The sequence below is a fragment of the Mesoplodon mirus genome (genome assembly GCF_964341445.2).
Source record: "Mesoplodon mirus genome assembly, chromosome: 2".
Lineage (NCBI taxonomy): Eukaryota > Metazoa > Chordata > Mammalia > Artiodactyla > Ziphiidae > Mesoplodon > Mesoplodon mirus.
This window is the reverse complement of record NC_138977.1, coordinates 202,616,414-202,758,759: the sequence shown is the minus strand read 5'-3', so window position 1 is coordinate 202,758,759 and position 142,346 is coordinate 202,616,414. Positions and strand designations below refer to the sequence as shown.

Here is a 142,346-nt window from a genome sequence, read left to right as displayed (position 1 = left end):
TGAAGAGGGCTGCCCAATCTGCCACACTTATTCATTCAACAAACATCAGGGGCTCTTAAAAGAGACCTGTGGGTAATTGATTATTTCCGAAAGGTTGGGCTTTCCCTAAGTGGGGTACACTCCCATTAATCAGGGGCTGATAAATTGTCAATGATCTGCATGGGGAATTAGCCACCTAAATGGTAATCCAGGGTTGCCTCTACTGGAAACTAGGGTTGAGTCCAAATTAGTAACTTTGTAGAGTTGGCAATTTAAGGCCAAAATTGAACGAAGGGGATCCTCAGCACCCCCCACCCCGCTCACTTCTGCTGCCACCCGTTGGCCCCTGACTCTTCCTGGTGACACATGTGCTTGCCATGTGGGGACACTTAGGTGGGATGTGGGGACATCTGTGAGAAGACCCACGCCCAAGGAGGAGAGCACATAGACCAACATGAGAAACATGATCTCATCCTGGGTCTACTCACTCCCACGTGTGGCCCTTCCCCCGTGCACACACCTACCCACGTGAGTGGCCTGTCTGTGTGTGTGCCTGGAGTGCATGCACCAACAGAGAGAGGTCACAGCCCCTTCCCTCCTCCCCGGGGCAGGGATCTGGAGGCCGGAGGGGTTGGGGAGTAATTGGTTTTGGCGTTTCCTACCTCTGCTGCCCGGGAAGCTTTCTCTGTTTCATCTTCAGCCTGATCAATCCCTAGTCATGTGCCTTTCCACATGGGCGCCCCCGACCCCCCAACTCACTACGCTCTTGGAAACTTCGTTAGTGCCATTAATCTGCTGACCCAGGCAAATCACCACCTCTTCCTGCAACCCAGCCTCTAAACCCTTCTCCTCAAGACCACCCCCTAGGATCTGCTAAGCATCCCCCAGAGCTGGCTCCCTCTCCTTTTCTCTTCCTGTTCCAGGTCACCCCTTTCTGTCTGAAGGCCTCCCCAAACCTATCGCCTCCAACGTGGAATCCTCCTTCTTCCTCATTTCTGTCCTCATACTCACCCGTTTCCAAGTATTTCCCTGCGCGTGAACACCAGCACTTTGCATGTAAGGAAATTAGTCCGTGTGCCTGCAACCTAGTGGTGGAGGGTGTGGGGTCAGGCTCTGGCTGTGGGAACCCGACACGGAACCGTATTGAGGGCTGATTGTACTCCAGGCACGGTGCTGGACACTTAACACAGGTAAATAATTTAACCCTCACAACCCAAGGGGCAGGCATTATTTCCCCCATTTTAAAGATGAGGGAAGGTGAGGCTTGAGAGATTAAGCACTTGTTCATGAGTAGCAGAGCCAAGATTGGGACCCAGATCTGTCTGCCTCTAAGACCATGTTCTTTCAGCTATTGAGGAAGGAAGGGGGCCCCCATCCTTGAGCTAGGTTCCAGGTATCCCCCCTAGAAACTTCCTATGATAAGGACTCCCTGACGTGAGGTTTGTCCCTCTTTTTTCCTCTGCTTGAGCTAGGTCTTGAGATTGGGGTGAGTGTGAGTGTGCGTGTCTCCCCTTTTCCTCTCACCCCAAAAAGGGCCCATGGTGCCCAGACCCCTGTTAGAGGCCCCAGGCTGCACCCCACTCCAGGGTGCACCCCTCTCAGCAGGCTCCAGGCTTATGGAAGAAGGGCCGGCTCCTTCCGTGGCCTCCGTGGCTGATGTGCTGGGCCCATTGTGCAGGCGGGAACAAAGCCTGCGGATTTAAGCTGAGTGACCAGGCGGCTCTGCCATGCAGAAAAGACCGCCCCCCTCGAAGCCGGGCCCAGCCGGGGGCAGGAGGAGGACGGAGAGAAAGGGGACAGGGAACCTTTGAAAGTAACTAATTAAAGGGCCTTTGCTTGCCCCCTCCCCCTGGGCGCCTAATCTCTCTGGGGCAGCAGCCAGACAATGTGCCCCTCTGCCCCGCCCCCCTCACCCGAGTTTTAAAACAAGAGACAACTTGAAGTTAATGAGCGCCACCTGACGGAGTCCCCTAATGAGAGGGGGCCGCGGGGCGGCTCACACATTCTCTGGTTCCATGAATAGCTCCCCCCACCCCCCGAGTTTTATTCATCTCGGGCCAGGGGCCGGGGGCAGAAAGGAAGGGGGCTGCTGGGCCTGGAGCGCGTGGACTCTGGTGCAGTGTGGGCGGGGACCGCACCCCCTCGGCTGTGCCAGCTCTGAGGCTGAGCCCCACCAGGCTACGGCCTGAGACCTGGGAGGCCCAAAGCCTGGCCGGGTGGCTCAGGGCCTGCCTGCTCTGGGGGCCCTCCTTCACTGGTGTTGGCTGCTGGCTTCTCCCAACAGGGCACGGAGGCCGGGGAGGGCTGCTTGCGCTGGTGGGGACTGGGGTCAGAAGTCGTATGGAAGTGGGCCCAAAAGGCCCTCTTGCACACTGAGCAATCTCCACCATCTCTGCCTCGGCTGTATCACTCCCCAGTCCTGGCCTGATCTCTGATTCCTCCATCTCTGATTCCAGTCTGGCTGCCATCCCTGAAAGCTCATCTCTGATGCCCCGTCTCCTGCTTCTGCAGATCTCTGATCTTTCCTTGTCACCGACAGTGACTCCTCTCTCAGACTCAGCGTCCTCTGTTCCCAGACTGGGTGGACAGCTTGTCAGCCTCAGGAAACAGGCCCAGCACCCTTGAGAATGCACCTGGGCTGTGCCTCTGTGACTGTGTAACAGCACATGAGTGTGTAACAGCCTAGGAAACTGGAAAGTGTGGAAACCCTTTTGGGAGACTAGGGGAAATGGCGAATGACCCCAACTCTCTGCACAATGCCACAACCCTGCCCCCAGTAATTCGCTAAACCCACCGCCCATCCTGGAACACTACCCCAACCTGCACTGGAGCCCACAGTGGGACTTAGAGAGTGAAAGCCCCTGACTCAGATGAGGAGTCTGGGAAACAGTGACCCAGGCCAGCCTGGTCTTTGCTCTCAGACCCAGAGATTCCCAGCATGGGCTCCTCAGAGTGATGCCACAGAATGCCCCCACTACCCCCAAAAGGTGGGAGGTGAGGGGGTAGCATTTGAAGGGCCCAGGATGGTCTGAGGTAGAGGGGAGGGAGGGAGCAGACAGAATGGGGGTCTCCAGCCAGCAGAGAGCCATGGACAGAGGTGACTAATTTCCCAACTACTCATGGTGAAAATATCACATTTCATGCTTTGTTGCCGATTCATGGAAAAATCCTATTAAAACCGGGTGGATTATTTATACAGTTTAAACAAATGATGATCAAAGATTTTACACGTTTTGAAAAGAACCCAGAATTATGCAGCCCCCGGCTGGGGGCTTATCCAGAGTGTGGTGGACAAGTGTGAACACTGGGGATGTCTTGCTAGGGGCGGGGTGAGGGTAAGGTTTGGGGCAGGCTTGGATGGCTTGACGTGGGGTTATTTGCAGCAGTTCTTTCCAGCAGGGGGCGCCCTCCCTCCAGAGTTGATACCCCCTCCCTCCACCGAATCAAAGCCCTACAGATGTCCCTTTTGGTCTGTCTCAAACTCCTCTGAAAGTGTAGTTGTGAGACATGTGCGTTTGTGGGACTGTGATTGTGTGGGACTGGGCTTCGCTCCTAGACTTGCATGACACAAGCGCTGCGTGTGACCTTGAGTGCCAGGCCAGGATCTGCATATGGGTCAGTGTGGGCATGCGTGCATGTGGTAGATATGCCCTGTGTGTCTGTTGGTTTTCTCTATTATTTTTTGTTAGTTTTATTTTTTTTATTGAAGTGTAGTTGATTTAAAATGGTGTGCCAATCTCTGCTGCACAGCAAAGTGACTCAGTTATACACATACAGACATTCTTTTTTTTAAATATTCTTTTCCATTATGGTTTATCCCAGGATATTGAATATAGTTCCCTGTGCTGTGCAGTAGGACCTTGTTGTTTATCCCTCCTATATATAATAGTTTACATCTGCTAATCGCACACTCCCAGTCATTCCCTCTGGTTTCCTCTATTATTTACCTTCCTCTTAGTCCCACGCTGAAGGCCTCGCCATCCTACAAGCCTGGCTCGCTCCTCTTGCACACGCATTGGCATGTGTGTGCACATGTGCATACACACATGTTACACCTGTGCAGAGGGCCACTTTTTGAAAGGCACTTCCCAGTGGCTTAGCTTGGGGTGGTGGGCAGTGGTAGGTGACTGGAATAGGTACAGGCACCCCTTTCTGACAGACTTTGGGGGACCCCAGCCTGGAAGGCAACCTCAGATTATGATCCCCCACCTCAACTTTAAAGGACTCATAGGAACCCCCTGATCCCAGCTCCCTTGGGAGTGTCCCCCCCAAGACCCCCCCAACCCTGAAGAAAGGCATGCTAAGTGCTTGTGATCTCTGGTTGGAGGTTGGTCTAGAGTCCTTTGGTGAGAACTTGGAACCCAGCTCAGCCCCAGGAGTTGGGGGAGGGGGGTCAAGGGTGGATGGCGCCTGAGGCAGGGACAGAACGGCCCTGCATCCCGTGCTTGTGTCCCCTGTCCCTGCCCACCAGACCGTCCTGCTCAGCAGTTTTATTACCCATGGGGAGATAAAGCCCTGGGGGGAGGCAGCCTGTTCTGAAGGGGAATGTATACCCCCAGCCCCCTGCCATCCAGCCTCAGGGGCTGGGCCAGAGCCTCGCTGAATTTCTGGTCTGATGGATCCTGAGGGGGCTCAGCTAGGGTTCCCCTGGAGAGGCCGTAGGTAGCCCTGGAGGTCCCTGCAGGGAAAGGGGAGGGGAAGCAACAGAGGGAGAAGAGTCAGGGTCAGGGGGAAAGGGAACCTTCTCTTGACAGGAGGAAGGAGGAAGTTTTGGTCAGGCAGGGATGGAAACAGGTGGAAATGGGGGGGGCACCTGCCTCCCTGCAGATCCTCCAGCTGGAAGAGGAGAGAGCGGGAATGGCTGAGGACACCTAGCCTGGACTGAGTGCTCAGAGCTGCTGATGGGTCTGGGGGATGTCATTCCTTCGCTGCTTGGTTTGCTTACGTATTTATTTCTCCTTCCCTGAAGCTGGTTCCAGCAGCGCTGTGCGTACCCGGAGCCTGTGCAGCTACCTAAGGAGCAAACCCTGGCCTAGGGGTGTTTAATCATCTCATCGTGGAGACTCTGTCCTATTTGTTTTCCTCCTCAACTCTCTCTTTTCTTTCTTTTTTTTTTTAAGAAAGAAAACTGGCCACACTGGGGAGCCGGCAACAGCAGAGAGAATAATCACTTGTGACTCGAGCATCCATCAAGGGCCGAGGTCCTACAGCTGCCCAGCCCGGAGGAGCCACCACCATCACGGCTGCCTTCACCATGGCCTGCACTTTATTAGAATTTATACGTTGCCCCGATTGCGGGGGAAAATAATTAACACCCCTACAAATATATCGTAAACAAAATATTTATTAGAAATAAATAACTCATTTATTTTACATATTTCATTTCAACAATAACATTACCCAATTTATCATTTAACATTTTTGCAAGACAACTTAACGACTACTTATTAGCATTTCCATTTTTCACCCGCGCACCATAAAGCACGGGAGCTCCCCAAATGGCCTGGCACGGGACGAGCCAGGAGCTCTGAAGACCCCGGGGAGGGCTGTGAACCCCCTGGATCTCCCTCTCTCTTATACATGAGAACATACGCAGGACAAACATCCCATAACAAGTACTTGTAGTCACTTTCAAACATAGACACTCTCTTCTCACATAAACCCACTGAGCTGCACCATCTGCACCCCACCCCTCAGAGTAGACACCCCCAGGAAAGACACACACACGCACACACACAAGTTGATACCCTGGCTGATTCCAAATATTGGACCCAACATCCATGTACACCCATGTCCAAACAGACTCCTGTGGCCCAAGATACCCCTTTGCACCCAGACACAGTCACTGGTTGCGCACTTATGCCCATCTCAGCTCTCACGTTCATGGGTAATGGAGAGAAATCACCACCTCTTCCCTCTTCCTCCACGAGGGGTGGGGCGGGGCATGGGACAGAAGCCCATGTGTGAGATCTGCCCCTCTAGCCCCCGTCTTGGCCCTCTGGCCTCCTTCTCTACTCCTCTTCTGTTTCTCCCTGCTCAGCAAGGATTTCCTGAGATCAAGTGCCCATTTTCACTCCAGACTTCTGTCTTCAGGGGGATCATCCTGAAGGGCCTGGCCTGGGTCTCTCCATGCCCCAACCCCAAATGTGTTCTCCGGGAAGGAAGTGTGTGAGGACCAGTCCTCAGCTGCTTGGGTTCTAGGCTGTGAGTTCAGGGCTGGGGCTCTGGGCCAAAAAGGAAGAGTCTGGATCTGAGTGAAGTGAGGTTAAACTCTGTGCTGATGCTCAGTGCCTTTGACAGTCTCCTCCCTACCTAGGGTCAAGGCCCAGCCTACCTCTGTCTGCCCCCTTCCTTCCACTGGCAAACACTCTCCCCTGTATAGAAGAAGAGAAGTGAGTGGGGAGCCAATACCCCAGGTGACAGTCTGGGCTGGGAGACACTTCCCCATCCTCTCAACCCTGAGAGTGACATGGTACCTGGTGGGGGCAGCGGGTGTCCCTAACTGCTTATGAAATCAAACTGTAGCCCCCCCCACCTCAATCCCTAGACAGTACACATTCCTAGAGTGTCTGTGTGTGTGTGTGCAGAGACAAGCTGAGGGAACAGATGGGTGCACACCCCTCCAGGACACACATGGGTACACATATATGTGCACACATGTGTGCCACTCTGTGAATTCTGCCCAGGCTGACTCATGGCCCCACCCCCTGGCACCAGTCACAACATCTGGGAGATTAGGGTCTGTTTGGGTGCTGAGGGCCAAGGCTGAGACATTCCCCCTTGAATGCATAGCCTCTCTGCCCTCTCGCTGGGAGGTAGAGGTGAGAGGCTGGCGGCTGGGGGGCCTGGGGCCCAGGAGACGGGGCAAGGGGGCCCTTCAGAGTCAACCTAGCCAGGGGCTGGGGGCAGGGTCCTGGGGGAGCATACACAATGGCTCGAGGTTGGAGGGTCTGAAATTGGAGACTTTAATAAAAGCCACTGACAGCAAATAAAGCTGCCAGGGGAGTCCCATTACCCACAACAAGGACCCTTTGTGAGCTAAGCAGGGCTGAACTGACCCTTCTCCACCAGCCTGGCCCCATACCCACCCACCCCAGTCCTGTCGCCCTGCTTGCAGGCTCCACAGCCCTCCTCCCCGGCCCAACAGGATCCAGCTCAGGGTCTCTCCAGTGCTGAGGGAACCCAGCTTGATGTGCCCACACACTGAAAGTCCTTGTCTCTGTCTAACACTAATTTCTCTGCTTTCTCATGATACTAGCCTTTGATTGTTTTGTCTTCTTAACAAGCATCCAGTAAGTCCACTGCAGAAGCACCTCCTCTTAAATGAGTGGGGAAACTGAGCCGGGGCATGGGCTCCACCCATCCCGATCCAGCGGTGGGGCAGGGAATGGAAATTCATGGCTGTCCTAATCCTGATACACACCCTGCTATGGTCCTTAACCCCGAGACTGCCCTGACCCTCTCTGGACCCCGGTGTTGATCCCAGCACTGTGGTAGATCAGAAAGGCTGCTGCACTGGGGGTCAGGAAGACCTGTGTTGAGCCCTAGAGCTGATACCTACTAGCTGTGTGGCTTTGGGCAAGTCATTTCCCCTCCTGAGCCTCAGTTGCCTCATCTTAAAATTAGGCTGATTTAAAAGGGTTCCTATGGACTTCCCTGGTGGCACAGTGGTTAGGAGTCCTCCTGTTAGGACAGCAGACACGGGTTCAAGCCCTGGTCCAGGAGGATCCCACATGCCGCAGAGCAACTGAGCCCCTGCACCACAACTGCTGAAGCCCGCGCGCCTAGAGCCCGTGCTCCGCAACAAGAGAAGCCACCGCAATGAGAAGCCCACGCACTAGCAAAGAAGAGTAGCCCCCGCTCGCTGCAACTAGAGAAAGCCTGTGTGCAGCAACGAAGACCCAGTGCAGCCATAAATAAATAAATAAATTTATTTTTTAAAAATTAAAGAAAATAAAAGGGTTCCTATGAGGTTTAATGACCTGACCGGTATAACACATAAAAACTTTAAAGCACCCCACGAATGAGGGTCATCATAATCACTTGTCCCACCCTCAGTGTGGAACCAAACTGTGACTTGAATATCAATCTTCACACAGCTTCTGGGTCCTGCTCTGATTCCCATCCTGGCAGCAATATCGTTAAGGATACAGGAAGCTTGATGAATAGCTGTTACTGATACATGAAAACCTGAAGAAAAGGATGGAACATATTCTAATCCCTGATCTCAGCTAAGAAGCCGGACTCATTGGTCAAGGGTTTAGGGGAGCCATGTGGGGAATAGAGAAAGTTGGGGTCAGAGCACTGGCCTGGAGTCTGGGGATACTTTGGAGGAATAGGAAAAGTGGGTTCAGGGCGGCTGGTGGGCTCTGAAGCAGAGTTGGGGGTGTGCAGAGGGAAAGTTTGAGGTTGGGTGCGGAGGCAAGACGTGGAGAAGGGGGCAAGCCTGGGATTTGGGGCTGCCGTTTTAAGGGCGAGGTGGGGCCTGAGCTGGGAGTTGGAAGATGGGGGTCCGGCCAACACAAGTCCCTCCCTGTCCGGCAGGAGGGGATTTTGATGCAGGGCGGGGAGGCAGATTAGGAGGCGCTCTCAATTGCCTTAATGGGCTCTAAGAGGCGGGATCCTATTACAGCTCGGGGTGCCCCGGGGTGCCTTGCTGGGAAGACAAGCTAATCTGCCATGCAAATTAAATCCTGCCTCAAGACGCAAGGCCTGCTTAATGTGATCCATTACACAGTTTACTTGTTTATATCTAATATTGGAACAGGCAGCCCGGGCGGGCGGCAGCGGCAGGCGGAGCAGCCCAAAAGCAGGAGAGTAAATTACCAGCAAAATGAGCTTTTCCATCCTCAGCCGCCGCCGCCGCCGCCTGCGCCTTCGCGGCTCTCCGCGGCCCGGGCGCCCCCGCCCGCCTGCGGCGTCCCCTCGCTTTCTGGGCTGTCCCACTCTCTCCCGGTGGGTCTTCAAGACTCTTTCTTCTCTTTGTCTTTCTCTTTCTGTCCTTTGACCGGAGCCTATGACTCTCTCTGAGTCCTCTTCCTCTTCTCTCTCAGTCTCTGTCTCAGCCTCGGTCTTCTCTTCAATCTTTCTGGCTGTTTCTTTCTCTGGGGCTTGGGTTTCTGTTGCTCACCTCAGCTCTTCTCTGTGTGGCTCCATCTCCTCTTGCAATAGGGTCAGGGACCTGGAGCACTGCCAGGAGGCTGCAGGGATGCTGTGTGGAGCAGTGGATGGTGACCCCAGGCTGGGGGTACCCCTTGTACACACACCCCCTGGAAGAGGCCGGGCCTTGGAATGCCTGGCTTGGGGCTCAGTGGCCGAGGAATTACTGTTTTGCTAGCAACCCTGTCCCTGGTTGTGAGGGCCTGTGTGAGAGTGACATTGAGATGTTTATATAGGAAGTGTCATCGTGACCCTGTTTGCATTTGTGTGGTCACATGTGTCTGTGAGCAGGTGTGGATGTGACCTGCCTCCGTGTGTATGTGAGTGTGGGTTTAGGGTAGTGTTTCAATAATCCCTGGGAGAGGTTCCCCACCCTCTGTCCCATGAAGCCTTCAGTGGGGCCTCCTTTCACCCCTCCTTACAGGGGACATGAGGCTGCCCTTGCCTTCCTCACACTTCATGACCCTCAGGCTGCTCTCCTCCCAACTCCCTGAATTGCCACAAGGCTTTCAATGCCCCAGGATCACCCAACTGTCCACTATGGGAGTTCCTGGGGTCTAATGTTTTGTCCTGCTCTGTCTCTGTCCAGCTCCTCACCCCTCTGGCCTGCACCCCTCTGTGGAGCCACAACCCCTCTGGCTGGACATCACTGAGACTCAAACCTGCACCTCCAAGGGAGTCAGAGGCTAAAACAGAGCCAGAGGCAGACAGAAGAGACAAAGAGATGAGAGGGACAAAAACTAACACAGAAGTAAGAGAGACACACAGAGCACTGAGGCAGAGGTGGTGGATAAGGGAGGGCCACAGACTGACCCAGGTTGGGGGCCAGGCAGCAGGGATGCAGAACAGGGTAGGAGGGCTGAGTGTTTGTGACTGGGAGCTCATGCTTAAGCTCACAGAGGCCACAGGCCTGGTATTAAGGGGCCCTTCCAGACTCTGAAGCTCTTTGGGGCTGGAAGGGTATGAGGAGGGGGGCTCCCCAGCCTCTGGACTTGATGGGGCACCTGCCTGTAGCCTCATGCTGAGAAGGAGACATGACTAACTCCAGCCTAAGCCTCTGGACCCCTGGTCTGGGCCTCTGGTCCCAAGAGGAGCCAGCCCTCCCCGCAAGGCTCTGAGAGCCTCAGGCCCCAGGGCAGACAGGAGGCAGAGGGAGAGGAAGCTCCCACAGCCGCTGATGTGCACAGCTGCTGCTCTCGTGCCCGCCCCTGCACACACACTCACTCACACGTGCCACGTGCCAGGCTGGAGGCTTGCCAGTGAGGCTCTCCTGGCTCTGGTCCATGGCTCCTGTACTCGGGCCTCAGCCACACTCTTTACGCCCAGGACTCCTGACTCCCTCACCTCTTGCATCTCAAGGGCCTTGCCCCTTCCCAGGCCAGTGGGTGGTCTTAACCCTCCCTCTGCCATCCCCAAGAACCCTGGAGCCCCTAGCTCTCCACTTCCGGGCACATGCCTTCTTGTCCCTGACCCTTGGCTCAGGTTGGTGCGGCAGGGAGCAGAATCCTGACGGGTGGGGGGGTGGGTAGGAGGGAAGGTGTGAGTCTGTATGTCTGTGTGGAACGGGGGCTGTTTAGATAAACAGATGGCAACAAATGGCATAAAATTATATACCCATAATGTCAGTTCATAACATTTTGTTCGACATACTTGATTTAATCGCTTAGCTGACGATTTGGCTTTTGGGCCCATATGGTGGGGAATGAAGCTGCGTGGCACCCGCTCCAATCTGGCTCTTTTATCACCGAGGCTGGGGGGGCGGGGATAGGGGGGTGAGAAGGGGGGAGGAGAAGGGATGCAGATGGAAGGAGAATGAGCTGACAGGAGGGGTGACTGTAGGGACTGGAGAGGGCTGGACCCTGGCCGGGTGGAGGAGTCTGTTTGGAGACAGTGTGGGCCGGCCCTGAGTCAGCTGGGATGGAGGGGACTGGCCCGAAGTGACCTGGACCCCATGGCTGACCTCACTGGACTCTCTAAGGCTGTGGCCACACATCTGCCTCCACGAGCCCAGGAGCCTGTGACTGTCTTTTCTTCTCTTCAAAACCAAGACCCAGAAACCCAGCTCCCAATATCCCCAAAAGCGGTGGGGATATTCCCATCACTTTTGCCAAACTGAGTAATTTATGTGTGTGCATGTATGTGTGCCCACGTGTGCCTGCCTGCTTAGGGTACGTGTGAGGGGTCTGGGAGACAGTGAGACACCTTGTGTGATGAATTATGTCTGTGCGGATTGCCTGACTTTCGCTCTGAGCCAGTGGGAGAGGGATGAATGGGTGTTGGTGGCTGTCTGTGATAGGGTGAGAGTATGACAGTGAATGGGATGTATTACATTTTCAGTGGGCCTGGGACTTGTGACTTGTGGACATGTGAGTGACTGAGGGTGCGTGGGAGGGATGGCGGGTGACTGTAGGGGGATGAGTGTGTGTGGGGGATTGCTCCATGAGGCTGGGGGGCTGAGAGTTGTGGGGGGTGTGCCTGAGTGTGTGAATGGTTCAGACAGTCTGTGGCATGTAGTAGGCGCTCAAACAGTGTTGTTGAGTTTGTCCATCCAGCCACCTCACAGTGGTTGGCTCTGAGTGTGAATGCTGGGCTGGGGAATGGTATGAGCGTGTGTGTGTGTGTGTGTGTGTGTGTGCGTGCGCGCGCACGCGTGCGCATGTACACAGAGGGCTACCAACAGACACCTCTACTCCCTGCTCCATTGTGACAACCCCTTCAGGGACCCACCCTGTACTCTGCATGCAGAAGTCGGGCCCCTGCACAGAGACTCCTCTGTGCAGGAGTCCTTGGTCACCTGGACTCCAGCTGGGGCTCGGAGAAGAGAGCCAAGCACTTCTCCAGACTGATGGCCGGTCAGGCCCATGTTGGCCCAGTCCACCCCACTCCCAGTCTCGGAGCTGCGTCAGGCCCCCCAAGCACCACGCATCTGGGCCCAAATCAGTGCCCATCACTCACAACGTCTCAGCCTCATCTGCCTCTTGCTGGGTGCCGCCTGCCCGCTGGCTCAGGAATGGGGGCGGGGAGACTGCTTGAGATGGGAGTGGCACCTGCAGGGGGCATTGGGAGCCCGCTCTCTTCTCCCTCTTCCCTGGGAGCCTGTCCCCCAACTCCACTCTTGGCTTTGTGTGCCCAAGACTCCTGGACTGTGCTTGGGGTCTGGCTGCCCATCTGCCCTTCCTGTGTCTCTGCTGCTGTCTGTCTTTGTTCCTTTCCTCCTGTGTCTTCGTAAGGACCACCCTCCCTCTGCCACTTGGCCTGTCTATGCCTTTCTTCCACATTCCTGCCCCTCTCTGCTTACCAGCTTTCTCTTCTTGCGCCTCTGGCCACTGCCTCTGGGGGTCTCTGAATGTGGAGATCAGGCTGGGCTGGGGCTGGGGCCGAGGGCCCCAGGATGGTCCTCTCCATTTGGGAAGTTCTGTGACCACACGTCCCCTTCACGGCAAGGAGACAGGGGTCCTGGCTGGTAGCAGTGGTTGGTGCTTAGGTCTCTGACAGGTCCCTAAGGCCAGTGGGGGCAGGCTGGCTGCTCTTCATGTCTCTGAGATCAAGTGCCTCCAACACCCTTACTCCCCACAGAATGCTGTGGTTGGACCAAACCCTCAACTCCTTCTCAGGCCATTCGGTCATTCATTCATGCAACAATCAGAGGGCACATTTGATCTGCCAAGCATTGTGCCAGCCAACATGAGCAAGGTGCTCATAGACCCTTGAGGGAGGGGGGCCCTTGAGGGAGACAGGTGTGCAAACACCTGTAGGAGAGGGTAGGAGAGAGGGCCCAGTGAGACCCAAAGAAGGCTGAAAATTCTGTGGGTAGGGTGTGGAAGCCTGGGGAGAACCATTACAGAGAAGGGAGCTCTTAGTTGCGTTCAAAACATTTTCTCCTTACAAAAATAACACTTGCTTAATGCAGAATGCTGAGAAAGCACAGGAAAGCTCAAAGGGAAACAAAAACAAAATAGAGCCTCTAAAGAAAATTGTGGAGTGTCTTGAGCAATGAGTGGAGTTTTACCAAGTGAATGATGGGTGGTGATGGGGAAACTGGGGGTGGTATTGGAGAAGGGCATTCCAGGCGGGGGTGGGGGGGCATGAGTCGCGGCACCCCGGCATAAATCCGTGAAGTTTGGTAGTTGTGAGAGGTAGGGTTCTGTAGGCTGGCTGAGGGGGCTGGCCCTTGTTTGATACACAATGAGGAGCCACCCTGGAGAGTAGAGAGCAGGTGACTGGTGTGATCCTATTTTCCATGTTAGGACAATTATTCTGGAGGATGGATTGAAGGTGACTGAGGCTTGAAGCAGGGAGACCCATTAGGAAATCAGTGCAGTAGTCCAAGAGAGACAATGAGAAGTCATGACTGGGGTATTACAGTGGGGGAGGAAGGAGGGGAAACCATAGGGATGGCAGAATGAATAGGATTGGAGACTGGTTCAGTGTGGGGGTAGGCGTGGGAGACCAGGGAGGAGCCAAGAATGAAGCTCAGGCCTTTGGTTTGGTCACTAGTGTGGCTGCTGGTACCATTCATTAAGATGGGAAACTCAGAAGAGGAGCAGGATTAGGGTGGGGGAGGGGGAGGAGCTGAGTGCGTGAGATGGAAATATCTCCGTGGAAATGTTCAGTTGGCAGTGAAATACAAAGGTCTAGAGCCTGGGGGTGTAAATTTGGAAGTCACTGTTCATTTCTATGTATTAATCAACAAATATTTGAGTGTCTGTGATAGATTGGGCTGGGGATGTAGTGGTGAATGAGACAGGCTGTGCCCTTCCCTTGTGGGGCTCTTAGCCATCAATGGAGAGGTGGTATCTGAAGCCATGAGAGTGGATGAACTTCCCAGAGGAAGAAGAGAGGAAGGTGCCAGCATTGCAGGGCTAGAAGTGTGGCAGCCATGGAACCAGGGTCTCTTGTCTCCCTCAAATCCTGGAAGGCCATCCAGTACGCTTGCTCCATTTTCTGCTTAGATAAGCTTTGACTGGATGTCTCCTGTGGTCCCAATTCTCCAGGCCTGCTCCCTGACAGTGTGCCCATGGACACATGTGTGTGTGAGGCAGCCAGGCTTGCTGCACCTGTCCTGCTTCCACGTGTGGGGTAGTGGAAGACAAGTCCAACAGACTCCAGTTCTAGCTGGCATGTAAATCCTCCTTCAGCTCCTGACATTGTTTGAAAGACAATGAGACTCCAAAGCCCTTTGTGACCTGGCCTCTGCCCAGTTACCCAGCCTCATCTCCAGCCCAACTTCCCAGATGCCCCAGTGGCTATCTTCCCAAACTAACTCCCAACCCCTGGTCAGCCCATGCTGTCCCCCACCTACAAGCCTTGAACATGCTCTTTCTCCTGACACCGTCTCCCTCTTTCATCCAACCAGCCCCGCTAACTCAGTGACCCAGCTCAAGTGTCTCCCAACTGGGAGCTCTCTCTCTCTGCCAGAGCCCCCTTAGAGCCCCTGTCATGGGCTTCTATTTAGGAAGATCTCATTAGCTCATATGGTCACTGTCTATTTGCTTGTCTGTCTCTACCTCTAGATAAGGAGATACTTTAAGGTAGGGTTTGCTTTTTTTTGTTCATCTTTATAGCGCCAGTGCCTAGTATAGGTGCTCAGAATTATAGGCTGTGCATGTTGGAAGTGGGCTGGTGTTGAGCTAGGGCTGGAGTTGGAGGTGGGGCTGGGTGTGAGTAGGGCTGGTATTAGAGACAGGACTGCTGTAGGGAGGGCTGATGTGCAGGTAGAGCTAGGTGTTGAGGTAGGGCTGGGTGTTGGAGTAGGGCTGATGGGGAGGTGGGGTTGGGTGTAGGGGTCGGGCTGTCTTGGGGGTAGAACAGAGTATTGGAGGAGGGGCTGAGTGTTCGAGGTGGAATGGGTGGGTGCTAGAGATGGGGTGGTTGTTGACGTAGAGCTGGTGTTGAGATGGGGTGGGTGCTGGAGGGTGGGATGGTGTTGGTGTAGTGCTGAGTGTTTGGGTTCCGGATGGATGATAGTAATGCAATGCTGAGAGGTGAGCAGGCAACTGGGTGTCAGAGAAAGGGGGCTGAATGTTGAGGGAGACGGATTTGGGAACACAGGAAAGAGCCCCCTGAGACCTCTCCAGAGCCCTGACTTTTAATGCTGCTGATCCAGCTCTTCCTCAGTAACCAGCTTCTCCCCAGAAGGAGAGAAGAAGAGGAGAGGAGACCCGGGGAGAAGAGCCTAAAAGGGTGAAGAAGGATTTTCATTATGAAGTTAATTAGCTTCAGAGCCGATGCACCTTTCAGGACGAGGAATTAGAGGGATTTAATTGCTTTATCAGCCTTCCCTTTGATTTTCAGCAATCAGGCCGATTCCATTTAATTTAACTGCCACAGACAAGGAGAAAATTGATGCGCTCACCTGCCTCCGAGCAGAAAGAGAGAGAGTGGGGAAGAGGGAGAGGGGGAGCCAGAGAGACTGGCAAACACAGAGTCTGCAGATTAATGAAAATCAACAGCATTTGCTCACAATTGGAGATGAAGTGTGCCCTCGAGGTGTTTGGAATTGTGTGTGTGGCTGTGTATGTGTGGCTCTGTGTGATTTTGTGTGTACGACCATGTGGGATTGTTTGCGACTGTGAGTGACTTGGTCGACGTGGAGGTGGGAATGTGGGTGAATGTTGGTATTTGGCTGTAGGTAAGTGACAGCAGAGGTGGGTGACGGACTGTTGAAGACTCCCTGTGCGTGAAAACAACAGTGTGAACGGAGATGATTGCGTCTGCTGCGTAACGATGAGTAGTGACTACATGTGTGTCACTCTGCAGGTAAGAAGTGAGCTGTGTGTCAGCTGCACATCTATTAGTTCATTTCGTCAGCAAGCACTGAATGAACTCCTACTTAGAGCCAGACGCAGTGCTGTGGGGCAAAGATAACTAAGGTAGGGTCCCTGCCTTCAAGGATTCATAGTCCAATAGAGGAGACACGCGTAAATAAATGTCATAGGACACTGCTGCACGGATTGCTCTGGGAGCACTGTTCTGGAAGGCCTCCCAGAAGAGGTGGCTTAAAGATAAGAAAGTTTCCAAGTAGAGAAGGAATTGATGGGATTGTGATGTAGGAAGGGCATTCAACCAGAGGGAATAGTATGTGGTGTGTACGGGAAGGCGCACCTCCCAGGAGGGCAGACCCCAGAGCAAGAAGGATTTTGGGCCCTGCTAAGAAATGTGAACTTTACTCATACGGTACTGAGTGGGCAGTAACCCCGCCAGATTTGTGTGTTAGAAAGGCTCCTTTGACTGCTGTGTGGAGGATGGCTTGGAGAAGACAAGGGCCAGAGGCAAGGAAACCAGTTACAACCATTGCAAAATCCAGGGGAGAGATTGTGAGGGTCTGAGGGAAGAGGGAAGAGAGAACAGATTAGGTGGAATGGGCAGAATCTGGGGAGGGGGATAGGCAGAAAGTACTAAAAGTTTATGAGCATCTTGGTAGTAGGTGATTCCATAAAGGGAGATATTGGAGGAAGAGCAAGTTGGGAGAAAGGGTCTTGAACTTGTAGAGTTTAAGATGAAATTGGGTATCCAGGTTGAGGTATCCAGTAGGCAGCTGGATATGAGTCTGAAAGCTCAGCAGAGAGGTCTGGCCTGGAGACAAAAAAAAAAAAAAGAACCATCAGCATCTGTGGGTAGCAAACAACGCCATAGGAATACATGAGACTAGCCAGGGAAAGTGTGGAGATCAAGAAAAGAAGAGTGTCAAGGACAAAATCCTGGACATCACTCACATATATGAGACTGGAGGAAGAAAAAGAATCAGGGAAATATGATGAAGAATCAGACAAAACAGAGGAAAACTGAGACAAAGGAAAGAGAGGAGAATGTTGATGAGAAGTCGAGTTCAGTTTTGGAAACGTTGAGTTTGAGCTTTGCTATGAGACATCCACATGGAGGTATCTGGGGGCAGGATTTAGCACTCAGAGCTCTCAGCATGAGTGAAACCTTGGGGATGTGAAAGTTTGTGATGGAATCTGGTATGGCAGGCATATAGGATGAGTGGATGGATGTAGAAGACGATGAGACTGGAGAAGTGAGTGGGAGTATATAGGGTTGTTTTTTTTTTTTTTTTTTTTTTGCGGTACACGGGCCTCTCACTGCTGTGGCCTCTCCCGTTGCAGAGCACAGGCTCCGGACGCGCAGGCTCAGTGGCCACGGCTCACGGGCCCAGCCGCTCCGCGGCATGTGGGATCTTTCCAGACCTGGGCACGAACCTGTGTCCCCTGCATCAGCAGGCGGACTCTCAACCACTGTGCCACCAGGGAAGCCCTATATAGGGTTTTGAATACCAATTTATGGGTTAGTAGTTTAATCTGAGGGCAGGAGTTTTTGACTGTCTTTAATAAGGCAGATGACTTGATCAGATTTTTATTTTAGAGATATCACTCCATATCTAGAGATTCCCCCCCAAGTCAGAGCTTGAGACAAAGACTTGGGTGAAGGTAGTTTACTTGGGAGAAGAAAGCTAGTGGCCACTGTGGGCGACTGGTGCTCAATCCTGGACCCTCTCAGTAATCATGTAGAATGTACTTCAGAATTGTCCCTCTAAAGGATGGAAAGCTGGGCATTTATCTACTGACTGACTGGTTGAGGGTTGTCCCCAGGCCATTACATTCCCTGATTGGTTGACCCATTGGTTGAAGGTTGCCCCCTGGGCCATTGCATTCCCTTTCTTAGGCAAGCTGCACTGAAATCAGAAGTGGGCTGAGAGGAGGAGATGTTCAGAGCAATGCTTTATTCTGACAGTTACTTGGGAGATGGATTGAAGAGGGAGAGGTTAGAGGTAGAGATACCAGTGAGATGATTGCAATGTCCAGACAATCAGAGATAAAGAATGTAGGTAGGGGCTTCCTTGGTGGCGCAGTGGTTGAGAGTCCACCTGCCGATGCAGGGCACAAGGGTTCGTGCCCCGGTCCTGGAAGATCCCACATGCCGCGGAGCGGCTGGGCCAGTGAGCCGTGGCCACTGAGCCTGAGCGTCCGGAGCCTGTGCTCCGCAACGGGAGAGGCCACAACGGTGAGAGGCCCGCGTACCGCAAAAAAAAAAAAAAAAAAAAAAAAAAGAATGTAGGTAGGAACTGATGGAAGGATCATCTTAGAGGCATCAGATTAATAGCATTTGAAGATAGGGCATTTGGGGTTTGTGGTAGGCAGAATAATGGCCCCTCGATATCCATATCCTAATCCCAGGAACCGGTGAATATGTTGTGTTACATGGCAAGGGGGAATTAAGATTGCAGATGGAATTAAGGTTGATAATCAGGTCCAGGAGATTATCTGGGTGGCCTAGTGTACTCACAAGGGCCTTTATAAGTGAAAGGGGAGGCAGGAAGGTCAGAGTCAGAGAGTAGCTATGCTACTGGTTTTGAAGATGGAGAAAGGGGCTATGAGCCAAGGAATGTAGGCAGCCTCCAGAAGCTGGGAAAGGCAAGGAAACAGGTTCTCCCCTACAGCCTCCAAGAAAGAATGTAGCTTTGCCAACACCTTGGTTTGAATGTAGTGAGACTCCTTTTAGACTTCCGACCTCCATAACTGAAAGATAATAAATCTGTGTTGGGGCTTCCCTGGTGGCACAGTGATTGAGAGTCCGCCTGCTGATGCAGGGGACGTGGGTTTGTGCCCAGGTCTGGGAAGATCCCACATGCCGTGGAGCAGCTGGGCCCGTGAGCCATGGCCGCTGAGACTGCATGTCCGGAGCCTGCGCTCCGCAACGGGAGAGGCCACAACAGTGAGAGGCCCACGTACCGCAAAAAAAAAAAAAAAATCTGTGTTGTTTTAAGGTGAGTTTGTGGTAATTTGTTACAGCAGCAATACAAAACTAATAAAGGGTCCAAGCAAGAGGACTCTCAAATGATTTCCAAGATTTCTAGCTTGGGCCGGATAGGGAGGAATTCATTGAGAAAGAGAAGAGAAGTAAATTTGGAAGAGAAGCTTCTGAGCTATTTTAACCATGCTCTTTGTGTGGCTGGAGGGACTTCCATGTGGAGCAACCCATATGAAATATGAAGCCAAGGTAGGGAAGATTGGAGGTTGGAGGTCTTCATCAATGTAGTGATATTCGAAGCTGTGGAAGTGGATGAGGTTACCTAGCAGAGGATGAGGACAGAACATTGGGAACATGACAGTGAGTTGGAGTTGATGAAACTGTTGCTGGTGGTGGAGGTCTGTTGATCTGTTTCCTCTTAACGAGCTCTTTGAGTTCGAGTGTTGGCTCTGTGACCTCTACTCTTCCTCTTCCACTCTCCCCCACCTTTCCTAGTCCCTTGGATTCTCAGGAGGTAGCCTGTAAGGCCACTCTGTACTGTTGTGCAGGTTGTACATTGCGCAACTCTAAGGGCATCATTTGCCTAGACTTCAGCATGAATATGCTGCCCTCTTAGAGCTGTCAGTGTATAACCTTGCCAAAGGTCCATGAAGGAGTGGTTGGCTTGTTTAAAGAGACAAGGAAAGAGACTCTTCTTAGCCTCTAATTATATACCCAGAGCCTCAGCCCTGGCTTGAATCCAGGATGCAAAAGAGGTCTCAGGAGCAAGGCCCAGACATAGAATGGGAGCAGCATCTGGAAGGGATGGGGCCCTTGAGGCAGGCTGTCAGGTATCCAGGCCTGGGCCTCTCGTCAACCCCCATTCCTTGGGAGGACAGCTCTTCCCTCTTCCCCTGGCACCCGACCCCTGTTGACTGCCTTTTGATTAGAATGTGGGCTCTAACTTGGAATTAACCTGATTAATGTAATGAAGGCAGGGCCGGCTCAGCACCGCCTGGTGATGAGGGGAGATGGATTGGGAGCGAAGGCGCTCGGATGGAGGCGCGGCCGTAATTGCTGCGTTTACTGTTACCTGCCTCGCTGACCCTGCTGTTTAGCCCATTAATGATGATGCACAAGCCTCACTTTCCAGAGGTAATGACAGAGGATCTCGGGGGAGGGGATAGGAGGAGGGAAAGGGAACTGGGGGTCTGGGGTCTGAGGGAGACATGGGTCTGAGGATGGGTCCCTGGCGAGGGTGAGAGGATGAGGGGCCCGAGGCACAGAAGCGTACGGGGAGACAGAGGGTGCAAAGGTACAAGATGGGGGCTTCTCTAGGCTCCTGCCCCCTTAGGATAATTTAGGATAGCTGCCTTGAACAGAGGCTGCTATAGCTGGCAGGGCTCTCTGACTGGGCGGGAGGCTGGCCCCACTGCCTCCTCAATCCAGGAGGGCTTCCGGAAGGAGGGGCCTTGGGAAGAGGAAAGAAAACCCAGGGAGCTAGACAAGGGCTAGCAGTGCCTTTCCCCTTGCCTCTAGCACTGGCCTAGAGCAGGGAGGAAAGCATAGTGGGAGGCCACGGCAGAGTCTTGGGGCATGGTGTGGGCATATACACGTGCATTCATGTATTCAGCACAAAGAAATCTGTGTATCAGTCAGTGGGAAGACTTATCACTTTGATTAACTTCCCTTTGATGCCTCAAAGAAGATGAAATGGATGTTCCTGATCTCATCTGCTGCCCCTCCATGTACTTTATCCTCATCCATGTATGTCATTCATTCATTCATTCATTCATTCATTCAAGATAGTCAAGGGTTGTCCTGGTTCTGATGCAAACTTGCTGACCCCACTGAGCCCCTTCCCCCTCTGGGCCTCAGTTGGCTACTCTGTAAATGAGGGGATGGAGCAAGTGGTCAGCCCTGACATGTGATAATGCAGGGATGCAGCCTGTCTTTATTGACACCTGTAGTCTGCCCCAGAGTCCTGGTGGGTGGAGGGCCCTCTCAGAGCAGCCCTGAGGATGGTGGTAGTGTCATTCCTGCCTCTGCTGGACTCCGTCAGGGCTGCGCACACCTATGTCCTAGCTTTTTAGTAGTTGCTTTTAATTTAGTAGTGGCTTTGAGAACCCACATTAAGCTCAGGGCAACAACAACTCCCTGCTTTTTCTCACAGGAGTTGCTGACAAACCCTGGCTGTCTCGATGCACTGGGGCAATCAATTCGTAACACAAATCCAGGACTTCACATTTATCCCTTAAATTACATTATGTTAATTTTGATTCATTATTCCAAGCTGTCTGTGAGGCCCTAATTTTTTCCTCTACCATTTAACGAGCTTTATATCTTCTGATAATCTGATGAGCTTGGAGGTCATTAACAAAAACAGAGAATAGGAGGGCCAACGGTGGAGTCATGGGAGCAAGCTCTAGAAATTTCTTTTCAACCTTACACCCATCTACTTTTTCCTTTTCTTTCTCCATTTTGACTACTGGTTCTCGGTGAACCTACCCTGTTTATTACTGTGCACGAATGTTCTCTGTTTAGTGCCCATGCACTGTCAGTGATGCATTTTCCAGCCAGAGTACAAACCCCATGAAGGCAAGAACTACATTTGCCCTGTTTATCATAGAAGCTCCAGTGTCTAGCTCTCTGTCTGAGACATAGAGGGTGCTCGGTATAGAGTCACTGAGAGAATAAATGACTCTTCTGACAGAAATGAGGGTGATGCGACTGTGCGAAGTGTTAGGAACTTTAGTGTATGTTACTGCCCCCAGGCACCCACCTTCTGGCCTCTGCCACCAGGCCTTTGATGTGAAGGGGTGGAGAGGAGAGGGAGATTTGGTGGAAAATTTTAACCCAGAACTCCGGGGTACTTCTAAAGAGAGAGAATGTGTGTGTGGAGGTGGGGAAAGAGAGCAAGCAAGCAAGCATGCTTCGGGCAGATTTGGCTTTGAATTTTGCTTTAGTTATTTATTAGCTGCATAATTGAAGGTGGCTGCTTATCATTTCAGAGCCTCCGTTTTTCATCTATAAAATGGGCATAATAATACCTACCCCCCTCAGTTATTGTGAGGAATAAACACAATGACAGAGACAAGCGCCCCCACCCCCACCCCACGCTGAGTCTCAGCCCTGTGCCTATGAACAGGGGCCCCTCCCCTCCCCTCCCTCTTCCTTATAATGGAGACTGAAACTCTCAGGGAAAAAGAGAGAAGAAAGAGTGTGAGGAATGTTATTTGTGCTCCAAAATATCTCTGTACAATTACCAGAGTCTGGGAAGTCAACCTTGACTTTTTCTTTTTTTAAAGCTGTTTTCCCTCATTATATGGGTTATGGATGTTAACTGAAGGAAAACTGGAAAATTCAGATGTGCAAAATAAAACATCACATTTATCCTACCACCCACAAATGTGTGTGTGTGTGTGTGTGTGTGTTTAAGGGGGAACAGATCGTACTATTTAGTTTTAAACACATCGAGTTGGGGTTGCAGGGGAGGTGTCCAATAGGCAGATGGACATGTGGGCCTAAACTGGGGGACAGTGAGCTGAGCTGAAGATAACAGGTTAGGAGTTGTCAGTGTGTCTCTGTGGCCTTTGCAGCTGTGGGAAGGGCCAAGGTGCCTGAGGAGGGGTCTGGGCTGAGGGCTAAGGGTGGGACAGTGGAAAGCACCGTCATGTGAGGGTCAGGTGGAGTTAGAGGAGCCAGTGACTAAGGCTGAGAATCACCATCAGAAAGGCTGGAAGAAACCAGGAGAGTGTCCTGGAAGCCGAGGGAGAAGAGCGGTTCAAGCAGGTGGGGGTGGGCAGCAGTGTGACCTGCTGCAGGGATTTCAGGCAGGAAGGGGCCTCAAAGAGAGCCTCATGGTTTGCAACGGGAGGACATAAAGACCTTGGCTGGCAGTGAGCCACAACTACGGAAGCCCGCGCCCCTAGAGCCCATGCTCCGCAACAGGAGAAGCCACCTCAATGAGAAGCCCGCGCACTGCAATGAAGAGTAGCCCCCTCTCGCCGCAACTAGAGAAAGCTTGAACGCAGCAGTGAAGACCCAACACAGCCAAAAAAAAAAAAAAAAAAAAAAAACCTGGAAAAAATAAAAATCACTATGAGATTAAAAAAAAAAAGACTTGACTGGAACAGTTAGCCTGGGGTAGTGGGAACGGAGGCCAGGTGACAGGGTGGAGAGGGCTGGAGGTGGGTGAGGAAAGTAGCAAGTGAGGGGACTCTTCCAGAATGAGTGGTGATGATGGGAAAGGAGACCGTGGGATCCTGGTCTGGGGGGAGGCAGGGTCAAGAGAAGGTAAACTTATATGGAGGCTTGGACGGGTGGAGTGAGGGAAGGAGACGGCAGAGAGAGAGAGAGAGAAGAGAATAGTTGATGCAAAGTCATTATAAAGCATGGCTTATGGTTTGTAAAACATCTCTGCATCTTCCACAAAGTCTGTTGAGGACATTGTCCATTCTGTAGTCCTGTGTCCCTTTCACAGGGAACAATGGGAGAGGCAGTATGGCGTAGAGGTTTGGAGCACAGTCTCTGGGGTTTGCAGACCTAGTTTTGAGCCAAGGTTCAGCCACTTACTGGTTATGGGCACTTGGGCAACCTCTCTGGTCCTCGATTTCTTCACATACAAATTGGGAAAATAATATCTAATTTGCATGATTGCTATGTAAATTAGATGATGTACCAGATGGTTAGCCTTTCGCCTGGCATCAGGCCTATAGACCTAAGAAGGGGAAGTTATTACTATTACTTATGTATCATAAGGAGTTCAGTTGCAGGAAAGGGATTTAATACTGGGAATGCGGGAGCTCTAGGCTGATTCTCAGGAATGACTGACTCCCAGGACCATGAAGCTTAAGTGGCCACCAGACCAGGGAAGTGGGAGAGACAAGAGCTTGTGTTTCCCTGACTGAGGCTGTCATGAGCTCTGGGTGCTGGAAATGCAAACTGGTGTCTATATTAAAGGAGAAAGCAAAAAGGTTAAAAGGCCATCTCGCTGCACTCCTTCTTCCTAGGAACAAGGAAGGAAGGAAAAACTTGGTAATGAAAAGATTCTGAAAGGGAGGCAAAGCCAGGGTGAAATAGCCAACGAGGAGGAGACAGCCCGCACCACCATCACCGAACAGGTGCTAAGAGAGGAAGTGCCAGGTTGTCACACATAGGGAAGCTCAGAAACAAAGTGGTAAGAATCTTGGAAATTTCCCTCAGAGTAGGTGGTGAGTGACGTACTGAAAGTTCCCTGACAGCGATCCGGAGGACCTTCTGGGGTTTGCATCTGAGGTCTGGCAGAACCCTGCCCAGACACGTACAGACTCCCAGATGGTTTCCATAGAACTTAGTGGTCCTAGGTAAAGACCCTAAAGAAATCTGGGTACCCTGGGCTGTGTGGGGAATGAGTTTTCATTTCTTCTGGCATTTGGAGCTCTGCTTCTGGAAGGAAGAATGAAGAAGAGATGTGAGCAGTGAGCTTACAGATGGCGTTAAAGACTAAAGAGTGGGATTTGCTCTGGGAGTGCTGTGCAGGGGTGTTTGGAAAGTTTGGGGAAGAGACTTGCTCCTTGATTAAAAGAGCCATAAACCATAAGTTGATAATAAGCTGTCAGGAAAAGCAAAGTTGAGATAAAGCTGTAGAGATGGATGCCACTGGAACTCATGAAAGGAGGAAGGTTCTGTGGTCAGGAAGACCTGGCTTTGAGCTTTGCCTTAGTCATTTATTAGTTGCATGGTTGAAGGTGATTATCATTTCAGAGCCTCAGGTTTTCATCTGTAAAATGGGGTGAGTAATATCTACCCCCCTCAGCTGTTGTGAGGATTAAATACAATGACAGAGACAAAGCCCCCGGCTGAAGCTCCGCCCTGTGCCTGTGAGTGGGAACCCCCACTCCTTTCCCCTCCCCACTTCTTTCCCCTCGCCCCACCCCGCCCCCCGCCCCTGTCGTCCTTAGACTGGAGACTGGGACTCTTAGGGAGAAAAAGAGGAAAGAGAGGAGAGTGTGAGGATTGTTATTTCTGCTCCAGGATAGCTCTGTACAGTTACCAGAGTCTGAGACGTCAATCCTGACTTTTTTTAAAAAAGCTTTTTCCCCTCATTACATAAGTTATGAATGTTAATTGAAGAAAACCTAGACAATTCAGATATGCAAAATAAAACATCATCTGTCATCCTATCACCCAGATTACTACTGTTAACATTTTGGTGTATAACCTTCCGGACTTTATTTTTACACATACAATCAATTTTTTAAACAAAATGGTATTATATAATACTGTCTTGGAAACTTTTTTTCACTTAACAATACATATTCAGGGACTTCCCTGGTGGTACAGTGGTTAAGAATCCACCTGCCAATGCAGAGCACATGGGTTCGATCCCTGGTCCGGGAAGATCCCACACGCCCCGGAGCAACTAAGCCCATGCGCCACAACTACTGAGCCTGCGCTCTAGAGCCCACGAGCCACAACTACTGAGCCCATGTGCCACAACTACTGAAGCCCACGCGCCTAGAGCCCGTGCTCCGCAACAAGAGAAGCCACCACAATGAGAAGCCTGCACATTGCAAGGAAGAGTAGCCCCCGCTCGCTGCAACTAGAGAAAAGCCCGTGCACAGTGAAGAAGACCCAACACAACCAAAAATAAATTAATTAAATAAATAAAAATTTTAAAAACCCAATACATATTCATGACAATAACTATAGTTCTATAATCTATACCAATGTCGTTAATGGTTGCATAGTAGTCTACTATAAAGGATAATAAAGGATAGCTTTATTGAATAATCTGTTATTGATGGACACTTGCATGCTTTCTGTTTTTATAAACAATAATGTAAGGAACATGCCTGAACATGTATCCAAGAGAGGTATGGGAGAATACAAATGTGACTGCCTGGGAAGGTATCTAATGAGGTCAGATTGATAAGGCCTTGCATACAGCATGGAAGGAAGGAAGAGTGACCAGGGAGAGGGACACCAGATTGGCAACACACTGTGAGAAGCACCCGAAAGGTTAGAGCTTGAAAAGAGCAGAGGTTGATAATAACCCCTTTGTACATCTATCCTGTAGACAATCACAGAGGGAGGCATTGCCAGGTACTGACACAGGGGCTCATCAGGTATATTTTTTGAATGAGAACAGCAAGTTACAGAACAAAATGTTTGTCATTTGTGTATATAAAGGCATCATACCTCTTTGTTTTTCAAGGAAAATAAAAAGTTTAAGAAGGTGAAAACAAGATTCTCCCTGAATTTCTCCATATGTTGCAGGACTCAATATAAATAAGAATCTTGGTGCTGAAAAGTTTTAAAAATATATACCTTTCCTCTTTTATTGTGGTAAAAATATGTATAACATAATTCACTATTTAACCATTTTAAAGTGTACAATTCAGTGGCATTAATTATATTCACAATGTTATGCAGCCATCACCACTATCTATTTTTAAGATTTTCTCATCGTCCCAAAAACAAACTCTGTACCTGTTAAACAATAACTCCATATTCCCCTCTCTCATAAGCTCCTGGTAACCTCTAGTCTACTTTCTTCTGTCTCTATGAATTTGCCTATATTTCATATAAAAGAAATCATACAATATTTGTCTTTTTGTATTTGGCTTCTTTCACTGAGTGTGATGTTTTCGAGATTCATCCACATTGTAGCATATATCAGAACTTCATTCCTTTCTATGACCGAGTGATATTCCATTGTATGGATATACCACATTTTGTTTATCTCTTTGCCTGTTGATGGACAGGCATTTTCCCTCTTAAATTAGAAATCCATTTATTCAAATCAAACATTCTTTGTGAAAATACTAACTAGGAGCCTGTTTTCCATTATTTAAAATGGGAAAAATTGTAAGAGGTTATGGGTCAACTTGAATCTCTCAACAGACTTCCTAAAATGTAACTAAGTCCCAGTAAATGCCTATATAGAATTAACATAGTATTACATTAGGATGTAAAATGCTCAGAATATTGCTTCCTGGTTACCAAACAACAAACAAGGCTGTAATGAACGGTTGCTTTGTTAGCAATAATAAGGCCTCTCAGTGTCAGCCACACTCCAGACTCACGTTCTCTTTGTTGACACTTTTCAAAACATCATGTGATTCTGACACCCTACCAATTCTATTTGAAATGTAATTTGGGATTTTTCCCATCCATCATTATGTTTAGAATACCATATCGAGCTTTGGGGATGCAAATACTGTATATGTTTTCCCTATATAGGCAACAACTGAGAAACATTATTGTGAGATACACGTGTTCTATAAAGTTTGGGTACTAAAAGCCTAGAGACATTCTGCCAGGAAAATGTTAATGGGGAATGTGTTCTACAGGATATGCCAACATAGCTAAACAAAAAAACCAAAGTATATGTTCTTTATGTACATATATGTGTGTAAATGCATAGAAGAATATACACCAAGCTAATAGCAATAAAGAATGGGCAGAGACCTAAAGAGACATTTCTCCAAAGAAGACATACAGATGGCCAAGAGGCACATGGAAAGATGTTTAACATTGCTAATTATTAGAGAAATGCAAATCAAAACTACAATGAGATATCACCTCACCCCAGTCAGATAGGCCATCATCAAAAAATCTGCAAACAGTAAATGCAAGAGAGGGTGTGGAGAAAAGGGAACTCTCCTACACTGTTGGTGGGAATGTAAACTGGTACAGCCACTATGGAGAACAGTATGGAGGTTCCTTAAAAAACTAAAAAGAGAGCTACCATATGATCCAGCAATCCCGCTTTTGGGCATATATCCGGAGAAAAACATGGTTTGAAAGGATACATGCACCCCAATGTTCATTGCAGCAATGTTTACAATAGCCAAGACATGGAAGAAACCTAAATGTCCATCAACAGATGAATGGATAAAGAAGATGTGGTACATATATACAATGGAATATTACTCAGCTGTTGAAAAGAATGAAAATAATGCCATTTGCAGCAACATGGATGGACTTGGAGATTATCATAGTAAGTAAGTCAGTCAGAGAAAGACAAATATCATATGATATTGCTTATATTCAGAATCTAAAAAGAAAGATACAAATGAACTTATTTACAGAACAGAAACAGACTCGCAGACTTAGAGAACGAACTTATGATTACCAGGAGGGAAGGGTGGTGGGAGGGGATAGATTGGGAGTTTGGGATTGACATGTACACACTGCTATATTTAAAATAAAATGTCTTTCTCAAAATAAGAATAAAAATAAAATAAAAATGAGAAATATACAAAATGATTATAAAAAACAGAATGGACTAGAATTAGAAGGACTGATCAATGATAGCTTTAGCTTTATCTGTAATATTTGCATTTTAATAAGTATGTATTACTTGTGTAATTAAAAATAAATGAATGAATGGATGGATGGATGAATTAATAAATAAGTAAATAAATTTTTAAAAATGTGTTTAATATCCAGAACAACCTTTGGGGTAGAAGGTCATGTATGATGTTAACCAAATACAGAGAAAAGAGCTGCTACCTATCCTTTTTCCTTCTTTCTAGAGTGTTGAGAAAAATGACTTCAAATCAGAAATAGTAGGAAAAAATTTTGATAAAAAGATCTAGGTCCAGAAAGGCGTCAAAATCACATGTGATCAGGAATCTGCTTTCAGTGATCTTTGGGGAATCATGGAGGATCAGAGAGGTGCTATGGGATGGAAATGGACAAGTACTACCAATATACTCAGCGAGAAGTAGACAGTGGATTTGGAAATTAAAGATTGTCAAGATTGATACTGATTCTTGGCAAAATTCTAGAAATGATTATTATATACGGGGTGCAGCAATGCCTAACAAGGAAAACAGGTCTACCTTTTGGCAAGCCAGCATGAGTTCTTTAAGAACACATGCCAAAGAGCAGAATATCATGCTTCTTTTGTTGATAAGGACACTGAATGAGGAGTTTAGGGAAATGCTGAAGATACTGTTTTTTTGCTTTCAACAGGGCACGAAGCAGTTTGTCATATTATCCTTGTGGATTCAATGAAGAAATGTGAGCTGATGATGACCCTGCTTGGAGGATTCATTACTGGTGACTCACTGTACCCAAAGAGGTGTGATGAGGGTAGGGTTTATATCTTCCCAGTAGGAGGTCTTTGAATCTGTGACTCAGCCCTGGTCATGTGATGTTTCTATCAGTGGCTCAAATGAAGATGTAGGCATCCAGCTCATCACACTTCCAGATCACACAAAGAGGAGCAAGATCACTAATAGACTGGATGACAGAATTGTGATTAGAAATGAGCTTGACAGGTTGGAACAAGGATCCTACATGAACAAATGACATTTGGAGGAGGGTGGATATGGAGTCCTACAGGCAGGTTAAAAAGATCAGAGGCACAAATATAGGGCTGGGAGCCCTGGTTTAGAAATGAATCACTTGAAAAAGACATAGTTTATGTGACAGCTATGAGTAGAGTGACCATAAAATATTACCTAAACTGGGAAAAATTTGAGAGTAAAAGAAATTGTCATTGGGACTTCCCTGGTGGCGCAATGGTTAAGACTTCACGCTCCCAATGCAGGGGGCCTGGGTTCGATCCCTGGTCAGGGAACTAGATCCCACATGCATGCCACAACTAAGAGTTCACATGCCACAACTAAGGAGCCCGAGTGCCACAACTAAGACTGGGTGCAACCAAATAAATAAATATTTTTTAAAAAGAAAGTGTTATTAACAACTGCAATGTATAATAATTCTACTTTTGAGGCATCATTGGAAGAACTGGGACTTTTTGTACTAGAAAAGAAAAAAAAAAGAATACTAATAGCCAAATCGTTGTCGTATGAGAAGGGGACTAGATTTCTATGGCCTATTCTTCTTTAAAATTATTACTTAAAAAGTAATATCTTCTCATTGAAAAAAATTCAAATATAGACAACTCTTTTCTGTCAAATGGGGACAATACTAGTATCCACCTCAGACTGTTATGAGGATTAAATGAACAGTGCATGGTGTAAGAATTTATAAGATAAAATTAAATATATAGCTGTTTAAGGGGCTTCCCTGGTGGCACAGTGGTTGAGAGTCCGCCTGCCGATGCAGGGGACACGGGTTCGTGCCCCGGTCCGGGAAGATCCCACATGCCGCGGAGTGGCTGGGCCCGTGAGCCATGGCCGCTGATCCTGCGCGTCCAGAGCCTGTGCTCCGCAACGGGAGAGGCCACAACAGTGAGAGGCCCGCGTACCACACACACACACACACACACACACACACACACACAAAAATATATATATATATATAAAACTGTTTAAAATTTTAAAAAGTTCTCCCTTTTCCCATTACCTTCCATCCCCTATGTCAGTCATGTGCCTCAGAGGTAGCCATATTATTAATTTGTTGTGTGTATTCTAAATATTTGTTAATTTAAAAAATTTAAACTAATATGCTTACATGAAGCAAGTGTAGCAAAATCTTGATATTGGCTAGCTCTGAGTGATTAGAATATGGGAATTCATTGTAGTATTCTATTTTCATGTATCTTTGAAATTTCCATGAAAGATAGTTATTTATGTAACTCAAAAATTATACTAATGCAAAGTTATAGCTTTCCCCTATTAGCTCCCCATAGGCTACCATTTTAAAATTGTTTAGCTACATCTTCTGATATTTGCTTCCCGATTTCTATTAAAATATCATGTTTATCTTGCTTTTTTGACTTTTCATTTTTTAGATACTTTTATTGACAGTCTATTATGGAAGATGAGAACTGGGCTCTCTTATACCACCATCTATATTCATTTTATCTTTGTTCATTCTCTCAATATACTTACATCACAATTTGGAGTAAAATCAATATTTTGTGTTTATGCATATAAATGTGTAAATATTTCTTGCCTTTCTTTTTTATAAACAGCTGAGTCATGTTGTGACTTTCATTACATTTTATTTCTTGCATAAGTTTTTGTTTTTTCTGGAGTTAATAATAGCCTCGGGGGCTTCCCTGGTGGCACAGTGGTTGAGAGTCTGCCTGTCAATGCAGGGGACACGGGTTCGAGCCCTGGTCTGGGAAGATCCCACGTGCCACGGAGCAACTGGGCCCGTGAGCCACAACTACTGAGTCTGCGTGTCTGGAGCTTGTGCTCCGCAACAAGAGAGGCCGCGACGGTGAGAGGCCCGCGCATCACAATGAAGAGTGGCTTCCACTCGCCGCAACTAGAGAAAGCCCTCCCACAGAAACAAAGACCCAACACAGCCAAAAATAAATAAATAAATAAATGAATGAATAAATAAAAATAGCCTCAGGTCGTCCCCCGCCGCCCCCACCAGTTGTTTGCTGTTTCCTAGTTACTTATTCCTAATTCATGTCCAAATTCCCAGCAGAAATATAAAACATTTAATTTTTGTCAAGCATATTTTGTAATCTATTGATACCATATTTTTATTGGTGGCATCCTTTTTGGACCTACAGTTTTTCCATTCAGAGCCATCACTTACACAAATGTCCCTTTCAAGTAAATTTTTTAAAAAGGCACCCCTTCTAGACAGATGGATTGTAAAAAGGAGCTTCCTGGGATGACAAATTACAGAATAGTGCTATCTTTGTGAAGATCAATTAGTAAGAGTGTGTTCTTCCTCTAGGTTTGATGCAGCCCTTCATCACGAATGTGGCTTGGCAAGCAGAGTGCAAGATGGATTTTGGTTCTCATTTATGGCCCCCAAATGAGACATCTTTTGTCAGTGAACAATTTACACAACTGTATGTGGTATACCTGTTCTAGTTCCTATCTGTACTGGTTACTCCGTGGATATGTTGTACACCTATCATTACAGATTTTTCCTTCTCCATCATTTTGGGAATTCCCCTCACTCTTCTCCTATGTTAGATCTTTTGCTTACTGAGTCCCGAGTATTCTTTCTTGGTTTAGTCATTCATTTTTGATGAAGGACATTATACAGTAATTTTTAAAGGAAGAATGCTTGGGAAATTTTGAAAAATACTTTATTTTAATCTCACAGTTGATTGATATTTTGGCTGAGTATAGAATTCTAAACTTGAAATCATTTTTTTCCTAAGAATTTTGAAGGTATTGCTCCTTTAATAGTTCCATTGTTGCTGTTGAGAAGTTTGCTGCCAATGTTATTGCCAAATTGTTGTATTTCCCCTCTTTCTCTCATTCTGGAAGCTTCTCTTTATCCTTTGGTGTTCTAAAATTTTATGATTATGTGTTTTGATGTGGGAATTTGTAAATCCTTTGTGCTGGGTATTTGATAGTCCATTTCAATCTAGAAATTCATGCCCTTCAATTTGGGAAAATTTATGGAATTATTTTTAAAATAATTTTCTCACCTTCCTTTTCTTTTCTTTTTTTTCTGGTCACGTCACCCGGCTTGTGGGATCTTAGTTCCCTGACCAGGGATTGAACCTGAGCCCTTGGCAGTGGAAGCACAGAGTTCTAACTGCTGGACCACCTTCATTTTCCTTGTCCTCTTTTTCTGAGACTTCCATTAGTCAGATGTTTATACTTTATACTGTATCTGTACTGTATACTGTATCTATCCTCTTACTTTTCTTATTTTTTTCTTTTTTAATTTTATCTCTGAGGCTATTATTCATTCTACTTTGTGGATATTTTCTCAACTTTACCTTGAAAATCTTCTATTTTTACTTTTGATATCATATTTATATCAATACATATACACATATTCATATATGCACATATACATATGTATTAGTTTCTAGGAGTTTAAAAATTATTATTATTCTCTGAATGTACCTTAAAAATACACTATCTTTGCTTCATAGATATGAGTTTCTTTTCCTATCTGAGGCTATTAATTATAGTTTTTTGGGGCAGGATTGTTTTTAGTTTTCTTCTCTTCCCTGAATTGGCTGTGGTTCTTTCACGTTTTTTTTCTTGTGGTAGTTAATTCTGTCCTTTATTTTTCATGTTAGAAGCTTATTTTAAACCATTAGTATCCTTTCCAGTCCATCAACACACAAAAGTAAAGCAGTAAAAGACTGGAAACTCTGAGTGCATGTTTGGGATCTGTTGATTAGTAGATATCACTGAAAAGTGGTAAGGTGGGGACCCAGACTTTTGTGGAAGACCCAACTGCCAGAATCTGGAGGTATTTTCTTTTGGGCTGGTCACTGTCTCCTTCCTGGACAGCTAAGCAATTGAATTTCTGAAAGTCAAGGTGGGGGTGATGGCGATCCCCAAATTTAACTAGTTCATTTTAATATAACAATGGTTTAAATTTTTTATTGTTGAAAATTTCAAACATATATAAAAATATGCTACTATAACAAATCCAACTCTAACAATGATCAATTAATAGCCAGTCTTATTTTATATAGTTCCCAACCACTCCAACCCCCAGATTATTTTATAGCAAATTGCAGACATCATATCATATAATCTATAAATATTTAAGTTTACATTTCTAAAATAAAATCACTTTTTTAAATGATCGTAATATCACTAGCACAGCTAAAATATTTCATAATGTGCAATTAGTGTGGTATTTACATTTCCTTGGTTACCTCATAACTTCTCTTCCTGCTCCTCCTCTTCTTTTTAACTACTTACAGGATTCAATTATATTGCAGTTAGTTGATGTGTTTCTTAAGTCTCTTTTAGTCTATCCATTTTTCCCCTTTGCAATTTCTTCATTGAAGAAGCTGATTATTTGCATTAAAGTTTCTCACAATCTGTGGAAACTATACAAGCAAGAGCTTGGATCAGATTGCATCCTTGTGGTTTCTTTGTTTTTGTTTTTTTTTTTTTTTTTCCCTTCGGTACGCGGACCTCTCACTGCTGTGGTCTCTCCCGTTGCGGAGCACAGGCTCCGGACGCGCAGGCTCAGCGGCCATGGCTCACGGGCCCAGCCGCTCCGCGGCATGTGAGAATCCTCCCGGACCGGGGCACGAACCCGCGTCCCCTGCATCGGCAGGCGGACTCTCAACCACTGCGCCACCAGGGAAGCCCCGGTTTCTTTGTTTATAGTATTTTCTGTAAAATGGTAGTTACATCTAAAGGCTTGATCAAATTCAGGTTTGATTTTTTTTGGAAATGCTACTTCTAAGGATTTTTCGTTTTGTTTTTTGTTTCTTTGTATTTTCATCAAGAGACACATAGTTGTCTGTCGTTAGTCTTTTCGTGAAGTTAACAGCCATTGATGATCATTGCCCAGATCTATTATTCCATTAGGTGTTGCAAAATGGTGATATTCTAATTCTATCCATTCCTTATTCATTTATTAGTTGGAAGACTTCTATAAAGAGAAATGACCCTTCACCCACTATTTGATTTTCCTGAGTACAGTTCTTATAAGAAAGGCAGTAGAAATGCTTGATTCTTTTTATTTATCAGTTTTCCAAATAATGAGTTAGTTCCCTCCCTCCTCTAAAGAAGATCAAAAAGGTTTTTCTTTTAAGTATAATTATGTACTAATGATTTAGATATATTTGATGAGTTTCAATCAGTTGCAGCTATTATTCTCATTGATGCTCAATTATCTCATCATTAGTCAGTGGGAGCTTCTAATTGGCACCTAGGTCCTTTTGACGTGACCCTTGTAGTCTTTAATAGATTCCTTGCTTTCTGTTATGACAAGATTTCCAGGATCATCTTGTACATTTCCTGTTTCAAACTTGACATCTTCCATTTCCCCAAAGAGTCCTGGTTCCTTTTAGTGCAAAGTGGTATTTAAAGACCACAATCTGGGATCTAGAGGTGCTTACTGCTACCGAGTTGGTCAGTTTCTTGTCCTTTTCAGGGCACAGAGCCAGGAAATGCATTTTTTAAAAGGTAGAATGCATCAAGAGCTACTACAAATACATCCAATTAAATCCAGGACTATAGGGATTTTGCATCTCTTCCTTGATCTTCCATCTGGTTTTGTTTGTTTCTCCCACACCAAAAAAACTCCAAGAATATAAATATCATTACTTATTTGCTTTATCAGTGTATGCCCCACTAGGCAATGTATATATAGTCAGCTACTAGGTTTTAAATTACTTGGAATAATTTCTCTCTATGTGGTTATGATACCAGCTCAATAGAGAGTTAGGTTCATTTGTTTTTATTTTGCTTTTGCTTCTTTGGGGATTGCTTATTTATTTACTTAATTTTGTTGTGACATTATGTAAAATATTTACATGGTTCTAAAGTCAAATCTGCAATATGAGATATCAGTGATGTCAACCTTCTACCCTGTCCTCTCCATTTTGTTTCCTCCCTTCTTCAACAGATGAACTTAAAAAAACCCTTTTTTGTTTATCTTTCCATTTTGTAAAATATAAGTTAAAAGTATATGCATTCATATTCCTCCTTTCTTAGATAAATGTTTTCCTATTATACACATTTTTATCCACCTCAATATTGGTCTTTTAATAAAACATATGTCTAGGAATATGTTACATGTTTATGTTGTGACTCAGCCTGCTCCCTGTTTTGCTTCTTACCTAAGGGCATGCACTTCTTAAAGCAGATACCCAAAGTCAAGGTATGGATGTACTTTAAAAGGGAAATGGACCTGGGTTTGAATTCCACCTCTACTTGTTACTTGCTGTGTGACTTTGGGCAAATATGTTAATATGTCTTGGTCTCATTATCTTTATCTGTAAAATAGAAATAATAAAACCTTCTTAATAGGGTTATTGTGTATAATGCAGGAAGAACACTGAGCTCAGTGCCTAGTCCACACTAAAGGTTGGATAAATGTGAGTTGTTTTCAATCATGCTATTATTAGCTCTGAGTTTTCTTTTGTATTTTTGTCAACTTGATGATTCCAAGAATCTTACAATTACTGAATGTGATTTACCATCCCTTTAGTTTCAGAAGAAGCAGATACCACTTGGGCCACGTGAGTACTCAGAGCACTGAATGCTGTCAGGGCTGCTCAGATACTACTCTGCAGTTAGGGGCTGACTCCTTCGGACCCCAGCCTGGGCCCCTGCATCCTGGCCAGCCTCAGAGAGCTGTGTCCTGGCCTGCAAACCCTGACAGGGGCCACTATTTCTTGCTTCCCCAACTTCCCTTCTTGACTCAGCTCTTTCTTGTCCCAGGCTGCATCATCCCTGCAGAAGCTGCTTCCAGACCTCTGCTGTTTCCTAAGGAAGCTTCTTTTCAAACTTAGAAAGAGCTCTCTCCCTCCATTCTCAGGGCCTTGGGCTCAGGCTAAGTGTTCCTTCCTCTTCCCTTCCACTGTCCTTGAGGCTTTATTATTGTGTGACATCATCACCATTCTGACTGTCACTATATTAGTACACTGTTACTGAGTTAACATGATTACACTGTAAGTTTGTCATTTCATTGCTTGGTTGCATGGTTTTTACAGTCATTTCAGCCCTACGGTGTCCCTGATTACAGGGTTACCGCATTACCACAATATTGCCCCATTTGTTAACCAGTAAATCGACCCATCATTTCCTGGTTGAAATTAGTAAATTATTGTATGGTTATCCTGTTTCTGGATTACACCATTACAGCCCTACCCTATCACTTATACCTGGTTACACATCTTTACTGCATTATATTATTGTAGAACCACTTTGTTTCAGTATTATACTATTACTTTGTCACAAAATTACATTGGCTCATCCAAACTAAAATACAAATTTGGAGGATAGGAGAGTGGGAGCAGGAAAGTATATCTCCCAATTCCACATCCCAAAGCCGATTCGCTCCCTATAATTCTGTCTATTGGACATCATGCCCACGTATGTTGCTCAGACGCGTACACTCAGCATACAAAGTCATGCTCATTGTTTCTAGTCCCAAGGTGGCCTCTCTTCTTACCTCTGCTGATAGCCCAATCAGCCACCCAGCTTCTTGGATGCAGTCCTCTTTGCCCTATCTCTCTTCCTCACCTTCAGGTCCAATTGGCAGCCAGGTCCAGATATGCCATCTCAGTGAAGCTGTCACTAGACCTTCTTGGGCTGCTTGATGGAGCCCACTCAGTTCACCTCATCCCCCTCTGTCTCTCACGGGAAACTTCTCCATCACAAACCTTCCTTCCACAGGTCAATCTCTCTTCCTCATTTCTCATAACTGCACCAGCCTCCTAAAGTTCTCCTTGCCTTAACCTTTCCCTTCAACCACTCTGTCTGGCATCCAGAATTACCTTTGCAAACAAAACTTTGCATCTGGCCATCTTAAGAAGCAACCAGTGACCCCCTTCCTCATCAAGGGCAGGAGAAAGGCCAAACTTAGCCTGGCATTCATTGCCCTTCACAAACTGGTCTCCCTTTCCTTCATCCTTTTCATCCAATCAGTATCTTCGTCCTGTCAATTCAAACTTAGGTAAATATGTCAAAATCAGTTTTGGAACGTTCTCTCTCCAACCGTTTCTCCTTCTCCTCCACTGGTCAGCCCCATGTTTCGCACGCGCCCAACTCGCTGCACAGAGCATGCTTCTTCCAGATCCTGGGCTTTGCTCTTCTATCAAGTCCTTCCGGTCATTCTCTCTACCATTCTAACCTCCAACTGTCTGCAGCCTCATCTGAACCCACCCAGCACAGCTGGTTTAAGTCAGTCTGCTGGGCTCACAGGTTGACTGAGTGTTCTCTGAGGGTTTCTTATCTTCCCAGCCACCCCAGCATGTCTTGGGCTGCCAGGAGAGATCTGACTCTGGGGATCTTGACCCCAGAGTCAGGCCAGGGATAGAGCCAAGACAAGATTAGGCCTTTATTCATTCATTTATTTATTCACCAAGTATTTTCTGGTATCCATTAAGTTCCAGACTCTAAGGATAAAGACACGGACTCCATTCTTGTGAAGCTTAACATTTGGTGGAAAGAGAGACAATGCACAAGTAGGGTGACATGTTGATGAATGGGGAAGTTTGGGAGCTGTAAAAGCACCTCATGGGTTCAGGGAAGGCTTCCTGGAGGGAGTGACATTTAATCTGAAATCTCAAGGATGAATAGGAGTTAGTCAAATGAGTGGTGGGGGTGGCAAGGTAGAATTTTTCAGGCTTCGAGAAGAACAGCGTGTGCAGAGGCAGGAGGGGAAGGTCAGTGAGGCTGGAGCAGAGAGAGCAGGGGAAGCGTGCTGGAGGCAAGGCTGGGCTAGTGGCAGAGGTCGGGGCTTTGTGGCTTGTGAATCAGGAGTTTGGACTTGACCCCCTGCAGGCCCATGGGGGGTCCATCAAAGAGTGTTAAACTGGAAGTTAGTGTGTATGTGTATGAGTGTGGTGGGGTACATCAGGATATTATTTGTATTTTAAAAGATAACATTAGCTACAAGAAAGTGCATAAATCAGGAGAGCAGGCAGAGTCACTGATAGTGGTGAGGGGGAGCTAGAAGCAGGTGGCCCAGATTTGCTATGTTTCCGGGAGGTTGAACTGACAGGACTTGGATTCTGATTGGCTGAGTGGGATGAGGGAGAGGGAGGGGTCAAAGACGACTTGTGGGATTCTGACTTAAGTAGTTGAGTGGGAAATGGTGCCATTCCCTCAGATTAGGATCAACGGTTGGGACAATCATGCCTTGGACTCTGCACAAAGAGCCACCCAAGATGGTTGAGGGTAATGATGGGGGGCATTGGGAGTTATGGGGCCTAACAGTCAAGGGGCCAAAGAAGCCTTCCTAATTAAGAGAGCTGATGGCAAGACCTTGACTAAATGCGGCTGAGGGTCTAAGACATGAGGTTGGGCCTAGGGCTGGGATCTGGGGGCACCTGGAAGCTGAGGGAGCAGGATGCCTGGAGACTTGGAAGTGGACGTAGAGTGGCCAAGTCCTAGGTGACTCTAGCCTTGGTTGGTGACAGACGGCTGGGCTGGGCTGGGCTGCCCTCTCCTCCTCTGATAATTAATCCCGCACGGGGGCCGCGGGCGATGACAGGGCTGTCTAGCGTGCACTTAAGCATTAAATGACCAATTTCTGTCAGACTAACTTCCCCAGCCTCCCCGTCCCCTCCTCTGCTGCCCACCCCCCGCCTGCACCCCCTCCCTCTGCTCCCTGCACTGAGTTTTTCAGCAACTGATGGCTCCTGGTTCATTTCTGTGGAATTAATTGGTCCCTGAATGAATTCTGTTGACAGGGCAATTTATCATGTGTTTGGGCTGACAGTGCGGGTGTCGGGGGGTAGGGGGGTGGAGAGATGAATGGGGGGGCTGAGATGAAGGGGAGGAGGGGGTCTGGGCTGGGGTGAGTATTGACCATAGATAGGGACCTGAGAATTGCCAGCCCAAGGGTTTGGGGTGCCATAGAGCACCCCCAATCATGGCTGCATGCTTTGATACACATCCTTCATCCCACAAGTTTGAGAGAAAACACTAAATTGGAGAGGACCCTCCAAACTTTGTCTGACTTCTTCCCGATCCTTCAATCATCTCAAATAGGGTATCTTCATTGGGGGAATTCAGCACCACCCTACATTAACCTTCTGAAGGCTGGAATGGGGCCTGGGGCTCTGGGAGAAAATAAGGGAGTGTGTGTGTGTGTGTGTGTGTGTGTGTGTATGCATGTGTGTGTGCATGTTCGTGCACTCAAGGAGCAAAGGGACTGATTAGTCTGGGGGGTAAGGGGGCTGGTCCCCAGGGAGTTGGGCGCTCAGCCGGCCTGGCTAACAGGGGCCTAAGGGACTGGCTAATTAGGGTACTGGAATGGTTTGGGCAGGCGGGGGTGTTGGGAGGAGGCAGGAAATGTAGTTGGCCCCAAATAGCTGCTTCCTTTGTCTCCCTCCCATAGTCCCCTACCCTGCACCCTTAATGGTCCCCACCATTCTCCTAGAGATCTCTGGGCAGATACTGGGAAGAGAGATAGCAAAAGGAAGTACTGACTCCCAGGTGGGAGAGATGGCAACAAATTAATAAATCCATGCCTCATTTTCTAGCTTAAAAAGTCCTCCGTCCCCTTCCCCATCTGAATGTATCCACCCCCCTTCCACAGAGCTTTCTTGAACTTCTCCGGGCCACAGAGATTGCCAGGCCACCTACCATATACAACTGCAGAAGCTTAGAATGTCAAAGTGGGAAGGAGTCCTAGAGGCTGGTTTTACCCACCATCTGGTTTTACACACGAGGAAACTGAGGCATGGATAGAGGGAGGGGCTTGTTGAAGGTCATACAGTGATCTTGTGAGCCAACTTCTGGGTCCCTTCTGCTTTCGGCTTGGAGATGCCTCCATACACACATGCTTTTTGCTCTGTTTCTAGGTTGCATCTGGAGGCTGAGAATTCCTTAGGGAGAGGGTGGCTCTTCTACAGGCCTCTTCTACCAGGAAATTGAGGCTGAGCCTGGGCACTTGGGGATGGACAGTCACAAAGATCAGACCATGGGAATGAGCCCAAGGTGCCGCTGGGGTTCAATCAAGTAGGGAGGCCACATGGAGGAGCGAGATGGGAGAGGGGAGAGCAGTGTAATGTCGGGCCCTGAACCCTGAGTCCTGAGAGGTGGAGTCAGCCAGGGTAAGGGGAGCCCTGGATCAAGGCAAGGGTCTACCACCCATGTGTGCTCTCCCTGCTGCAGCCTGGCAAAGTGCTCCTTCTGCCCTCACAGACTACCTTCTAAATCTCCCAGAAGGATTCTTCCAAAACTCTTTACTCTCCACAAGGCAGGGCCCAGCCCTGCTCCCCACTCTCTCAGCAGATAGCAACTGTGTCTCCTGCACTCTGAGCAGCGATAGGAACTCCTAACCCCTCATGATCTGCCTCTCCCCACAGAATTCTCGGTTCCTCTCCACCCCTCACCCCTATGCCTCCACCCCATTCTTTCAGGCCTCTTTCCACAAGCCCCACAGTCCATCTCTGAACAACCCCTCTTCCCCCGTCCAGTTTCTACCCTCTGCTCAGCCCGCAGGCCCACGTACATAGCCTTAGCCTGAAAGGACCTTCCCTTGAGCTCACTGACTGCAGCATCTCCTGACCCTTCTTGTGTTCCCTTCCCTTCCAAACTTTTCTAAAGGATTGTTTATACTCTGCCTGCATCTACTTCCCCAGTTCTCAGCCACCCCTCCCCTGCAGCTCTCCCTCCCCCTTCAGAAAGCACTAGCTTTCTGGTCACCAGGTGGCCCCTCTTCACCAAATCCAATGGTCTTTCCCTCAGTCATGCAACAAAAAAAGCAAAATCTAGCTTATTCATCAAACAGTTATGCTTATCTGTGTCAAGGAGCTGGTTGTCTCTTTACTTTTTTTTTTAATTTAAACTTTTTTAAAGTCAAAACTACATTAAGAAAGTGTACTCACAGAAATCTCACCCTTACCTAGTCCCCATCCACACTGTTCCCTGTTCAGAGATAACCATTTTTTATTAGATTATTAATCTTTTCAATGTTTATGTATATATAAGCAAATGTGTTAAAATCCTTATTTTCCCTCTTTCTCACACAATGTGTCCACTGTTCTGTATTTTTCTTCTTTTACTTAAAATTCTAACCTTGTTGTGTCTCCAAGTCAGTGTCCTCCCTGAGCTAATCCTTAGCATGGACCCCATCATCTCTTGCCTGGACCATTGTAGTGGGCTCGTACAGGTCTCCCCATACCCACTGTCTCTTCTTGCATCCCACTCCTCACATTGCAGACAGAGAGCTCCTCCAGAAATGCTGGTCTATTACGTCACTCTCTCTTGCTCAAAAACTTTCCATGACTCTCCTTGCCTATAGAAAAAAATTCAGAGTCCTTAAGAGGGCATCCATGCCCCCCAGAACTGTTTAAGTCAGAATTTTGGGGTTACAATTGGTAGACACTCAACACATTTGCTTAAGTGAAAAAAAAGGAGAAGGTACTGGCTAATGACCCTGGAAGTCCCAAAGTGGCCTTGCTTTAGGCCTAGCTGGCTCCAGAGGCTCGAATGATACCGCCAGAGCTCTCCTTCTGTCTCCCTTTCAGCTCTGCGTGTCCCTGCTTGACTCTGAATGTGACTGCACTGAGCTCGCAGGCAGGGACTTTCCACATGGTGGGGAGCTGTCCCTAGGGGTCCAAAGCCCTATCGTTGCAGCTCACAGACCAAAGGAAGAAGAAGCCCTCTCTCTTCCAGTCCCCAGTAAAAAGCCTTCTAAGAGGGCTCTTCATAACTTGAAATCTATATGCTTTGAACCGGGATATGGGGTCCCCATTGGCCAGACATAGGTCTCAGGCCCACATCTATGGTCAGGAGCTGATGGGGCATTCTGATTGACAGTCCCATAAGAACTACACAGGATGGGGGAGGGACAGTTTCAAGTGGAAGAGGGGTGCGGAGATCTTAAGGGAAGTGGGGGAGCCAGTCATGGGGCTGCTAGGGGGAAAAGGCACATCAAGAGCAAACGTCTTGGGCATCCCTGGTGGTGCAGTTGTTAAGAATCCGCCTGGTCTGGGAATATCCCACATGCCGCAGAGCAACCAAGCCCGTGCACCACAACTATTGAGCCTGCACACCACAGCTACTGAAGCCCACACGCCTAGAGCCCATGCTGCGCAACAAGAGAAGCCACTGCAATGAGAAGCCCGCGCACCACGATGAAGAGTAGCCCCTGCTCGTCACAAGTAGAGAAAGCCCCCGCACAGCAACGAAGACCCAACGCAGCCAAAAATAAATAAATAAAATAAATAAATTTATTAAAAAATAAAAATATTGAATGCTCTTTCTTTTTTTTTGCGGTACGCGGGCCTGTCACTGCCGTGGCCTCTCCCGTTGTGGAGCACAGACTCCGGACGCGCAGACTCAGCGGCCATGGCTCACGGGCCTAGCCGCTCCGCGGCATGTGGGATCTTCCCGGACCGGGGCACGAACCCGTGTCCCCTGCATCGGCAGGCGGACTCTCAACCATTGCGCCACCAGGGAAGCCCTCCAGCCACATTTTGTTTGGTATATTTCCATGCCTCCATGTCTTGGCTCCTGCTGTTCCCTCAACCCAGGACAGTTTCTAACAGTCATACTTAGTGAACCTCAGCTGGGAACTCTGTGGGAGTAGGGTGGGGGGACAGGGCTAGCAGAGTCAGAATTAGGTGAATTCTGAGGAACAACAAAGCTGGAGAATAGGCCCTGTTTGTGTTTGGGGTGGGTAAATGGGACTGCAGTTAGAACAGGCAACTGGTCAAAGATTGTAGAACATGTTTTGGGGGCCCTCAGGCTGATTCCAAGCAGAAATCAGCACCCCAGGAGCGACACAGCATGAAAGTCAGGCAGTGGTGGTTACTGTTGACAGCGGATCCTCGCTGTCCAATTTGGTATGAAGGAGACCAGAAATAGAACAGAAGGTAAGAAGTTCTGGTGGGAACCAGGTAAGAGGCCCTGGCTCCCAATCTGATGAATTGAGCAGGCCAGGGCTCCCATTCTGGGGGCACCTGGAGGCAAAACCAGGCAGTGGGGGCCAGACAGCCTGCTCTACGTGATGAGCACAGCATTGACTGGGCCAACCCAGTGCCCTGATGACCTCCAGGAATTCACTCACTGCGCACCAGGCAATAATCAGGAGTTCTGCCATGCTGGATTTCCATGGGTTCTGAGCAGGCTCTCTGAAGTGGGATGCACATCTTCCAGGGCGAGCAAGATTATTTATGCATGAGAAGAGAACACTGGAATTTCTATGTATTCCAATCTCATCCTTTTTCTATTTTATGTCATAAGATTCATAATATGTTAGTCTAGTAGTACATTTATGGAATTTGTAAACAAGTAAATATACCTATATTGCAAGTACACATTGACTTCTTTTTACTGATAGGGTGTACGATCAAAGAAGTTTGAAGACCACTCTTCTAAGAGACTGGTGATTAAAAGGAGTAGCACTGGGCAGGATGGAAGGTGGGACTGTCATTTGCTAAGATGGGAATAGGGAGGAGACACAAGTGGGGAGGGAGAAGGAAGGGGATGGACTTGATTAAGGGCTTGCTGATTTGTTGGGGGTCCCGCAGTGTCATGATGTGAGTAGGCTGGGCAAATAGGCTTGGGGAAAGACAGGCCTGTTGGAATCATGATGGAAAGGAGGTGCCTGGGAGACACTGCCCACAGCCAGTGGGAAAGGTCACTCCTAGGTCTGCCTCTAGGCTCTGCTTGCAGCTGCCCAGCCACCCCTGGCAGCTCAGAGCTTCAAGAGGCTTCCAAGTGGGAGGAGACAGAGATGGAAGCTGAGCTGGGAAGGTTTCCCAGGGGCAGAGAAGGAAAGTATCCAAGGGCGGAGAACTGGTGGAGGCCGTGGCCTTTGTGGGAGGGCTGGAACTGGGAGGTTGCTGAAGGGATGGAGAGCAACCCCCTTCCAAGTAGCTCAGAAGCAGCCTGGACAATCACTCCATTTCTCCCCCAAACATGAACAGAGAGACCCAGGGACAGACACTCATCCTTCACTGGACACCCGGGCACAAGAACAGTAAGGGTGTCTGAGAAAACCAACAGTTCTCCCACTTCCCCACCCTCAGACTCACACAGGGACATGTAGACCCACGCAGACCAGCAGGAATGGGAGCCAGCGACAGACCAACCGACCCACAATATAGGCGCCTGTACGCCCTCAAGATACACCCGGACCACACCAATCCTAGCAGCTGCTCGCCCAGGTCGGGACTCCGCCAGAATCAGGGGGTGCGCGAGGTCGCTTGAGCCCCCTGGTTCTTCCCTGGTCTCTGCGGGGCTGGACGCTGTCCCGGCCCAGAAATAAATGAGCAGCGAGGAAACTGGTGGCAAGCACCTGTGGTATCTGTGCGGCCTGGGGGATAAAAATTGAGGCGCGGAGGAAGGAGACAGGACAGCAGACAACCCCCCACCCATGCGGAGAGGGCCTCCGACGTCGCGTTCTGAGAGCCTGCACCCTAAGTTTGGGTGTGGTTGGAGAGGTAGGGAGACCAAATCACTCACTCGAAGGTAGTCTCAAGTTTTGCAAAGCGAAAACTCCTCGCCCCGAGGGCGGGGTGGGGGGGCAGGCAGACTCGTCTGGGCCATTGCCGGCTTTCGGCTGCCGAGGAGAGGGTCCGCAAAGGGGTGGGAGGAGGGTCTCAGCAAAGGGGTGGCAGGGGGGTCGCAATGGAAGTGCCCTTGGGAGGATTATTGAGGGTTTATTTGAGATCGACCAGTGTGAGGGAAGGCCTGTCCCAGAGACAGGTAGAGACAAACCTGGAGCCACGGGGAGTGACATACAAAATTTTATTATTATTATTTATTATTATTATTTATTTGTCATATGCAAAAAAAAAAAAAAAAAGGAAAAGAATCAAAACGAACCGACGCGCTGAAAGCGGCCAAGGAGACCAGAGCCATCGGGGGATCTTCCGAGGGTTCGGCTGGGTCCTGGGTCTGGGTCCCCTGTCGCGCCAGCCCCACAGGAACTGGAATGGGACGGGCCTCGGAGTTTGAACCTCGGCTCCCTCGCTGCCCGGCACGAGCCACCGGAGCCTGGCTGGGCACCGGCAGTTCCCTTAACTATTCTCTTCTCTCGTTTTCCTTTTCAAATAAAAAGGCTCGAAGGGGAGAGAGATCTGGGCGAGGACTCCAAGCCTTTTCGGATTTGTTCAAGGATTTTTATTTATTTACTTATTCACTTTTATTGACTTTGTTTCTGTTATTTCGAGTCGTCACGATCCACGGGTGAGGAGACATGCAGGGCGCATCGCCGCTACCGAGAGAGCAACTACGGGGCAGGGCGGCCCGGCCGCCGGCGCCCCAGGGCGCGCGGGGCACGGCCTCGAGGGGCGAGCCTGGGGGCTGGAGCTGCCACCTCTGATCTAGTCTCAGGGGGCAAGGCAGCCAGGGCAGGGCTTGGGAGAGAGGCTGAGGGAGGGAGAGAGACAAGAGAGACGAAGACTGAGAGAGACAGAGTCAGGGGGAGAGAAGCAGAGAAGAGAGATGGAGAGGGGAGAGATGCAGAGGAGAGAGATGAGGAGGAGAGAGCGAAAACAGGGAATCACAGAGAAATAGCCAACAAAACAGAGGCGAGAGGAGTCCACAGGACCATGTTCGTCATTTTGCATAGAGATTTTTTTTCGTAATTTTTTGTAACAGAAAAAAAAGCCCCCCTCCCCCAGGACGTGCTGTGCTTTAGTGGGCGTGTAGCTGTGTCCCCCCCTCCCCCCCCAGCGAGCGGCGACTCTCACAGTACAGACAGCGGGGCGTATTTACAGGCAGGACGGGTGGGCAACGGGGACTCTACCCGGCGGGGCGGGGCGGGGTGGGGCGGGGTGGACGGGGCGGGGTTATATACATAGGGGTTCGCCTTCACACGACACACACCGTCTTTCTAGGAAGCAGCAGCCTGTTGGGTTGTTTTTGTTTTCCTCTTTTGCAAAAACCATCATATTAAATAAATGTAGACTTTTTGCGGCCCTGTTCATTTCCTGCCAGAGGAGGAGGCTGGAGGTGGGTGGGAGGGGGTGGAGTGGACAGCCCCCCACCTTCCACCCCGAGCAGCTCACACGCCAGCTCAGACCCTGCTCCCACCACCTGCAGATTGAGAGTCTGTGTCGGGGGAGTGGGGGGGCATCAAGCAACCGCTCGGGGAAGACCAGTGCCGCGGCCTGCGGAAACGTCCTGAGGCAGGCACGGAAGAGCCTTCGGCGGGGCAGCGAGTTAGGGAGGAGAAATGCAGAGCGTCGTGGGCTGGGAAAAGGACGGGCAGGAGGGGGAAGTGCGAGGTCGGCAGATGGAAGAGACGCTGAGGTAGGGGCAAGGCGGGGCTGAGAGTCTGGTCACTAGTAGGAGATGCCTGGGCCCTGGGGAACTGGGCAGTTCAGGTGGAGTAGGGAAGAGCCAAGAGTCGGGCTCCGTGGGTGCGGGCTGCTGGGGCCTGGGTGCCTTGGGTCACAACCTTGGATACCTGACAACCCAGCCGCCGCCCCCCCACGCCCCCGTCCCTAGAGCCCGGCCCTCATGCCCCCATTCCATTCCACCTTCCGGGCAGGGCACAGGTGGGGGCAGTCCGGTTGGCGCCGGGGTGCGGACTTTTTCCCGAGGGCTTGGCAGGAGGCTCTTCCCCCTTCTGCAGAACATCGTTTTGTTCTTAATTTCCTTTGCCCAGCCAAGCCTCCCGGCGCCGGAGCGTCCGAGGCGGGCTGCTCCGGGGCTGGGCCGCGCTGCAGTCCGCGCTGATTGTGTGTCACAGAAACGTGTCCCCCGCGCAGCGGCGGGCCCGGCCAGAGTCCGGCGGTGTGGCTGGTCGGCTCCCGGGTCGGCTCGGGCGAGGCGGGGATGAGCTGGGTCGGGCCCTCCTCTCGCGATGCCGCGCAGTCCAGGCAGGCGGGGAGGGGCGGCGGGCGGGATTGGGGGCGGCGGGCCCGGGCCTGAGGGTCCCGCCCGCGGCTCCACCCGTCCTGTCCGGCCTTCGACGGGGTGAAGTGAAGGGCTGTAGGGGTCCTGGGATGGGGTGGGTCTGGGGCGGTGGCCGGGAGGCTCCTTGTCGCGTCGATCCTCCCTCCCTCCGGGGTGGGCGGTCAGACGGGGACGATGTGGAGGCCAAAGCTGTCGGCCTGAAGCTTGATGTGGTCCCCGCGGTAACTAGTGGCGGTCATAGGCAGCGGCAGCAGCGGCAGGGGCGGAGCCCCGGGGGGCGGCACTATAATAATAAGGGGAACCTGGAAGTTAACACAGGAGAAGAATGGGCTGGGTGAGAGGACAAACAGGAGAACAAAAAAGGAAAGAAAAGCAAAGCAAAGACCTCCCCGGGGTGGGGTCTAGCAGGGTCCGGGCAGGGAGGCATTGGCTGGGCTGCGGGGCTGGTTGCCCCCAGAAGAGCTGCATTCACCGGGTGGGAGAGGCACCCGATCGGTGTCGGGGTGTTGGCCGCCGCCCGACTGCGGACCTTCAGGGGGCCCGAGGGTGGCGGCGGCGCAGAGCCTTCCAGCGACGGGGAAGGGAGCGGAGGGGAGAGTTAGGAAGGGGCGGGAAGCGCGGGCGTCCTCTAGGGATCCCGGGGCCTCAGTGCTGCGCTAACGAGCCTGCCCGGCTGGGCACCCAAAGGGCGGGTCGCGGGGAGTCGGACCCGCGTCCGGAAGCAGCACTGCCGAGCTGGCCGGCGGGCGGAGGGAAGCGCTGAGCCGCCGGCCAGCCAGGTGGCGTACTCACTTAGTAAGGCGGGGTTGCTGAATCTCCAAGCCTCGTTGTAGGCCGTGTACTGGGGATGGCTGTACGGGTTGCCGGAGAACTCGCTCCCTGCGGGAGGGCGAGGGAGTGGGGATCAGACACGCGCAACGCCAGAGCGGACCCGACGTGCCCGGCCAGCGGCCTCCCCCGTCTCCGAGGTTCAGGTGCAGCGGGCAGGGTAATGCCCACTGCGGGCGGACGGCAGGGTAGAGGCGGAACAATCCACCTGGTCCAAATGGGGGGAGCCCATGGGGTGTGTGTGTGCGTGTGCGCGCAAAAGCACCGACCCGCCTCGCACACCGGCGTGGAGGTAACTGCGGGGCGGTGCCCGCCTGGGGCTCCCCCCGCGGAGGCGCTCCGGACCACCCAGGAAGGGTTTGTTCCGGGTCCAGGAGCGCCTACGCCGCTGCGTTGGGAGCCAGGGACTCTTTAGTGGAAACTCTGGTTCTAGGAGCCACAGCCCCACAGGGTGGAAGCGGGGGAGGGTGGCGAAGACAGGCCCTCGGGACACTTTGTCCCAGAAAGTCCTGAGAATGGCATCTCAGCATGGTGTCAGTACAAGGGGTGGGGGCTCTGCTGGGAAACACCCCCCTCCCTCCTTTCCCTCTAGAGATTTGATAGGTGGGCCACGCAGGAGGGGAAGGAGGCGGCGGGAGGCAGGTGGACTGCCCGCTGGTTCTCAAGCGGTGAGCGGAGGGCCCCGTGGGCTGGGAGCCGTCGGAAGCTGCTTCCCTCCCTTTGCGGGAGAAAGGCCAGGCCTCCGGGTTTCCCCCTCGCCCTTTCTCCTGTGTGATGACCCCAGACTGTTTACAGTGATCCCTAACCGCGGGTTAAGTAGAGGAGAAGGGGCCCCTCTCGGAGAGGGAGCTGGGGTGGGGGTGGGGGATGCAGCCACTGGAAAGCCTGTTTATTGACAAGGAGGGAAAGCATGCGTGCAGCAGGATAATGAGCTTCTGAGCTCAACTGTGACCAAGAGGAACTGAGCTATCTCCTTCCCCATCGCTAATGAAACAAGTGTAATTTCCTCATCAGCACTAGATTCTGTTTAACGACTCCCCCCTTGCCACCATGAGCTCTCTGAGGCTCCCCTCATCCCCATTCCCTTGCAGACTCCCCCCTCTCTCACCCCCGCCTCTCTAAGACCTCCTCCAGCCTCCACCTGCTCACTGCTGGAACCTTCCCTGAAGAACCTCCTGGCACCCAACGCTTCCATTCGCCCTACCCCAAATCTGGGCAGGGATACCCTCACCCACACCAGCAGCTCTCCTTACCCAGTTCCTCCACCTCCCTTCAGCCCCTATTCTACAACACCCAGCAACAATCTCCCTCTTGGCCAGCCCCCTACATCCACCTCTGCTTACCCAGGGCTGTCCCTGAATGAACGGTCCAGGAATGGGGCCAGTCACCCTACTCTATCCTCCCCCTCCATGAGAGCTGAGCTTCAGGGAAGGGGCACACAGAGGGCAGCCAGCAGGACAGGAAGCAGGCCCAGTGAGTCTCATCCTCTTTAAGACAAGAGTTTTTTGGTGCTTCTGTGAATAGGAACTTCAACTCTCTTTGGCTTCAGGCCCAGCTCCCAATCTGGGGTGAGGGGTTGGGGAGAGCACAACCTCCAGCTGCCATCACCAGACCCCAAATATGGCCTCTGTCTCTCTGATCCACACAGCCCAAACCCAGCTCCTGTCAGATGGGGACGAGTCAGAGCCCCCAGGAGCAATGAGGGCCCAGGGCTCCTCTCAGGAGATGTGGAGGTGCTCCAGCTTGTCTCTCTCTGAAGCCAGTCTCTCTGGTTCCTGCCACAGTCTGTCTTCTGTTCCTCTTTCCTTAGGGAATAACTCCCTTCTCTCCCTGGGGTGGGGTCGGCTCTCGACACTGGTCTTCCCTGTGGGTTGGTGTGGACCAGGGTGGCTTTGTCTGAGTGACAGACATGCCCCTGGAAATGGTTCTTGGCTCCAAGTTTCCATGGAAACCAGGGCAGACTCTTCCAAGCAGTGTCAGCTGGCTGGGGGTGGGCTGAGTGTGGAGCTGAGGCTGCGTGCTCCCGGGCACAGACTGGGGTGGGTGGGCACTGCGGAGGGACCAGGACATACAGAAGGGTGCACACACTACTGCAAGCACTTCTGCAAGTTCCCTCCCTGGATTACTCATGAGGGAGGATGAGGGACCCCGGCTGCAGCCTCTAGGGCGAGAGAGGGATAGAACAGCAGTGGCTTGCAGGGGTGGAGATGTTGGGTCTCCCCCAGCCCCAGCCTCAGACTACAGACCACTCAGCAGCTCACCCACAGTTTAGCTACTCCCACCTAAATTAGGCAGCTGCAGCATTGTCACCTACCAGGCACCATTCCTGCCAGGGTGGAGGTGGGGTAGCTTCCCTGGCCAGTGGGGGGCACGTGAGGGGGGTAACCAGGCAGAGTGGTGCTCGCCATGTCACGACCTGGAAAAACACAAAGGGGAAGGGGTGAGGCCTGGAAGAGAGGGGCCTGCCTCTGCTCACACAAGGGTACTCCATGGAAAAGAAAGCGCTGAGTGCAGACATGTAGGGGCACACCTGAATGAGAAGGTCCAGGTGTGCCCTTACATGTATCTAAGCTTACCTAAATGTCCTATGATCAGCTGTGTGTATGCACCTCTGCTCTGTGTAGCTCTTCGTGTGTCCCTCTGTGTGTGTGTGTATGTGTGTTTGCCTTTGCTTGTGTCTCTTTGTAGCCCAAACCCAGATGGAGAAGGGAGGGAGATGACCTGGTTTTACTCCTCCTTCCCGGTGAGATATTCAGCTGTGGTCTATCCAGTAGCCAAATGGACCTCTATCATCTTGCTCACCTCTCCCCTCTTTAACACCCCATCTTTCCTTCAGGCTTGGAGGACACCCCACCAGCACCTGTACAGGAGCTGATGGGTATTCCTTGTCCTCTCCAAGTGAAGCTGCAGGTGCTGGGCCTGGCAGGTGTGAAGAGTGGGGGGCCAGCCAGTGGGCTATTTTGCTGTCAGTGTTCATGGCATTTAAATGATAGAAAACCATCCTTGAAGCAAACCAGGAGCTTTGAGCTAACAGTGCACATGGATCAGATCAAGTTCCAGTGAGCAAAGTCTGCTCTCCCCACTAGCTGCTAGACTTCTGTCCCTGGAGGTGTCTATTAGCTAGAGTGTGGAGAGTGGGAGGAAGGGCTTTCCTAGTATCCTGGAGTGAAGGCAAAGCGAGCCAATCTTAGGGAGATACCCATGGTCCACAGATATCTCTGGAACACAGCTGTACCTGAACGGCCCCCCTTCCTTGCCTGCCCCCTCCATGGCCATGAAGCGGTCACCGCCTTCTTTGCAATTTAGCATGCTCCAATCTCTAATGACAATAAATGTGTCCTCTCCCATACTTCCATGCCCTAGAGACTACTTCATCCTCTCCTGGGTCCTGGGTCCCCTTTCTCCTCTCCATATTTCCCTTACACTCCTCTACAGCCAGTGCCACTCTCCCACTCTAGTGCCTCTGTCCAACCCTGGGAAGAGGTGTGGCTGGAGGAAGGCACAGAACTAGGCATCTCTGGCCCACTTTCTTTTCGTCAGTTGCCCTAGACCTCATCCTCCCGATGGCTATTCCAAAGCGTTTCTCTCTCTCCTTGCCACTCTCCCCTTAAAGTCGACCTCACCTCCAACTTTCCCGAAACGTGTGAGTTTCCTCACCACTACCTTAACACATCTGAATGATTCATCCTTCCCTAAGTAGACAGAGATGCAGCTCAGGCTTTTGCATTCCCAGCTGCCTGTGAACCTTTTCATTAGCTGTCCCACTGTCACCTCAACCCTGACAGGAATAAAAGAGATCACCTTCCCCCCAGTCAGTTCTACTGACCTACCTGAAGACCATCAGACCAAAACCTCTGGCGTCGTTCTTGACATAGCACGCCCAGCTTTGCAGTCAGTCGCTGGGTGTTGTCAATTCTCCTTAGCAATATCTGTTACATCTGTCCCACCTTCATTTCCTCCACCACCTCCACAGCTCAGCGCCTAAGCACCTGCCCTTGGTCTGCCACAACAGTTTTTTTGCTTGTATTCCCTGCCTTCAAATTCTTCTCCTTCAGTCTATCCCTCACAAGGCTGCTTGGCTAGCCCTCATGAAACGCTGCTTTCATCACATCACTTCCCTTGTAAGAGCCATCATGGATTCTCTGTAGTCTACAGTTTGGGTGTCTCTCTGGCAGTCTACACTCTGCCAGGCGTTCAAAGCCTCCCAGGTACTCTTCCCCACCCAGTTTTCTCAGCTCTGATTCTCACCCCTTCTGGTTTAGTGTGACTGTTTTCACTGGCTTGGATGCTGTGAAATCTCTGCTTTTGCCACCTCATTTTCTTCTTCTTGCTATAGTTTCCCTTTCCTTCCCTTATAAGCTCAAGGCTTAAAACCCCTACTATTCTACCCATCGGAGAAGTTTCTCTCTTCTAAACTTCTATAGTGTCTGTGCTCCATGGTTTACCACGTCACTACAGTTCATGAGACATCAACCCTGTTGTTTTCCTCCTCAAACAGATCATAATCAAACGGAGGGCAGGCCCTGTCTTCTGCTCTGTCATACAGTTAAGAATATGGTAGATGCTTAATAAAAACTTATTGATTAATTCTCTATCACTCTATTGGACTTAATAGCCAATTCCAGGTGGGTTATATTGTTTTCTGTTTCATATATGTTGGTGTGCTTTGAAGAGGTAAAAGCTGGGCAAAATGTAAATGTTTGAATCTGCTTTTTTTCTACAAATAATTTGAACAATGGATCATGAATTTTTATAAGATGATGAAAGATTTATACAGGATGATGAAAGTGAGGGACTCATACGATGTGACTCAACTTTATCATACAATAGAATGATTTTCTCTCTACTTATTAATATAGCTAATATCTTACATTTTAAAACTCAAGAACAAACAACAGAGTAGAACTGTCAAACAAGAGATCATTTTGAACTCCCAGAGAGATAGCAGAGAGAATCTGTGTTTGCTCTGTGTGGGTTTTCTTTCATTGACTTCTATTGTCAACTAAATGTACAATCCTCCTGACCATCTCTCAGTGGAGAGGACTTCAAGTGGACAAGTCAGCAACATCTATCAATTCCTAGAGAGATTAATAATATGGCATTTCGTTGTCAAAAAAGACCTAAGACAGAGGAGAGTTAGTGAGGATGTAGAGGTTTTGAATAGAAAAATAGAGAAATCCAATTCTTGGTCTTATGATCCTAATGTCCACAAAGCAGTCAGGAAGAGAAGGACGCTTCTTTCTCAATAAACAGGAATTTAAATGCAACTGAATTCTGATTTTCAGCTGCATAGCTCCCTCAGCTTTTCACACACAAATTCCTTGTACTCTAAGGTTGTGTTACACAATCCCTTACTTAGCTTCAGGAGAGAAGAGGAAATGTGGGATGACTAGAAAGGTGTTGCCAGCTACCTGGAGGCACCCCTATTGCAGTGTTTATTTCCACTGGATCTTTCTCTTGCAAATGGTCCAACTTCCAGCATACAGAAACTTCGGCCTGCTGAAAGTCAGCCACAAAACTGTTGATTGAGAGACACATTTCCAAATTCTATTTTAAAAACTGAATCTGGGAAGTGCTATTCAAGCATTTTTTTTAAGTGTGAGAGAAGAGACCCATGATGAGGAAAAAGCATGCAAGCATACGGCTGTGATTCTGCTGCTGTGGATTCTGTAACATCATTACAGTATCACTGGATTCTGTAACATCAGTACAGCATCACTACCAAGAGGTGCCCATTCAGGACCCCTGAGGCAATAAAGGTATAAGCCACTGCATACAAAGCACCCTCAATGGCTTCATTAGCACACAGGTGACACCTGAAGAACAGGAACAAATTGACCAAACTCTTGCCAGAGCCATATATTCTTCTGGAACACCACTGTCAATAATGGACAACACACACTGCAGGAAGTTTTCAAATTACTAAGACTGTCATACCATTTGCCCAGCAGCATTCTGCAAGCAAACTTCTTTTAGTGAGTGAATATGAATGGGTAATGGAATCTGTGCAAGGAAGAATCGACAGAGTACTGGGCCTTGCATTACTACCGATGGGTAGACAAAGGGGAGCGGAGACAGACTCTAAAACTGTATGACAGCACAGCCACCTCCTTCAAGCAAACAGGCAAAAGTGCAGAAAGAGGAGAAAAATAACTTCAGAGCAGAATACATCAGTTATAAAATATGTGTCATCAACAGACAATAGGAAGCAGTAAAGCCTTTGCTTTGCTCACTGACAATGCCAGGAACATGAAAGCAGCACCAAGAATTACACATGGATAAAACCCCACATACTACAAGAGGATGGGCATTTCATGTTGGATAATTGCTTCCTAGGATTACAAAGTTTTAAAGAGGGAAGAGTCTTTGAGATGATCAGTCTCACTTCCTTGTTTTAAAGTTGAGAAAATGGGGGCACAGAGGGGCTTCGTGACTTTCCTATGGCTACAGAGCTAGTAACTGACAGAGCCAAAGTGTGAAGCTAGGTCTGTACCACACTGCCTTTTAATGATAACATGAAGTCAGATACTCCCCAAAAGAGCCAAATAAAAGGAAAAAGAAGTCATCTGACAAGCAAAATCTCATATTGTCACTGCTGTCATTAGGATGAGGCAAGAAAAACAGGACACAAAGAATAAAATATTGACACTGAAAGTCTGTAGTAAAACCCCATGGGGTGGAGTATCAATCTCTTTGGAGAGTTTTCTGAAAAACAAAGAGGCTCTTCAAGAAACAGGGGTAGTTGATGGGCCTCCCTGGTGGCGCAGTGGTTGAGAGTCCGCCTGCCGATGCAGGGGATATGGGTTCGTGCCCCGGTCTGGGAGGATCCCATATGCTGCGAAGCAGCTGGGCCCGTGAGCCATGGCTGCTGGGCCTGTGCGTCCGGAGCCTGTGCTCCGCAACGGGAGAGGCCACGACAGTAAGAGGCCCGCGTACCGCAAAGAAAAAAAAAAAAAAAAAAAAAGAAACAGGGGTAGTTGAGAATCTAAAGCACCCAGAAGTGTTAGAAGCACTGTATTTGATGAGGATGTCTTCTCAGTTCAACTGCAGAAGTCCCTGAAGATTCTAAAGCCAATTTCTACAGCAATCACTACATCTGAATCAGACAGTGCCCTTTTGTCAGACATTCCTTACCAAATGGGCCAGATCAAATCAACTGTTTTGGAGAATCTAAGTGCAGTTCCTCTTACAAGTACAGAGAAAAGCAAAGTGAAAGACTTTATTAAGAAAATTTCAGTCACCGGATAATTTATGCTATTTTGTCAGGTTTTAAGATCCAAGGGCAGAGTTGTGTTTCTACTTGCACCTAGACTAGCTAGCATTCACTGAGCACCTACTATCATGCTAGGCACTGTCCTAAATATTTTCTATATATTATCTCACTTAATCCCCATATCAACCTATGATGTTGATCTGTTTTAAATCCCCATTTTATGGATGAGAAACTGAAACTCAGAGGGGTTAAGTATTATATCCAAGATTTCACAGCCAGTAGACGACAGGACCTGGACTACAGAACAAGCCGTATACTTGGGAATGGATTCTAGAATGACATTCTCAAATAATGTAGACCCAGAAAATAGGTATTTGGCCCAGGAAAGTAACCTGGGATTATGCTAAGCAAATCCTTCCTATAACAGAACATCTTGTTGCTTCTTGTTTCTTGCATGTTTCAGGTTCTTCCATTTTCTATAGCAAGTGTTTTAAACTGGGGTTCACCAATCTTGTAGGATGTCATGGATGTGCTTCAGGGAGTCCATATAAAGCTACACATGTGATGTTACAGATACATATATGTAATATCTAGATGGCTTTTTATCATGTTCTCAAAAGTATTCATGACTCAAAGATTAATAAGCAGTGTTTATAAAAGACCAAAGAACCTTTGTTTTTTGGTGTAAGAAAGACACTGATTTGTTTGAAACTATTAGAATTGGACCAATAAACCAGATCATACAAAGAATAGTAAAATAACATGTGAAGGAGTAGGGAGGCTTATCTCAAGTAAGGCAAGTGTCAGCAACCAGAAGACCAAGGAAATAATAAAAAGGAAGCTGCCAAAGCAGCAGAGATGCTTTAGTTCAGTGATGGCAAGATAACAGACTTATTAGACACAGATTTATACAGTAAAAGTTATATTCAATCAGTTTAGAGATGCTTTCCCTCAGTATCTTTCTCTGAAAATGAGCACTTTTGCTATCCACTTGACACTATGGAGGACCCTAAGGCCAAAAAACATAACTCTTGTTTTACTATCCTAACCTCAAGTTGTGTCTGCTTCTCATAAGGTCGTGAAAATGAAGACATTAGATTGCTTCAAGGTTGGCAGTCTGTGCCTAAATTTGACACAAGCATTTATAATACTTCCAAGAATACAGTTATTAAATTTGTAATTACTGCCTAAATATACTGTATGTTTACATGTATTATACCAATTATGATCACTTTATGACCAATCCAAGTTATACAGAATACACCAAAGTAACAAACTTTAGATCTGTAAAAGATGCTTTAAAAGGAGAGGAGAAGAGCTTTCTACATATTTCATTTTATTCCTTATTTCCCGGGTTTCCAAATTCTCCAGAAGTTTTCTCCTGGGGGGCAGAGGTGCCTGTATGAGGGTCCCCGGCCCCAGGCTCTGTCTTGGCCCCATAGCTCTGCATCCCAAGGCTGGCCTGCCCTGGGCTCCAGCAGACAGGGCTGTGCTTGCAGCTCAGGGCGGCTGCACTCCCAGCCAATCTCACTTCCCACCCACAGCTGGACTTTTAGTCCGCGGTGTGTCCTAGGCAGGGATGCTGCCCAGATCTATGTGGGCTCAGTAAGGTCTACACCTCGACAGCCAACCAACTGGACACAACCAGTCATGCTATTCCTACCCCTTCTCCCAGCACGCAGCCCTTCATGGGCCATGGTAGCCTGCTGGCCTAGGGGCCCACAAGAGGCGCTCCTTCTAACTCAGCTGGACCATGGATGGAGCTGCAGCCTCAGGATCGTGGGATAAGGATAGGGAGTGTTGGGGAGAATCACATTCTTAGGGCTGAAAGGGAATTTGACTATCCTCTAGTCTACTCCCTCATTTTACAGAGGAGGAAACAGGCTCGGAGAGAGAGGAAGACATCCCAGCCCTCTCCATGGTTCACTTCCCCAGGCTATGCTCTCTGGCTCCACTAGAAAGTGGCAGAGGACGACTGGAGTTGGGCAGGTGCTGGCACTCTGGAGGCTGGGCCCAGGCTCACCGATGGGCTCAGAGCCCCTCGTGCTGGGTGGGCAGAGGTTAAGCCTGTTTGCACAGTCTCCCGATACTCCAGGTCTCCCAGTTCCTCTCCGGCTTTATTTTGTTCTCTGAGAGCACTGAATTGTCAGCTCTAATCCTTCCGAAAGCGCAGCGTTTTTCAGGCGCTCTGTGTAAGTGAAACCCTAATCCCAAGGAAAACGGCCACTTAAGCTGCCTGAGCATCAGGCTACTCTCCGAGCCTGCCACAGGATTTCCTCTGCCCTGCCCGCCAGCTCAGCGGCCCCCGAGAAGGAGAGGGGAGCATTCCAGGCTGAAGGCGTGCAAAGCCCTCTCTGAAGTAACAATAGTGGCAGGGCTTGCCTCCCAAAGCTCAGGGTTGAAAAAGTGCTGGCTTGTTTGTCCTGAGCAGGGGAAGGAAGGATTCTGATCACCCTGAGGAGGGTGGGAGGTCTTCCTGTCACCTTGTGGATGGCTGGCTCTCGGGGGGAAACAGGCTTTTAGGTCTTACCTAGGTGACTCTGAGGCCACCAGGACATTTCTGAGCCCTTGGTCCCAATACATACCTGTAACATTCACTGGGACACCCCTCTTTAGGGTTTCTGGTCATCCAGAAAAGGTTGGGTTGGCTGACTTCACTTTTACTTAGCCAACCTTTTCTTTTTAGAAAGTGCCGAATAATGGAGTAAACAGGCTTAGTACTGGGGGATGCCCCCCTTTGGAGAACTCTCCTTTGGGACACCCCAAGCGTCTCTAAATATCTACAGCAGCAGAAAGTTTCCCTATAACCCAGCTATCCATGAAAACAGTGCCCAGTGTTTTCTAATAGGCAACACTTTTTTGTAGTTGACTACTACATGCATTTGAAATAAAGCTCGTTGATTTCTCAAAAATATTTTGATTCAAATTCAAACTGTCCTCTCTCCTTGATCTCTAAATGAATTAGTGAGACCATGCCATGGGGGGCCAAGCACAGTCCATTTGGTGTGCTCAGCCTTTGGGTCTCATGGACAGAGGGAGGAAATGAAGGAAGGAGTCAAGAGGTAAGGTCCTAGGTAATGGGCCAAAGCTGAGCTCAGCTTAGAAGACCATAGAACTACATCTTTGCTAAGATGCCCGGGTACCCTTCATACCTTCCTCCTGCTCCTCATGCCTCTCCTTCCCTCTGTAGCTCCATTAGCAGCCTCACGTGCTTCTGCCCAAGGCACCCTGCTGGGGAGGGAAGCCTGTCACTGCTGGGATGGCTGGTGGGCACAGACATGGGTGTGGAACTGGGGCTGGAGATTGTGGTGACACAGCTTTTGTTCTATTCAAATTTGACCTGACTCTCCCAGTCCTAGAGTAAATTAGTGTCTTTTCTTTGCAATATCTTTTCCCTCTAGGGGTGGACTGGATAAAGAAGCAAGGGAAAGAGCCCTGATCCAGTGACTCCCTAGGCTGCAGACCCAGGGCACCCACATTATCTGTCAATGTCTCATTGCTATGGAAATGCCCCTGTAATTAAATCAGAGCTGAGGTCTGGGGGCTGGAGGTCCTTGGGGATGTGGCTGGAGGCCTCAGGGATGTTTGGAGGAGGCTAGCCTCTTCCCAGTGGGCCTTCTCAGCTGAGGAGAAACCCTCTGGCTTGGTTTGGCCTCCACAGCGACAGGCTCTCCGACTTGCCGTGTGTCTGAAGTTGCCCTAGCCCTCTCCTTTCAAGGTTGGCGAGGAACTCTGATGTCTATGCCCTAAATTCCTCAGCTAATCAGGGGCTTTGAGCTGACAGACAAGGCTAGGAGACTCCCAGCCTCCTTCAGAAACATTTCTCAGCCTTTATTGCCTTCTCCTCCCCCAAGGGGCTGGCCAAGGGCTAAGCTGTTTGTTTTATGGAGGGAAATGCAGTGCATTGGAAGGGGGTTGTTAACTACAGGAAAGAGGCACTTCCTAGAGGTCCTCAGGACTCCTAGAGCAGGAGGAGGAGGGTTTCCCAGGGTCCACACCTCTGTCTGCTAAAAGGCCACTTCACTAACCATCCTAGATGTGGGTAAGGAGTCTAAACTTCTAAGAGTCTGCAACCCTTTCTCAGAAGCCAAGCCCATACTACTCTCTCTAGGCCCCAGGGGCCAGCCCCTGCTTTTCTTTGAACTTTGCCTTACTGGCCTCCTCCACCTCTGCTCAAATTTGCCAGCTTCCAGGAGACCCCCATCTTCTGCTCTCTCTCCCCACCGTGGGCACTCCCCTTAAGGGACGCATCCACATCTCCTCCCGGATCTTAGCTACAGATTCCGGCAGAGCTGCAGTCTCCGGGCATCAGGAGAAGTTTCTCCCAAGCTCTTGAATAAAACCACCTTCTCCCCACCAGGATGCGGAAGCTGACAAGCCTTTTTTTTTCCCCCATGAGGGAGGAATGGACTGTCCCTGTTACAGTGCTCCAATGTTCAGATATTTTTCCAAAGAAAAGGGAAGACTCTCTGCTGAGACTTAGCAGTCTGGGAACCTGGATAAGCAGGGGAGAGGCTCTACTTTCAGGGCTGCCTGGGGCTCCTCTCTTTCCATGCCTCCGAGTCCCAGAACAATGCGCTATAGGTGCCTTCTTTGCCCTTTAAGATCTCCATTATCTGACAATTTGCTGAGCAGTGGTGGGGAAGGGAATGTGGGATCAAGATCTGTGATTAACACAAAACATACTTCTCGGGCTTCCCTGGTGGCGCAGTGGTTGAGAGTCCGCCTGCCGATGCAGGGGACACAGGTTCGAGCCCCGGTCCGGGAGGATCCCACATGCCGCAGAGCGGCTGGGCCCGTGAGCCATGGCCACTGAACCTGCGCATCCGGAGCCTGTGCTCCGCAACGGGAGAGGCCACAACAGTGAGAGGCCCGCGTACCGCAAAACAAAAACAAAAACAAACTTCTTTTTTATCTTTTTTAGAATGTTAAACATGCTTACGTTATAGTTGTTTTGGGATTGTTCTATTATCTCTAGTTCTTAGGGGTATTAACTGTCCTGTATATTGATTCTGCTAACTCTCCCTCATGATAGTTTGTATTCATATGAGGTGTGTAATTTTTTATAGTGAGCTCATCTTTAGTGATGGATTTTTTTTTTTTTTCCTGTGGGAGTCCCATGTGCCCTGGATTGTAGAATGTCTCTGCAAGGAAGGTTTGCCCTTGTTCCTGCTGGGGTTTCCGAGTGGGTTACTATCCTAGACAAATTTTTATGTAAGTTCTTAGCTGGGGGTTCCTGTCACATCCTCATGGTATAAATTTGGACTCAGGGTCAGGCTTGGGGGTCTCCATTTCTCATGGAGACGTTATTTTCCCTCCCTTGCTTTCCTGAGCCCCTGGGATGAGTTTGTGTGCTTCCCATGCATAGATAGCGTTGTCCTGCTCTGTCCCTGGTTTTACTCAGGGGAATGCTGACTTCTAGTTTCCTGCTTCTTTGGGGCCCAAGGTCATCTTTTCTGTCTGGTGTGTTACAACCCCAGCCTCCCCCAATTAGGGTCTGCCTCCAGTGTGATGCCAGCAGCCTCTCACGTTGCTCTGGCTTTGGGTCTCCCTCTATTTCTTGCACCAGAGGGTGAGGTTTGGTTGTGTGGTAGCAATTCTCATTGTTATATTTATCCAGCTGTTTTGGTGAGTTTAGCCTGCCTTGTTTCTAAATATCAATCTCACTCCTCTATAACCCCTCCGGGACTAAAGTGAGGATGGCAAGGACTACACTTGCACAAAGCTCTCCCAGTGCTCGGCAGTGAGCCTCACCAGAGGCCAGTGAAGGCTGCTCACTTGGTGCAGCAGCTCTGGGGCCTGGTGCATCCCTCGGCTTCTAGAGTGAGCATGGAGAACCGCTGTACCATCTCTGACTTCCTCCAGCGTTCCATTTGGGCTCCAGGGCAGGGAACCCGCTCTCATGATCAGGGTGGATTTTCGCCAGGTGCAGGGACTCTCAGAATTCTCAGAAGCATCTCAAGTGACTTTGGGACTACTGAAACTAGTATTCATCTTATTCTCCCAGATCAACATCACTGCCAAGGTCCCCTCTATGGCTGCAGAGCTGGCCAGGCACAGGAAGGGAGGAGTCAAGGTGAGGAGGTTATGAGGAAGGGGGGCTCTTTTCTACCAGTGACAGGCGACTTGAAGGCACCAGCACACAGTTGGAGTCAGAGTCCTCACTGAAGAGGCCCTGACCCAGAGGCCTGTGGGACCACTGAGGGCTTGATGGCAGCCCACTGTGGGGTCCTTTGGAAGGGTAAGAAGGAGGTAGAAGGTACCAGCCACAGCCAGACAACCTGAGGAAGCCTGGGGCCAGAGTGCCCCCCACCCACTCTCTCATCTAGTTGGTCCCTTTTTCCTTATCACTTAGGAGAGACTCGGCTCCGTTCCAGACCAGCAGCCTAGAGCAGTGGGCTGGAGAGAAGAGATGCTGCTGAGCTAGAGCAGCCCAGCGGCGGAAGGGAAAGTGGGTGATAAATTTGAATAACCAGCTTGACTTGGCAGCTTGCTGAGTTGTGATGCAGTGAAATTAAAATCTCAGCAGAACTTGCAAACACTACTCAGAAAAATCAGTCTCTCTCCTTGGTTCCATGAGAGAAGGTGGGGAGTGGAGGCTTTTGGGCCGAGCCCCGGCCTCTGGCAGCCACCCTTGCCTGCAAAGTGATCAGCTGTGTCCTGGCCCACTGGGCCCCACTCTCCCCTCTACACAATAGTCCAGGCTCCTCTCTCCTCTCAGTCCTGACCTTGTGGAACAGCTGCATCAAGTGGCTGGTGAAGTTTGAAATCAGCCTCCAGTGCCAGGAGGTGGCAGGAATATCAATAAGGTCGGATCTTCAGGTTGGGTTAGGGCTTCCTGGGCTGGTTTCCTCAGGACTCATTCCCAAAGGTTTGCAGCCTCAGCTGCCTGTCCCTGGGGAAGATGAGCTGGGGGTTTAGGATGTGGGGGATGAAGAGGGCTCCTTGAACATCTTGGCACACTCAAGCCAGGCTGTGGCCACAGGATGCCCTCCTGCTCTCTCACCTGTAGCACATACCTGGCCAGAATCACCTGCCGGAGAGTGCCTCCCCTTTTCCTCTTCCACCAAAGCCCTTCATACTCTCCAACCAAGTAAGCTCTTAAAGAATCTTGGAGGGCAATTTTTACAAATACACCAAAAGCCCCTCCCATATCCCAGCTATTCTTGGAGCCCAGTTCTAGATGTCAACATCTTTCTAGAAAAGCTCACCTGAAATCCACCTCTCTGGTCTGCTCTCTACATCACTGCTCACCGCTACCTGCAAACTCCTGGCCCGAAGGCTAATGTGCTGGACCCATTCCTGAGACGATCCATGAAGCCTCTGGGCACTGCCCTGTTTCTCACCTTGCCAGTACCTCCAGCAAATTCTGTTCATCCCCATAATAAACACATCATGAATCATTCATCTTTAATAGATTATGCAAATTAGGAGGACGTAAAATCAACAAAGATCAATAACTGCAGCCATTTAATTGCCAGCAAAAACATTTTAAGAATGAGCATAATCTGTAGCCCTTTCTCGGGTAATGGCACCATTAATCCAAACATTGGATCTTGGCCTAAGTGTAGAAAAATCATTCCCTCCCCCCTCCCCCCACCCCTCCCCCACTTCTCCACACACTTCTCTCTTTTTGGTAATTTCCAGTTTCTGAGCAAGTTTCCCTGTCATTACCACTGGTGAACAGCTCCGAATGTTAATGGTTCTGCTTTTGTTACTCCTGGCTTGATTGAAATGTCGCATACAGATTGAGATGTTAGTGCTAACTTGCCACCTGGGAATGTCAAGCTGGGTCTGAAATGAACTTTTCTCACACTTGGATCCAGATGGATCAGCCGGAGATGTTCCCAGGCTGAGCTGGGACCATTCCAGGGCCATGGGGGGGGAGGCGGGCGGGGGATGCTCAAGGTGGAGGCACTTTTCTGCACCAGCCTGAGTTCTCCTGCTGCAGGAACCCTACCCCAAAGATCCTTCTCTCCACCACAGGAAGCCTCTGCCTTCTAGACTGTGGCCCTGGGCCCAGGGAAGCACAGCTGGGGTTAGAGAAAAGTCTCCTGGGCTCTGTTTTGCTGCTGCCTGGGGTGGGCCACTTTGGGGAGGTGACCACTGTAACTCTCAGCAGATCAGGAGAAACGTGGCCGGGCCTGGACCATCACTCTTTCTTGGGTCAGAATACCTACAGCTCAGAGAGCTTCCGAACTGGGTATGGAGGGTTCTTGATGAGGGCCAGTTGATCATAGGCTGTATCCTGACCCAGCTTATGTTGTCACTCCCAAAAGCCCATCTAGGTCTCCGACACTTCCAGAACTCAACCTCTGATTGCCTAGCCAAAGAGCTCGACTCTGTCCAGGCTGGAAACAGCTGTACCAGGACACCCCTTAGGGAGAATCTGGGAAAGCTAACAACAGGGCTCTCCCAAGCCCCCCAGGTGGAGGCCAGGTGGCCACTCGCAGCCCATCTCAGACCTGAGCCGTGCTCAGAACAGCTCCAAGTCAGAACCAGTGCGCTGTCCTCCAGTGAGGCCATGCCCGCTCCCTGTCTTTGGTGACGCTGGCTGCTGCCAGGTCCCCAGGCCATCCCCACTCGCCTTGTCGGCAGGTAACGCCTCAGTGTCTCCCAATCGCCACCAAGACCCTTCTCAATCATTCTGTCTCCCAAGGAACAAACGGCACATTGGCTTTAGTGTCTCCAGAATAATTAGGTGAATTTTAATAACACCTCAATGTGTGTCTCTCCCACTTGGGCACTTTCCTGGCCTGGAAACCCTTCTGCAGTGCCAGCCGCCTTCCACAGCCCTCACCTCTGTAGCCTGGAGCTTCATCAGCTGGGCTCTACACTGTGCTGCACCTCAGCCTTCTTCCCCTCTAGCTGCCTCTGCTGCTCCTCCCTCATCCATGCCAGCACCTGGATTGGGTGCCCCCTCCTCCTGCATTTTGACTGAGGGACAGGCCAGACCCTGCCTGGCCTTGAAATCAAGCCTTGGTCTTAGTGATTTCTCTGGGAAGCTGCAGAAGGGCTGAAATAATTGAGCTTACCTATAACCACATAGCCAGATGCCACACTCTGAAGCCCAAAGCCACAGCTTTGGCACACCAGGCTGCACAGAGGAGAGGAAAGCAAGTCCCCCAGGAGCCTTGGGGACACAGGAGTGTGGAGACTCGACACTGGGCACTCATGCTCCACTCTTGCCAGCCCGGCCTATTTGCCCTCATTCTCCTGTACACATCCTAACAAGAGGCTCATAATTCCGGCCACCTTGGTGGAGGCAAGAAAAAAGGCAAAGGAAGAGGCAACAGGATGGGCAGAAAGAACCAGCCGTAGCCCATCCTGGCTTTGACCTTTCCAGGCTGGAGCGTACAGAGACCCTGACCATGGTTTTTTCTCCCACATCTGCACACATCTGTTCAGGAAGCACCCTGGTTTTTTGGAGACTCACTCTCTCTACAGAGATCATGGCAGGGAGCCCACTTGTCACACTGGGCCCCAGATGGCATGGGCTGAGGCGCCCCCCACTGAAAGCAGTTTCCCACCCTCCTGGAAGCTCCCTTACCGGTCACAACGGGGTATGTCTGCGTGCCCGACACGTTGTTGCCCAGCTCGGGGTTGGTGGATGCAGATAGACTCGACTTGACTTCATCAAGCCCAGGGGTCAGGGCTGGGAGGGAGTACTCGTTCCCCTGGGAGAAGAGAGAAAAGAGACAGCTCACTATTGACGTACACATGCGGAGAGAGGGCTTGGTGTGCAGATGGGGAGGAGGAACGGGGAGCCCTCCCAGATGGGGTGGAAGGAGATGGCCAGGCAGAGGGCGGGGAGTGTGGGAGGGACGGGCTCGATGGATAATGGAGAGTTGTGTGTGGGTGGGGGCAGACCTGACTCTGGGAAGCTGAGGTGCAGCCTGTACATTCTGGGCGGGTACCCCAGCACCCTTTACATCTCTGTAGCATCTCTTGTCTAAGAAGCCCCAAAGGCGGGGTTTAGCAGTGGGAATCCCCCTGCTGAGAGGCAAGCGGTGTTTTAAGCTCCCCCAGGGGTAGGGAATCTGGGGGAGGAGGGGGGAACCCTGACATGATGGCAGAGGCAGTAGCTGGGGGAAGGGCCTAGTGGGGCCTCGAGCCTGGCACTGCTGGGCTGGCTGACCGGGTGCTGGAGCCCCTTTTTAAAAAACAAACAAAGACTGCCTCACGGGCCCCTCGCTCTCTGCCTGTGCACTGGGGTATGAAATTGGGGAGGGGGAGAGTCCACATGGCTAACAGAAGGGTGGGAGGGGGCCAGTCATTGACTCTGAAAGGGTGTCCTGCCTGAAACACTCGGGTAATTGCCTTTTTATTGCAGCCACCGCCAAGCCAGACCCCAGAGCTGGGCTGACCAGGAGCCCGCACGAAGCAGGAAAAGTTGCTCTGATTAATATTACGTTAAATTAAAACTGATTTTCTGCTCTTTCGGGTCCGTTTTTTTTCCCTTCCGCTTCCTGGCCCCCCCAGAGGGCCCTCTCCCCTCCCTGGCTGGACAGGATTGCCTCGTCATTTCCAATTCCTTCTCGTATTGATCTTCCTGTAGAAATCAGTTTTGTAATTAGCTGCAAATTAGGCCTTCTACTGGGGGTGAAGCTGCCCCCTGATTTATCACCAGAGTAATTCGCTGTGATCGGAGAGAAATTAAAATGAACTCAATTAGGCTTCGGATTTGCTTTATGGGCCCTGCTCCGAGTTTCAGGGGGAAAAATGACTGTGCTGGTGTTTAATAGTCTAATGAAAGTAAATAAAGGTTATTCATTGTAATACAGCCGGGGACTCGGGGAGGGTGCACCAAGCCGCCCGCCTCCGCCGGCTCCTCCTTTGTTGGTTTATGGCTCAGGGCACCTTAAAAAGACTTTTGATTTTTGTTTTATGAAGACAAACAGCTTACGGGATAAAAGGACGGGCGGGGAGAAAGGCGAATGGCTGGGAGCTGTTGGAGTCCTAGAGTGGAACTGCGCTGTGCAGTCTGTGCAGATGCGCTGGTGCGTGTGCGTGCGGGTGTGTGCCCGAGTGTGCACACATGGCAGGCTGTGCTGTGCTGAGGCTGTGGGCCTGGCCTGGGCTGTAGTGTGGGGGGGATGGGTGTGTGCTCATGCGTCGGAGTGTGTGCACAGGGGGCTGTCCCGGTGTGCGCGTGGAGGCGGGCGTGGAAGTGCGCTGAGCTGGGGGTCTGTGGGGCGTGCACACCTACTGGCTGATGGGCTGTGCTATGAGTCCTGTGGGCTGGGCGGTGGGTGGGCAGCAAGCAGGTGGGTGGCGGCGGTCTGTGAACACGTGCACACAGGTGAATGGAAGCAGTTAGGAGGTGTGTTTCTATGCTGTGTAATGTGCTGGTATGTTGTGGGCTGCATCCCATGCTGTGTGTTCTGGGTTGCTCTTCATCTGTGGGAAGTATTGGGTCTGAGGCGTAGGCTGTCAGGAGACAGGCACAGCGGGCTCACCTCCTGACGCCCCAGGCTTACTCAGACTTTCTGTAGGACCCTAGGGGCATTTAGGCAAGGGACGTTCCTGAGTACTCTATGCCAGAAGCACAGAATGGCAGGGCTGGGAACGACCTGTCAGATCATCTGTCCAAGCCCTTCATTCTACAGACAGGGAAACAGGATAGAACTGAAACTGAAAGGGGATTAAGATTTACCTACGGCCATACTCATGCCCAGAACTCAGCCTTTCTAACCACCATATACTATGACGATTTTCTTAGCTCTGCTATAACGTCCCTGTGTGAACGTGTTCACACGGCGCACCCAAAGGCAGCCCACACGATGCTGGGTGTGCGTGGGGCTGACCCACGTGTGCACGTCCTCCAGAGGCCTTGCTCTGTTCCGTCCCTTTCCACTTCTGCGAGCAGAAAGCTCCTTCCTCACCTGCTCTGATTTGATGTGCTCTGATGCCTGGAAGACGTCAGGGTAGGAAGGACGCTCAAAGACCCGATCCAAAGCTTCCAGCTGCTGCTGGGTGAAGGTGTCGGCTCGCAAGTGCTTCCGCAAACTGTCCACGCCACTCTGGGAATCTCCATTGGGGACTGAGCCCTCAGACACATCTGGAGGACACAGGGACACTCGGGGCATGAGCGCAGGTCAGCAGAGGCACACAGTGGGCAAAGGTGATGGACACCTGGCTCGGCCCCCAGGGCTTTGCACCCCTGCTGGGACCCCTTACTCCCAGTTTTCAGGCTGGAGGGGCTGGCCCAGGGGCTGGCCATGCCTCAGAGACCTGGCTGAGAGAGCCAGAGCCCTTGAATGCCCTGGGAAGAGAAAGGGAAGCTGTCACAACTCGAGGGCGTGGGAAGGACTAGGCAGAGGTGGTGGAGCCAGAGGGATTCCCAGGGGCCATCTCCCCAGGGCACGTCTCCCCTGAGCCCCTTCTGTCCCCCAGGCCTGGATCGGCCTGGGGAAGGAGCTGGGTGTCTTGGGCCAGCATTACCGAGCCTGTGGAGAATTGAACTCGGCTCTGAGATGAATTTCAGTTCCACTGACTCCAAGGGTGGAAAATCATCAAATCTCCGAGGCTGAGTGTCACATGGAGACCGGGTGAAGTAATTAACTTCACCACCGAGGGAGGAGGGACTCAGGGCCCAGCTGAGGCACTCTGCTTGCGTTGGGCCAGGCCTGAGACTGGAGCAGACATCAGGTGGCACGTGAGTCATGAAATGCAACTTGGGCAGAGACTGAAGACTGGGTCCCTGTAGATGCTGCTGTGCCCAAGCCACCCTCCTCAGCTCGTCCCTGACCTGGACTCTGGCTAGGCTCCGCCAGAGGCCAGCTCCTTGGCCGCCTGGTTCCTCCTGCAGTCTCTACAGGAAGCTGAGACTCGCCCCATGTATGAAAAGCCACGGTGGTGCCACAAAGTGCCCACTCCCTGGGGCTGCAGGCCAGTCCTGTCTGTGTACTGCTCTCCCCAGCCCTCCCACCACTCTGCTACCCTTCCTTCCCTCGACCTGCCCTCTATCCCAGTCCACTGGGGTTTTCAGAGTTCACAGCGGGCCAAGTACCTGCTGTGTCTACGCTCCCTGACCCCCCACCCTGCAACTTCCCGGGCCCAAAGCTGGGTCCTCCCAGCCACAGCTTGGCCACTCCTTGGCTTCCCTAGCCCAAGACCAGCTGGGGAGCCTTGGGCCTGGGGCCAGCCCATGCTGTAGGCCCCAGGGTGTTCCTCTGGGACTGTTATATATATTAGTTTATAGGTGATTATACGGTATGATATAATCAATATTGCATTATATACAGTAACACCGTACAGTATCGTTCAGGAGAGCATAGAAAATATTATGTATTGATTAACCTCAACCTGCGGCCATCCTCTCTTGCTGGCCTCCCAGATGGAGCAAGGGGGTCTGCTTTCCTAATGGGACTTCCTGTCTTCACTAGATCCTGGAGGGGGTGGGAGAGCAAAGAAAGGGTGTGTGTGTGTGTGTGCGTGTGTGTGTGTGAGAGAGAGAGAGAGAGAGAATGGAGACCAGGATCATGTCTGAGGTGGACAGACAGACACAGGGACAGCCTTGATGATATTTCTATGTTCCCTATGTTCCTAAGGCCACAAAACTTGTTTGTTGTGTTTTTTCTGTGTAAGCTTCTGGAATGATTTTCTGTCTTAGAGGCAGTGTATGCATCTCTCTATATGAGTTAGGGTGTGACATATTTATTTTTCCCTTTTGTGTATTTTCTATATATATGCATTTCTACACGAATAAACATCCAGATAAATAAGTGTCTAGGAATGTGTAAGTGACAGTCCAAGAACCTTTCTGAAAAGGTGCAGGTGTACGTGTGTGACTGTATGGGGAGTGTGAGCCTACGTCCCCCCATGTTTCTTCTGTGCCTGCTTCTCTCTCAAGGATGTGCCATCATCTTAATGCTACCCCTTGGAGCTATTTGCACGTTTTATTGTGTCTAATTCTCTCTTGCTGGAGTCCTCCTACCTTTTGGGGAGGCACTTCTGTCAGAGCAGAGGGAGACAGCGTCTTTGTGTGTGGTTACCACAGTGTCACCAATGAGTCCTGGGAAGTAAAGTGCATTTGTCTGTGAACATGGGCTCACATGTTATGTGCATGGGTGTGTGCATATATGTGGTGAAACTCATACTATGCCTCTGTGTAAATTTGTATATATGCCTGTGTGTGGCTTGGCCCAGCCCGTGTGTGTGTGTGTGTGTGTGTGTGTGTGTGTGTGTGTGTGTGTGTGTGTGTGTGTGTGTGTGTGTGTGTAGGGGCTGAACTGAAGCTTTGTCCTCAGGTCACTGGCTGGAGGAGTCTCTTTTCCTTCATTTATTCAGGGGCCCTTCAGATCTTGACAAATCTGTCACTCTAAATTTGCGAGAGATTATGGTGCTCTCTCCCCAGCCCGCAGAGAGGTGATATATGATATCTGCTGCCCCTATTGATTGCCTGATCTGGTGGCAGAGGCCGGCGAAATGAACTTGAAATGAACATCATGCCTCAACTCATTGTGCGTATAATACACTACTTAATCCCACATTTTTCAGCCGCTATGGAATTCAATTGATCAATCATGTTCCACTGATAGTACTGTTTGAGGGGTTATTGCTGCTCCTCCACTCACTGACCTTTTTATTTATTTATTTATTTTTGGTATACTCAGGCCCTGGTGATAAAACAGGTTACAGAGGCAGCGATGGAAAGGGGGAGGGAGGAAGGAAAGGCAAACGGATGGCTGCTACTGGAAGAGGTGGCCGAGGGTCCGGGGAAAGGGAGGAAGAGGAGAGGGAAGGGGGGTGGGGCAAGGAAGAGACAGAAGGTGCTAGAGGAGCAGAAAAGCAAACTAGTCTGATGCAAGCAGGAGAGAACCTCCAAGGGAGGCTGCAGGAGGCTTGAGGAAACTCCTCAAAGGAGAAGGAAGGTGATAGGGAGGTGGGAAAGGCAGCAGTCATGATGAATGGCGAAGGAGCACAAAGAAAGTTCTGGGGAACAGGGAGGACAGCCACAGGGGTAGGGAGACGGCAGTGGCATTACTGGTGGGGGACAGGGAGGCAGTGCCCTTCCCTCAGCTAGAGAAGGAAGGGAGGAGTGAAGGCAAGGAGGAAGGGCGGGAAGGGAGTGAGGGAAGGAGGCCGGGAGAAGCCTGGGTTCAGAGGTCCAAGGAGGAGAAGCTCAGGGAAGAAGGAAGCCCAGAGGCAGAGGCAGGGCAGAAAGAGAGAGAGGAAGAAAGGGAAGAAGCTTCCTACACCAGACGCCTCAGGAAGCACAGGCTGGGCTGAGGGCCCTTGCTACAGGAAAAGCCCGGCTGGTTCTGCTTTCCCGGAAGCCTGTGTATCCAGTGAGGAGGGTAGCCCGGGGCCTGGATGGGGGTGGGGTTGGAGGGTAGAGGCTGGAGGAGGAAAGAAGAGAGTAGAGGAAGAGCAGAAAAGAAAAAAGAACATGGAAGAAGAGCATTGAAAAGGAAGAGAAAACAAAGCTGTTGTCAGTACCACCCACTTGCAGGGACCTCCTCAGGATATGGAGAGAGAGGGCTGGGTGGGGCTTCCCAAGGTAGAGTCTCAGTGGTGGCAGCAAGGGAGAGGGATGGAGCTGGGCTATGAGATACTGCCAGGCCCAGGCACTGAAAGGCTCTCTGGCAGAGCTGGGCTAACACGGAGGAAGAGGCAGAAGCAACTCCTGATCTGGGCTGCAGAGTGAGCAGCAAGGAAAGTAATTAGATAGCACCCACCCCCTCGTGCCAAGGAGCTAGGCTGGGAGTTCCCTGTGGGCAGGAACCATGACCGGTGCATCTCTGTAGATCCAGTGCCAGGCATGGAGCTGGACACAGACTTGATACTCAACGGATGAATGAGTGAATGAATGAATGAATGAACGAGGCTCTCCTGGGTAGCATTCAAAGCCAGACCCCTGGCAGAAGGCCGCTGGACCAGCCACCAGGACACCCAGTTACTTGTCAGGCAAGTCCCACACATCCTTAGCTGTCAGAGGATATGGGAAGACCCACGACTGGCCCCTGGGTAGACTCATGCCCCTTCTTCACCTGCCCCACTGCTTGTTAGCTTCCAACAGCATTGACTCTGGTCCACAGAGACCCTTCCCACTCTCACCAACACCTTCCTGCCCACCTATGGTACGTCTACCCAAGGACAGAGCACACCGTGTTCCCAGTTAAGAGTGAAACTTAACCTTGGAGCTCCAGAACTGCTATCCAAGGCAGCTGGCAGAGGCTGCTTGAGAACTGGGCCCAGAGATGGCCCCTATGTTGGACACACCACACCACGGCCCTGGTCGCAAAGAGTAGGATAAAGTGGGTCTATCTGCTCATTTTTAGTTCCAGGGAAGGTCTTTCCTAAATGACAGAGCAGGCCCTCAGCCTTCACCTTGATGGGAAAACCAGCCCCTCCTTTGTCAGGGCTCCAAGAGGAGGGCTGGAGTATGATGCCGCATGTCTTGGACTTTCTGGAGCAGTTCTGATTTCCAATATTCTTTCCCACTCTCAGGCCACATTTTCAGATTGAGGTTGGAAAATGTGGCTGCAAAGGTTTAGTAAGACCTCCCAGAGCAAGGAAGATACCCTGTGCTCGTTGGTCCCATATGTGGAGGATTCAGTACTGTTCTGCTGTTCCCTGCCCAGCCACCATCCATTAGCAGCTCACAGTACTGTGAGCTTGTTACATGCCATTTAATCCTCCCAACAACCCTGTGAGGTAGGTGCTGTGATACCTATTTTAAAGATAAGGAAACTGAGGCAAAGAGAGGTTAAGTAGCTTATCCAAGGTCATGCAGCTGGTAAATGACAGTTGGGATTTGAATTCCGGTCTGTTTGACTCCAGAGCCTGCTCCCCACATCATTTCACTCTGCTGCCCGGGTGCCAAACCCAGGGGACCCAGTTGAGGGCCACTTGGCCCCATCCAGGACACTGCATCCCTCCCAGCATCCCCCCTTTTCTACTTTGCACCTTCCCTACACTGAGGCTACCGCCTATGGCCCCTGAGCTGGCCGAGCCCAGACTGTGGAGAATGATGAGGGGACACCTGGTCCAAACTCCTCATTTTAAGGTAATGAAAACTAGCAGGGTGGGTGGTGAGGTGGGGGAGGGGAGGTGACCAGTCCAAGGTCACACAACTGAGTAGTAGGACCCTCAGAACTGGAGCCCATTCCAGGTGCTTTGTCCACTATGGCATGAGCTGTAGTGTCTCTAAAGGAGAGTGAGCTACCATAAGTCCTTTTCGGAATGAAGCAGGATATAAATACATTAATTAAGTTAAACAAACTGCTGAGTTAAAACTTTGACGTAGATTATTCTTTCAAAGGGAACAAAGGTTCATATTGTCTTCTCCTCCGACCACTTCATATTTGCTTACAGTTAACAAAAGCTTTCATAGACCTTATGTTATTTGGGCTTCCTAACTACTCTCCAAGGTAGCTAGGGATTATAATCCCCTTTTTACTGGTGAGGAAACTGAGGCTCAGAGTAAATGAAGTGCAGCATAAATGAGGGTAAGTGGCTAGGTCAAGGGCATATCTACCAGGGAGCCTGGCACAGGGAAGATGCCCGTGGACAGTTGCGGCCTGAGCCCCAATGAGGAGCAGCAGCTGCCTGCCCAGCCCATGTGCAGAGCCTGGGATCCAGCAGTGGGGCCCTGATCTCCGTGCAAAAGAAGAGAATCGTAAAACCAAAGATCACCTTGACTGGAAAGAGAGCCACCCACAGGGTAACAGTGATTACTCCCTGATCATGAGCAAATTCTTTTCTTCTCATCTAAGTTTTTCTATATGATCCAGGCTTTGTACAAGAAACACATATCACTTCTAGAATCATTAATAAAAATGGCTTTTACTCCTCAACAAAAAGATGTGATTTCCTCATTCACTTAACCTTGCCACTCCCCATCCATTCCTGGGTCACCCTGGAGCAGACCCCTACCTCCCACCCCTCTGACTCCAGGCCCTCTTGCTGGCCAATCATGAATAGGGCTGTCCAGTGAGGTCTCAGCAGCTTGGGGAGGGGGACAGGCACTGAACACCACGTATTAGGGATGAGGGCTAGAGACAAGGGACAAAACAGAAGTGTTCTGTCTTCCTTGTGTGTTGACACTGTGCCTGAATCTCCAAAGCACTCCCTGCAAGGGACAAGAGAAATTCTCGTGTGCTGACCACAAGGTAGGTGGGGGTGATGGTAATAGAGAGGATGAAATAATGCCATTTCCTTGGTCAGAAAGCACCAAGGCTCACCAAAGTCAAAGTGGAATGAATAGGGCTGCCCACCAAACCCCAAGAAGTAGGAATTAGGCATTTGAGAGAAATTCTTTTAAAGTATAGCAAAGAACTATATTAACTTCAGTTTTCCAAGCCCAAATACACACATCTACCCATCTATGGGGAAACTGGCAATATTAGGGCTTCCACATACACTCATTAAATCCATTCACTTTTATGAGGTATTTACTATCATTCTTATCTTTCAGATGAGAGGCAAAATTATTTGTTGAACATCATCCAACTAGAAAGTAGCCAAAGGCTGGATTTGAACTCAGGAATGTCTGATTCCAAAGCCCTCTCCACTCTATCAAATTTGCCTTCCCTGTCAAAGATCATCATCACTGTCATGTACTGAGCACTAACTATGTACCAGGCAGGCTCCAGGTTCTTTATTACACATTATCTCTAATTCCCACATAACACTTGCAGAAGAGCTACCATTAATCCAATGTTACAAAAGAAGAAACAAGCTGAGGGAGAGTGAAAAACATGTGTGTGCTTCACACAGCTAACAAGGAGCAATCCCAGGGAAAGTCAGTCTCACTTCACCTGTAGACCAAAAATGACCTGAAAAAGTGATACAGGAAGAAAAGAGAAATGCGTGGAGGAAGTGGGGACAGTAGGTGATGGACCTCAGCCTCTAGGGGGGCTTCGGGGAGCAGGAGGGGTCGGGGCGCTGATCCGGGTGGGAGCTCTTTGCTGCATCCCAGTCTGACCAGTGGCCTCTGCCCCCCTCCCTGTCTTAGCTCCTCTAACGCCACCTTCCTCCTCTGAGGGGTTCACTCCCAGGCCGCCCCCAGTCTCCCCAGCTGCCAGTTGTTGCAGTTTCAACTCAATTGTTCTCAGTGCTGAGGCAAATGGAGTCATTAATTACCTTCTATCGGCTGGGCTGAGTTCAGAATGCGATCAATATCCCCGCTTGTCATTCAGGGCAGCCTGCCTGTGCCGCTCCGGCCCCACCCCCACGGTGGCGCAGGACCCCGAGGTCTGGGCTGCCACGCTGGCCTCCCATCTGATTGAGAATGGGGAGAGAGGTCGGGGATGCTGAGGAACAGGGCTGCTTTCCGGACTAGGAGAAGAGCGAGGATTAACAAAAAGGGAGGGGAGGGGGCAGAGGGGAGCGGGAAGGAGAAAGGAAAAGGAAGGAGCGTGAGCGGGTGAGGAGAGAAGGGCAGGAGACAGGAGGAGGAGGAGGGAGGAGGAAATGGGGGAGCCATGAGCTGGGAAGAAGCTGATGCAAACACTGTCTGTCCAAGGAGGTGGTATGACATTCCCCATGGTCTCCTGTCCTTATACCGGACGATCCGTGGGACTGCCCTGGCCAGTCACCCCAAGCCACGCTCAAGAGGAGGGCATGAAGAAGTCCTTGGAAACCTGGCCCAAAGCTTTGGCTCTGAGCAAGACCAGCTTCTGCCCAGCCTTCCAGCCCTGGAGAACCTGCTAACCCTGATCAAGCCCTGCTTCTAAACACTCCATGAGTTCACGATAGGGTGGAAGGCAGGGGCGTGGCTACCTGCCTGCCTGACCTCAGTCTTACTGGGCCCATTTACACCCATGTGCCTCTGGGGACACTAACTACATTAGTGGCCCTAACGTAATACTGAACTAGGAGTATCATCTCCTGGGTTGAAATCCTAGTTTTGTCCCTCACTTGCTATGTGACCTTGGCCAAGTCCCTTGAGCTTTTCTGGACTGAGTTTCCTCAGATGAACACCAGAGGGTTGCTAGCTCCTACCTCAGCAGTATTCACTTCTCTTTTCTCTGTGTTCCAGCAGACATCTATCCAAACCGCTATTGTAGAAATAATAACTAAAATCGATCCAGCTCCTATTATGGCACCAGACACTATGCCTAACATAATCCACTGATTCAATCCTTAAATAACAGCAGCTAACATTAAGTGCTTACTATATATTGGGCACTCATCTAAGAATTTTACATATATTAACTCGTTTAATTTTCACCAGAACTTAAGCAGGAAGCTCCTATTATTATCCCCATTTATTTTGTAGGCGAAGAAATGGAAGTGAAGAGGTTCAGGAACTTTCCTGAGGTTACAGAGCTAACACGTGATGGAGCAGTCAGAAGCAAACCCAGGCAATATGCCTCAGGCAGTTGAGCTCATAATCTGGAGAAACCAAGGGCTAGACAGGCTATGTAACTCGCCCCGAAGTACTTATTCCAGCCAGTAAGTGGCAAAGTCAAGTTTAGAATCTGTATGTATTGTAGTTATTATTATCATTATTTTTTTGGCCACACGGCGCGGCTTGTGAGAGCACAGGGTCCTAACCACTGGACTGCCAGGGAATTCCCATGTCGTTATTTTTTATTTATTTATATATATTTTTGCGGTACATGGGCCTCTCACTGTTGTGGCCTCTCCCGTTGCGGAGCACAGGCTCTGGAAGCGCAGGCTCAGTGGCCATGGCTCACGGGCCTAGCCGCTCCGCGGCATGTGGGATCTTCCCGGACCAGGGCATGAACCCGTGTCCCCTGGATCGGCAGGTGGACTCTCAACCACTGCGCCACCAGGGAAGCCCCATGTCGTTATTTTTTAATGTTTGTTTTCTTCACTAAACTGTGACTATTTTAAAGGCAGGGACCCATCTTTTTCATTTATGTAAACTTAGCCCAGGGCCTGACACATAGTAGGTGGTAAAAAATGTTGGCTGATTTGTTGCATAGAATTCCAAAAGCAAAGATTGATCCATTCTTTACTTGCCTTGCAGTTTACCTTTTAGAAGGAAAAAGAAGCAGTGTAGGACATTGCCACTCTGGATTCAGTGTTATCACATTTTATAGGTAGAAAGTGTCATGGAGATAATTTAATCCGTTCCCTCTTAGAGATTTAAAAAGAAAAAAGAGGCTCAGAAAGGTTGAGTCATTTCCCCATGTCACACAGCTAGTCACCATTAGGATACAGAGGTTTCTCAGACTCGTGCCCTTTTCTGCTACTCCAGGCTGCTTAATTCTGACCAAGGAAGAAACAACTGATAAAAGGGAAGTGCTGGGGATCTGGGGCGAAAGCACCCATGTCTAGAGGCGACAGTAGCAAAAGCAGGGGGCGTTGCACAGACTCTGACTTGAGAAAAGCAAACTGCTATGCACTGAGGGAAAGAATGGTTGTGCGATCCCACAGCAGGAGATGCTAGAAGGGAATATAATTCCATGAGGACAGGATGCTCTAAAAATGAAATTCTGCTGCTACAAGCTCAAATAATCAACCTGACAAAGTAAAGGGAGTGGGACTGGGAGTGGGGGGAGGGTGGAAAGAGAGGGCATTTAAGGGAAATCATTGCTGTTGCACATGAATAAGCTTTAAAATATGATGAGCCTAGAGTTTAAAAGGACATGTACATGGAACAGTGGAAGAGTATGCAGCCATTAAAAAATCATGTTTTCAAAGAATATTTAATGATATGTGAAAATGGTCCTGTATAATGTTAAGTGAAAAAAGCGAGACCCAAGCTGTATATACAGTATCATTCCAATTTTGATAAAAATTATATATATATATAATTATGTATACACAGGGAAAAAAAAGACTGTAAAGAATATGCCAAAATTCTAAATCTCATCACCAAAATTCTCTTGGTGATGAGATTATGGGTGATTTTTTAAAAAATTTACTGTATCTTCCAAATATTTTTACAATGAGCATACATTACACTTATTATCAGACAAAAGTTATTTTTTTTTCCTCTTATAAGAGACACACACAACAGATGGAAGGAGGGGACCATAACCAGGGATGGATATGAGAGTAGCAGGAGCCTGTCAGGAAGACAAAAGCTCAGAACAAGCTGAAACAACAAAAAAGGGCCTTGGTAACTATGTCTGGAGAAAGAACAAAAAGGAAGGCAAGCTTAAGCTCAGCGCTCAGGAAAGGATGCAATACTGAGAGAGAAGGCAGAACTTCTCAGCCCCTGGCTTGACTTGGTCTTCTCCATCAAAGAAAAGAATCTTCAAAATGGGACCAGGAGGAGTTGCCCAGGTCAGGAGGAGGCCAGGCAGGTAACTCTTAACCATTTCAATTGAGTTGCCTCTCCCAGGCCCAGATAATTCGTATATCAGAACTCAGGTGAGGCGGGGTGGTGGTTGGGGGGAGGTAGATAGCATCCTAAAGTTTTTGTTGATAATCCTTGAGTGGTCACAATGAAAGGGCAACACAGTGACAAAACCAATGCCATCGTGAAAAGGGGAGAAAGGTAAGCTTATGCAAACAACAGTCTAATACATTTAATATTAGGGTCTGGAAATCTTTTAGAAGAAATGATCATGCAGTTAATTTGTGGGCATTAGAAAAGAAAATGGTAATACTGTGGAGTCTGCATGCACTCCCCAAGAATAAGTGGTAGCACATTAACTAGTTATCAGTGCTTATGTCAAATGCCATCCCTACAAAGACTTCCTCAATTGCCCTGATGGGAAGCAACTGCCCCCCCTTCTTTACATTTATCATAGCACTTTATACCTTGATCATAGATCTATCACATTCTGCTTGTGTAATGGTGTGCACATCTATCATCTCCCTACTAGATTAGAAGCTTCTTGAGGTCAAGGACCGTGTCCTTCCTATTTACCTTTGTAAATCAGTCCTGCTATGCTTTATCCATAGCAGACATTCAATTTTCTCATCAACTTATATTGGATTTTTAAAATTGATTGATTAAGGAAACACTGTGGGTATAGTGAATGGTAACAGAGAATTTCACAGAGAGTCTTCCTAACTTTATGGACAAGATGAAGAACAGTGAAATGGCTGATGGCTGTTGGGCTCAATGGCCCCTAAAGCACCCAGGAGGGACGTCTCCACTTGTGGGCCATGTGGCTTTCCTTTATTTTAAAGGAAAATAACTCTTTAAAAAAACTACCTGGGGGACTTCCGTGGTGGTCTGATGGTAAAGAATCCACCTTCCAATGCAGGGGACATGGGTTCGATCCCTAGTCGGGGAACTAAGATCCCTCATGCTGCAGGGCAACTAAGCCCGCAGGTCCCAACTACTGAGCCCGTGTGCCTCAACTACAGAGCCCACGTGCTCTGGAGTCTGTGTGCCACAACTAGAGAGAAGCCCATGCACCACAACGAAGATCCCGCGCATGGAAATGAAAGATCCCCCATGCAACAAAGAAGATCCTGTGTGCTGCAACTAAGACCAATGCAGCCAAATATTAAAAATAAAAAATAAAGTAAAATAAATAAAAATAAATTAAAAAAACGAGTAGGAGATGTCGGACAAACAAGTAAAAAAAAACTACTTGGATGATGACATAGAAGACATCCTTACAATCTTAATTGGGTGGAATTAAGAGCCCAAACCAACAAGATGAAATTCAACAGGGATAAATGGAATGCCCTATGTTTAGGTTTTAAAAAAATCAATTACACAAGTGCAGAATGGGGTAGACCTGGCTTGATAGCAATTGATGTGAAAAAGATCTCAAGGTTTTAGTTGACCACGAACTCAATATGAGTTTGAGTCTGACACGGCTGCTAAAAAATCGAATGTAATCTTAGGCTACATTATGGATGTAGAATCTCCAGGTGGAGAATGGCAAGCGTTCTACTGTACTTGGCTTTGGCTAGACTGTCTCTAGAGTTTAGTGTTCATTTAAGAAGGACTTTAACTGTCAAGAATGAATTCAGAGATGGGTAACCAGGATGGTGAAGGGCCTTCCACAAGCATAGGGACCATACCATGTGAGAAACTGAAATCCACCCAGGGTTCAGCCCGGTGTTAGGTGCTCAGTAAATCAGGTGGAATGAATGGAAGGGAGGGAGGGAGAGAGAAAAGAGGGGCTGTTACATGGAGATCTTTACCACCACTCTATGTGGTAAATGTTGTTATCTTATTTTAAAGATGAGGAAACAGATTCGGAGAGATTATGTAATCAGCCAAAGGTCCCAGAGCAAGCAAGGAGAGGAGATGGAGCCCAATCCAGCCATACGGATTCCAAGTCCCATCCTCTTCCCTCAACACCACACTGACTCAGTACAAAGGCAGTGCTGCTAACAATGACAACTGTCCATCTGTGTCCTATGTCCAGGCAGAGGCTGTGACCTGTCAAATAGAACTGCTAGAGGGGAGAGTTCCACGTGAGTGGCAGATAAAACCAGATGACCTTTAAGAATCTGACTCTGTCTTGTCACCACTCTTAGCCCAGCCACTGGCCTCCCTCCATGGAGAGATAGCCCTGGAGACAGTCTCTCCAAATCTCAGCCATTTCCAGCTTCAAGTCCCATTTCCTGCCTGCTCTTCTAGCCACTTCCCTGGATTCCTACTGAACACTCAGCCACATGGTTCAGCGTTCAATTAACAGGTTATTGTCTGGTTTGGGATAGCCTTGCCTCTCCATAGACTGTATGTTCCATGAGATCCACAACCTGGTTATTTGCTCCTCTTACACATCCTAACACAGTGGGAACTTGGGCCCACAAAGGTCCCCAGAGAGGTCAGTGTAAGTGTTCTCAATATCCCACCTGTTTACACGCTGAAGCAAAACCACAGACGCTCAGCTCTCTGAAATGGTTTATGGGAAATCAGCCCAAGGACAGAGAGATGGCCTGAATGATCATTTAGGGCCCTCATATTTTCTAACCAACCAGGGGAGAAGAGGGATATATGGGGGAGACCTAGAACCCCAGAGAATTATATCCATACTGTCACTACACCCGTTTTGAAAAAGTTAGCCCCCAGTTACCTGTAGAAAAGTGGGCCATGGGCACCCACTGCCAACATGCTGCCAGCGTGGTGGTTGTGACCCCTATGTGAAGAAGTAGAAGGACAGTGAGCGGGGACAGATGGGGGAAGGGGAGCAAACAGGTAGTGGGCAGAGAGGACCGCTGCACAGAGGAAGGGGCGGGGTGAGCATTGGGTGGGTTTGGGTGAATTCCCCAGGGTGATCAACTTTCCTGGCTGAGAGCATACGCTGAGCCTTCCTGCTGGCCTGCAGGCAGAGGCTGGGGCTCTGGGCACACTGGCCGCTGGCGGGGAAGGAGGGCTGGCTGAGGGTCTGTCTGAGGGGGACCTGAGTCCTCCTTCAGCCCTGTCTGGGCTCTCAGGAGGGGCTGGGGCCTTCTGCCTGGGGCCGGGCCCCAGCTGGGGCCAGAACGAGTTAGAAGCCTCTCTGGAGCCAGAAGGGAAGGGGCCTTTGTTAGCTCAAAGGACACAAGCAACGCGAAAAATTACATACCAGGCCGCTCTAAGTATGCTTGTTTAGAGAAACTGCTTGCATTTATGAAGTCTTTGGTGCGGAAAGCAGGGTTGCAAATGACTGCATCAGAGCGACAGTAAAGGCCATTAATTTCCTGTTATGTTTTCCTGTGTTGGGGGCTTTATTAATTTAATTTTACACTGTCGAACAACAGCGAGAGCTGACACTGCCACACCGCCACGGCTGGGGTTTTCTTTTTGTGTGTGTAGCAAAGCTTTGCCTGACATGCAAATCAACGCTATTACTGGAACCAATAAAGATGTGTGGAGGGAAGAGGGGAGGGATGAGGAGGGGGAGGGAGGGAAGGAGGGAGGGAGGAAGAGAGAAAAGAGGAGAGAAAGGGCAAAAGCCATCCCTGGGCAGTTTCTGCCTCCCTCCATGCCTTGTGTCTCCTGGCTTCCCAGAGCATCCTCCACAATCAATTTCCAGCCATCCTTCCCCTTCCCTTGTACCCTCTCCTGCTTGACTCTCTGCCTTCAGATGACTCTACCTCTGTTTTCCTCCTCTGTCCCAGCTCCTGGAAGAACCTGAATAGGGACACGGAGTTCTCAGGAAAAGGTGGGAGGTAGGCTTCTCCCCACTGCCTGTCCCCAGCTCAGGCGTGTCATGGAAGCCCCGGGGCAGGAGATGGATGTTGCCACCCTGCCCTGGGCAGAGAGAAGGCTTTCCAGTCATCTTTCTTCACACCCTCCTTTTGTCTGAAGTCAAGGATTCTGGCCCACTTACATATTATTAGTGAACACACACATGAACCCATGTGCTTGTGCACATGCAGAAGAGTCTAGAAAGGCAGTTACTCCGCCTTGCTTATAAGTCTGTCTGAGAGCTCCCATATCCTAACCTGGTCAACTATTTAGTTCCTCTGAATTCCCAGAAAAAATACTGTCTCTGATTGTTTTTCCTTAAGAGACTCCTTAAATTTCTTCTTAAGGACTGTCTTCAGTAGCTGTGTGGTACCTGATTGGTCTAGACCGAGGTGCCAGAGAAAAATGGATCCCCAGCCTCAGAAAAAAGGCAGGTTCTTGGGAGACCACATTCTGGTCCCTTTTCCTTCCTAGACCTCAAGACCACCTGCACTTCCCTTTTCCCAGAGCAGCTTCCACAAGCTGGTTGCCCCAGTGGCCCACACTGCAAAGGAGATGGAGATGGGGGTGGGGAGGTAAGAGGGAAGGGAAGCTCCTTTGGTAGAAGCTCCCTTCTACCAAACACTCATCTGCATCCCTCCATCCCAGGCTTTGCAGTCTGTTGGGGCCTAGGGAGATCTGTGTGAGCCAGTGACAGAGAGAGAGAGAGACAGAGAGACTGTGTGTGTATGTGTGTGTCCGTGCATCTCTCCCTCTGCCACCGGCTTACTCGCACTCCTGCCTGCACTTTCTGCTTCAGGAGCTGTCTGGCAGGCTCCAAGAGGCTGTTGGATGGACTCCAGCTCTCCCCAGGAGGAAAGCATCAACTTCATAAACTGCATTTACTTTAATGCAGGTTCCTGGGGCTGCTTTCCTCCTGCTTTTCTTCCCTCCCCTTGTCTGCTCTGTCTAGATCACATTTTATCCCTGCCCGTGTGTGCACCCGGACACCACACACACACACACACACACACAAACACACACACACACACAGACACACACACACACACACACACACTATAGCTCTTGAAAAAGATGAAGCCTGGGCAGGAGGAGGATGGGTGGGCAAGGTGTAAAAGCTCTGTCTGAAGGAGGAAGCCTCAGCCCAGCCCTGGAAAGACCCCCGTGAGATGTCCACACGCTTGTCTCCAGCGGAGATGAGCACAAAGGGTGCTTTGAGGCGGGCCGGCGGGCACCTCAGGGAGGGAGGGATGCTGACATGTCGCTCGCTCGCTCGGATGGCCAAATGAGGAGCCACCTGGAGGCTGGGATATGGGCTCCAAGGAAGGGAGGGAGAGAAGGCGAGGCCTCCATGCAGGTTGAGGTCTGTGAGGCCTCCCTTGTCTGGTGCTGTCAAGGTCAGCAGGTTTGAGTTCACCGAAGGGTCAGGATGGTTTGAATTACTGGCTGTGCTGCAACCACTCGGCTCTGAGGCTCGTGATCCGTCTCTCAGCCCTCCCCCAACCCTCCTGGCCTTTCCACCCCCACGGGGGAGAATGGGGAGGGTCCCCCCTCCCGGCCACCGGGGCCCTGAGGAAGGCAAGCAAGGGAGGGGCCCTTCCCTGGGCTCCGGGGCCACTCTTGTGCAGCCAGCAATGGTCGGGAGGCTGCTGGGACCCATTCCCCTGGCAGGCGGCACTCCTGGGTCTCCCCAGCTTACCTTCTCCCCGACCCTTTTTCTGAGGGGTCCTCCAGGCCCCTGCCCGGATTTCTCTCTTGGTGCCCTTGCCTGTGGGGGAAGGAGGACGATACCTACCTGCAGGGCTGGAAGGTAGTTGCCAAGTGGAAGACAAGGGGTTGAAGATGTGTTCTGACACAGTGGGTGTGCATACACGTGCACAGGAGCGCACAGATGCGGGGGTGGGGAGGACCCGAGGCCTCTGCTGAGAAAGTTATTGCTATTCCCACCCCGATTTCCAGTGGTGGAGGGTCACACACAGCCCCTCCACTGCAAGTCTGTACCTCCTCTCCTGGGGAGTGGGGTCAACCCATCCATTCTTACTTTTTGGCATTTTACGAAAAAAATATACTCTTTTGTGCTAAATCTCAACATCCTTCCTCAGACAACTAGATATAACTCTTTACCCACAACAGCATGAACTGCCTGGGAAACTAAGGTGGTTAATGACGTGGCTGCAGTCTCTGATATAAACACAGGGATTTAGGTACAAATTCACACACCTATGTCAGCTACACACAGCCATGGCTAAACCCTGCTATCTCTCTACAGAAAAAAGTAAGTCCGAGTGTGCACAGGGCGCAAGGTAAAGGTCTCAATAAAACCTTTAAACCTAACTCTGTATAATGACATGGTTGGTGTTCAACAGGCTCGTAGCCAACATTACCCTGAGAGTTAGGCTAAAATATGCGATCCAACTAAGATAGAAAAATTCCCCCCTCAGGTATGAACGGTCTAATTTCCCATGTTACTAGGAAGATATACTCATAACAATGAATGTGTGTTCAGCAGTGGATTTTGGGGGGGGGTGTGTCTTAGCAAATGCTGACCTTTGAAACTTAGTTCGCTCTTGGGCTGGAGTGGACAGTAGCCAGGGTTTGACTATTTGTTGGAAAATGAACATAGGCTGAGCTCTGTTAATACAGTTAAAGTTGGGTGCTTGTCTAGACAGATGACTACCTCCATGCAGATTTTGTTTCTGGACTTTCATAGAACCTGCCTCCTTAGGTTCAGAGTCTGTGACCTGTGCTTGGTAGTATGTAGTGTGTGTGAAATCATATAATTCTAGCAATAACCCACAGAGGTACTTTCCTTACGGAAACTCAAACTCTGCTTGGCTTCCCTCTGCCAATATAGTGTCTTCATGCAGTGCCTGGCCGGGTCCTGGAGGAGAGTAAAAGCAAAAAAGGCTCTGCGGGGCTTCCCTGGTGGCGCAGTGGTTAAGAATCTGCCTGCCAATGCAGGGGACACGGGTTCGAGCCCGGGTCCAGGAAGATCCCACATGCCGCGGAGCAACTAAGCCCGTGCACCACAACTACTGAGCCTGAGCTCTAGGGCCCGCGAGCCACAACTACTGAGCCTGCGTGCTGCAACTACTGAAGCCCGTGTGCCTAGAGCCTGTGCTCTGCAACAAGAGCAGCCACTGCAATGAGAAGCCCGCACACCACAAGGAAGAGTAACCCTCACTCTCCACAGCTAGAGAAAGCCTGCGCACAGCAATGAAGACCCAAGGCAGCCAAAAATAAATAAATAAATAAATTAATTAATTAATTTAAAAAAAAAAAAAAAAGGCTCTGCGACATCCTGCCCACGATGTAAGCTCACTCCGGAGGTCTGAGAGCACAGCACCCCGGGTCCACGCTCCTGGATGGGTCTTCTCTAAGAAAGGAGTTGCATGGCTGGGAGTGTGTGTGTGTAGGGACTGAGTGGCAAACAGACATAACTGCGCCCAAGTGCTGGGTTTAGGTTAAGGAATCAGTGCAACCTCCTTTTGTTTACCCAACATAGTGCAACCTCACCTTGCCTTCTGGGCCCTCCTCTGCACCCCTCCCAGCTCCTTCAGGCTGCATCCTGTCCCACTAAAATGATGTGGACTCAGCGAAACTTCCCTAAGCTCTTCCCATGCAGGGAGCGCTCAGATCCCTCTCTGCTTCTGCCAGCCCCCGGCCCCTGGACCAAAAGGCCACAGAGAACAGGCGCTGTGGGCCCCAGAGAGTCAGGCTCTGGCTCCTGCCTCTGCCTCTAAGTGTCCACCCATGCAAACCTGCCAAGGAGCGCTCACCTGCAGACTCCCCCCAGCAGCCTCCTCCAGGACCGAAGACCCGGGCCTTGAGCACCCAGAGTCCCAGGGCCTGGCAGCTGGCCAGCAGCGGCCTCTCCTCTTTCCCAGGGTCCTCCTTGCCTGCCTTTTCTGACACCGGCACTCCTCCCGCTGCCCCTCCAGACAGAGAGTAGGGAAGAGAGCCCGGTGACCAGGGCATGCCTGGTTTACATTAATGAGATACACCGAGTGTAATCCAGCCATGGAGGCAGCCTACAAAAGGAGGTGATCTTGGGCGGCCAGTAGCAGAGCTGCTCAGGTAATTGGTTTATCTATCTGGAAGCAGGGGGAGCAATCTCAGCACAGACAGACTAGCAGTAAAGTCTCTTCCTTAAGGCTATTTCCTTTGTCTTTTCAATTGCTTGCACATCCATGTGAGAGAGGGAGAGAGTGTTAAAGAGAGAGGGAGAGGGAGAAATGTTAATTTGTGAATTAATGGCTTTTCTCAGCGGAATTGTAAATTCAAATGTCACCTCACACGGTGACACCACGGCTGGTCTGCTGAAGAAGCAATGATAAGATCCCCCACCTCCCTCGGTGCCCCTCCCTCCCCAAAGATAGCTGCGGAGTGGAACATGCTACTTTTAATTTGCAATAACAACACAACAGAGGTATGCAGTAATGACTGCCTTCTTCTCCCCTCCTCCTGGCTTCCTTCCCCCCAGTCCAGTTGGCTCCCCACTTCCTCCCTCCCACCCCTCTGCTCTTTTGAAGCAACACCTCACCTCACCCTGGCTGCCCCCCACCCCACCCCAACCGGGGCCTGATCACATGGGGGGGTGCCTTTGGAATTGATGCTGCAACCCTCTCTTCTCCTTCAATAATCAGGGAATTAATGACCCTGAAGTTAAAGTGAGGCTGATACCGAGGCCCTGCCCAGCGTTGGGAAAAAGCCTTCATTGTTTTCAAGCAGGAGGCGGGCAGCAGTGAGGGAGATTCATGGATGGAGATTGAATATGCAATTTTCTTTCACCTTGCCAAGAGCTGCCCCTGGGCTGTGCCTGGCCTAAATTTTTCCTTTTACCATCTCTGCCTTATCCGGCCCTCCCACCTCCCTTCCATTCTTTCCAGAAAATTACCTTCAAAATTGATTTCCACTTTTACAAACAAATATAATGGGAACACGGGAAAAAACTTGGGCCGTGATGAATTAGGGCTGTCAGGTGTTTCCAGGTCTCCTTTGCTTTTGTTTTACTACCCGATCTGCTCTTTGTTTTTCCAAGGGCTGGAAAAAGTGTCCCCCATCCACTGAGGGCCTGACCCTCCAGGCCACGGGGCCTCAGCCCCCAAACCCAGCAGTAGCCCAAGGCGGAAGTGAGCCAGGCCCTGACACTCTGTTAGCCTCTTGGTTTCCCAGTGGAATCCTGGGCCACCTCCTCCTATTCTGCTCTCTGGCCCTTAGGAACCCACTCTCTGAAGACTCTCTAACGGCCACCCCTGGCTCTTTCCCCTGGTCCCCGCACCATGTTCCCTCTGGCCCCCATACCTCTTAAAGTCCAGACCAGATGCAAACCTCCACCTCCTCTAACGTGGGCAGGATCAGTGTATACCTCGACTAGAGCAAATAAGAGACAGACACTGAGAGATCGCGTGAAAGACAGGCAGGTTGAAGACCAGGGAGGGGGGAAAGACCCTGAGGTTGGGAGACCAGGTTCCTCTGTAAGGGTTCCCAGTCTCAGTCTCCTTTGCCTTGGGGGCCAGTCCACCCCTGGAGGCAGGATCAGGACAGCCCATCCTTTTGCCAACAGAATGCAGGATGATGCCCTCAGGGCCCTTTGGGCAAAATTCCATACGCGAACCTATGCCTCAAGACCATGCAGCCTTAGCACACCCAGACCTGGCTTAGAGCTCTCCCAGCTCCCTGGAGCTGCTGACAGGGACATGGACATGCACCTGCTCACATTTGAACATCTCTTCGAGTGCATACACTACCCAGAAAACTGCATGCCTGCCCAATGCAGTTCTGCATCCCCTTTTACCCAACGATCTCAGAAAGGTAGAGAACACACAATACCCACATTTGCATAACCCATGTAAAAAAGCACATGTGGCCACAAAACAAACATACATTTCCCAAGGTAAATAAATAAATTTGCATGTGGGAGCAGAAATACACAGCAATGGATAGAGGGAGGGATGCCTCCATGTTAGAGAAGAAGGGGTCCCCTATTTATTTACCCACATCTAAAATGCCTGTGGAGGCTAATAAGAGATGACATGCGGCCCAAGTGGATATAACCGCAGAGCGGATGAGCAAGCAGAGATGGACAGAGGTCCTCCCAGTCACACAGGGGAGGCTCATCTCTTTCCCCCACTGCCCTGGTCCCATCTAGGTCGGTTTATCCCAGCATCAGCTTCCCTAGGCTTCCCTACTTAAAAGGAGCTGCACCAAGATGAGAGAGGCTGTACCCCAAAAAGTTTCTTTCTGACACAACTTCATTTCCCCTTGAAACATAAACCTGCCAATTATGCCTTCCTCCCCAGACACACAGCGAGCCATCTTCCGAGATGGAGTCGGCTCAACTCCATCTCCATGATCTCGCGTAGTGCTCCCCACATCCCTGTGAAGTAAGTACCATCACCATCTCCATTTCACAGAGGAGAAGACTGAGCTGATGAAGGTTAAGTGACTTGCCCAAGGCACTAGGACTCAAACCCGGCTGCGCCTCCCTCCAGACCCCTTCCCCACTGAGCCACACTGCCCATCCCTGCTGTGCTCCCGGGACTGCCTGTTGGCCTCCACCCCGAATCCTTCTTCTGCGTGGGGGTCTTTGCAGCCTTCTCTTGCCTGCAGCCCAGGCTCCTAGACAGAGCAGATGTTGCTCCTTCCCACAGCCTAATCCCCTCATTTGCTCCAAGTCAGATCTGAGCAACCCACTGGGGGACTTTTGGGGGGAAACTAAGGAAATAAACCACTTCTTGAAGTTACAGCTTCATCCAAAGCAGAAGGGAGCTATTAAAGGCAGTGACAGGTCTCGGCTGTTCGCAGCCACGCAGGCTGCCCTGCCCGCAAACGTACAACTGCACCGGGCTGGCACCACTCAACTGCACAATTCATTGTGCACCTAATTAATGGAAGGCAGAATCACGGCCCCCTGCAATCCCACACATCAAAGGATGATACCAACACACCTCCCCTCACACAGATCAAAAGACTCATACATATGACTTCATTCAGATTTTTGGACAAGTTACGTAATTGCTCTGGCCTTCAACAACACTGATGGATGGCAATGCTTTAGGCCACAGCCAAAAGCAACTGGGTGAAGGTAAAGGACTTAGGTCTTTCAGCCTAAAAAAATACAAAAGTCCCTATCCTGCAGCCACATAAGCCAGGGCACGCAACATTCGGGGAAACAGTGTTCCTTCAAAGGACCCTAATATACTCACCCATAATTGCAGCCAAGAAGAGGGAAAGATTTTAGCAGGGTACTGAACGGGGATTTACCTTCTCAGACGGATGGACAGCCTGTCTGCCGGGTGCTTTGTGACATAACTTCCTCATCTGTCCCTGGTCTGTCTACCTATCTCATTCTGGGACCTCCTGGACTCTTGGGGGGAGGGGAGGTCAAAGCTTCTGGACTAGCATATTTCTTAAAGGCAAGTCTGGGGATTTTTCCATTCTTCCAAAGCCCAAAGCATGAGAGGGCGTCTCAAGCAGGCTCACAGCCACTGTCAGTTTCCTTTTTCCCCGGAGTCACAGCTGATCGGCCCTTCACTAATGTCCCCACAGATCTGATTGCTGCAGATACTAATAACGCTCTCCATATTCTGAGTACCAATGCCAATAATGCTCTGGGTATTATCACTGTGAACACCAATAACTACTGCTGAGATTGTCTCCAATAATGCCAGCACACGCTGCAGTGATCGTCCTCGCTAATGCCCACCACCGTTACATTGTTAGTGCTGAAGAACAGGCCGAACTGTACCCACAGGCAGGAGCGGGAGCGGCTTCCTTGAGGACAGAGAGGCTCACAGCTCACCCCTGGGCTATGACACTTCTAGGGAGATGCCCCAGTGGGTGGGGCCAAAATCCAGCCAGCCTGGCAGGGGTACAGGGTCCACCTGGAAAGAGACCTGCCCCTCCACTCCCTCGAGGTCTAGTCCCTTGACATGTATCCCCATTCCCATCCCAGCGTCGCTCATCACCCGAGTCAGCTCTCTCTTTTGCCTGTGGTGCTGGCCCAGCAGCTGAAGGATACACCTGGGTGTCTGTGCAGCCCATGCCTGAGGCTGCCTCCTACGACTGGCCTGCCAGCTGCTGTGCTACCTTGGCCTGACTGCAGAGTTGGGCTACATCATTTTGACACATAATTATCTCCCCTATTCTTAATCATCTGAGCTGCTCCCTAATGCAAACTGGGCCTGGCTGCTTGGAGGCACCCAGAATGGGGGAAGGGGGGAATGGGCTGTGAAAGGTCTGCCTTTGCTCTAGCCTTTCCTTTCCCCTCCCTTGCCACCTGGGTCCGATGGATCAAGTGTGTGTGTGGTGGTGTGTGTTTGGGGTAGGGGGGTGGTCACGGAATACTGGCCTCCCTAATAGGCTCTGGCCGCCACCCGGGGAAGGACAGCTCCATCTGGCCTGGGGTTGGTCAGAAGGGGTGAGTCGAGGCAAAAGAACCCTCTCCCCAAAAAAAGAAGCAGGGTCTCTGATCCTTCTTGCCAACTGGCTAGGCCTGTGGGTTAAGTATTTAAGCAGCAAGAGTAAACTTAGAGGCTGCCATTATCCCTCACCCAGAATTCAACTGCTTCCTGAGATGTCTCCCCACTGCCATCACCACCACTCTCCTGGAGGAGGGTCTTCCCCAGCCCAGCCCTGCTCTTGTCCCTTCCTGCCCAGACACTTGCAGTGGCTTCTCACGTCTGCAGGAAAAAGTCCAAACTCCTTATAGGGTCCCGTCTTGGTCTCCTCTCCTGTGAGCCTAACCCCTCCGCTCAGCCTTACTGCCACGACTTCCCCTCAGGCCCTTTCATCCCAGCCAAAGCACCCCTGTGTTTTCAGCACAGTGTCTTCTGGTCACAAAGCTCAGTCTGTCTGATAGAATTTCAACTACCGTTGTCTTTGAACCGTGCCCCTTGTCCATCCCTCAGGCCCCTCCTCAAAGAGCAGCCCTTCCTGGAGGTTCACTCCCTCCCCACTTTGAGTTCCCATGGCCTGCAGCCCAGACCTCCATCACAACACAGATATCTAGATCTCTGATGGGCCTTTCTGCTCTCTGGACTCACGTGTTTTACATGCCCCACTAGACTGTAAGCTCCTTAAGGACAAGAATCATATCTTGTTCTGCTCTGGGATCCTACAGCAGCACCAAGCCTTTCTTGTGACTGATGCCCAGGAAAGGGTGACTGAATTGAATTGACTTGAAACAATGAATGTGATCAATTGCTCAGAGAGGAGAGTACTCTGTTCTGGGCCAGCCGGGCCCGACCTGCAGTGGCCGCAGCCTCAGGCCAGTGACTCTCTAACCCCAGCTCCTTTCACGGCCCACAGGAGCCCAGGAAGCAGAGGACACCCTTGGCCCCAACCGCAGACCAATAGGGGAGAGGACAAAGGGGGTCCTGTGGCCTCTCCCGGCCCCCTGGTCATCTCACAGGTGCTGGTGGTTAAAGGAGAAATCCTCAGGTTCTGAGGCAGAATCTTCCAGGTCACTCAGAGTGCCAGGGAGCTTGGCGAAGGCCTGAGTGTGGGAAACCCCCAGAGAGAACTGAAACTTAGGCCCTTTCATGCAGCCACCCCTCTGCCCATCAGTGGCTGCCGCCAAAACAACCACAATGAAATTTAGTGAGTGGCAAAGGCCGTGGCAGCCAAATGGGTTTGGATATTTTGGAAGAAGGAGAAATAGAGCCAGACAAGCTGTTTTCCTGTGAAACGAGGCCATTAGGGCTTCTGGAAGGAGGCCAGCCCCAGGTCATCACTGTCTTACCAGGCCCAGGCCTCTCCTACATGCTGTCCTTTCTGCTGGAGGCCGGGGCTCTCACACTCTCTTTTCCCTCAGCCTGGGTCTAGGGAATCTCAGCTTTGTCTCTCTTCTCTGTTCCTTACCCTCTAGAGCTGCCCCAATCAAGGGCTTGTCTGTGCTTGGGATGACAACATGATTTACTGTCCAAACAGGATATTTTTGAGAGAAAAAGGAGATGCTGACTGGCCAAGGTGTAGAGACAAAGGCATAAATTGGGACTGTCTGGACTAATGGGATATTTGGTCACCCCCCTACGTTCATATTTAGAGGGTTCTGTCTATTTCATGGGAGATACCCTTAAAATCATATGCCCTTCCTAGACCAGGAAGTTACTGCCTCCCCAGCAGGGACCATAAGATCAGGGCAGGAAGCAGGCTCCAGACACTGGTGTTTCCCTGTCTGGGCCTGCCAGCCCTGCGCCCTGGCCTCATGCATCAAAAGAGAACCAGATGGTCACCAAGGGACCCTTAATGTCATAATATTTGAAAAACACCTTCTTTCAAGTTCATCTCCACCACTCTCTCCTCTGATTTCCTTTCCCTGCTCCTCCTCTTCATCTCCTCACCCTTTAACTCCTTGCCTAATAGCTAGCTGTACCCGAGGAGTTACAGGGAATGAGGGGAAGGGCCAGCAAAGAGCCTGGCGGGGTGTCTCCTCCCGTAGAGAAGAGCAGAGAGGGTCCATGCCCAGCTCCCCAAGTGGTCTGAATGGGCCCAGGGTCCACGTGTTACGGAGAAAGGACACTAGGGTCAGCTGCACATGACAACACTCCCCCATCTTCTGATGGGTTGAGATCAGAGGAGGACAAGTCAGGTTGGCTTTTCATCCCCAGGTCAGAGACCAGCTGTCCCCCAACCTCCAAAACCTTCCCATGGTCCGTGGCTCATGCTTTCCCTCCTGGCATCCCACCGGGATGTTCGGGATGAATCCCAGCGGAAGGTGAGGCAGTCGGGGCTGCTGAGCAGATGGTGAAACTGATGGCCCCACCAGCAGCCTGCCTCCCTCTCTCCAGGAGCCAGCAGGGTAGTGGGGGGACCCGGGCTTTGCTACTAAAACTGATCTCACAGCAGAGCAGCTGCGAGGCTAGGCCGAAACCGGAGCTCTGAGTCCAAGGACAAAGCATGCAGAGGGGAAGCCAAGCCTCTTCCCTCCTCCCTACCTTCATCACGTTTCCTCTTCTCGCCATTGGAGCGAGGGATCCCCAGGATCCCATTGATGGAGTAGGATCCCACTGGATCATTGGAGGTGCTGGAAACAGGAGGGGAGGCCGTACTGGGAACTGGACGAGAGTAAGGAGGAAATGCCATCAGGATAGCAGCTGTGATCGCAGGCCAAAGCCCCAAGGCTGGGGGCAGAGAGAAGCAGAGGAAATGAGGAGGGATGGGGAGCCCACAGTCCCCTCCTTCCTCTGAGGTTTAAGGGAGAACGCGTTGCTTCATACAGTTTAGGCTATTCACTGCTGTCCACCCTGGATTGAGTGGGGACCAGTCAACCCCAGGCCTTCTCTGCAGACCTAGAGATTTCACTCACTCCCTGAGTATGTGGGTTCAGCAAACAGCAAAAGCTGACTCAACCTAGAAAGCAAGCGACTCAGCGGTCGTGCAGAGAACACAGCTCCTAGGATGCCTCCTTGCACAGCTCATCCTATCTTATCCCCAGCCCGACAAATCATTCTAAACAAACCCCAGGCCATTGTTTCTAGTCTCCTGGGTGGAGTCTTTCCCAGTCCTGATTTAGAGTGTGGCTTTCTAAGGTCTATCTGAGTCTCTCAGAGACACAAGAATGGTCCTGATATTCCCCGGGAGTGTGGAGCTCCTCTCCCCCAGTTGCTTCTGGTCTTGAAATCACTTGAGAAGTTCCTAATTTCTCCTTCAGGGCACAGAATAGTGAACACATTCACTCCGCAGTGATCAGCTCAGGTACAGCCTGGCCCAACCCTCCCTCCCAGCACATGCTGTAACACAGGCCTAGTAAACAGCACTCCTGCCAACTCCAGGGGGGCTGGGACCAGCGCTTTCTACTTCCTGCTGGTCAAGAGAGAGGGGACAGCTGCCAAGAGGGGCAGCAGGAGAAGTTTAACCACATCCCAGCCCCTAAAGCCCCAGACCTCATCTATGGCTTCAGCAGCACCAAGCGCCCTTGGGCCAAAGGGAAGATAGTGTGTGGGGGGGATGGGGGCTGTTAGCAGGTGTTCTGGTGGACCTGGGTCATGTCTCTGTGAGGCTGTGAGCGAGGGTCAATAAACGAGGAGGTTGGAGAGGGGCAGACAATTACTGAGCGGATGAGACAGACAAACAGATCAAGAGAGACAGGTCAAAAGGAGAGAAGCCATGAGGAGGGAGGGAGAGAGACAGAGGAACAGGTCCAGGGCCATACGGACAGAGAGGAGAGGAAGGAAGAGGAGAGAAGAAGGCAGAGGAGGGGAGAAGAGAGGAGGAGAATCTCAAAAAATGGAGTAAGCAAGTAGATATGACAGAGGAACAGGGAACAAAAGATGGAGGAGGAGGATGGGAAAGAGAAGGAAAGTTAGAGGGAATGGAGGGAGAGAGACACACACACAGACTGATAAAGGCAAGGCAGCTCTGAGGAGATGCTCACAGGAGGCAGAGAGCAGTCCTCGTGAGCTAGTCTCCCAGGAAGATCCCGAGCCTCTAGGAGCCCAGGGAGAGCACAGGCCTTGGACCTCAGACAGGTGGGCATTTCCCACGGGCAGAGCTGCTTTTCCCAGCTCTCAGGGGGCTCAGCTTCCCCCCTTCCCTGAGCCCTCTTACCGATGGTGTGGCCAGGGGCAGTCACTCCAGTCCCAGCTCCATCCGGCGTTGGGTGGAAAGGCTGCTGAACTTTGGTCCGGATGATCCTGCAACAGCATGACAACAGCATCACACATCACATGCCCTCTCCTGCCCTGGTCACCTGCAGCCCAGTCCTGCAGAGGCACTCCCCTGAGCTCAGCTCCCTCCTCGCCCATCTGTTCCCTGCACCCCTGCCCTCTCTGACTGCTGCAAGGCAGGAGCTTGCCCTCCTGTTGGCTCTGTGATCCAGCCTAGTACAGCCCTGGGCAGAGACAGTCTGCATTCTGTCCTGCTGTGTGATTCGTGAATTGCAGCTTGATGTTTGGTAGCAAGGATCGGGCAGCAGAGCGAGTAGAGCACAGCATCCTTCCCGTTTCTGGGAGTGGGGGCTGCCCTGGTGACTTGCTGTCCATCCTTCCCTCCTCAACCACACACATCTCCTCCCGAGAGGAGTCTGATCATTTTGGAGCTGGCTTTCCTATTGGGACTGGATCACAGTCCTCCAGAGCCGAGGGAGGGGGTGAGATTTCCCCATTTCCTGAGCTAAAGAGAAGTAGCCAGGGAAAGGGCTGGGTCACAGGTAATCCTTTCATCTCCAGGATTCCAACACAGTACTGGTCCCTCTGCCAGGTGTCAGGCCCTGAGCAGCTCCTTGAGCCCGCTTAGGGCTCTCAAACCTGTCAAAGCCCCGTCCCTGCCCAGCTCGCTGGCCCGCTGGCCTCCTTCTCAGAGGCCTTACTTGGATCACACCTTCTTTACCAGACTAGGTGAAAAGCCTAGTACCTTCCCTATGCACTCCGCTGGGGTGGAATGGGGGGAATCCAGATCAAACATCCCAGGGCTGGGGATTGTTAGTGATCCAAGGACGCAGGGCTCAGCAACACAAAAGACCAACCCTAGGGCCAGGATCAAGGAACACTCTCCTCCACCCACTGGTCAGTCAGGTGCCCTTGGAAGCCACTTTTCTGAAGGCGCTGCTCTCCCTGCAGAGAGGAGTGTGAGACAACCAGCCAGGTGAGTCACAAGCCGTGCGGGGACTACAACACTTACGTGCAGGCAACCGAGACAAGGCCCCTGCCTCCCAGGGCCAGGAATGAAGTTGGGCAGGGAGGACACATCCCCCGAGAAAGGTAAGTAACCCCGAGGGGGCCAGGCAGTAAGTGCCAGGAGGATGTGGGGGAGAAGTCATCCCCCTTGCAGGTGGGGGAAATGGGAAAGAAGTCACTGAGGAGGTGGAACTTGATCCTCAAAGCAGAGTAAGGCTGAATATATATACACACACATGTATAGGAGCCAGAGGCACAGAGGATAGTGGAAAAGTCACTGGGCTTCATGGCTGAGGCCCCGAGTCTTCCATTAAGTGGCCACATAGCCTTGGCCTCATCGTTCTCCTTTTCTGGGCCTCAGTTTCTTCAGCTATAAAGTAAAGAGGTTAGACTACAGAATATCTAAGGTCTCTTTCCCCAGTAAAAAAAAAAAAACAATATGATTCTAAGATGAACAAAGAAGTGGAGAAGAGGGCATTAGAAGCAGATGCTGGAGGAGGGTAGAAGCAAAGCACAGGAGCCGAGTGGTCACGCTGGGTTAGGGGCTAATGCCTAGGCCAGGAACGGTGGAGGGATGTAAGGGAGTAAGAGGAAATAAGGCTGAAAACTTGGAAGTAATGATGATACTAGCGATTTTCCACTTATCGAGCATCTATTATATGCCAACATTATATGCAATTTATATTACAGTATATATATACTACTGTTAATTCTCACAACAACCTCCAAAGCAATACTATTATCCTTGTTCTGCAGACTGAAAACCAAAGCTGACAGAGGTTAAAGAGCTTACTCAAGATCACATTGCCAGCTAGGGCAGAGTTGGAATTCAGTATTTAAAATGTGTGCTTTTTGTTACTTTGTCAGACTTCCCCCAGTATATAGGAACCAGGTTTACAGAATCTCAAGCCATGAGTGATTTTTTTTTTTTTTTGCAGTACGCGGGTCTCTCACTGTTGTGGCCTCTCCCGTTGTGGAGCACAGGCTCCGGATGCACAGGCTCAGTGGCCATGGCTCACGGGCCCAGCCACTCCGTGGCATGTGGGATCTTTCCGGACCGGGGCACGAACCCGTGTCCCGTGCTTCGGCAGGTGGACTCTCAACCACTGTGCCACTAGGGAAGCCCAACCATGAGTGATTTTTAAACTAAAGGAGACGTGCAAACCGATGCAGGTAAAGCAATAGACAGGCACAAGGCCATAGGTAGCTGGCCTCAGAAAAGAGGAGGAAGAAAAAAAAAAGGGAATTCCCTGACAGTCCAGTGGGTAGGACTCCATGCTTTCACTGCCAAGGGCCCAGGTTCGATCCCTGCTCGGGGAACTAACGTCCAACAAGCCTCGCGTCGTGGCCAAAAGAACAAAAAAAAAAAAAAAAAAAAGAGAGAAGGAAGAATTTGTAAGATGGATTTGGCAACTAAATGGAGTCAACCATGGCTCTAAAACCCCAGTTCTGTGTAACTGGAAGGCTGGTGGTTTGTCCCACTGTCAGGAAGAGGGATGCAGGGAGGTGACGGGTTGGTCCTCGACATGAACATTTGAGGAGGTAGGTGAGTGTCCAGGTGGATGGCCGTGCACCAGCTGGCAGAGTAGATATGGATTTAGGAGATTATCAAGGAAGGAAGTGTTGGTTGGGATGAGAGGACTAAAGAGCAGACCCTGGAGAACATCTACAATCAGAGGCTGAGGAAAAGAACCTGACCTTACACAAGGGTCAGAGTTGGTCACACAGGAAACGGCAGAACCAGGATCAGGCAGTTTTAGCTAAGTCAACAGAGGAGAACATTTCCAGAAGGAGAACGTAATCCACAGCATCCATGGTGACATAAAGATTGAAGGGAATTGGGAATAAGAAGAGGCACGGATTTGGGAATTTTGGTGACCACTAGTGACCTTGGGAGAGTGGCCTCAACAAAGCAACTGAGGCAGGAGCCAGATAAAAAGAGGTTAGGGAGTGGACAGCAGGAGAGGGAGGCAGTGAACATAGACTATTGCTTCAGAAGTGTGTAGAAAAGGAGAGAAAAGTGTGGAAGCTGAGGATGGAAGTGGCAGCTAAGTGGAGGCAAGGCTGTTTAGGGGAGGAAGGACCTGGATAAGTCTGTAGGCGGAGGAGAAAGAACTGGTGAAGAGGGAGAGGATGGAGTTGCCTGAGAGAATGTGGACGATTGCCAGACAAGGCAGAACAAGGGGAGAACGGAATGGCGGCCACAGGGACGAGGCAGCAAGAGATGGCACGTGGTGAGGTGGCCCAAAGCTTCTGGGTCTGGAGCATGATCACAATGGGAAAGACCTGAGTCGCTAAGGGCAGTGTAGACTGGTCTACACGAAAAGTCTAGGAGGCTGAGCAGCTCAGAGCAGCTGCTCCTAATTCATTGCAGCAAAAGGCTTCTGGGATCTCAGTGGGCCTGTGGGTGGCTCTGACATGAGGGCTGGTGGACTCTGGGCTCTGGACTGAGGGAACCCCAAGACTGAGGCTGGGTGAGACAGACAACTGGATGGCCTTGTGGAGCTGCTGTCTTTGTTACCCACAGCCTCTGACCCCTGGGGCGCTGGTGCAGTTTTAGCTGAGGCAGCAAGTGATGGAAAATCACTACTCCCTGACAGCAGCTTGGTGGTGCATGGGAGAGGAGCTGGACAGGGTGCCTGCTGTGAGTTACTAATGCTCTTGGTGCCCGTCCATGCCCCCCAGGAGGTGGACACTCACCAGTCCCCAACGGTGATCTCAGGGAACTTAAGAACCGGGATTGTGGAAATGTTATGGTCATCCATTGCCCTCCTGTGTCCCATACACAAACCCAATGACTAACAGGAATATCACTAAGGGTTAAAAGGATAAAGAGGTTGCTTTGTGTGACTGCCTGATTCTATTGGCCCCTGTTCCTCCTCCTCTTTCTCTAATTCTTTTTCATTCTTGGCCCCAAAAGACAGCCAGACACATCTGTGGCCACCATGGCCCCCAACAGGTTTGGCCTGGAGAGTCAAGTTCCCACACATGCATCCTTGCGGGGCTACAGTCAGGAGCCCTGGGCCCATTTACCAGGGGTTGGGAGGTGCCATTTCCCATTTCCACAGAAAGACTGCCCTGCGAGCGTGCCTGCTCCCCACTTCTCCTTCCAGCGTGCTTTCCTTGACAGGGATGCTCTTTCTCCCCCTCACCTTTCCAGAGAAACTCCTAGGCTTTGCCTTGCAGGCACTTAGAATCTCACACTCACAGGAGTATGAGAAGAGCAAAGGGAAAAAGGGGATGGGCTCTGGGCTCAGCCTGCCTGAGTCTGAGTCCCAGCTCTGATACTTTTTTTTAACATCTTTATTGGAGTATAATTGCTTTACAATGGTGTGTTAGTTTCTGCTTTATAACAAAGTGAGTAAGTTATACATATACATATATCCCCATATCTCTTCTCTCTTGCGTCTCCCTGCCTCCCACCCACCCACCCTCCCTATCCTACCCCTCTAGGTGGTCACAAAGCACAGAGCTGATCTCCCTGTGCTATGCAGCTGCTTCCCACTAGCTATCTATTTTACATTTGGTAGTATATATATGTCCATGCCACTCTCTCACTTTGTCCCAGTTTCCCTTCCCCCTCCCCCTATCCTCAAGTCCATTCTCTAGTAGGTCTGCGTCTTTATTCCTGTCTTGCCCCTAGGTTCTTCATGACCATTTTTTTTTTTGTAGGACTGTTGTGAGGATTAAATAGGATAATTCATGTAAAATGATTAGTATGATGCTTGGCTCAATAAATGCTAGCTATAATAATAACTACTAGTATTATTATTCCTATGGGTGATCCCCAGGACTGGCTGCATTCTATGGAGGGGCTGTGCCAGGTGCAGACAAGGAGGCCTCTCAGGCCAATATGCCCCAGCCTGGTCAATGCAGCTGCTTCAGGGACCCTGGGAAGAGCACTGAGAAGACAGGAAACAGCAGCAGCAGGTGTCATAACCTGACCCCAAAAGAGATGCATCAGAGACTCTTGGGAAGACAGACTGGGGATCTCTGCCTGGGGGCACTGGGAAGGATCCATAGACAGTATGAGCAGCAGCTCCCTCAGGACCCCAGAGATGCCAGGGGGCTGTGGCAGAGCTTTAGAGTAAAGGATGACAAGGCAGGTGAAGTCACTCCCTCTTTGGTTAAATTCCCCAGAGGTCTCCACTCCCCACCATGTTGGAGATCAAAACAGTCTCATCAGCTCTGTGAGTTAGCATGAAAGCATGTAACGAGTCTCCTATTAACAATTTGTTAAACTCATGAAGAAACTGAGACACTCTCAATTCTAAGAAAGTGCTGGGGTGAGTCTTCACTCCTCTTCTGGTTTCCCCCCTCCCACCCCCCTCCTCTCCTTTCTCCTCCTCTTCCTCTCATCCTTCCTCTGTGTTTCATTCTCTCTCTCCCCTTCCTGTCTGTCTCTGCCCCTCTCCCTGTCTCCCTTCCCTTTGTCTGTCTGTCTCTTTGCACCCTGAAGTCCCACTGTGGCTGTGTGAGCTTATTGATTCCTGGGAGCTGGGGGAAAGTGGGAGGCAGGGCTGGGGTGCAGGCTCGGGGATGGAAATAGAAGGCTATAAATTATTTGTGACAGGAAAGCAATAGTGGCAGAGTGCTGAGCACAAGTCCTGTGTCACTATTAGATTCCTTTTAGCCTGATGACACTGTAAAAAAGGTTAAGTGTCTGCTGGAATCGTACACCTGGGGGGCCGGGGCAGCCTGGGAGCAGAACAAGCCACTGAGAGCAGGTATATCAATTCTCCAGGCCAATAATATTCCTCTCATTGATCGCCACGCAAAGTTCAAAAATCTCATTACAGCCAGGCAGACCGGGAACTTTTTACAAATCAATAGAATGATATAATGTATGTATACTTAGTACAAATGTATCTATTCATCTATCCATCCATCCACTGTCCGCCTCAGGGTTTCCAGGTTAACCTACCCATCATATTATGTTATGTTATGTATGATATTATATTGCACTATATTATATGATAATAAATGGTGTGCAAAAACTCCCCGAGGTGGAGACAAGAAGAGGTCCTATGAGCATTGAGGTGACCTCAGACAGCTCGCCTTGGAGGGAGTCAGGTGGCAGCATTTCCAGGCCTAGGCTGGTCAGGATTTCTAGAAGCAGTGCTTCCTTAGCGGAGGCTCCAGTAATAAAAAACTATTGTCTACTGAGTACTTACTATGAGCTAGGCGATGTCCTAAGTGCTTCAAGTAGTTCATTTAATCCTCCCAATGACACATTTTGCAGATAAAACATATGATAAATTGCCTAAAGTCACCCATTTAAGAAACGGACAATCTGGGGTTTGAATTCAGGCAGACTAATCCTAGGGCCCATACCCTTAACCAGGAAACCACACTGCCTCCAGGAGAGAGATACCCAAAAGCCCAGAATCCAAACTCCAAGATTCTATGGTTCTATTCTCTTGCTCTGTTGTGTTCTGAGAAACAAAGGATAAGGGGCTCCCTGAGCTTCAGCATTCCCCTCTATAAAATGGGAGTATACCACCTGCTGGAACCAGCTGCTGACAGTGTGATATCCACATGGGATCTCCAAGCATGTCCCCATGAAATCCTGTCCAGCTGCCTAGAACAGACTGCCTTCTCTACTTTGGAATTACTTCCTAGCAGGCTGGCCTCAGGCCCAGTCATATCACTGGTTTGCTCAAAGAGTCTTTGGGGCAAGAAGTCAAGTATTAACATACATGTGTTGTATACATGTATAAATCAGTTTAAATTGCCTACTTCTAGAGTCTTTGCAGAAAATACTTAATCTCTGGTATGGGGAAAGTTTTTTTTTTTTTTAATTTGTTTACTTTTGGCTGCATTGGGTCTTCATTGCTGCACAAGGGCTTTCTCTAGTTGAGGCGAGCGGGGGGCTACTCTTCATTGCGGTGCTTGGGCTTCACATTGCGGTGGCTTCTTGTTGCGGACGGAGCACGGGTTCTAGGGACACGGCCTTCAGTAGTTGTCTTGCACAGGCTTAGTTGCTCCTAGGCATGTGGGATCTTCCCGGGCCAGGGCTCAAACCCGTGTCCCCTGCATTGGCAGGCGGATTCTTAACCACTGCGCCACCGGGGAAGTCCAGGCAAGTCTTTCTTGATTGAGAAAATCAAAGGAACTCCAAGGTGAAGAATGTTTCAGACTAGCTGGCCCCACTGCCCATTAAACAAGATGATGGTGGGAGGGGCCTCTGCCAGTGACTTCAGGCTGCCTGGGTATTATAGGCTGGATCATTCAAGAGGACAAAATGATATTTGCCTCAGCAAAGGATATTTTACACAAGAATGCAGGTAATTGCTTTAACTCAGGCCTTTGAGAGCTGCCTAGTCAGGCACGTGTCCCTGGCTCTGCCCTGAGGCAAATCAGAGCTACAAAAACAGCTGGAGACTTTTCATGGCAGAACCTCAAGTGAGATCTCATAGATTATTCAGGAAAATTTTCCTTCTTCCCAAAATGGTTCCTACCTCTCCCTACTCCTGAGAACTCTAAGGAACTGAAATCTCCCCTCTGTACATCCCAAGGACTGAAGAACAGAAATTTACCACCTCCTCCTCACAGGAACCAAAAGGAAGCAACAGCCACCCAGCCTTCCCCCCTGGCAGCCCGGAAGTGATTCACATGCACTCTGTTTTCCTAGGCCCCTGCTCTATGTTTTGTGCAGTTTAGAGTTGTTTGCCCACACCCACTCACGGGTTTCAGTTTGGACAACTGACCATATGGCAGGCAGGGTTCTGTGCATGAGAATGGCTGCCGATGAGGGGAGGCTATGGGCAGGACCTTTCATTCTGGCTGTAGCAGGATATAACTGGAATACACAGGTTTCGAGGTTACCAGGGTTCCCCTCAAACATGTCAAGAGTTTCTGTCTCTTTTGTTGCTTCTCAGAGGTCATAACTGAGCTCTAAGAGATGACAGTCCTACCTAAAAGTTTACAGAAAGGTGTCCTCAAACTACTGTCCTTGAGCCCACTTGCATTAGAATCCCCTGGGGTGCATGCTAACATGCAAAGCCCTGGAGCCCCCTTCAGACCTTCTACATTAGAATTTTTAATGGTGGTGGGGCCCAGGAATCTGTAGTTAAGCAAACTCTACAGATTACTCTTAAACTCTCTAATATTTGAGAAAACTAGCTTAAGCCAGGGGGTAAGAAAACCATCCTTGAGAGAGTTGGGAGAATGTCTTGGTGAGTTACAGAAGGTTCCTTCCTCGTATTCTATCAACCCACACCCCCCCGTCTGCTAACCCTGACTCCATCGGACACAGTTACCAAAATTCAAGAGGCTCTCAGTTCCTCTGTGGAAACTAAACTATAAGCCACAAATAAAAATAATTTCAAAATAGTTTTTGGTAGCTTCCAGGCTGACAGATTTCCAGTGGGTTCCTTAGATACCAGGAATACTTTCTGCATCAATTTCGCCTTCTAAGACTGGCACTGAGGATGATAATCCTTCTACCACGTGTCCCTGGGAGCCCAGGCCAGATACAATTTACCAGGCTAGATGGGCCATGGGGCTGGCCCAAGGGGGCAATAGCGATGGTTTATATGATGAATGGTAAGCATATGGATTGATTTAAATTCAAGATATGCATAGGTTTAAAAATTAAGGGGCAATGTGTTTAACTAACCATTTGGAAACCAGTCTGCGGTGCATGCCAAGCCCAGAGCGTGACCGGACTAGCTCCTCTCGCCACCAGTCCTGCCCTCATCTGTCAGGGCTTCTGGGCTAGATCTGGGGTCTACCAGCTGTCCACCCCATGGTCCAGAGGCTAGAAGACTGCCTAAGATGATGGGGAAAAGGGTACTGCTATAGACTCATTGCTGGGACAAGTCGTCCCTGTCCATTCTCCCCTTCCCTCCACAGGCACATCTCCCTCTGCAAGCAGAAGGGAGCCTAGAGGGAAGGGGTCCTCAGCAGCAGCCAAGCTGGGGCCTGCTAGCGGCTGCCTGGCCTCCCTGCCTCTGGCCCCTCCCACCTCCCACCTTCTTGCTCCAGTATTCAAAAACAATCCATTCGTCTCTGTGTGTCTGTTCCTGAAAGAATGCGATGTGGCTAAAGCCTACAATTGCTTCCTATTACCTACAGGATAAATTCAAAATTCCTCAGCCTGGCCTTCAGAACCTTTCTCAATCTGGCTCCGCCCTGGTTTTCCAATCTATTTCTCTCTGTTCCCCTCTTCCACTTACAGTCCAGCACAGAGCAGAAACCTGTTTTCTTGCTTACTCAATTCACAGTGAGTCCTCCCCTGGACTCTGAGCTCTGCAAGTGCACATGTCATGGTTATTTTTCTCACCATTGTATTTCCTGCACCTAGCAACAGTGCCTGGCATAATGTAAGTACTTAAAAACAACTTGTTGAATAGCAAATCAATGTTATTACTATTAATAATAACAATAACAATCTTAAGGGACATAGTGAACTAATATATGTTCACTATGTGCCAAGGCACTCTGCAAAGTACTTTACATGGATTATTTATTTTTCACAACTTCTTATGAAGACTATTATCCCTGTTCTACAGAAGTGGAAGCTGAGGCTCAGAGAAGTTGAGTAACTTGCCTAAGGTCACACAGCTGTTAAGTATCAGAACCAGGACTTAAACCTAGGAGCCTGGCTCAAGAACCCATGTTGCTAACCACTGGGTAGAATAAGTCAGTCGTAACAAGAACAGATGGTAGAATCTATGAGAAACTGGGTCTGAATAGAAGAGTTGCATGTAAAAATAGTAAAAGTAATAACTATCATTTATTTCATATTCATTCTATGACAGGTGTTATAATAAATGCATTTTCTCATCCAAATCCTAACTACAACTCTATCAGATAGGGGTGTTCTCTATTTTACTAAGGAGAAAACAGAGAGGCTAAGCAACTTGTCCAAGGTCATGTGCTTAATAGCACTGGAGCCAGACTTTGGGTCTGTGACTCCAATGTCTGTAGGCTGAACCATGTTACCTCTTCTGGAAATTTCTATATTAATATTTCTTTGTGTTTATTAACTATTTGGGCATAAACATTTTTTTTTCAGTCTTTTCACATCCATGATCTGGACAACTGTGCAAATGTATATGTAGACAATGAACAGAGATTGCATGTAGCTGTGATTCTAAACATGCCTGCCCTCTCCTGTGCACGTGCCGTAGCTGTATTTGATAAGGATCATGTCTGTGTTAACCTCAATTTTAGGTTAAGGGACTAAGGTTTCACTGTATTTTATATACATTGGTAGGTTTGGGGGATAGATTTTCTAAAGTCTCTATATCTATCTATCTACTTTCCAAATCGTGTACATGATTGTGTGGCAATACTGAATACAGATGTGTTTCTCAGTTTCTAGAAACTATTTCTATGACTAGTGTATCTTTATATTCATGTCTGCTCTAATGCATTGATTCAAGATTTATAATACTGGATATATTTATCAAAAGTTCCCTCATGAATTTCTGCCCAGTTATGCCTTTCAAATCTGTAAGCCACAGTCATACATGACTCCACACTCATCACTGTTCCCTTCCCAAGGTGTTTCAGACGCTCACATCACAACCGCATTTCTATATTGGTCCGTGCACCAATATTGATGAACATAAATGTGCATTTGTATACCTGTGTATCTTTCTGTCTATGGCCAGGATGGGGTGGGGGGCGGGGACTGTGGAAATGAGAGAATTATTAAATGCCAAGTAGATGTGCGATAAATTCCATTGATTTTATAAACTCCAACTTGTCTTCAGTCTCCTTCCATTCTTTATCCTGGGGGCATTGCAACAAAAACCTATTTTAAATACCTTTACTCCCCCTCCCCAAAAAAGTGTCGATATTTTATTTGGATTTTTAACTTCGCTCCATAACAGTTGTTTGACCTCCTGACTCGTGCGAGTCACATAAATTCTGGGACTTTATTCAGGAGCCATGTTCCTGCTATTGAATAAGCAATTTGGGAGGGTGAATTAATGACTTGTGCTGTTGCTGGAAAGTCCCTGAAGAAATATTAAAATTGCTTGCAGACTGAATCGATACTCAGTGAACACCCAGCAAGAGGGCTTCAGCTCTGGAATGGCCACAGAAGGCAGTGCTCCGTGGAGGGAGGGGAATTCCTGCACCCAGCTTGGTGAGCCCCCTCCCAGGCCACCCCAGCCCCCCTTGCCCTCCATCCCTGGAGCACTGTCATTTTCAGTAATGGCGAAGTCTTACTAAACCCCAAGCAGGAAAGGGCTGATTTGTCCTGTCTCAGGAAGCAGGCTCAGGGGACAGTTTACTCTCTTACTAGCACCGAGAGCCCACAGGCTTTATTGGAGGTGATGGTCTGGACACATCCACCTGCTGGAGAGATGGGATGGCGCTGCTGCTTTCTGGCAGGCTGCACTGTGCTGGGGACCAGGAGAGCACTGGGTTTGGGGAGGCTGTGGCAGTGATCCTTTTCTGCTGGGTATGCAGGAGGGCTGGGTGTTGCACTGCTGGCTCCATCTCTGTGGATGCCTGACCAGTGTTTACTCTCGCTCAGGAGACCACATGATTTCAGCCTTTGGGCATGGGTGTGCCTGTGGGATGGAGCACTTGAATTGTGTTGTGTGGTACCATGTATTGCTGACACATTCCAGCAGCTGGCTTAAGGTCTGTTACCTGGTGTTTTGTGGTATTGTATCAAGGTGACTGCACTTTGTGTAACACTGAGTTGGAGGAATTTGAGTATTGTTTGGTGGCAATGCCTGTGTTTCTGCTTTGAATTATTGTGTTCGTTGATCATATCAGCATCTTTCTTTTTCGTAATGTATGTCTCAGAGATTAGGTTAATGGGTGTCTCCTTGGTGATGTGGGTTGAGTAATGATGTTGGATCTGGGTGGTGGTGTATGATTCGGTAATTGCTTTCTTGATGTGGCTGTGTGTGAGAAGACCCATCCTTTAGCGTTTTTAGCTTGCTCTGGCTTGGTCGTTTGCACTGCTTCTTCCCAGAAGGAGGATTCTAGAGATGGAGGACCAATCTCTTCTTGATGACCATTCGCACAGTTCTATTGTTCTTGGAAGCAAGCTGCCCCTGCTCTTCGGAACAGATCTGACCTTACCACAGTGACACAGGTTCTGGTGCCACCCTCCCTATATCTGCCTAATTTGGAGAGTTAAGCCCCAGGGCCAAACCCAATCCTGTTAAAAGTCTAGCTCCCTGGTGGGACTACGGGAGGATGGATGGGGCTAAACTCCCCAATCCCAATGGGAATAACGTGAACTCTAGTTCTGAGAATCCCCAGTTAACTCTACTCTGTGGCTCTGGCCATCGGCATCTTCTTCCTTCCCAGCATCCCCAGATGATGTGGCTCAGCTGTGGCTTGTACTCACAGGGCCACACACACGCACCAGGAAGAGTACAGAAGCTTGTACTAGGCATGACTTTCTACTAGGTGCAGTGTCTCAGTTCTGAGCTTGTAAGTACACGTACTCCCTGGCATGAGACTTCAAAATATACAAAGTTGCTCAAGAGATCACACATGCCTGCACTTCCTTTGATCCAAAGTTGATATGAAGTATGGAGTAGTGGAAAAGCACATGAGTTTTAGAGCCAGTACTGCAGGAGTTCAAATCCTAGTTGTGCCACTTCGCCTGTGACCTGAATGAGTTATTCAACTTCTCTGTACTCCAGTTACCTTATCTATAAACAATCCTATAAAGCCCTATGGGGTTGTTTATGAGGCTTAAATCAATTAATATACTTAACATGCTTATAACAGTTCCTACTGCAGTAAGCACTTGTTAGCTATTATTGTTATGAACATAAGGACCTGCCAAGTAAAGTGGCCATAAGATTGGCCTATGTGTGTGTATAACCACATGTGTTAATGTGAATAAAATCTAAGATGAATCAAGTTGTGTGTGTGTGTGTGTGTGTGTGATTTAAGCAGAGAAGTGCAAAAATTGCAGTCAGGTAGCATGAAGGCAGGGGGTAGTTTTCTCCTTGGGCTTCTGTCCATGTGGACAGTGTTGGGGGGGTTGGGGGTTGATAAGAATCCACCACTACCCATCTCCATACAGAGGGCTATACCCAGCACTGTGGTAATGAATAGGCAGAAAGAAACATGGTGGCCCTTATACATTTGCAATTATAAAAAAATATTTAAGGATGATTGAACTGTCAGAATTCAAATTTAACTCATTAAAATCATTTACTTTCTAATTTTAAAAATCAGGACCTTTACCAGCTAATAGGTGTCAATGAGAAGTAAAAGAATCTAGGCATTAAACTGAGAACTAAGGAAGAGATAAGAAAGGAATAGGAGTGAATGTTAAGGCATTTGGTGTGGACCTTAAAGAAGTCCATTGGGCTGGACTTGGTTACATTAACTAGGCCCAAGGGGCAGGGAGAACTTGGGGCCTCAGCCTTATTCCACAAGCTTTCCCATAAAGATGGTGAACCAGAATATATTGTCAGTTTAGGAAACATCCATTTTCATCTTTGCTCATGGGCACAGATTAAATAGGAGAATTCACAGAGCTCAGTTACTTTGAGCCATTACACTGAAGAAGTGAATTTTTCTCCTGAATTTAAAAAAAAAATCTTTTATCCTTTAGCAATGGAATAACTGCAATGATGATCAATCTCCCATGCTTCCCTGGAATATCCAGATATGCGGGGCCACAGTAGACAGATCTGGTTTGAATCTGTCAAATATTTGCTCACTTGCTCCTCTCCTCTTTCTTCATCCTTTACCCTATCTCCATTTTCTCTCCTCTTTTCCCCTCCTCTTTCTGTTTACCTCCCTGTCCTCTCCCCTCTATGACATTTAAGCATCAGAGGAACCCTTCAAACCCATCAAATAAGGATTTTTTTCCCATTACCATTTCATTTTATCTTTTTAAAAAACCACAAAATGCAAAGCACCACAACGCATGAAAATGCCATGAAGCCCAGAAAATGCCAACCTTCAACTCCTCAAGCAATCATAGCCTTATCCCAGAGAAGGAGTGTGCAGTCATAAGAAGTATACATGCACACACGCACACACACACACACAGAGGCTGGGCTCTCAAAAAGAGTGGACAGGGGGCTTCCCTGGTGGCACAGTGGTTGAGAGTCCACCTGCCGATGCAGGGGACCCGGGTTCGTGCCCGGGTCCGGGAAGATCCCACATGCCGTGGAGTGGCTGGGCCTGTGAGCCATGGCCGCTGAGCCTGCGCGTCTGGAGCCTGTGCTCCGCAACGGGAGAGGCCACAACAGTGAGAGGCCCGCGTACCGCAACAACAACAACAACAAAAGTGGACAAAGGGGGCAATTATCTAATTCTGTTCAATGGTCATATAACTGAGTCATAAAGGTTCCTTTTTTTTTTTTTCTGGAAGTACAAAGAGCAGGCGCCCTTCCTAAAACCAGCTGGGCTCACAGTGGACCATAATTCTCACTGGCATTCATGATACACAGTTCTGTTCACAGAGTATCCTTTTGGCTCCTCAAGCTTTCTTATTTAAAAGATTTCAGTGTTTATGCACGCACAAGCCAGAACTCACGTACACTGGCAGACACATAACTTGATTATTACTACTGCCATAATAATAACATTTATTGAGCACTTGATATCTGCCAGGTTTATGCGGCATAACTCATTCAACCTTCATGAGAACCTATGACAGAGCTCTAGCTACATGATTATCCCCATATTAGATCAGAATAAGGAAACTGAGGTCCAGAGAAGATGTGAGATTTACCCACAACCACATAGCCAGTGAGTGGGGAAGCTAGATTCAAACTCCGGCAATCACTTCCCAGAGCCCACTTTCTTATGTTTTCTATGCCACACAGGTTTATGTCTGGCACATAGTAGGTGCTCAGCAAAGGTTTTCTGAATGGATGAATGGAAGAATAAATGAAGGACAGACCATATCTATTAAGAACACTGATACTTCCTTAAGATAGCAAAGTGGGTTCCCTTATGAAGCCAGGCCTATCGGATAGCTTAAGCTTTCTTTGGACAAAGTGATTTGCCCTCCCAACCAGCTTTCCGGGGAAAGAGTCTATCAGCCATGCTTGCTCAGATACTAAGTGCTCCCAACCACCAGCTCTCCATTTGACTTTCAGGCCAAGCCCAGCCTCCCTTTAAACCAGAAATGAGACCCAAATACATCAAAGATGCTTCCTAACCACAACATTTTGTTTCCTAGAATATGTCCCTCTGAAAACGGGTGTCTCCCAATGAAATGAAACACCAATGAAATGAAAACAGGAGTTGGTTTTGTGCCTGGATAAAAACTAAGAAATTCAATCAATAATGTGGACATCTCTAAATTCCCAGATATTTGGCATCATATTGATAATCTTTAGAGATGATTGACTGAAGGTTTGGGTTTTCATCCAGATGTTTGGGAGTCGCCACAGTCATTAACCTGTTCGTCAGCAAGTGCTCATGCATTTCCAAGAGACCTAAGTGAACACTAAAGAGGAAAAGAATAACCCAGAATAAAACAGACTAAAGAGGACAGGGGTAGCAGCTATTCGACAAAACTAGTCAAGCAGACTCCGTTCTGGGAATGGGTTGCTGCCTTGGAGATTCATTAGAACGTGGATCCAGCTCACAAGAGACTCGTGTGCTCAAAGACCTTTAAAAACCGCATAAGGCTGTATCCTTGGCTGTCTACAGAACCCTACCCCATCAGATCGCAGTGTGGAGGAGTTGATGTATCAGTCCCAGCACCCGGCACAGACAGCTCACATGGTGGTCAATCCACCCTCATACTCACATGGCCTTATCCACTCTCCAGATGCCTCACACCTGTGTGCGTAGCATGTCTACGCATTGTCAGTCCAAGCCGTAGATTTTGCAAAGCTTGACATAAATCTGGTTTGTGACTTTGCCCATGTACCCGTTTGTGATTTAGTGCTCTGCCTTTTATCATCTCTCCTACCTCCATTTTCTTTCCCTCTCTACTTTTTAATGCTATTTACAACTTCCCTAGCCATAGGGCAGCACAGCGATCTTTCAGTTCCTCTACTGATAAACCCAAATGATTTTTTCTTGCCCAGGTTCTCTCTCCACTCAGCTTAATTTACGTTTTGGTAAATAGGAACTTTAGATCGTTCCATTCAATAGCATTTAGAGTTCCCACTTTTATCAGAGGGATCAGGGCACTAAAGGACTCCCTGCAAGGGACATTTGTTTATTCTCATGAGCGACTGGCTCTCTCTACGTTCGAGAAGGCTGCGTGCGTGCGGGCGTGCATGCACAGCGTCCTCAGTTTGAGCATCTATGCTCCACTGCCCTGTGTCAATGCTGCTTGGCACTGGCAGGAAGAGCCCAGTGAAGCCATTATGTGGACAGCAGCCGACCCTCAAACTGCTGGAGATAAATCCAGGCCCTGGGTCCTCTGTGCTGATGACCACTAGGTTCTTTGAGGAGCAAGCCCACATATGCCTGGCAGGGCTGCTTCTCCCAACTCTCCCTCCCACATCCACCCTTCTTCCCTGAACTGCAGGGGAGGCTTGTGATGACATTACTCACAAGCAAGGTCTGGGGTCCCTTCTCCTAGAGGTGGGAGTTGGCGGAGGAGGGTAGGAAGCCAGGACAATGCCTCTCTCTATATTTCTGGGCCAGCTATTGTCTTTTTCTACTTCTTTTCAATTCTTTCCACACCTTCTCCTCTATTTCTAACTCTATTTGACCTTGAACTCTGGCCTCTCCTTTCACACCAGAATGTGTCCCAAGGGGGACAGAACCTCCAAAGAAGCAGTTACCTGGCCTGACAGGCCTGGAGACCAGTAGCCAGGGGGCCAGCCCATCACTCCACTCCTGGAAATAAATCCCACTGTATTTGCATTTTAATTTTCCACATAAACAAAGGCCCAGAGTACTCGCTTGGGCAGCATCACTGGACGAATTTAATTAGAAATGAAAAGTTTATAGGGCCCTCTTTAATGCGATTAATGCTCAGTTAACATTTATCACATTCGTATGCTGGAATCGCCTTTTTAAAGCAGCCACTGGCCATGAAATGAATTTCTCTCAACTTTTTCTGTACCCAACCTGGGAGGTCATCTCCTGAGGAGTCTGCACTGCCCTCCAAGCTGCCTTCCTGAGGCCTCTTCCCCCACCCTCACTTCCCTTTAACTTGGCTTTGAAGAGACAAATGTGTGCTGGGATGGGAGGTCAGAGGGTGTGAGAGTGAGGGCGAACACGATTTCTAGGAGGGCTGTACCCTCTGCAAAGAGCTGAGTGGTCAGCCCAGCAGACTGGCTAAAAGACTTTAGAGCCTCTTCCCTAAAGAGAAAAAAGAAAAAGACACCCCTCCCCCCACCTTCCCAACACACACAGCCAGTCCATTTCTGTGGCCAAAACCAGGCTTTAGCTGGGGCTGGTTGGTGTCACACAGCCGGCTCTTGCTTCTCACCTTCTGTCTTTGGCCATCTCTTTTCTACCCTTTTTTCTCCCTCATCCTGGGCTCTCTTAGACTTTCCTTCCCAGGTCCGTGGTGACCAGGGAAAGGAACCCAAGTCTCAAGTCTGGAGATACCTCCTTTTCTCTGGCTCTCCCAGTCCCAGCCTGTGGGAAGGCCGCCTGTCCTGGTGTCAGCTCCTCAGGGAATCAGAGCAGAGTGGGGGGAACACAATACTTCTTTTGGTCCCTAGAGGAAGGATGGCCTTCCTCATCTTAAATTCTCTTCACTCTTCCTTAATTGGCCTCCTAACCCAAACCAGCTAACCTGAGTAATGATGAAGAGGAGAGAGAGAATAGAAAGGATAAGGGATGTGGGGAGGGAGGAGAGGTATGCACTCTGCAGATGATAAGAGGAGAAAATAGCTTGACATTTGTCCCTACCTAAATGCACACTCCCTATGAGGACCTCAGCAGACACAAGCCAAGCAGCTGCTGCCAGTTTTCCTAGCAGCATGTCACACACATGCACCACCCCAGCATTGCACACAGCTCTACACCCTCACCTCTAGCAGAGCAAGTGCACATGTGCCTGCACACAGACTAAACGAATTGGGACCCTCTGTGCACCTGACAGGACCCCCACTCATCCACCCATTGGGACACTGACCATCCATTCAACCCCAGGCTTTCCAGATAACATTTGCTAGCACCCCAAACAGGCGGGCCATCCCAGTGACGGCAGAGGCTTTCATCCTGGGACCAAAAGATGCCTTCAGCCCTCTGAATGGCCAACTACCAGTTTGCCGTTGTTCGCTGGACAAGACGGACGACTTTTAAAAGCTCCCTGTGGTGCCAGGGCCGTTTAGACAGCTTCCTAGGACCTGAATGCCAGGCTCAGCCAGGTACCATGAGCCCACACACTCTTCCCAAAACAGAGCCACACAGAGGCTCCCAACACAGAGGCACCAACCCCTCTCGGTACCACACATAAGGGGCGGGCACCATCTTGTCCTCTAGAATTACAACAAAAGGTCACAGGATAAAAGGCAGAATGGGGTCTCCTCCGTGACCATCTCTGTGACCTGTCAGGCTAGATGCCGTCCACGAGGCTCCTGGTTGCCTTTGGCTTCCTTCACCAGCCCAGCAAATACCTTGGGGCCACAAGGGAGCATGTGGACCAGGGGCGGCCGCCCCAGTGCTCACTCCCATTTGTTCAAGCTCCAGGGCCCCTGCTGCTCTCCCTTCTCGCCCTCCTGCCCTCTCCAAGTCCTCTGAGTCCTTCTATTTCCTGACCTGACTGTGCCTACAAAGTGGGTACAATTCCTCTTGCAGCCTGCTGCCCTGTCTCACAGCCCTTTCTCCTCCTCCTGCCAGGAGCTGCCAGGAGCCACCCGGCACGTCCTCTGGCTTCCTCTGTTTCTGGATGGCTGCAGAGGGAGCTCACTGCAGAGGAGTGCATGGCAGGCTGAAGGCAGGCAGAGGAGGAAGTCCAGAGCAAAGTGGCCAGAGGCTCCTGGGTGGAGGGGGCTCTAACCTGGAACACCCAGGAAGCGGGGCCCTCCCTCCCTTCCTCTTGGCCTCTCTCCCACTCTCCCTTCTGCCGGGCACCAGGCTTGAGCGACTGCACTGCAGCAGCACCACATCCACTGCCGGCCTGCCTTGCGGTGCTCTGCCTGGTATGGGTGGCCGTGGGCTGCAGGTCTTGCGACTTGACCTCTCATGCCACTTCCTTTGCTCTGCCACCTGTCTCCTCCCTGGCTGGCCTCCCCTCTTCTCCTTAATAACCTTCCGAGAGGCAGCCCCGCCAGCCTGCTGTACCAGCCGCCCAGAGCTCTGGTTCCCTGCAACCTTTTCACGTGCTCCGTTCCCAGGCAACCCGTCCCAGCTCCCAGGACTCTGCCTTTCACCTCTCAGCCTCGTCACCTCCTTCCTCACTCTTCCTCCTCATCCTTACTTTTGTCCTTCGCTTTCCATGTGCATCTCCCCCTCCCCTCCTCTAGCTGTGGGGAGTTACACCTCACCCCCACTTCCCTTCCTCGGGGTCTTCTGGACTCAGGGGCTCCGGAAATGTCACATCCCCTGTACCTGCACTGAGATTACTGCTCTGGTCTGAAGCAGAGAGATAAGTTATGGGCAGTTACACAGACCAGGGGCTGCAGACTGCTGGCCCATGAACTGAATCAGGCCTGGAGATGTGTTTTATTTAACCAGCACAGAGTTTTAAAAAACGAAATCTCAATGCCTCTAGGCTGGGCCTACACACTCCAGCTCCTGTTTGTTCAGTTCTCACCACCTCTGTCTCAGCGCTGTAGGTTCTCCTGCTAACCTTCCCCGCCGGGGTCCTGGAGGCCTCTGTGCTCACGACCCCCTGCAGCCACACGGCAGCTCCACTAACACATTCTCGCCAGTCTGGACTTTGGGGCACTACTTTCCTCCCCTTACAGCCCACAACAAACCCGAAACTCTCCAGAATGCCAACGACCCTGCCTCTCTCTCTCTCACATGAAAAACACAAAATATCTTCTTATCATATTATCTCTCAAAAACTGAAAGAAAGAGTCCCATTATTTTTGTGGTTGGTGAGGATGAGCTACAAGAGGAGCCTGGCTCCATGGCCTCTCCCGTCTCCCTCCTACATGACTTCCCCTCCTACCTGAGAGTTCCCAGGTCTACACAGGGCCTTGCTTCTTCTTTTCCAGTCCCAGGTCATCCTCTTCTGGTTTCCTACACCCTCAACAGCTCCCCTATGCCCAGCCCTCCCCAGGAGACCACAGGCATCTGCCTCTGCCATCATGCTCTACTTGGTCTGGTGTCCAAGCCTTCTCTAGTTCCCAGTTATGTGTTCCTTGCACTCAGCTTCTTCCTTATTTCTCTGGCACCTGGATTATTGGGGAAGGATTTGGAGGCTGAGCCTGGGGCCTGGCCATTGGGAGAGCTCTGACAATGACCGTGTCCCAGTGCTGCTGACATGCCTCCTGCTGGGGGACCCGCAGGTCACTTGGTGGGCCACTGCACCGTAACTCTGCAGGAAGGGGGTGCACCAGGAAGGGCATCTTCTTGGCTGCTTATGCAGTTGGTCCCTAACTAGTTCTGCCAACGGGGCTGGGACTCAACTGTTGAACTGAAGATGGACAGTGGATCACACAGCTCTCTATCACAAAGGCAGCATCGCTGCAGCAAAGCCCCTCTAACTGGGGCCTAACTAGACTATGGAGTGTTCCAGTGCAAATAAAAATTGAAGAAAAATTTGGCCCCAATTTTCCCAAATTATGAAATGAGAAATCTTCAACCCAGCCTTATTATTGCTGCCCAAGGGCCCAATGACTGCCTCATTGATCGACTGGATGGTCCCAAGGACAAGGTGTCCAGCCTTTGTCTGTGACTGCAGGTCTTCCTCTTTTTCCTCCTCTTGGCCTCAGAGCCCATTTACCTAAGAGCAGACACAGGTAGGCACAAACACACACAAATCCACACACCCTGAAGATATCAATCTCTATGCCCACAAACCATCATGAATACATTCAAGCTGCACCTTTAGAGTACCAAAACAAATAACTTGCTCAACAGGAGAAAAACATTTCAACCCAGTAGTTTAGTGGTAGACAGATAAACCCACAGCGATTTAATTTTCCACCCATTTAATATTTTACTTGTCCTTAGGGCATTGGTTGTGAGACACTGTTGCCCACTCCTCAGATTTATCAGGGCCCCTTCTCTCTTCTCTAGGCTCACCCACGTGGCTGGGTGAGCAGCACTGGGCATAGCTTCCCCTGCATGAATCTGAACTCTGAAAGCAAGAAACTTGCCCTTCGAGAATCTGACCTGGGGGTGGGGGTGCTGAGATGAAACAGCAGGGATTCAGAGAAGTGGCAGGCCATGTTCACACCCTTTACTGCATTCTTTTAAAGAACAGGAAGTGAGAAAGGAATTCTTTCCAGCATACAGTTTCCTCTTAATATAAGAATTCCAACTCCAGGCGGCAACAAGGAAGGGCCAAGGACGGACCTGAACTTTAAGAGGCAAAGTTGCAGAGTAGCTGGAGCTGAAGATCTAGGGAGCTGGGGGCAGACAATGGAGCCCTGGTTTAAGGCGCTCCTTTGTGGGCTCAGAGGGAGCCCCCTTTTCAGCTTGCAGGCTCTGGTGTAGGGGGGTTTGGTTCCCCTTCTGCACCAGTTACTACTATCGCTATTCTTTCTATGGAGGCATAATATTCTTGTCCACAACACACACCATCACACATACAACCACACTATCCCATGCGTACTGGAACAAGCCCACTTCCCAACTGCTCCTTACCACCCCAACTTCCAACGGTGCCTCTGGTCCCCTGAATCTACTTTGCACAATAATCCCCACCTTGTGCCAATATGCACACAAAGCCATTGCCCCATCTCCCCCCTCCCCAATATTCTCTTCTCCAGGCACCCCGTTTCCCTTCTCTAGGGGCTGCTCCTGCCTGGTCCCATCTCCACTTGGTTAATTCCCCCCGTGGCCCCTGTATTGAACTGTTGTGTTGTCCATTTCCCTGTGACAAGGGCTCTGGTTACAGAGTTATTGATTGGTTTTCATGCAGACAAATGGGCCCTTCCCGAGCTCCCATCGAAATCCCTGGCTGTATGGGCTGATTGTTGCCTCTCGGGGTGTAGGATTGCACTGAAGACCACCCTCTACGCAACCTCCTTTGCCCAGACTGTGGACGGTAATAAACGGAGGCAGCCTGAGCGATAATAAAAGCAATTGAGTAGGTTACCTGTGCAGATACAAGATTTATGCCTCTTCATATTTGATGTGATTTTTTTATTGAGTTCTCAGAATAGTTGGTCACACTTTATTTATTTATTTAGGGTTTTCCCCTCTTGTTTCCTCTTTGCATCACCCTCCAAAACCCACCCGGAGCTTTCATTAGGGACAACCCCTCCTGCCTTCCTCTTTCCTAGAGTTGCTAGTGGAGGTAAGAACTCAGGGCAACCAGCCATTGCTCTCACCTGAAAGCCATTTTGTGGCCTGCCCACCCACTCGGAGCCTGCCCGCAGGGGAACAGACAGATAAAATTGCTGGCCAAGAAGTCTAAAATAACTAAGGGAACAAAAATGGCTTTTCAGGGGGACAACTCCAGCTCATTTTAAGAAATAAGAAGGCCAGCAGTCATGACTATTTCACACATTGTTCTAACGACGGGCAGCCTCAGCAGCAGGAGATGCTCTCTGGGGAAGGACAGGTGAGCAAGGCTTTTCAGACAGAAACTGGCATGTCTGTCCACTATAGGTGGCCTGATCCAGTAGGCCCAGGGCCACAGAAAGCAAGTTCTCTATCCTTACTTTTCCCTTTCCTCTGTGGGGAGAAGTCTTCTTCTTAACCTACCAACTTGCCTTGGCTCTTTGCCACTAGACCAACAGCCCTGACCACCAAACAACTGCAAGGCTATGGAGATGGGCAAGCAGTGCTGCCTCTCTGGCCCAGCTTTGTGCCAAGCCAGGCCCAAGAGTCAAATGTGCAATGTTCTAGAACCTGTGTCTGAGAAAGGGACACAGACCCCCGCCGTGAACATGTCTTCAGCATTCCCTTGGCTGGGATGAGTGGCTCCCAGCTTACTTGGAAAGGCCTTTGAATGAACAGCTAGGCCACTGTCACCCCAGTGCCAGATTTCCAACGAAGACCTGCAGATGACACGAGACGGAACTGTTTAACAGCCCTGGGGCTGGCGCCTTCTTGAAGCCAGTGCTGCCACTGCTAGGAGAGTAAATATGCTCACTTAGAGCCCAACAGGCTAAGAGAGAGTGTGGGTAGCAGGTGATCGGGGGGAAATTGACTCTGCGAGGGGCCACTCCAAGGATCTAGGAGCAGAGAGTGCCTTGATCCCAAAGACTATAGGGCAGGCTGAAAAAGTTAAGAGAGCGAGGGCCTCCTTGTCAGCTCAGTCCAAGACAGTGCCCTCAGGGGATCTTCAGTAACCCTAGACTGTATCTGGAGTTTGCGCCTGTGCCTTCAAAGAAGCTATATTCCCTGCCCAGAGCAAGAGCCAAACCTGAAGACTCTGGCATATAATCAGGAAAATCCTTCCTGCCCAGCCAATTGCTCAGCAACGTAACTAGGTGGCTGTTTCCCTTTCAGCAGCTTGGATCTCCCTCCATCTCCTCCCCACTCCGGGCCATTTCCCACACCAGGTTTCAATCTCAAGTCACCTGTTTATAAACACCCGCCCTCTACAGCAGTGGTGTACAAGCTGAAGAGCTGGCAACTCCACGCTCAGCGATCAGTAACCCAATATTGAGAGTCATTCAAATAAATTCCACATGCTAAGCAATCTAGTCAACCCTCCGGATTTTTGACGGTGGTCTCTGGGGGTGAGGGTGAGGTTGGGAGGCCTCTTTGACCTACTCCATTGGCTCAGAGAGGTACTTCTACGAGGATTTGCCAGTGGAGAATGGGGGCTGGATGTCCAAGCCTTTATCGCGACAGGATCAGAAAAAGCCCAAACCATTTTTAAAGCATGAAAAGCAATTTAGTTTATAACCATAACAGTATATTTCAGGTGTGGCAACAGCATCTGTTTTGGGGAGGAGAAGATGAAAACCCTCATGATTTGGCTCAGGTGGATAAGCATGTGTGGATTTCCTTTCTTGCCAACGGCCAGCACGGGCACATTCTTACCGTGAGGGTTATAAAGTACCCAACACAAGTGGGCACCTAACCAACAGTAAAGCGCTAAACTCAAGAACCACCCGGTCCCCAATGCGTCACACTTTCTACACAGAGGAAAATCTGTAGGCTCTTCCTTACCGCAAGTGAGATTTCACAAAGTTCCTGGCATCAGCAGCGCCAGCAGAAATCCCGCTTTTAGCAGGTTTTGGGTTGAAGCAACGCATCTCAGATAAACCCTCCCTTTCAGAGCAAAGCACCTCGAGGGATGACACTAAGGGCATGGGCCCAGGTGCATGCCTCCAGTCCTGACTCGGCAGCACACTGGGAAGCCCCCAGAATTCTTTCCAAAGTATGAGTCACGGTAGGATTCTGTCCCAAAGCAAAAGCAAGAATACCCTGACTGTGCCTTGTTGACAAAGCACGCCAGGAAGCCTAGCTGCAGACCCAGGGCTGGCTGCCCACGCTGCCGGTGGCTTCCCCGTTCTTCTCCTCCCACTCCCTTGCCATCTCCAGCAACACCTGTCCACAGATGGCTATTTTCCCACACCCAAAGGTAGCCTCCGTGCCCCTCAGGTGATAGGGCTCCGTGTTGAGCAAATTCTGCCGCTGTCAGAGCTGTCAAGCTGAAGCCGTTCCTTCTCCCACTCTCATCCCACTAGCAGCTTACTCTTCTACTTTCTCTCAGTTCTGGTGAGAGCACCTCAAGGCCTCTGGAGCTTGATCCTGGGGTCATATGTCCCCTGCTCTCTGTGGCTTTTCAGGATGAGAGTATTCCCAAACTTTTGTATAAGCCAGCTGCCCAAAACATCTCGGCCAGTGAGGGGTATATGTTGGGGAGAGAGGGGAGAAGGGGTGCTAGACAGAGTGCTAGGCAAGGGGTGCTGTGACCACACCTGCCTTGATTGCTCCAATCCTCCACGCATCAAGAGAAGCACATTGCCTTGACCAAACATATCTTGGGTTCCTCCACTGGCTTGCAGATCCTATCACAACAACAAGATTTCTACCAAATGTTCTCCAGAACACCAGCACCCAGTCCCAGCAGCATTGCTCCTCAGCAGGGCTGCTCTCCTCCCAAGACCTCGGTTCCAACTCACTCCCAAGACCAGCAGCCAGCCTAGAGGCTGAGAGGAGACAACGCTTTGGCCCCTTCCCATCTCTCACCGCCACTCCTGCCCCAGCCCCAAAGCTTCCCCAGCTTCCTCCTCTGGCTTTGAAATGCAACAGACTCATTCCTCTCCCAAACCACCAGGAGAATTTCTCCAGCTCCTTTGGAAGGTATCTGAATGTCAAACCACTATGCTCTCAATACCTAGCTGAGCCAGGCCCAGGGAGCTAGAGAATTTTCAGAGGGTGTATAATTAGCTGATCAGTATTATGTTACCCTGTTCATAACTGAATAACCATTTTAATACAGATGGCACACACTGGGATAATTTCTGGGGTCGCCTCACAGTACGTTACAGCACAAGTGTGGCAGAGGGAATCTTCTTTAGCCAAGGTACATTCTACCAGCTAATTTTACCTGCTGTTTTCAGGATGATTTGGGATAATTCCATTTCATTTGCAAAATATTAAAAAAAAAACCTTGATACGTGATGCCAGTTTCAGAAAAAGGCACCAGCTGAATTATTAGTTGTCCTGATAATGAGCCTATGAAGAGTGTAAAGAAAAACAAGGGTATGAAACCCTCAGCCTTCTTCTCATTTGGGGTGTTGCCCTACAATGCGCGGGGCGGGGGTAGAAAAGCTGGCCAAGGCTGTCTGGAATTCGCACAGGGTCTCCGCTGACATCGGGTTGTACAGTTCTGTGATGGGAAAGCCATCTTGGGTTCCCATGTGCAGTGTTCTTGTTATGTGCTGTACCTGCCACATGTGTACACTGGCCGGGGGCGGGGGGTACATACATGGAGTGTGCACGGGTCCCAGAGGGCACACTGGAGTGGCTCAGAGATTGGGAGACTGACTATCTTGTGCTACTATATGTCGAGCTGAATCCAGCCTGAGTTGTCCCCCCTGTGCCTGAGCCTGTCATCAGCACAGGCTTAGGCCTGGACACCGGTACTCTAGGTGGTTGGAGGCATCTCCTAAGGCTCAGTCTCAGGGTCCAGAGTCTCCCTCCTGACCCGGCATCCCACTCCTGGTCTAGCTCCTCTCCTCCCTGCCAGTGGCTGGCTGATGGTTGGCGTTTGCTCTGCAGGCCTGGATACGGGTGGTAATAGGCCGGAAATTTGTGAGGAGCTGGCTAGCAAGGCCTGGGCTCCCGGGAGGCCAGCTTTGTGGGAGTCAGCAGGGATGGCGGGGGAGCCAGGACAGGCGGCTGCCCCTGCGGAAGGGAGCATGCCTTTAGAAAGGGAAGTCTGTTTGGAGGCGATGAATAGACACTGGTCATTTTAAAGGCTTCGGCTGTGGGCTGTGATTGTCTCTAGATACCGAGGCGCGTAATCTTGGAGTCTTAATTACCACAAACACTTGGATTCATTTCCAGGACGCCAGCGGGAGAAGCCTGGCAGGGAATACCCAGCTCTGAGCTGGAGACAGCCTTGTCTGTCTGTCTATCTCTCTGCCTTCCAGGTCCCCTCTCCCTGCCCAAAGGACCTGGGAGCTGGGAGCAGGAGCAAGGGCAGGCAGAGGCCGAAGAAAGAACGGAGACCGGTGCTGGGGAAAGCCCTGGTGGGTAGGAGCTGGGAGCTGGAGCCCCACCCTGCAGCCCGCCGTGGCTTGCTCACCTGTTGATGGAAGAGACGCTGGGCACTGTGTCGTTGTCACAGATGCCCTCCGCCAGGAGCCGGTCCCGGATCTCCCAGGCGAACATAGTCGGGTTCTGTCGCTTGTATTCGGCAATCTTGTCCACAACTTTGGGTGTTGCCACTTTGGGCTTGGAGCCGCCGATCACTCCGGGCTTGATGCTGCCGGTCTCGTAGTACCTGCGCCGGGAAGACCGGCGGGGTCAGCGAGAAGCCGGTGGTGGCAGGGACAGAGCGCTGCAGGCGCCGGAGCCGCTGAGCCACTCTCCCGCCTGAGGCAGTGGCACGGAGGGAAAAGGCCCAGAGTGTCTGAACCGGCTTCCAGAGTCCACTTGGCTAGGGCAGGGACGCAGTGGAGGATGAGGGGAGGGACACCAGGGACGCTCCCTCCCTGGAGGTGGCCATACCAAAGGCTGCACGCACAGCAGCTGGAATCAATGCCCCTGGGAGTGGAAGCCCGGCCCCTCATTTGGGAAGAGCGGGAGGAAAAGCACTTGGAGGCCTCCAGACCTTTCCCACAGAGCACAGGGACCCTATGGGAATCAGGGCCAACCTTCTACCTCCCCAAGCTGATTTTTCTCTTCTCAGGGACCCCTTTTTACCTTCCACCCTATTCCTCCAACCCTCCCTTCCAAAGGGAAGAGCTGTCCTTCCGTTTCTGAAGACTGGAATCAGGCTATCTCCCAGTGAGGTCCCTGGAGCGGGGCAGGTGCTGGATGGCCCTGCTCCACCCTCTCTTCTGGGGCCACAGTCACCACCTGAGTGCCCTCTCCAAAAGGAGCAGCTCTCCAGATAGCCCCAGTCAGGGGCCTCCCTCTCCCACTGGCGACCTCGACTTTTAGCCAAGCCCTCGGCTGGAGACCCAGGGCTATCCAAACAGGAAAGGAGACAGGGCATCTCCCAGGGGCAGCTCCGAGGCCCTCACCTGCCCAGGATTTTGCTGACACAGCCGTGGCTGACCCGCAGCTGCCGGGAGATGTCGCAGGGCCGCACACCCTGGTGGGCCAGCTCCACGATGCGCTGCCTCACCACGTCGGGCAGGGGCCTGCCATTCACAAACACCCCCCCAAGCTGGTTCACACCCCCGTGCCCTGCTGGGGAGAGACAAGAAAAAAAAACAACACCCCACACACAGCAGGGACCGGCCATTAGTCAGGGTCCGCGACCCAGGACGTGCAAAGGGAGCAGGCAGGGCGGAAGGGCATGTTCCCGGACTCGCGGGAGAACGAAGGCCGCCGACCACAATGCAGAGGATTAGGGACTGGAATCTGCGGAGCTGCAGAAACGCGGAAGCGCAGATGCTGGGCGGAGGGCTGGGAAAGAACGCGGCTCTAAGACCGGTGCGACGCCAGGGAGAAAGTGACGGAAGGAATGGGGAAGCGGGGCGAGAGGGAAAAAAAGGGAAGAGGGGGAGAAAAACAGCACAGTGGGAATTAATGCCAGCAGGAAAGAATGTAGGGAAGAGAGGACAGGAAGGGCCGGGCGGAGGAAGGAACCGGAGCGGTGCGGAATCCCGCCTGAGCCGCAGGCAAGAGGGAGTTGTAGGAGCCTGCTTGGAGGCGGATGATTCTGGGGTGTTTGGGTCCGGTTGACTCTGTACGTAAGGACTCCAAGCACAGAGAGGGCCTAAGTCCCTGACATCCCCCCTTTTGCTCCCTACCTCTTTTCTTGTATTTATTTTTAATTGGAGTTAGAGTTTTCCTGCCTCTTTCCCTGTGTTTTTGTTTTGTTTTGCTTTCTGATGGGGAGCTTTTCTTTCCTTTATGTTTTCTATCTTTAGATATTTGGGGAGCCATATTTCCCCTTCGCCTCTGTAGTGTTTAAAGTTCAAAGAAAGCCAAGTGGAGGAGGGAAGGCTGAAGAGGCAGGGGCCCAGAATCTGCTGCGCTCGGAGACGGGGAGGCAGTGGAGAGCGGCAAGGTGCCGGGGTAGCAGCCACAGAACGCAGACTGCTTGGGTTCGTCCGCCTGCCGCGCTGCGCTAGGCTTGGGGCCCACGGCCTCGCTCAGGACGCATGGTACAGGTAGCCCAGGCGGGCTGAAGGCACACGGGGCACCCTGTGCAGCCAGCCCGAGCCAGCTCGTGTCCATCTGACCTTTTAGACCTCCGCAGCCACTCAGGAAACCGGGCAGCAACGGCGTTTGCTCTCCTGGGCAAGAGGAGGGTGCTGGGTCTCCAACCAGACTCCGGCGCAGGCTCCCAACCTCGGAGCCGAGGTGGTCGCCGGATGCCAGGCCTGAGGACGCTGCCTGGCGCCCCATTCTCCCTGGCTGACAGCAGTCTAGAAATCCTGCACCCAAAGCCATCAACCTGCAGCCGCAGTTACTGAGCAATCCAACCGCAGAGAGTTCTAGCGGCAGAGTCCGACCTGACCAGGCCAGCAACCTGCAGTCCCTGTCCTGCTAGCCTCAGGCGACTTTCGGAGAAAGCGGGGACATTTGCACCCGACTCGCTTCTCTCCCGTTCCCTTCTGGGGGACCGAGAATAGGGGCCGGCGAAACCCCTGGGGAGAGGCCTCTGATCTAGAGGCGGGGGGGAGGCCGGAGCCTCTTATTCTACCCCTCATCCATGCTAGGCTCCCTACCTCTAGCCCCGCTCCTCACCCCTCCCCTCCCTCCAAACCCGACCATCAATAATTTAGGCCCCGGGAGAACTCGCGTTACCGGTATGAAAAGGCGGCAGCTGCGGGCAGATTAAAGATGAATAATTCAGCCTCCCCGGGCTCCGGGCCCAGCCCCTCGACCCCAATCTAAGGGGTGGGTAAAGGAAGGGGGCACGGCGGGAGTCCAGGGCTGGGGCCGAGAACCTGCGCTGAGTCGGGCCTGGAATGCGCCACTGCCGCCGGCGCCGACTCGGGCTGCCGCTGCTGGCCGGCCAGCTCGCCCGCGCCGCGATCTCTCCCTTCCTCCGACCACCTTCGGCTCGCCTTGCTACCCTTTCGGTTTCAAAGTGGCACCCACTGGGCGGCCAGGACTCGGCAGATCCCCCGCGGAATCGGCAAAAGAGGAGAGGCAGCGGGGCCAGGAGGCCGGCGGGCTGGGCGAAGACGGCGTGGTACCCCGTTCCACTCCCTCCGAAAAGGAGTCAGGATTTCAGTCTCGGCTCCCAGAAACCCGCGGCAGCCGGAGGCCCCTGGCTCGGATTTCCTGTGCTTGGAAGTTATTTAGGGAAATATATTTTGTCACAGGAGTATTTTTTAAAGCATATATATATATATATATATATATATATACACGCTAAATATATGCTTAGAGAAAAATACAGCTCTCCCTCCTAGGCTCTCTTGTCCCAAGCACAGATCCAAGCCAGGTCTAAAAAGTTTCCCTGTGAAAAGTTACAAATCATCCTTGATTATTAACCTACAGAGGAGGGAAAGTTTTCTATTCAGAATCTATTTATCTTTAAAAAAAAGAAGGCGGCAAAACAAAACAAAACAAACAAAAAATACCTCTGAATTGTTTTCCAAGCTAAAGACATATGACAAGAATTAGATAAATTCAAATTTCATTAAAATAATTCTCTTTTCCTAGTTTTAAATGTCTTTTCTCCCCTTTTCCTTTTTCCTGTAACACTTTTTTCTGTTTTCTGGCTCTTCTTTCCTCCCCCTTGTTTTGATTTCTCTCTCCTTTCTCCCCAGCTTTGGCATTTGCCTTCCTTTTGTTCTTCCCCCCTCCTTTTCTCCCTCTTTTCCTATCCCCTGGCCAGGTTACTGGCTGGCCCATCCTTACCAGGGAGTGGGAGCCCAGCAAGGAGCCTCCAGAACTAGAAGCTAAGCTTTGCTCTACCCAGGGATCGCCTGGAAGGCTCTTCTACATGATCTCGCACAGACTTCGATTTCTCCTTGGAATCCCTCTTTGTTTTTAGAGCATCTCCCAGGGAGAGGCAGAGAAAGATGACCACCACGTCCTGCCAATCTCAGACTCCCAACTCCAGGACAAGAGGGGAAGGAGTAGGATGGAAGGTAGGAAAAAAAAGAAGAGGAAGGAAGTATTTCAAACCAGCCCACAAGAAGCCTTGGCTGGGCTGGCAGGGCCAGGAGGTGCTGGGAGCTGAGGGTCAGAAGGGGGCACCCCACCCCCACACTTCAGCCTGATTGTCCTGACACTGAGGCTGCCCTTGCTGGGAGTCTCCTCCTGGACCACCACACTCTAAGTTCCAGAAAGGTAGAGATGAGGGGAGGGAGGAGGGGGAGGCCGAGAGAGAGAAAGAGAGAAGATAAAGAAAACAAAACACAACACAAAACCCTGAAAACTGCCTGTCCATTAGTCCCCCAGCTCCAGTCAAGAGGGTGGCCAGGGAGTAGAGTGGTTGGAGCCAGGGTCAGGGGCTGTGGATCCACTACCTAAGAAAAAGCAGGTGGAAGGAAGGAGGGTGATGGGCACCAGGGAGGTAGGAAGGCAGGTAGAAGAAGTATGAGCGACAAGGCAGAAGAAGGGAGAGAAACTGGGGGCTTTAGAAACACCGGGAAATGAGGAAGAACGAAAGGGGTGACCAGAAGAAGCCAGGGTGGCCTCCAAGATGGGACCTGAGCGCGTGGGGAGCCAGGGCCGCGCAGGACGGGACCGGGTGGGACGGGGAGCCCCGAGCTGGGGTAGGAGCCGGGCGCCGGTACTCACGGTGCATCGCGGAGAAGGGGTCTGCTTTGCAGTGCATATCCATGGGGAGACAGAGGAGCGGGAGCAGCGCGGCCGCCGCCGCCGTGTCGCCTCTCAAACTCAACTTCAGGACTTGAGGAAAAAAGGGAGGGACGGTGGGGGCGGGGGGTGAGCTCCCGGCTGCGGCGGAGCGCTCGGGGGCGGGGGGGCGCCGCGCTGCGCTCCCCGCGGGGACTCCTCCCGGGCCTGCCGGAGCTTGCAACCGCAGCGCCCGGAACTTCCCACCGTCGGGGCGCGGGGCTGGGCGGTCAGCAGAACGGCCCCGGGGTGGCAAGCCGGGCCGGAGGGACCTGGGGGCGCATGGCGCGCGCGGCAGCTGCGGCCAGGGCTGAGGCTGGGCGGGGGAGACGGCTCGCTCAGCTCCCCTGGAACTCGTTCATCCAGAGGCGGCGGTCGGAGTAGCCGAGGAGCAGGGGCGGCCCGAGGGCGCCGGGCGGGGAGCCGGGCCGCTCCAAGTGCCGGTGAGTTGGCGAAGTTGGCAAAGAAGTAGCAATCCTCGGGATGTCCGAGAGGGCGCCTTCGGGAGGGGAGAGCGCGAGCCGGGCCCCCGCCCCCGGAAAAGGCTGGCGCGCTCCGCCGCGGCCGAAGAGCCGGGAGGGAGGGAAGAAAGGAGGGAGCCGAGGGACGCCGGCAGCACTGGACTGGCCCCAGGTGGGTTGCGTTTGCGAGAAGACTCGGCCGGAGACTGGAGCCTCGGCTCCCGGTGTATGTCTCTCTAAAAGCTGCAAAGCCCCCTCCAGACCCCCTCCCTCTCCCCGCGCTGGGAGATGGATGACTTGTCAGACAAAGGCAATAGATTCCACCACTCTGTGATTCGCCAGCGCCGGAGCCCCGAGCTTCGGCGAGGAGGGCCCCGCGCCTGTCACTCCGGTGCCGGCGAGGGGAGGGCAGGGGAGGGGGAAACGGGAGGGAGAGAGGGAGGGAGGGAGGAGAGGGTGAAGGGGGAGGGGGAGGGAGGGGGAGGGCAGGGCAGGGGAGCGGCCCAGGGGGAGGGGGAGGGGAGCCTGGGATTAAAACTACATTGAGAAACGAAACTCGCCGATAAGATAAACGTTAGATAAGGATAAAGAGCGGCCAGTCTAATGAATATTCAGGCAACGACTGAGGGTCGCAGAACGCGACACGCTCGGAAGCCGGCTCGAAGTCCCAACTCACCCAGCCCTGCCATCCACTGGCCAGTGCCCGCATGAGCCACGGGGCCCCGAGCTCGGTCCGCAACCCTACTCCTATCTCCCCTACTCTCAGCTCTCAGTTCCCTTCCGTTCCTCCTGGTTCTTCCTTCCTCCCTCTCTCTGGTCCTTCCCTTTCGCCTGTCCCTCCTGAGGTAACTCCCCACCCACATATCCCCAATTCTCATTCCGGGGCAAAGTGTCCGGCAGTTTTTCCTCTCTCGTCCCACGCACGGCTGCGCGCAGGGCTTCCCTCGTCCCCTTGCCTAACGGGGTCTGGACAGCCCAGAATGCTCGGTTTAGAATCGAGCTGGAGACCTCCGGCGGGAACCCACCTGCCTCAGTGGGACCCAACGGACGGTGCGAGAGCCCGGGGACTTGGCTCCTGGACCCTCGGGTGGCCGGGGAGGGGGCTTGGGGAGACAGTGCAGAACGACTAGTCGCTGACGGCTGAGGACGCGGGAGACCGAGGCTCGGCTCGCTCTCCCCGGCTGGGGAGAAGAGGCTGTGAACGAGGCTGAGCGCCGCCCGCTGCCAGCTCGGCGGATCCAGAGCAAGCGCAGGAGGCGCAGCGCGCTCGGCCCGGACCCGCTCCTGCCGGAGCAGCTGGTCCAGCCTCTGCAGCCCTCCTCCGCACTCGCTCCCTCGCTCGCTCAGGTCCGCTCGCACGCACCAGGCAGGAGAAGCCCTTTGTCTCCTAACTGGTTAAGTACAGAATATCCGGGAGATCTTTATGAAATATTTTCCCTCGTCTCATAAATCATCTTGGCACTTCAGCTGATGTTTTAACTCTCCCTCCTTCGCTCCCTCCTCCTCCCCTTTCTGGGTCTGCGAAAGGGCGGCTCAGGGAAGCCGGCGCTGCGCTCTTGCAGCCGGTACTCTAGGCGACTCTAGCCCCTGCCTGCCGACCCTGGCGCCCGCAGAAGCGCCGCGGACTCGCGCCGCTGTCCCTCTGGCCGGCGCCCAGGCGGCAGCTAGGTTGGGGGCCGAACCCGCCCAACTCAGGCAGGAGGAAACTCCTACAGGGCCTCTTGCACCTGGGTTTTCAGAGCGCCCTTCATCCTCGGGCGGGGTTCGGGCCAGGTTCAGCCCGACCGGGTTCCGAGCTTCCCACTCTTTAGGAGGCCGGATCCGCTGGGATCCTGTCATTTGCTCTCCTTCCTGGATCCTCCAGAGCCCAATCCGCTTAATCCACCTGCGAAGTAACTTCTGGGAGGAAAAATCCCCTCCCCCCTGCCCCCTCCCTCCCAGCCCTCACCCCCACTTCCTTTGGGCGGCCAAGCTGGTTCCCTCGGGCTGGAGGTGGAAGGCGCAGGGTCCAGCCCCAAAGGTCAGTCTCTTCCTCTCGAGACCTGCAGATGGCGCTCCCGGGTTTGCTTTGGCCTCACAACCCCACGAACACGCACTAACTTGGTGTGGGGAGCGAAAAAGGAAAACAGTTCCGGGCAGCCTAAAGGAAAAGGCTCCCGGGCCTGGGAGCAAAGGGCTCTCAGGTGTTATTAGCTGGTACAGCCTTGGGCTTCTTTCAGGGAGGTAATTAACCCAGAATTAGGATGAGGGGGCCACTTCGAGGAAGGGTCCTTACTGAGAGGAGCTCAGAACGGAAGGAGCCCTTTGCCGCAGGTCTCCCTATGTTGGTCTAGGAAGTTGTCTTAGGGAGTCTGAACTCTTGGAAAAACTGGACTGTGGGCAGGACCCCTCTCCACACACAGACAGATTTTTCTAGAATCAGCTAGACATGTCCCTAGGTTACACATACTACGAAGAAGTGTGGGTGCAGACAACAGGCATTTTTACATACTAAGCAAGAGGGATTTTCATGTTTTGTAAAGAAGAGGACTTAGTGCACAAAGTGTGCTGGAAGTTGCACTCACACACCTATACTACACATGTACCCCATGAGGAGTGAAGACACTTCTATGATAGTCCAATTCCCAGGTAGCCCGTGAGATTCCAGAACCCCACTCCCCCTGCTCCTGGGACACTTTCCTCAGCACTGCATTACCTGGACATCCACCCTCCCACAAAGCCAGCCCCTGACAGCTTCCTCCTTGGCTCCAGCCTGTTCGAGTGTCTAGAAAATCAAAGAGCAATACTCCCCGATGATTAGAAACCCTTTTAGCCAAGACTCAGCCTTCTCCCAGGGCTCCAGGCTGAAGGGCTGGCCTACAGATTTCTCTCCAGAGGTGCTGGCCTCTCCCTCTGATGCTCCCTTTCCTGTTCTTCCCTTTTTTCTCCTATAGTCTTAGTAGAGGAGAAAAAAGCCAGAAAGGAAAAAAGGAAAGAAGAAAGAAGAGGAAAGAGGAAAAGAAAGAGAAAGAAAGAAAACAACCCAACCCCAAACACAACCCGGGCTCCAACCTGTCAGGGTTGGTTGCTTTTCCCGTCTGCTTCTAAATGAACCTTTTCTCTCTGGTGTTTTCAAAGCAGCCCTTCCACCCCCCAACCTAGGGGCATTTACACTTCAAACAAGGCGCCCGCCTCGCTGCGGAAATTTAAAGGCAAATAAACTTTTGGGGAGTTGCTCTGATACCCATCTCGGGATTTGCTTCATTAGCTGCCTCTGTGCATCTGATCTGCCCAATAAATCTTCCTTGTGGATCTCCGCTCCTTCACCTTCACCGCTCCCTTCCCTGCCAGGCTTGCCTGGCGCCGGACACCCCCGCCCTTGCCTCCTTCCTCTCTGACGATCTCCGGCCACCAGGCTCTCCAGTTGTCTCCCGTCTGCTTTGTCGGGTGTAGGTGTCCGGGAGGCCTTGGTCGCCATTGAGCTTCTCTTTCCTCCCCCACAGTATACACACGCAAAGGCACCCCAAGCAAGCCAAGAGCGACTAGCACCCTGAGCTCCCAAATGCATTTCTGGGCAGACTGTGCATGAAGTGCTTGGTAAACCCTTTCCGGTGCCCCCGATTGCACCCTCTCCCTGCCCGACCCTTCTGCTCCTTTTCCGTTTTCCCATTCCCTGGCCCAGTGCTTTCTACCCTGGCGAGGAAAAACTGAGGCTTGGCTGCCTACCCTGTGCAGGCAGGGCCCTGACCTGGGGCCCCAGGCGCCTGACCTGGAGCAGTTGAGGAAGGCGGCTGGGCCGCGAAGGGGTGGGGGAGGGGGGGCGCCTGGTGGGGGCCCGGGGAGCATCCCAGCCAAGCCCCTCCCTGGTGGCCTGGGCCAGCCTTCCCCCTTGCACTCCTTCCACCTCCCAGGGAGCGGCAAGGGGAGCCAGGGCCGGGGCTCTGAGGGAGGGGATTAGAAATTCCGAAATTAAATGTATCTCCCTAGGAAATGCTCCCCACAGCGCGGACCAAATTAAACGCATTAAAGTTCAGGGCGGGGAAAGCTGTTTAGAACCAAGGGGGGAAAAACAAGTCCAAAGGGAAGAAAAGCAGAAACGGAGGAAGGAGGAGCTGAGGGTAGAGCGGAGCAGCGGCTCCATAGCCAAGCTTTTTTTCAGAATTATTCCCAGTTTTGGAAGTCACCACCACCAGAAAAAAAGAAAAAGAAAAAAAAGTTTGTCTGACAATCCAAGTCCGGGACAGCTGCGGCCCACTCGCCCCAGGGTCCCAGCGTGCACCCCGGGGCGCATTCTCTCGGCGACCAGGTCCCAAGCAGCCGGCGCACGCACGCTGGCCCCTCTCCAGCTCGCCCTGACCAGCTCCAGCCCGGCCGGCCCTTTCCCCTCCTCCTCCCCATTCTCTCCCCGCCCCTCCCCCTTCCTAGCCCTCTGGTCACGTTGGAGGATGGTTTTTTTTTTTTTTTTGGAAGAGCTTCTGGTACAATATGGAGCACCATGGGCTGCAATTTCACACTCCACGGCACATTCTCCCTAAAGCTACTTTCTTTTTTTTTCATCTAAGACCCCCTAATTTCTGCTTCCTCGCTCCCTCCCTCGCTCCCTCCCTCACTCCCTCCCGCTCTCACTCTTCTTTTCCCGCTTTTGTTCCCAATATTTGGGCTCCCTGCGTGAAGCCCGGGGGGCCTAACTCCCGGCTGGCCCCGCCCGCTCTGTCTGTTGGTCCTGAGGAGGCCGGGCGCACGTGCTGCGCCTTCATTTCCCCCGGCCCCTCCTCCTTTAACCCGGCTTCTCCTCACATGAGGTCCTATCGACCTGCCGGCCCTTCACAGCTCCTTTGAGGGGAAACGACAATGCAAGCCACTTGGCCACCAAAGCGGCCTCTTAGCCGCACGGGCCTGCCAGGTGGCTGCCACCGGTGGGCCACCCGACTGGGGAGCAGAAAAAAATGGTCAAGCCAGGAGAAACTGGGCCAGCAATCTATAGGGTAGGAGTGGACGGCTCTGTCCAACAGAGAAAAAGCTAGAAGGAGGTGAGGGGGGCGCAAGAGGCCCGGTGAGGCTCTGGTACTCCTGGACACAGCCTCCCCCCACGCACACTTATGGACCTCTGCACAGCTAAAGGAGAAATAGCCCCCACATGCACAGTCCCTTTGCCTCTCTGAGCTTCAATTTTCTTACCTGTGAAATAGTGATAATTACACCTGTCTTGCCTCTCCGTGGAGCTAGCCAATAGGAAAGCATTTTAAAAACCAAACATTTCTATAGTAAAGGAATAAGTGCCTAACTTTCTGAACCCCTAACCATCCACAAAGAGGGAAGGGAGGGATTTGGGCACTTAGGCGGGGCAGGGGGTGGTTTTTTCCATTCAACTTCTACCCTATAAAGGTAACTAGAGGATTCCTCACTGCCTTCCTTTCTGTGTTCCTCCCTTTCAGACTTCTTTTCTTTCCACTGTCGATACCACACCCTGTCCATGTTCATCACTCTGCTCTCTGTCTCTTTCCTGCCACTCTTCCACTCCCACTTCTTGCACCCCTTGTCCCACTGCGCCACCGCAACTGCTAGAGAATCAGTTAAATACCACCCCGCCCCCTGCGACACCCGGGTTAATTGTGGCCTCAGGCGCGGTCGCCTTTGGGCCAGTAGGCCAAAACCGTTGGGAGGAGCTGGCCCGCTGGTGGAGACTTGGGGAAGGAAATCCCATCCAGTTCGGCTCCAAAGAAAGAAAGTTGGTCCTCCCAGGACCTGCAGTCAACCTGCCAAAGCCACAGCGCAGATGAGACGGCGGGGAGAGGCCTGACCAAGGGGAGGTGTGGAAGAGGGGAGAGAGGAGGAAAAGAAAGGGATGTGAAAGGCGCTGCGGGACCCGGAGAAGGCACTTGTCTCTGGAAGGACCAAAGAGGCTGGTTTAGGCCAAGCCGAGGTCCCCACCTGGCTAACTGCCCCCTCCCTTCCTCCCCAAGGGTGAGAGAGTCCCAGTGAGGCTGAGGGTCCGTGCAAGTAATGATTAACCCTCTTCTCAGCCAGGCCCTGAGCCCTGACTGAGCCTGACCTAGCCGGTGAAGGGAGACAGTGCCGGCGGGCCTCCAACGTCCCCAGCTCTACCCTCCACCGCCACCGCGAAGAAGGGGGCTGTGGAGGAAGGGGGCAGACGGTAGCACGGGGCAGCCCGAAACGGAACGAAGTGCAGGGCAGAGGGAGCGCAACTTCAGATGCTGGGCAGACCAGGGGAAGCGAAATAGCCACCGTCAATGTACAAGGAAAGGAAAGGGCCAAACGCGGGAGAGGGCGCGCGGCTCTGCGTCGCTGAGGAATAGTTGTAGGGGGCGGGCTGAGTTTTCCCGGAGTTGCGAGCAAGCACCAAATCTACTCTCTCGGATCCGTCCGCGGCGCGCCCGCCCTCCCTGCCTCCTCTCCCAGCTGCTGTGCGGACGTGAGGAGCAGGCGGAGAACGCGCCAGAGCCGGGAGCGGGTAAGGAAGGCAAGGGGAGCCCCGCCAGCCAAACAGGGAAGCGAGGGGCAGGGCCGCCCAGGCGGGGGCCAGGCTGTTCGGCGCCGCGAATTGGCCGGAGACAAAGGACCGGAGCGGAGGGGAGAGGGGATCACGGTGGGGAGGGGAGAGGGGCTGATGAGACAGGGAGAGAACCAAGGAAGAGGGGTCTCTCTGGGGAGCGGCCGAGGTTCGTCTACTCCTGCCGCCTCCGCCCACCTCGGCCTGGAGCCGGGACGTCCCGGGGGCTCACTATCGCTTGGGTTGCTGGCCGGAGGGCCTGTGGCCTGAGATCCGGGCAGAGGGGTGTTGCTGTGGCTCTGGGGCCGTGTGTGTCTGTGTGTGCGCGCGCGCGCGACAAGGTTTAGGGAAGAGGGGGAGGGGAGGGGAGGGGAGGGCCTTCGCTTTTGGGTTAGACCCCTGCCCCACGCTGCTGCAAGCCTCCGCCCTCCACTTTCCTCGGTCCAGAGCCGTCCATCCCCCGAACTTGAAACAAAAGGGCTTAACCTAATCTCTCAGGAGTCAGGGCACGGGCTCTTTCTGGAAAAAATGCTTTGGTTTGAGACTTTAAGGGTTACCCGCATCCAGGATTATTTTTTAACTTTCTGCAACTGTTCCTGGGGTGGGGGGGAGATGCAAAGTAAATCTCGGACAGAGAAAAAGCTCAGGTCCCAGTAGGTCGCTCTGCTCTCTCTGAGCAGGCCGGTCGTGAGGTCTAGACCCGTGGATAACGAATATAGTGAAGAGAATGAACGATGGAGGGAGGAAGCCTCTTTCAATTTCTAAATCGATCAAGGAGAATTTCTGATGTGCCTCCTTGGGGGCTGAACGCCGCTTGGTGAAGGGATCGTGTGAGTGTGTGAGTGTTGTGAGGGTGTGTAAAGGTGTGTGTGAGCGGGGTGGAGTGAGTGTCTAGGCTGTGTCCCAGGCGGGGCTGAGATAGGAGTTCAGGACCTATATCCACACCTCCCCCTCCCCTCTCCGCCCTCAGCCGAGGCTGCACCGAGGCCAAGGCCTCCACAGCCTCTTCCAGCGGGGCCGCCAATCAATCCTGCAGGTCAACACAGCAATTAATAACGGGGTGAGGAGGCCTGGCAAAAGAGGGAGGGGAGGCGTAGGGCTGTGTCTCCCCCAGGCCCTGAGGACCCGGCGGCAAGACAAGGGAATAGGGAGGGGTCTCTGAGGGCATAAAGATCCCTGGGAACTCAGTGTGGGCCCAGGACCCCAGGAGGGAGAGGCAGGGGACCGGTGACAGGGAAGCAGAGAGCCAGCTGGGACAGGCCAGTGGAGTAAAAGGAAGGTCATCAAATAAAGGGCTTATTTTTATGGTGCTGGGAGTAGAGGCGTCGATGGCCAAAGACCATAACTGACCTGGTAGCCGATTCTCTTCTCTTACCCTTTCCCTCGCCTTTTCCTGGTCTTCGCTGTTCCCGAACGGGCTCAGCGAGACTAAATAAAACCCGCATCCTTCGCAAACCCGGCTGCGGAAGTTGCACCAGGGCGTCCGCGAGGCACGCACGCTCGCTCGCGCGTGCGTGTCATTGTCACTTTGAACCAGCTGGATGGGTATAAAAGGGGCGCGGGGGCCCTCTGGGGCACGCAGGGTCCCCGGGGGAGCTGTGCCCCGGCCAGAAGTGTGTAAGAAAGAGGTGAGGGCCGAGGGGCCGGAGGGGGGCCGTGAAAAATGATAGAAGGCGGCTTGGAAGGGAACGGAGGTTTCCTTCTCTCAGACCCAGCCCTGCCCAGTTCCACAGCTCCTCCCCACACTTCCTCAAGCCCCGGCTGGGCTAGCGGGAGTTTGATCCCCGCAAAAGCGGGGAAAAGAGGGAAAGGAAACGGACTGGGGTACGCAGCTGCTCTTCCCGGCCGCCCGGCCAAGCGCGCCAGGAGAGCAGCTCCCCGGGCAGACGCAGGTAGGCGTAGGCGCCCCTGGGTAAGCGCCCTCGTCCCTTGTGGAGTATCCCGAGCGCCAGGAAACTTGGGATGGATGAGAGCCCGGACAGGTGCTCAAGGATGCCCCCATCGCTCTTCCTTCTCTTTCCCGAGGCGCTGGGGAGAGGGCCTGGCTGCGTCTTCCGGGAGATTTGCAGAGACTGGGAACAATGTTCACACACCTCAGCCCTGCGAAGCAGTGAGAGCTGCCTTCCAAGAGGGAAAATGGCAAAGTGGGAGTGTCGGGAGCCTGAGCAGACAGGACGGGGAAGGAAGGAGGGGTGGGGTCAGGAGGCGGCAGGAGTCAAAATAAATAGATCCAGGCAGAGCGAGGGAGAGAGAAGCCCTGTGCAGGAGAGGAAGAAAGGGGGAAAGAGGTTCCCAGGAAGGCCCAGCCATTAGGTCTGTCCTTGGGCTGCATATTTATACGGTCGAGGGGGTGCACAGATGGGCTCTCAATTGAATTCCATCTTCAACACCATCAGAGATTGATTTTGTACTCGCTTTTAATTTTGCCATAATTAATTAGATCATTACAACTGTTTGCTATTGATCTCCCTACTTAAACCTCTGATGCGGAGGGGTGGCCCAGATCCCTAAAAGCCCAGGAGGTGACAGTTGACACTCCTGGAGGCCCAGATTCCCCAGTGAGGACAAGGCCCCCAAGGGGGAATGGAGGCAGCCGAGGGACTAGGCCAAGAAGCTACAGGAAGGGCAGTGCTGAGGGTGGAAACTGGATTATCAGTGGAAAGAACTAGAGCCTGAGCTGGTAGGGGATGGGGGGAGGAGGGAGAGGAGGAAGGCTATTTGGAGAAGGAGAGGAGTGAGGCAAAAGGGGCCTGGAGTTAGTCCTTGACCTCTGTGGTATTATTTGAAAAACTCTTGGAAACCTGATCCGACCCTCTCCCTCCCCAGCAATCCAAAACTAAACTTGGGTCTCTGGCTTCCCACCCCTGTGCTACACCAGGACACCTAGTGGGCAGATGGAGTGGAGTTGGCAGGCCTGAGGGAGGGGTGGAGGGGAAAAAAAGAGAGAGAGAGGAGCCCTCCACTCCCTTAGCAGCTTCAAATTCTCCTCCCCACTCGGGTCCCCTGGGGCCTGCCATCCCTCCTCTTGCCCCAGGCCTCCCTTGAGTCGTTTATTTGGGGAGCAGCCTTCTCTCCACTTTCATTATCTACATCAGTGCTTACACTTTGGTTCATACTCAAATACACAAGGCCGTCACACATATGGACACAGACTTGTGCACACAGCCTGTCCCCACCCACTGGCACACATGCACACGCATCCATACTCCATCCCCACTAGAAACTAAGGCCTTCCCAATGCTCCCAGCTTGGAGGAAGTCAGGCAAAATATTTTTACACTGAAGGAAAGTGGAAAGATAAAGTCCTAAACGCACAACAGAGAGCAAAGCCCAGGTTCTGCAAAGTGACCAAGAGAAGTTGTAAAACTCACGTTTTCTGGGTGGAAAGTTTTCAGTTGATTCAGAGGACGGAAGGCCCGGAGGCCTCAGCGGTGAGAAGAGGCCATAGAGCCCCAGTCCCCAGCCCCGCCGCCAGGCAAGCACAGAAAGAAAGAGGAGTGGGGTCCCTCGACTTGGCCGCTCCCATGCCTCTCGGTCATCCGCACCCCCCTTGCCTGTGGCGCCGACGGGTCCTCCTCTCTCTTACCTGCCCGGCCCGAGAGCTGTTCCATGCTTTACTCCCCGCCGCTGCCGTCTGGGCCTGGGTTTCGCTTCTCGGCTCCTCCGCGGCCCGACAGCGCGTCTCGCCTTTGCCGCCGCCGCCTCGAGATCTGGGCGCAGTCACCCAAGACCGAGCGGCTCAGATAACCCGGGCTGTCCGCCGCCTCGGCTGTGCGTTCCGCTCGCGCCCGCGCTCACCCAGCCGGCAGCGCTGAGGCACAGCCACGCGTCCAGGAGCCCCGGGCTCTCCGCCCCGCGCACACGCGCGCACACGCACCCCGGCCCCGAGCCCGCCGCAGGCAAGCCGCCGCCGCGCTGCCGCAGGCACCCAGAGACCGAATCCCCAGCCTAGACGCCGGCGCACCCTCTCACCCCACCCCCTCTTCCTCACTGTCACTCTCTCCCTTCAGTCGACAGCTTCACAAGCAGGGGCGTCTTCACTCTCATGCTCTCCCCAACTTTGTGCGTTCCCCTTCCCCACGACTCTCAGCGCTCGCCCCCTGCTACTTTCTTCACCAGCACTTGCTCCACAGCCTGACACACACGCCCGGATCTCAGCCCATGTTTTCAAGATTCCTACAGACGCACCCCAACTTTCTTGGGCAACACAGGCATTCCCTGTCGCCAATACATTGTGGAACTGCTCACTAAACCCCTCACAAGCCTCTGCTGCTCCAAATTCTTTCCTTTTCTTTTCTCTTCTTTCCCTTCCTCCCTCCCTCCCTCCCTTCCTTCCTTCCTTCCTTTTTTAAGAATTCAGAATAAAAGGAAAAAGTCCTGGCTTCCTTGCCTTAAGGAGATGACACAGGCCCTGAGGAAAGGGAGAATTACCAGACCCCTCCCCGGCTCTGGCCATGCTGAGAGGCCCACCCATTTGAACCACACCATTCCACAATATTCTGGTCCTCTCACTCCAAGTCTCTTGGACCCTTAGATTCACACCTCCTCCAAGCACACTCACGCTTTCATCCCTGATCAAAGGCTCACTTGAGCTTTGTCCCCCATCGTGCTCTCCCAATCTGGAATTTACACCTCTCACCTTTGTCACAAGTTCTCCCTCAAACCTCTCATGCACCACTTTGCTCATACCCACCTTCTTGTACTACTCCTTCTTACACACTCACACACCTCTCAAGCACAACTGCTCCCACTTCTACCCACCCCCCCCACGTACCCCTTTCTCAGCTGCCCCACTTTACACTCCCACTCACTTGCTTTGAGCCTCCCACTCTCATGCAGCCTTGCTCCCACATGCTGAGTAACACTGAGAGGCCCTCAAGGAAAGTACTGGGTAAGCCCCAGTGTGCAGGCAGGGGTCTGTGGCTGGCCCCATCTCCTGCACATACACCTCTAGGCCTCAGGCAGAAAGGCACCAAAGCAAGGGTCAACGCCCAGGTCCACAGGGTCTACTGAGCTAGCTTAGGTTAGGAATGGAAGCTCTTCACTGGGAGTCTCAGACACTTCAGCTGAAGTTCCTTCAGATAAATTGTGCAACTCAGGACTGGAGAGGCACAGGCACCCAGAGGCAAAACCCTTATCATGGTTCCCGAACTTAAATTATTTCTTTTTGGCCACGTGCATCTTGCAGGATCTTAGTTTTCCCGACCAGGGATTGAACCAGGGCCCTCGGCAGTGAAAGCTTGGAGTCCTAACCACTGGACTTCCAGGAAATTCCCTTCCCCAACTTAAATTTTTAAAATCTTCCCACAGGAACATGAATCTCTACTCTTTCAGGGAAATCATGGCCAAATTACTGTCTTACCAGTATGTGATTTAAAACATCAGACTTTGCTCGTGTTTCTTTGCTTTTTTACTTCTTTTTAAAAATCAAACAATGATTTTCCAATGTAAGAGTACGGAAACTTAAAAGTAAAAAAAAAAGTTTTCTCATTTTGTTATACACAGAACACCATTCCCAAGGACAAGGATGGGAGAGCAATGTGCATAAATGAAACTCTAGTCACACACACACACACACATACACACACCACATTCTCATGTGGTTATTCCATTACATACACCACGTGAGATGTTCACACACATAGTTAGCCTCTCTGTCACCTACTCAGAACCACACACATGGGCCATGACCTGCTGAGTCACACCTCCACTGCAGGGCTCTTTGTGCCTTTGTTACCACTGCTCTAAAATAGTGGTTATAATCCTTGCCCTTCTCACAGGTTTCTCTTGAGAAATTTGGGTGGAAGTGATTGATAAAATGTGAAGTGCGACCACAGACATATTCATTGCTCTTGTTCCTGTTTTCAGAAACAGGAGTTGAGACCCAGCATTCCCCCCCCCACACACACAGCAGGGAGGCACCCACTGGGGAACCAGGTGTTTTGAACTGGGGACACTCACAGACTCAGCTCAGTGTCCCTGCTGCTCCTGAGCCAGCTTGTCACAGTTACCTGAACACAGGGCCCAGGGTTGGGGCAGTGCCAGGGCTGGGGCCTAGGCCCAGGGGAAGGCAGCTGAGGCCATTGTGCTAAGCAGCCTGTCGAATACCAGTGGGACCAAGAGGAGGAAGGAGCTTTCTTAGCTCTTGGCTCTGATACTTTTGGAGCCTTGGGGACTCTGGAAACCTGCAAAGTGATGCCAGTCAAAGGGCAGGCCCTGCACCTCAGCCTCCCTCCAGCCTCCTCCCTTAGTCTGTGCTTCTCTTTGTCTCCCAGCCCTCACCCTTGTCCCACACTGCCTCTCAGGGCCCTTCTGCTCATTGCCCACCCCATTGATTGAAAGTCTCTCTCAGGTTCTCCAAGGAGTCCCAGGAAAAATGATCCGCCAGCCTATTGATTCTTCATTAGAATTACATTTTCACGTGTGCTAAATTGGTTTTAAAAGGTTTTTCTGTTGTTATTGTCTTGTCAGACCCTGCGGTCCAGGGCAAACCAAGTTAAAACGTTGTGGCTTCCTAGGGAAAAAAAAAATCACCGGGGCCAGGTCTGTGATTACTCGCTTTCCTGCCGTATTGTTGTCATGATGACAATTGTGATTTTGTTTAAGTATCTTTAGGAAAAGGGCTCTGCAGGAGGCCACTCAGGTCAGGCTGGGGCTGGCTGGCAAGGTGGATGTGCGTGAAGAGGGCTCTGAAGCCCCTGGAGGAAGGACACCAGAGTAGTTTTTCTTTCCTTGAAAATTAAATTTAGCACTCGAACCTGTATTAATTGCTTCTGGGACAAGAGGAGAGGTGAAAGTTTTAAAAATCACTTTTATTTTCTCCATCCCCTTCCAGATTGAATAGAGGAGAAATAGGAAACACAACCTCACTTATTCTAGCTCCCTCCCCTTTCCCCTAAATAACTGGGGAGGGGGTTTCAGTCTTTCACAAAGTGCTGAGGGAGAGGTTGCAGCCTCCTGCTTTGTAGCAGGTCAGAAGCCCAGTCACAAGGATGCTTTTAGTCATTACACTTTGTGCTGCGGGAGGAATGAATGCAAATGAGGGTGGAGAAGTGGGAAGAGAGAGGTAGGGACTCCCATAGAGAAAGGGGGGTTGGGGGGCCAGACTATCAGAGACAGAGAGAGACAGACAGACAGACAGACACACACACACACACAACGTGGAGTCAGTCTGATGGGCTGTTCTTTGCAGAGAAGCAGAGGACAGAGAAGAATGCAAGGGAGAAAGAAAGAAGGAAGAAGAAAGAAAGAAGGGGAAAAAGAAGAGGGACTGAGAAAAAGAAATGTACAGAGGAAGGGAAAGAGAAAGAAAGAGAGAAAGAGCGCAAGGTAGGCAGAGGAGCAAGCCCCCGGGAGCTGGCAGCCCCTCAAGCCCCCGCCCTCCTCCTGGCCTGGCAGCTGGCGGGCAGTGCTGGGGAGTGGGCACAGGGCAGCTGTGGAGCCCAGGCAGGAGAGCTGAATGTCTCCGTGATGTGTTTATCCCCTAATCAGTTCATTAGTTATAAACAACATGACATTAGAAGTTAGGAGGCAGTTGATATTAATTTTTATTTAACTAGTTGATGTTTAATCCGTCACGCCAGGCTGGGTAGCAGCGAGAAAGATCTTCCTGACACAAAACCAGTTAGAACTTCATAAGGCGCAATCAGTGTCCCCGCGATGAAACAAACAAGAGAGACAGAGACAGAGAGATAGGGAGAGACAGAGGCAGCCTGGCCAGAAATGGAGCCAGCAAGGCGGGCGGGGGAGAGAGCTAACCCGGGGCGAGAGCTGGAGGGAAGTAAGCTAGAAAGGCTGAGAGTGCAGAGGACGGCTCGGCGAGCGGCAGGCAGCACTGAACCGGGGCCTCCAAAACCAGCGCGGCCCGCAGTAGTGAGGGGCCGGGCCCGGAGCCCCGGAAGGCCCGGCCCGGGCAGCGGCGGGGCTATCTGCCAGGGCCCTGCCAAGCCTCGCGAAGCCTGGCCGCGGCAATCACCAGCCTTCCGCCGTGGAGCGCTTTGGGTGTCCGGCGGCCTGGCGGGCGGCCAGGGGCTAACGTCCCATCCAGGCGAGGCCCGGACTTTCCCAAACTGTCCTCGCCCAAGTCCGGAGGCCCAGAAATTCCTCCTGTCCTGCTTCAAGAAGAGCCGGACGGGCAAGAGGAAAGGAGGAAAAGGCGAGGACTCTGTGCTCAGCGGCTCAAGTTTGACAAAGTTTGCAGCGATCACAAGCCAGAGCAGGGTGTGTGTGTGTTGGGGGTTCTCGGCAGTGGCAAAGGGGGAGGAACTGAGGGAGAGTCTAGAAGTTCTGCAGGCGGGAAAGGGCTTTCCCCCGAGTTTGCCAAACCCTCCAAGGGCGTCCCCGCGTGCTGGGCTCCGAGTAGGGGCCAGGCTGTGTTGGTCGCGGGATCCTCGGGTGGCCGTGCCCAGTTAAGCTCCCCCCCTCAACCCCGCCCCCAAGAACGAGCCGCTCGGCTTTTTCCACCTTCACCCCGGGCACCGGCCGGGCAGTGGCTCGGTCACGGCTTCGTGCCCAGGTACGGGCGGGGGAGTGGGGTGGCTCCGCTGTAGTTTTCCGCCGTCGCGAAGGACACTGCTTGGAGGGGCAGAGGCATCCTCACCCGCGCGCAGACTCAAGCCGAGCATCTCACCATTTGCATGTTAATCTGCCTCCACCGCGAAAAGGAAATCGCTGAAATTCCGAAGAAAATTGCCTCTCGCCGGCGGTTAATAGTTAACTCAGACGGGAAAGTTCCCAGGGAAAGGCGAATGCTGGGACAAGAGGCGCAGGGGAGGCGGCCTGGGAGGGCTGCGGCCGGGCCCCGGCCTCTCCCCTCGCCCGGCGCGCTGGGCCCTGAGCGCCTCCCCTCCTCGGGCGGCGCGTCCCCCACCCCGTAATTAGCATCGTTTAGTTCACAAAACCCTTCCTGGGAGAAATCTGTTCCCTCGTTACGGGGCGCAGTTCAGCACCTGATTCCGCCGGGTGAGGCGAATAAATCACTGCGGCGGCGGCGGGGGAGCCGGACCCGAGCCCGCCAGACTGGGGCCGCCGGGAGAAGGAAAAAGTGAGAAAGAGGCGGCCGCGTCAGGAAAAATGATGCAGGAAGATGGCGCAACCCTAGCGCAGGGGCAGCGAAGGGCCCGGGAAGGGAGATCCAAAGAAAGACGGGGACTCAGTGGCAGAGAGAGGGCCAGAATAGAAGCAGGAGATACAGAAAAAGACGGAGAGAAGCGGGTCAGAGACAGTGAGAAAGAAAAGCGAACGAAAAGAAAGGGAAAAGGGAAGTTAGGGAAGAAAGAAGAGCAAGGAGGGAGACTAAGAAGGAGGGGACAAAAGAATAAAGAAAATAAAAGGAACTCAAAAGAGCAAACTCTTTTGTTGATCTACAAAAACTCCCCTGCGAGGCTCAGCAGTGGAAGCGCGCCCCGCGGCGGCCGGGGCTCACGCTCAAGGGCGGAAGACCCGGGAGGCCCGGGCGAGGAGCGCAGTCTGCGCACTCCGCGCTCTAGGCCGTGTCGGCGCAGAACCAGACTCCAAGTTGAACTTCCAGGGCGCGAAGCGCACAGGAGTATCTGCCCCTGGAAGCAATGGACTTTTTGTGTGGGATGTCATCCTGGATCCATGGCGGGGAGGGGATGGGTAAATAAAAGGCGCACGGCTCTTTCTTGGGCGCGCACTGGGCCGCTGGAACTTCCTGCCCCAGCGCGAAGGGAGGCAAGAACCCGGGGAGGACAGGCTTTGGCTGATTAGCGCAGAGCCCTCAGCTTTCCGGTAGCTAGAACCACCACCACCACCCCCGCCCCCCCTTCAGCAGGGTCTCGGAGAACATCCCTCGCTTACAGATTCCTAGCGCCCAGGCGGGCGCGCTGGGGACCAGCTGCGAGAAAAAAGTAACTCAGCGAGAACCGCGACCCGACGCCAGCGGAGGGCGCATTTCCTGAACCGCCTCCCCGCGGCGACTGAGAGGCGAGGCGCAGGTTCGGCTCGCTCTAGGGTCCAGGCGCGGCACTGGACTGCGCAGGCCAGAGGGTGGGGAGGAGGAAAGGGAAAAAGATAAAGAAGCGGGGGAGGGAACAGGAGCCGTGCAGAAGAGAAGCAGAGAGAAATGAAAAGTGGAGATGCGGACTGAAGGGAAAGGCAGAGCAAGGGTGTTAAGGAGCATCACCCCTTGGGTCTGACGAGGTCTCTGTGTGGACAAAGGTGGGAGCGCTCCCTCCCAGGTCTCACTCATTTCAAGCCCCCGTGCTCTGGCGCACCTAGGATGCTGGGCTGGAGACTGAGACCCCAAAAGGCCTCTGTGCCCGTGGGACCAAGGTTGAGGAG

The 142,346-nt window shown here is 51.1% G+C and overlaps 1 protein-coding gene across 6 annotated transcripts; it reads right to left on the bottom strand.

Moving 5' to 3' along the window:
- Positions 1-44,941: 44,941 nt before the first annotated feature.
- PAX2 (paired box 2) lies at positions 44,942-126,311 on the bottom strand. Of its 6 annotated transcripts, none has more exons than XM_082611359.1 (11): positions 126,232-126,311; positions 125,038-125,148; positions 121,347-121,515; positions 120,404-120,601; positions 93,623-93,708; positions 92,011-92,130; positions 66,939-67,114; positions 64,604-64,730; positions 50,155-50,256; positions 47,805-47,891; positions 44,942-47,295 (listed from the first exon to the last, which is right to left on the bottom strand). In XM_082611359.1, the coding sequence occupies exons 1-11, from the start codon at positions 126,242-126,244 to the stop codon at positions 47,174-47,176; spliced, it is 1,311 nt and encodes a 436-aa protein (XP_082467485.1). In that variant the 5' UTR covers positions 126,245-126,311; the 3' UTR covers positions 44,942-47,173. The 6 variants fall into 6 exon arrangements, with proteins under 6 accessions (XP_082467485.1, XP_082467486.1, XP_082467489.1 ...); XM_082611360.1 differs by having other exon boundaries at positions 121,347-121,512; XM_082611361.1 differs by having other exon boundaries at positions 47,169-47,314.
- Between the last annotated feature and the right edge of the window lie 16,035 nt (positions 126,312-142,346).

What these genes read in the sequence shown, in the direction of transcription:
- PAX2 (XM_082611359.1), bottom strand. An exon ending in AGCGTCTCTTCCATCAACAG is followed by an intron (nt 93,709 to 120,403) that starts GTGAGCAAGCCA and finishes ATGCTGTTGCAG; the next exon opens with GATCATCCGGACCAAAGTTC. An exon ending in CCTGGCAGGAATGGTGCCTG is followed by an intron (nt 47,892 to 50,154) that starts GTAGGTGACAAT and finishes GCCCTCCCGCAG; the next exon opens with GGAGCGAGTTCTCCGGCAAC.